This window comes from Oncorhynchus kisutch, linkage group LG18 (assembly GCF_002021735.2).
Source record: "Oncorhynchus kisutch isolate 150728-3 linkage group LG18, Okis_V2, whole genome shotgun sequence".
NCBI lineage: Eukaryota > Metazoa > Chordata > Actinopteri > Salmoniformes > Salmonidae > Oncorhynchus > Oncorhynchus kisutch.
Genome location: NC_034191.2, coordinates 59,908,255 through 60,052,433, shown reverse-complemented (window position 1 = coordinate 60,052,433; position 144,179 = coordinate 59,908,255). Strand labels below are relative to the sequence as shown.

The 144,179-nt window shown below is 43.1% G+C and overlaps 4 protein-coding genes across 9 annotated transcripts in view; 1 reads left to right on the top strand and 3 right to left on the bottom strand.

Annotated features, from left to right (window-relative positions):
• Positions 1-11,780, bottom strand: part of snx16 (sorting nexin 16) — a 19,771-nt gene extending 7,991 nt beyond the window's left edge. The window contains exons 1-6 of the mRNA XM_020509137.2: positions 11,609-11,780; positions 9,712-10,354; positions 7,211-7,297; positions 1,697-1,845; positions 1,165-1,234; positions 16-152 (exon numbers count right to left, since the gene is read on the bottom strand). Coding sequence (XP_020364726.1) covers positions 16-152; positions 1,165-1,234; positions 1,697-1,845; positions 7,211-7,297; positions 9,712-10,173 — 905 coding nt within the window. The 5' untranslated portion in view covers positions 10,174-10,354; positions 11,609-11,780. The remainder of the gene's footprint in view (positions 1-15; positions 153-1,164; positions 1,235-1,696; positions 1,846-7,210; positions 7,298-9,711; positions 10,355-11,608) is intronic.
• A 563-nt stretch (positions 11,781-12,343) lies between these two features.
• idi1 (isopentenyl-diphosphate delta isomerase 1) lies at positions 12,344-15,938 on the bottom strand. 4 transcript variants are annotated; one of them, XM_031796401.1, is made up of 6 exons: positions 15,344-15,938; positions 15,001-15,217; positions 14,500-14,675; positions 13,923-14,015; positions 13,674-13,804; positions 12,344-13,423 (listed from the first exon to the last, which is right to left on the bottom strand). In XM_031796401.1, the coding sequence occupies exons 2-6, from the start codon at positions 15,147-15,149 to the stop codon at positions 13,106-13,108; spliced, it is 867 nt and encodes a 288-aa protein (XP_031652261.1). In that variant the 5' UTR covers positions 15,150-15,217; positions 15,344-15,938; the 3' UTR covers positions 12,344-13,105. The 4 variants fall into 4 exon arrangements, with proteins under 4 accessions (XP_031652261.1, XP_031652260.1, XP_020364728.1 ...); XM_031796400.1 differs by having other exon boundaries at positions 14,500-14,678; positions 15,344-15,464; XM_020509139.2 differs by having other exon boundaries at positions 15,001-15,403.
• Positions 15,266-47,115, top strand: LOC109910000 (WD repeat-containing protein 37). Of its 3 annotated transcripts, none has more exons than XM_031796397.1 (14): positions 15,266-15,377; positions 16,410-16,544; positions 17,122-17,309; positions 21,644-21,740; positions 22,311-22,406; positions 22,794-22,858; positions 23,858-23,993; positions 24,200-24,316; positions 24,728-24,804; positions 28,076-28,313; positions 34,774-34,915; positions 42,507-42,641; positions 42,908-43,022; positions 43,479-47,115. In XM_031796397.1, the coding sequence occupies exons 3-14, from the start codon at positions 17,163-17,165 to the stop codon at positions 43,608-43,610; spliced, it is 1,497 nt and encodes a 498-aa protein (XP_031652257.1). In that variant the 5' UTR covers positions 15,266-15,377; positions 16,410-16,544; positions 17,122-17,162; the 3' UTR covers positions 43,611-47,115. The 3 variants fall into 3 exon arrangements, with proteins under 3 accessions (XP_031652257.1, XP_031652256.1, XP_031652258.1); XM_031796396.1 differs by lacking the exon at positions 15,266-15,377 and adding an exon at positions 15,480-15,844; XM_031796398.1 differs by lacking the exons at positions 15,266-15,377; positions 16,410-16,544 and adding an exon at positions 15,717-15,844.
• A 1,924-nt stretch (positions 47,116-49,039) lies between these two features.
• On the bottom strand, positions 49,040-132,085 carry adarb2 (adenosine deaminase RNA specific B2 (inactive)). Its single transcript, XM_031796730.1, has 9 exons — positions 132,003-132,085; positions 130,208-131,187; positions 94,311-94,425; positions 86,370-86,538; positions 83,384-83,535; positions 82,100-82,271; positions 60,290-60,471; positions 54,203-54,387; positions 49,040-53,227 (listed from the first exon to the last, which is right to left on the bottom strand). Exons 1-9 carry the CDS (start codon positions 132,076-132,078, stop codon positions 53,051-53,053), a joined length of 2,208 nt encoding a protein of 735 aa, XP_031652590.1. The 5' UTR covers positions 132,079-132,085; the 3' UTR covers positions 49,040-53,050.
• Positions 132,086-144,179: the final 12,094 nt, after the last annotated feature.

Sequence of the window (144,179 nt, the reverse complement as noted above, 5' to 3'; positions counted from 1 at the left end):
TCTGTTGTTCAGTACCTGAGGCGCTTCTCCAGAAGGTGGATGTGACGGACCTTCTCCTCCAGTCTCTTCTTGAGGGAGCTAATCTCTCTCTGCTTCTCAACCAGCTCTTTCTGCAGACGATAGTTACTCTCCTCCAGAGTCTCACAGAATGCCTGGTAGGGGGGCAGGAGCGAGAGAGAGAGACAGACACGGAGTTATGAAAACTTGACAGGACAACAACTTACATGGCAAAACAATGTATAAGTTGGGTAAGTTGAGCCAAAGGAATAGTTGTTACTAGGAAACCATACACAATAATTTGACCACATATTTAAGAAGAGATCATCATTTCATGGAGTCTGTGACGGAAGAAACCACATGGGAAAAAGTGGTAAGCAAGTAAGGTCCAAAAAAACAGATTTTCACCAAGTCTAATTAATCTATTGTGTTAGAGGTTTCATGATGCTAATTAGATCGTTTTAAGATTGATGTATAGAACAGTTGGGGTCTATATAAGCTACAATATGAGGTACTTAACCTAGAATAAAAGTTATCCATCCTTCTAGCCATGTGGGCTAATATAGTTTAAATGTTTGCCTTGGGGTAATTTGGGCCAATGGTTGAGCCAATTGAAAGGGTTTCCTTCCCAGGCATTATCGCCGAGATATGAGGTAACACCAGGGCCTAAGGGTTTAAGTGTTTAAATGCTTAAAATTATTGAAAAGACAAAAGCTATTGTGATTGTGTTGAATTGTGTTAAGGAAATAAAGATAGACATGGTTTTAAAAAGGTAGTGGTAATAGTTAATTCAGTACAGAAATGTGTAGGAAGCTTAACTTACCCTGTCCCGCGGCTCAACTTACCCCACTCTCTCCTAGTGGAGCACTTAGAGGAGAGGAAGCCAAATCCTAATCCACCACTAACCAAAGACTGTGAAAGCTATTCTAATGACAGTTATGCTAATGGTTATATATACTAATTAGATGTGGTGCTGGCATCGGAGGCTCATTCCAGCTAGAGAACAACAAAGCCTGTCCCAAATTACTCCCAGGATTATGGGTCACAGAAACAAACACTGCAGAAACTGGATTGAACTGGTCTTGTTTAGGTCTACGTGACTTCTCAATAGGCTTTTTGTGAAAGTCGACCTCAAGTTGCATGCTGGTAACAGAAGATCGGTCTTACCCGGCTCTCCTCCAGACTGTCAAAAGGACCTGGTGGATCATCTAAACACAGGAACTCTCGCACTGCTATGCTGTTAGAGACAAGAAAAGACAGCGTTTTAATAATCAACAAGAACGTATCTTTCCATACCAACCAAGCAACTTCAGGGTACTCACACACAATCCCCCAAAAGACAGTGTATCTATGATAGATTGGGTATTGGTTTTGCTGTCCATGTCACCAGTATTGGTGCCAAGGAAACTAGACAGGGTATTAGAAAAGGTTTGTAATTACAATGCTAAATACAGTTACTGTGTAATGTATGCTTTTAACCTTGACTACATAACTCTAATATAGCCTAAATAAAGTGTGTGTGGATACATTCAGCTGGTTCCATCGACGTTCATTGTTGTTGGCCAGGTGTTAAGTCTGTCTCTGGTCATGGGCAACCAGCAAGTCCATCAGTAAACTCAAGACTGTGTGTGTGTGTGAGAAACCTCAAAGCACTTGAGGTTTGCACTGCATGATGAGACGTGTTCACAGAGACACGCACCAGTTGGCAACGTCTTTGTGTGCCACCAGGTTCTGTAGGAAGGCCTGCAGGCCCAGCTGTCTGTCCTCTAGGAAGTCAGAGTTGTAGTTGTCTTTGAACCAGCGCTTTGGAGGCAGAGAAAGTCTGAACCCTGGGAACATCTCCTTTAGCTGAAACTCACACACACAGGGACAGGTTAGGCAGGGGAAAAGCAACACAGATACACACACACGGCATCTTAACACACCCAGTACACACACACACACACACATACATTACACACCGTACAAACAAACACACGTACAAAACACACGGAAAAGAGAGACGAAGAAGCACAGGCTAATTATCGCAATAACACCACAAACACACCCTGAACAAATGTAACATTACATGGTTTGTTATGACCAGGAAAACCAAACAAGGCCTGTTTGCTCAACAGTGAAGGGAGGGGCTTGAGTTATTGATCTTTCAAAAACACATCCATGTCAACTCTGGAAAAACTCTTCAAACAATTTTCCCAAATTCCAGTTAACAAGTACAGCACATGCAGCCCAGTGTTCATCCCGTTAGGCCAATGCCCTTATTCACAAATCAGAGTAGGAGTGCTGATCTTGGATCCGTTTTTAAATACATATATTTTAAAATCATAAATAACCCTGATCAGCACTCTTACTTTGAGTCTTTGTGAATAAGTGTCCAGATTGGTTAGTTCTCTCTTCTAGAGCGAGAGCGACCACAGGAATGGCTGTGCAGCCTGTCCACAGCCTCTGTGTGTCTGATGGAGGGTGTGGCCTTTTCCTACCTCACCCCAGGCTACTGTGTCTAGTAGCAAAACCGGATTTGTAGGCGTATAGTCGACATTTAGCCTTCTGTAGTCTGTTTTATTACTAAAAATATTTCTAACAGAAATAGGGCATTGTTGGCAGTGTGCTGACTTAAGGATAGACTAGATTTAAGAAAAGAGTTGATTATATGGATGTCACATGAAGCACTCAGCTGTAAGACTTTTAAAAAGTGAATGATTATTATACCTAATCCACATAGTATTTCTCCCCTTGTCCATCTCTGACCTGTCCCGCTAGGAGTTGGCTTCCTGTGGCTGGCTAGACAAAGCTACTGCTGCTGTTGTTGTTTGTGGAACACTGGCTCTTTGTGTGCTGAGGGGCGGTGCACAGAGGGGATTCACTTCATTTCTGTATTACTCTCCAACACAAAAGAGCTACTTCCACAGTACTGATGATTACAGACGGTCTCGCCCACAGTCGTGAGAGGGTGCTGCTTTACGGGTTCCTGACCAATTTTGTGTTTTTTTTTGTAGATAATGTCTCGGACATAATTTCCTACCACCGAACATACCTTCTGGACATTAGAACAGCGATCGCTAAACTCAATTTGAATTTCTACTTCAACGAGTTGGCAGTTCTGGATGCAGTGTTGTCATGATACCGAAATGTTTACTTTGATACCAGGTTTAGTATCACAATACCACAAATAAAAGGCATATTGGCCAAAGTCACAGAATGGCACTTGATCCAAACAGATCAAGATCATTACATTTGACATTTTAGAATTTTTTATGTATGCATTAATCAATCAAATAATCATACAATCAATTTGTATTTGTTACCATAAGAACATAACAGTAATATTTTTCTTGAATGGTAAATCTATTGATAAACTGGGCAAATCAAGATGTAGCCTATTCACAATACAGGTGAATGCATGTGTGACCCAGCACCAGGATTCAGTCCTATGTATCAAACATTTGAAATAGTATTTTTTACAGTAAAGTAGAGACTCAGAGCTAGAAAACGGTATTTCAAACACTGCAGTTGAGGAACAATGGGAAAGTAAATCTGCTTTGAAAGTTGATAAAACTTGTAACCCCACTTTTGAGAAAATGGCCCTTGAATATTTTGGTACACCTAAGGAGCTTTTGTCTACACCCATTCAGCATCATTCACACCGTCTTAAGCCTTGGCCCTACCCATCTCTTTAACGGATTCACATGTGAGGGCCTGTGCTAAACAGTAAGGTAGTGAGGTAAACAACCAAAGATTTCAAGACTAAAAGTGGTAAAAGTAGTAGCCTACAATAAGGAAAAACTCCAGGTAAAAATAAATAAGAAGGTGGAAACGGTACAGTTCACGCTGACAGTGGCGTGTGCAGAAAGCAGCACACCGTGCTCGGGTAGCCGATGTGAGTAAGACTTTCCTACCTGGACAAGAGGAACACATACAGCGTGCGTGCATCATCCCCTTCTGTACTCCTGGTTCACCCACGACTGCATGACTCAAACACCATCATTAAGTTTGCTGACGACACAACGGTGGTAGGCCTGATGGCCTATAGGGAGGAGGTCAGTGACTTGGCAGTGCCAGGACAACAACCTCTCCCTCAACGTCAGCAAGACAAAGGAGTCGATCGTGTACACAGTAGGAAACGGAGGACGCCTCCATCCACATCGACACGGTTGTAGTGGAGCAGGTTGAGAGCTTCAAGTTCCTCGGTGTCCACATCACTAATAAATTAACATGGTCCACACACACCAACACAGTTGTGAAGAGGGCACGACAACACCTCTTCCCCCTCAGGAGGCTGAACATATTTGGCATGGGCCCTCAGATCCTCAAAGAGTTCTACAGCTGGACCATTGAGAGCATCTTGACTAGCTGCATCACAGCTTGGTATGGCAACTGCGTGGCATCCGACCGCAAGGCACTACAGAGGGTAGTGCATACGGCCCAGTACATCACTTGGAGCCGAGCTCCCTGCCATCAAGGACCTCTATACCACGCGGGGTCAGAGGAAGGCCCTAAAAATGGTCAGACTCCAGCCACCCAAGTCACTGACTGTTCTCTCTGCTACTGCATGGAAAGTGTTACCAATGCACCAAATCTGGAACCAACAGGACACTGAACAGCTTTTATCTCCAAGCCATAAGACTGCTAAATAGTTAACCAAATAGCTACCCGGAATATCTAAATTGAACTCTTGATTCAACACATATGCTGCTGCTACGGTTTATTATCTATCCTGTTGCCTAGTGAATTTACCCCTACCTATATGACCTCTTACCCTTGCACATCGATTCGGTACTGGTAGCCAGTGTATATAGCCAAGTTATCTTTACTCATTGTATATTTATTCCTTGTGGTATTTTTATAGATTTTTTAAATCTCTGCATTGTTGGTAAGGGACCATTTCACTGTTAGTTTACATCTGTTAAAGACGTGTGATTTGATTTTGATTTGTATTACACACTGTCCATCCCAGGGTACTGACTATTACACACTGTCCATCCCAGGGTACTGACTATTACACACTGTCTATCCCAGGGTACTGACTATTACACACTGTCCATCCCAGGGTACTGACTATTACACACTGTCTATCCCAGGGTACTGACTATTACACACTGTCCATCCCAGGGTACTGACTATTACACACTGTCTATCCCAGGGTACTGACTATTACACACTGTCCATCCCAGGGTACTGACTATTACACACTGTCTATCCCAGGGTACTGACTATTACACACTGTCCATCCCAGGGTACTGACTATTACACACTGTCTATCCCAGGGTACTGACTATTACACACTGTCCATCCCAGGGTACTGACTATTACACACTGTCTATCCCAGGGTACTGACTATTACACACTGTCTATCCCAGGGTACTGACTATTACACACTGTCCATCCCAGGGTACTGACTATTACACACTGTCTATCCCAGGGTACTGACTATTACACACTGTCCATCCCAGGGTACTGACTATTACACACTGTCCATCCCAGGGTACTGACTATTACACACTGTCCATCCCAGGGTACTGACTATTACACACTGTCCATCCCAGGGTACTGACTATTACACACTGTCCATCCCAGGGTACTGACTATTACACACTGTCCATCCCAGGGTACTGACTATTACACACTGTCCATCCCAGGGTACTGACTATTACACACGGCCTCTCCCACAGCACTGATTCATATACTACATGCTATTAGTTCATTTTAGTATACTGTAAACAAACAGTATCCTTTCAATTGGGCGCATTGGCGCCTTGCCAGTCGACCGGAGGTTGATGTTGCTATGCTAGTTAGCATAACAAATGACTAGTTAGACATTTTACAACTCCGAGTGTGTTGTTAAATTCAAACCTGGAGTGCCAGAGTGCACTCGTAAATTCAGAGCATTGTCAGATTGTCTGTTTGTAAATTCCGAGCGTTTCGCTCTCTGAGTGCACACTGGACGCTCCGCCAAGAAGTAGGGTTGATTTGAGCGTTCTGACCTTACAACGGCAGTCAAGCACCCAAGCTAACATTGGCTAGCTTCTTCCAGACACAAACGAGACCACTCTGACCATTTTACTCGCCCTAGCAGAGCCGGTTAGGCAGTTTTCATGTTATCAAGAGCATTGGTGACTAACTGCTTTGGCAACAAATTATTTCGGATTTTTTTTGCCGACGTTTACTGACAACGGCCATATTCAATGGGTGTTCATTGTTCTGTGCTCTGAAATCGGAGTAGATCGCCAGAGTGAATTTACGAAAGCACCTGAATGTCAATTGAGAATGCACAACGACGATACCTTTTAGCTAAGCTAAGAATGCCGGGAATAATCAAACCAATAAAACTTTGGGTAGTTAGCTTACAGTTAATCTACTGGCAAGTTTGATGTATTATTAGCCAACTATCGTTAGGTTGCTAGCTAACATACCGGTAACATACTGCTGTAATGATATGCTATGTGGTTCGTAAGGACAGCGTGGCTAACACATTCTCAGCCAACATAACGTGTAAGGTAACTTGTTTGAAAAGTCATTACATTGTTCAACATTTTCTTAACATTTGTCATAATTAGATAAAGCAATGAATTTGTATCTGCTCTGTTGTACTTTGGCTGCATATTTCGCCCCATTTTCTTCTAATCTGTATTATGGGCCCTAAAGTACGGAAATAGTGTCCTCTGAGTGTACACTTCATATTTTGGCGAATTTAGTACGACATCAGGGAACTTTTGGTATATTAACCAATAAGCATACTATATACTCAATTCAAGTCAAAGATTGTATGGTACGTGCGGTTAGTATGAGTATCCGAACACATCTACTGTTTCTCCTATAGTACGGAGTATAACCGTCTCTCCCACAGTACTGAGTACCGTCCCTCCATGCGAGAATCTACAGCCATAAACACATAGTGTCAGGGCAATAGAGCACTGGATAGGCCTACATTATTGACAACAGTAATAGGGTTTGTTACTTAGACTATTCAGATGGGGTACAGATCAGGAAAAGTGGAAACCAGGGCATGTGTGTGATGACGAAGGGTTATGTCACATGGATGAGTCGTATGCTAGCTAGCAATGATGTCATAGATGGTAAAGTTTAGATAGCAGCCCATTTTTGACATACAGGAGGATAGTTAGTCCACCCTAATGTATTCATCAGACAAACCTTTCCTCCTACGAGGCCCAGGACAGTCCCTGGGAGGAGTAACTATCCTCGAGTGAGGACGTACCTTGTCGTTGAGTCTGGAGAAGTCAGTGTATCTTCTGAAAACCACCCAACTTTCATTCTGAGTCTTCCTCACCAGGACCTTATACACCTGCAGCAGGAGACCAAACACACACACACACACACACGTTAACAGCTCACCTTTGACCTTATGATAGCAGTTATCTTATATTCAATTACAGTCATAGATTAACAAGGTTTCCTTCAAAACCAAACCAGCACAGTGCGCCGGAGACTGAATCTGAACCTAACAGAGATTTTTTTTCTCAATATTAGTAAAGACGTATAATAGAAGCTTAGTAATACCAAGAGAAAGACAATATGGATGTGAGCTTGCTTTTTAGAAGAGCCTACTTTATCCCTTTCATAACCAATGTCTTTTTAAGAAAGTCAGACATTTAGCGTTTCTTCATCTTATCCATCTCTGACCCTGTTCAGTCATTTCAAACCACAGGCATTCAGAACACACTGCCTGCGTCACGAATGGCACCATATTCCCTAAATAGTGCACTAAATAAGGAATACATGTGCCATTTGGGATACAATCCCACTGATTTGGGGTTTTATGGAACACCTTTGATGCCGAAAGCTATTCTAAGCATGACGGCTCAGAGATAAGCATTTATAAGTCCAACTCCTTGGGTTTGGTTAGAGCGGTGTGTCTGAGTGAAAGGATAGACTGAAGAGAAGGTGATCCAGCCAAACACACTGGCACTAATATCAAATGGGTTAACAGGAACTTGGAAGCCAGGAAAAGAAAGGAGAGGACAGTACCTAACCGACAACAGGGACACCATGCAAAAGAAAGACTAATAGGTGTAAATATAATAGAAACCCTGGCATCATCATGTGTACGTTATGTCCACAAACTGAGGTTATGGCCCAATTGGCACCCTATTCACTATAGTGCACTGTGTTTGATCAGGGGCTCTGGTAGTGCACTTTATAGGAAACCATTTTGGAGTTAAGCAGTTGCACTAAGCAGTTGTGTACTTGCAGCAAATGATGCAGTCTATTTTAGATAGCGTTAAGGGAAAGCAGTGGGAATGCAGAAGCCATTTTAGGAGTGAGTTAATTACTGGACTTGACCTTTAAATCAATGACTGAAGTCTTCAGCAGCATATTCTGATTCCTTTTAATTAAAGTGCTGCTGGAGAGTGAAATTACAACGCCTGTTTGAGTGGAAGGGGCAGTACACTGCAGTACCAATCTGCAACTAGGCTAGATCATGAATACAACTTGAAGCCATGAACAGCAAACACTTTATACAATAGTGTTAGGCCTTCAATACAATTAATGTTGCAAACTATAAATGAGAGAGAAGAATGTGCAACCACTCAGTTGTTTTGAGTCAAATCCTTATTCTGCTGTATCATCGTCCATCTGTACTGGATGAGAGGGATGCAGGGGGTTAACAAATGGTCACTGATGGCAGGTCTGATGTATTGAGATCGTGATCAGCATGATTTCACATTCCAACACATCCCTCAGTCGCTCCTAATAACCTCCAGCAGTTACCACACCTCTCGCCATGATGTTGCCACTTTTGGCTGCCGCTAATAATCTGTTTCTGATCCAATGGCACCGCCATCTCCCTAACATGCCTAAACATCTGTCCAGACAGCAGGAACAGTACAGGGCTTCTAATCCCATCTACGGGAACAAATACAGGGGGAGAAGGCAGACTACAGACAATCCACAGACTACCCATTGACAACAGAATGACTATGCATAGACTACAAACTATCCACAGCGATCTATAGCATAATTTTGTTTGTGAGTGTTGACCAGACCTTAGCCACCTGGGATAAACTCTAAACACACAGGAAATATCCTTGGGGGGGGGGGGGGGGGGGGGGGTCATGAGCTGGATTTGGGGACACAACAGTCAGGAAACAGACAGACCTAGCCAGACCATGATAAATGAATGGTAATGTAGCCTAACCAAAGCCAACTGGTCATTTGTGCCACTTGGTGCTTAGCCCAGAGCTTAAAGGGATACTTCGGGATTTTGGCAATGAGTTCCGATATCTACTTCCCCAGAGTGAGATGAACTTGTGGATATGATTTTTATGTCTCTGTGTCCAGTATGGAGGAAGTTAAAGGTAGTTTTGTGAGACAATGCTAACTAGCATTAGCGCAATGACTGGAAGTCTATGGGTATCTGCTAGCATGCCAAAATCTCAAAGTATCCCTTTAAAAAAGTTCCAGTAATGACATTAACGACATTCCCAACCAGTCCAGGCATCAAAACAGAAAGGAAGGATATTTCAAATGACTTGCAACTTGGGAAAAAGTGGTTAAAATAAGGACAACATTTTTGCTGACTAGTTGAGTTTGGCATATAGCTTCCTGCTGGTCCCCGTCTCCCTGGCATGTTTGAATTGCATAGCCTGGTCCCAGATCTGTGCTATAAAGCCAACTCCTTGCATGACAATAGCCATAGGCAAGACAACACAAAGATCTAGGACCAAGCTAAGAATTGCCTCCCTCTCGCTCTCTCACCGTCAACTTGGCCCGCTCCTCCATGACCTCGTAGCCCAGCACGGTGGGGGTGATGGGCCTCTCTTCCCAGGCTGAGGACCCTGGAGGTCCTGGTGGTGATTCCTGATCCATGTTCGTCCGGGAGGAGGTGGAGTACTCCACCGTGGGGTCCAGCCCCAGCCCGTTCAGCCTGGCCCGGGTCACTGGGCTCTGACACTGCAACAGGGAGGGTGGAGAAGTGAAGCAGCAGCCTCTCTCTGAGCTTTGGGATCGAGGCCCTCCGACTCGATTCCCTCTCCTCCCAGGGTCACGGCCAGGGCCCAGGATCTCATCCCCGGGGCCTCTAGTGGAGGAGGACTCAGAGCTGCTGGAGACACTGTTCAAAGATGAGGTCCTCTGAGGGCCCCGCCTGGGCTTCCCATTGGCCCCTGGCAGGGTCCTATCTCTGATGGAGACAGGTACAGGCACGAAGGGCGAGGACATCTGGCTGGGCTGTCAGTGTCCTCCCTCTGGTTGTCAGATACCCCAACCCTCCTCACCCACCTCTACCGCCAAACTCTTACTCTCACAGCCTTGCAAACTGGCAGGGCAGCAGGTCAGCATAGGAGGCGCTGGTGAAAAAAAGACAGGGCCAGTACTCACTCTCGCTCTAGGATCCAGCACCCTATAAAAAAATAGAGGATACAGAAAATAAAACGGACTTATCATCCCACCTTTTGCTTGCTGATCATAAGGACGCAGCATACATTGATCACGTTATTAAATACAGTATTGTCCCCTGAATGAGGCCAACTCTTTGCAAATTGCAACCAAGAGGCACATATATTATTGATAAAGCCAGATGTCATTTATAATTGATCGATGTGTGTATGAGTAAAATGCATTGGGGGGGGGGGGGGGGGGGGGGTCTAGGTGAGAATGGTCCCTTGCACATTAAATAGGCTTTCATTCAGCCTGAAACTGTATCGATTGTCTGGTGTCTGTCTGACAGAGCTCCCTGCCAGTCAATGTCTGCATCGCAAATAACACCCCATTTCCTATATACTGCACTACTTTTGACCAGGACCCATAGGTAATGCACTACAATGGAATTAGGGTGGCATTTGGGAAACACATAATGACAGAGCACTAATTGAGCATGGTAGAGTAAGTCAGTGGAGTGTGTCTGGTCTTTATAGATTAAAAGACTAGGCTTAAAATACATGTGACACAAACATCCCAGATTTATTGTGTTGCTGCAGAAAATGCAAGAATAGATCAATGTCTTCCTAGCTATGTCCTGGTTGCTTTGTTCACAACAGCACACCACATAACTAGATAGCCACAGTGTCGTGTGTGTGTGTGTCTCTCTCTCACACACACACACACACACACACACACACACACACACACACACACACACACACACACACACACACACACACACACACACACACACACACACACACAGTTCATTTAACCTCATAAAGAGCTTCATATTACGAGCCTTTGGACTATTTTATCTCCACGCGGAAAAGTCAGGACCCAATTTTAGCTGCAGATGTGATCTTGCCTAACCCTGTGATGTGTAATGAGCTTCTTGTTGACTGTAAAACAGAACCCATGTAGGGAGGTGAAGAGGAGATGTAAACATGAAAGGCTCTCTCCATAATGAGGCGGAGTACCGATTGTTTAAAATGGCAAGCTTTTGTTCAAGCTGGAGCAAAGGTTACATCACTGAAAACGAGGTAGAGTTAACACCATCATTATTTAGCTAACGAACATGCCATTTAATTCGCATAATAGCTATTCAGTAAGCGTATCACCTGGCTAGGCTAACGTTAGCTACTAGCTAGCATCAAGCCAGTTAACGTTACCGCAGACACTTTTTGCTTGATTCAACAGCACAGAAGAACGAGATCGGCATAACGTTACTCACCGCAGGATGTTCTCGCTCCACGTTCAGTTGCTTCATCATAGATGTTAACATTTCTGGTTGTTTATAGTGAAAGATATCCTACTTGCTTTTGCCAACTGTCATACGCAAGACTAGTATACACCGCCGACTACAGTCCCTCCGGAAAAAATAGACGTCATCACGCATATGCCCTGACGCGCCAACAGATCTTTGCCCAAATATATATTTTTTTAAGGGGGGGGGGGGGGGGAGTAAAGCAAATATAGGCTGCATATATATGGCTTTGGTACGGTATAAGAAACAGTGAATTATAATGCAAGAGTGTTATAAAAATCATACCAAATGTTAATTGGTATGGTATTTGGGTGTACAATAGTATTTTGCACAAAGAATTGAACTGAAGTGCACAAAGGACATTTCTGTTCAATCACTGCAAAACATCAGTTACTTATGTTTCCTTTACAAAGTAATGAACACTGATGGAAATTGGTGAACGCACTGTTGGATTTAATAACCGTTCAGGAATCCCTCTTACCTAATAAAGTTGGGGCAAGAAGGTAGGCTGAAGGCTGCACAGCAATCTGACTGACCAATGGCTATGACAGTCATTGCCTACTGTGTATGTAACAGGCCTCTCTCAATTTATCTGGGCCTACTACCCCGCCTGTGACCTGATTTTGGCTAAGCAATTTTTTTCAGGGCATTCAAAATAGCAGATGCAAGAAAGCATCTCAAAAAAGGACTCTCACCCTGGAGCACAAGAAAAATCACATTTAAAATGTTGTCGTTGTTGAATGTTAAAGTAGTGAACATATGCATTGAGGCATTTTTACATAGTTGAATTTCAACACCAAACATGAAAAGGTTGAGGCACAGCACAACTAAGGTGGGTGTTTACTGCCACCTACTGTCCAATGCTGTGAAGTGCATTGTCAGAGGTATCTGGCTCTATATAAGAACATATTTACTGGACAATTCTATTACTTGTCAAATTATTTGATTTCCTAATTAGATATTTTATTGAAGTCAAACGCAACAAAAATTCTGCTTATCCATATAATACATTTACATTACTATACAATGGGAAATGGGAAACAGTGCCAGATCGCTAAAAACAACGTTCATAACAACCTTAGCCTCAGTGACAGTCAGGCACTTATATAGCTACTGCATAAAGAAAATGCTATACAGAACAAGCTATACAAAAATCATATCTCAATACAGCCTCATAATCATTCCTTTTTTTAAACAAGAGTCAATTCCATATGATTTTCATTCCTACCACATTCTTTCTATTCAATTTAAGAAATCAAAATAAAAGTATCAACTCTCAAACTCTAGTAAGACTGAAGTACCCTACATCCCTCATAGCAGCTTTCCATGTAAACCCCCACACAAACATTGTCTACATCCCAAATGGAACCTTATTCCCTATGTAGTGTACTGCTTTTTACCAGGGCCCCTAGGGAATAGAGTGCTATTTTGGGTGGTAACCAAAGATTCACATCCCACGCAGAATCACATCCTGTGTATTTTGTCATGATCCATGAACTGTTTGAGGTTCTGCAGGTTGTCCCACCACTGGAACAGGAAGGTCTCTGCGATCAGGCTGAACCAGGGCGTGATCAGTAACTCGTTGTTCTTGGCCTTCTTCAGCATCTCTTTCAGCTCCTCTTTGGTGACATAACAGTGAGTCTTGATCTCGTTGGGGTCTGGGTTCACCTCTATGTCTTTCTGCATGAAGAGGATGTAGTCAATCTCATGTTCCCCCCACACACCGTCTGACTGGGCCTTGTAGTGGATACGGGTCAAATAGGTCATCTCCTCTGGTGGAACCTGAGGGTGAACCATTGGACATGATCAGAAGAAAGGGCAACTATTATCAAACATACAGTGGCTACATCTTACAACATCATACATATCTCAAAGCTCTCAAACACCGTCTCAATACTATATCCACTTCATAACATAAAGCCAGTTGCACTTTAATTTACTGTGCACAACTTTCTAGATATTTACTAAGAAATTACATGATGAAATGGTGAGTACATTGTAATAACCTGGGAATAACCTATGAAAGCTGTACCTGATCCATGGGAATTCCCAGCTCTGCTTCCAGTCGTCTTGATGCAGCTCTCCTCACCCCGATGGCCTCTAGCTCCTCCAGCTCACTGGATGTGTGTAAGGGGTGACTGCAGCATGTGTTGGTATAACACCCTGCACAGAAAACAGGGAGGGAAACAAGTCATTATTCCACTACTGATCTGATAACCATAGGTATGGATGCACACAAAAGTTACATCAGTGATTAAGAGTCAGCGGGAGGTTTACTGACCTGGAAAAGTGATCTTAGCATCAGATCTCTGCTGTAAGAGCAGCTTGTCTTCACTGTTGAACAGGAAGACGCTGAATGCACGATGCAATAAGCCTGGAGCAGAAGAAAGGATCTGATTAGTTACTGTTCAACATGACCGTGAGCTGCAATGGCTTTGCAACACAGCTTTCATATGTGTAGTATATAGAGCAAATGTTATAGTGGGTTAAATCATCTACATTTCATATCTGACTCCACTTTAATATTAGAGTTAAACAATGTGCAATCAAGTATTATGAATTTCACTGACTAAGATCAAGGTGAATGATTGAACTTACATACAAGGCATAAAACTTAAGTTACACAGCATTATTATTATTATAGTCATATAGAGCTTTGAGAAGGGCGGACTGGCTCTTGATCATTGCGTTTTGGGGCAATTTGCCATGCGTCCCCATGGTGACAGAGAGTACAGAAATTAGGGCAATTACTCCATGTCAATGTGAGTTGCAACAATGTTGACCAACTTGAGATACACGTGGGGTTATATATCAGCAATAATCAGAAATGACACATAACCATAGGGCTGTCACTCTACCTTTGTCAATATTAGAGTTGAGGTGGCAGTTCTTTTTGCTGTCTGCTCCAGTCTTCTGGTCGTTCTCATCAATAAGGATACACATCTCTGCCAGCAGCTGGACCTGCTTCTCGTCCAGGTTATCTGTATTAATTTCAGGCATCCCGACTGCAGACCCTCGCAGCTTTCTCACCTCACTGCTGAGCAGAACAACAATTTGATTAGCGGATGGGCGCATATAGGTTATAGGTTTCCCGACCTACATTGGAATGACTTGGTTATTGGTGCATATGACATTATATTTAGACAGGAGACTATTTGAAGATATAGTTGAATTCAAGTACAGTAATATGAGGCAAGAAGGCTCTAAATACATGCCTATGTAGGCTATTAATAGAACAGGCGCATGTAACGTTTAACGGAAGCACAATACACTGACACGAGAAACGATGCGTTTGCTGCTGCAGACAATAGCAAAATAGTAAACAAATGCATACATGTAAGTAAAAAGCCAATACCTACCTTGATATATTCCTCAAAAAGACAGACGTGGAGTGAAATATAGGATTTCTTGGAATGCCTAGTCCTCCAGAAACAGGTATATTTGGCTTTAACAAAGCCCGTCCCTCGCTGGACACCACCCGAAGCACCGCCCACAAGCCGCGCACCATCGCCAGACCAAGAACGAAGACCAATCAGATAGGATGGGGTCGCCAACACGCCATCGAACCACCTCCCGCTTTCAAGTGGAATTAAACATTGGACAACGACCTATCCACGTAGAATACGGTCTACACAATCGCTGATAAGAAAGCACAACTCCTTATAAATGCAGTTTCAGTACTAGAAATTATGTTTTACTTACATTCTGTTTCCGACGATTATCAGTACACACATTGGTAAGCCCCCTTGTAAATTTCCTTATCGCTGACGTTTGAGTTGATCATTGGTTCTTACAGAAACTGAAATCGTATTGGCTAGTGATGGGAAACGTATGCCTCATCACATGACATAGCAGCACTTGCAGCATCTCCGACAAATTTTTTATGAAAGCTACATCAGCTAAAACAGTCAAACGTATTAATTTGCAAAGTTTTAGCTACTCACAATAGATTATATCTTTGTCTGTGTCCCCTAACTATCTGAGATATCTCTACGACTGTCAAATCAAATAAGTAACTTTTTGACAATTCCTTGGTTGCCTTTCTCGTCCACCAAAGCCTCGCGTTGCTTGTGTCTCATGACGCTTGATTCATGAGCCGACTCGTATCATAAACCGAGAGCCAATTTTCTGGAAATATACGTGCTCTCTCCCTTTATTTTTCTACGACCTTCAAAAGACACTTGCGTAGTTACCTTTTATAAAGTAAGTAGCTTAGCTGGAGTACTACTGTGTTGGGGAAAAAAAGTACTTTTCAGAGCCAGTTAGTTAGCTAGCTAACGTTTAGTAGCGTAGTTAGAAATTGAGGCTAGCTAGCTGCGTTCTCCGTCTGAGTATGTACTCCAACTAACGTTAGTTAGGTACCGGTAGTAATGGCCTTGATATATAAGGCAGCCTTGCTAACCATAGCTACTGCTTGAAGGCCTGTCTGCATGACTATAACAGGTTGCATGTAAACATTATTAGCCTGCTAGTTGGCGTGTACTAACAAGCTAGTTATACATGCCATTGGTAGCTAATTGACTGGTTCTCTCATAGCTAACTAATTCACATTGCTAACAGCTAATAGTAGAGCAACTCAAAATCAAACAACCCCTACTACCGATGCAGCATCATCTCTATCAATACGTTGTTTCGCATTTGTTGTGTTCTCATTGCTGTCTTGTCTCTTTCGTATCAAAGTGTGGAAGTCAGATTTATAAGCAAATTGCTCTCCAGATCACTCTTTTGCCCGTTTATTGACATCTTGTTTTTCCATCTGTCTGTCCAGCCAGTGGTGTCTTTGAGGGCTTTCTCCATCAACTGTGGAGACTAGGCTACTGGCCACCCACATCATTGTGATCACCTTCATTACCTGCCAGTTTAGGATGCAACGATGTACTTGTCATGCTGCTTCTCACTAATGGTATGCATCCTTATTTCCATGTCCCAGGTTGTGTCCATAATATCACCTTATTCCATATCTATATAGTGCACTACTTTTGACAAGAGCACAGGGTTTTGGTCTAAAGTAGGGCATTTTATACTAGGGAATAAAATGCCATTTGGGAGTAGTCTTGCTTTCTTTGGCTTTTGAAATGCTCACATCTTTTGCATGATCATATTGAATGTCTACTGCTCTAGTATATGGACAATTGACTCATTCTCATTGTTCTGATAACTTGCCTAGATAGAGTGAATGTTTACTATCCTGTAGCTACACTACAAGGGAAGTCTATTAAACAGCAGTGCTATGATCAGAACAATAAAGCCTCTGGCTTAGTCTCAAATGGCACCCTATTCCCTTTATAGTGCACTACTTTTGACCAGGGCCTGTAGGACTCTGGTCAAAAGTAGTGCGCTATATTGGGGCCTATGGTTGAAAGTAGTGCACTATATAGGGAATAGGGTTCCATTTAGGACAGCCATTCTCCAGGCGCCAGCAGAGAGCAGTAATGTGAAACCTGACAGCCAGGGTTGAACCATGGGTTGTGTTTGCTCAGCCTCAGGTAGGAAGTGAACCGGAGGACGTCACAGAGGAGGGATGCCTGTAGAGAGTGGAAGCAGTGCCGCCGCCCGTCACACCAAGCAGAAGCGCAAGTCCCACAGCCTGTCCATTCGGCGCAGCAACAGCACTGACCAGGAGCAGCGCACAGTGACAGGCATGCAGAGAGATATGCTGGACGGACAGGTGAGTGAGCTGACTACCGCAGTAAACACAAACAAAGTAAACACACACAGTAGACACGGTACCTTAATACACAAACGTACATGTGCACACACACATGCTCTATCTCTCTTTCTCAAAAACATGAACGTTTTAAAAAGCAGTTGGCTTGTATCTGCTTATAATGTTAGTTGTTAAGATGTAGTGATGTACTACTGAAATTGAAACCATTACAGTAAAAAATAAAAATAGCCTATCATTGTATGTTGATTAGCATGTCAATTGTCAACCTGTTGTTGGTGGGAGGTTTGTTTCTGTAATATTACCAGGGAGAGAGGACAGTATCTGACGGTTTTGCGACTTACTTTCTACCTGGTTTTGCAACATGCTTTAAGTAAGATGTACTTTCTCAGAGAAAGTGTAGACATACAGTACCAGTCAAAAGTTTGAACACACCTACTCATTCCGGGGTTTTTCTTAATTTTTTACTATTTTCTACATTGTATAATAATAGTGAAGACAACACTATGAAATAACACATATGGAATCATGTAGTAACCAAAAATGTGTGTAACAAATCAAATATATTTTATATTTGAGATTCTTCAAAGTAGCCACACTTTGCTTTGATGACAGCTTAGAAAATAGTAAAAATAAAGAAAATCCCTTGAATGAGTATGTGTCCAAACTTTTGACTGGTACTGTACATCATGTTTCTCGTGGTCTCTTGGGGACCGAGGTGCATATTTAGCCTAGTTTTTTTATTTTGAAACAGAAACGTGTGTAGTTAGTCAAGTGTGTACACAGTGTGTGTGTAGGCTAGTTAATCAAATGTGTGTGCTGTTAACCATGGTAGTAGCCTATTAAAAATCCTCCTTCAGAGAAGAGCATAAAGACATTGTCTACTTAAGTGCCAGAGTTGCTGAAAATACATGAATGTTAAATTATTGACTAAATACATTAAATAAGTGAATTAGCCTATCTCTATTTACAATTCCTGGCTTAATATTTAAGTCAAATAAGTTAGTGATTAACCATACCTCCATGATCAATCAGATAGTGTCTCACATGTAAGGTCTATTTGGAATTCAAATACAGTTGATTTGTCTCTAACAGCAAGACTAAGATCTTTTTGATGAGACAGACAGTCAGGCACCATCCCTGATGCAAACACAGTGTTTGCTACCTCAGTCAGTGAGATAATAAATCCTAGGCATACTGTTTGATCAAGACCATCTTATCATTATACCAATAAAAAGGAAGTTGACAGCAGTACAGTACAGAAATTACGTTAGAATTTGTCCCCTCAATGTTTTGGGCGTTGTTAATAAATGGTGTAGGCTAGCCTCAAGTGTGAGTTGTCATGCCGAATAAGCATATCCTAGACCTAAGTATACTGGGGTGACGTTGTTTTCAGGTGACTGGCATCGGTTCTCTAGACAGTCCCTCTATAGCCTGTCATTGGCCTGTCTATCCATTCTATTTGCTCTGAGCATACAGTAACAGTACCACAAGCTGCTGTTGTCTCATCAAGTTTTAATACCGTCCGCTTGTGCTGGTATGAGTATTCTTTTCATCAAGGCTCTCCATCTCCAGTACCTGTTGGCTCATTGTTGACCGTATCCATCCGCCAGCCACTGTATCAAATCAAATCAAAATATTTGGGTCACATACACGTGTTTAGCAGATGTAAATGCTTGTGCTTCTAGTTCCGACAGTGCAGCAATATCTAACAAGTAATATCTAACAAGTTCACAACATATATCCAATAAACACAAATCTAAGTAAAGGAATATTTGGACAAGCAGTGTCAGAGCGGCATAGTGCTGAGTTACCGCCACTAATATCTAATAGTTCTTCCCGGCTGTATGTAATAGCACATAACATCTTCTGGGCTAACAGTGTAAGAAATAATACATGAAAAACAAAATAATGCAAAGTTTTCTAAGAACTAGAAAGCGAGGCTGCCCTCTTGGTCGGTGCCATCTTGGCAGAATCTACTACTACACTAGAGGTTAGGCCCTCATATCCTTTCACTCGCTAACCAAGGAGATCTTTATGCACATGATTGAGCAGCTTTGAAAGACTCAAGGGGCTGGCTGTTTGCTGCAAATTGCCTTTAAATTTTTTTTATACATAGGGTGTTTACATGTGCCATTGACTGAATGTCGCCAGTGGTTAACCTCATTCTCACTCACTCTCGTGGTCTTGAACGTGTTGGGTGTGTGTCAATTTAAAGAACTCAGATATAGGCTATTTGGTTTCCTCATGTCATATTATAGTTTAGTGACTAAGCTACAGTTGAAGTCGGAAGTTTACATAGACCTTAGCCAAATACATTTAAACTCAGTTTTTCACAATTCTTGACATTTAACAGGGGAGTAAAAATTCCCTGTCTTAGGTCAGTTAGTATCACCACTTTATTTTAAGAATGTGAAATGTCAGAATAATAGTAGAGAGAGATTTATATAAGCTTTTCTTTCTTTCATCACATTCCCATACACTCAATTAGTATTTGGTAGCATTGCCTTTAAATTGAACATTTCAGGTAGCCTTCCACAAGCCTCCCACAATAAGTTGGGTGAATTTTGGCCCATTCCTCCTGACAGAGCTGGTGTAACTGATTCAGGTTTGTAGGCCTCCTTGCTCGCACATGCTTTTTCAGTTCTGCCCACAACTCTTCTATCAGATTGAGGTCACTGCTTTGTGATGGCCACTCCAATACCTTGACTTTGTTGTACTTAAGCCATTTTGCCACAACTTTGGAAGTATGCTTGGGGTCATTGTCCATTTGGAAGACCCATTTGCGACCAAGCTTTAACTTCATGACTGATGTCTTGAGATGTTGCTTCAATATATCCACATAATTTTCCTGCCTCATGATGCCATCCATTTTGTGAAGTGCACCAGTCCCCCCTGCAGCAAAGCACCCCCACAACCTGATGCTGTCACCCCCGTGCTTCACAGTTTGGGAGGGTGTTCTTCAGCTTGAAAGCCTCCCCCTCCTCCAAAGATAACGATGGTCTTTATGGCCAAACAGTTCTATTTTTGCTTCATCAGACCAGAGGACATTTGTCCAAAAAGTACCATCTTTGTCCCCATGTGCAGTTGCAAACCCTAGTCTGACTTTTTTATGGCGGTTTTGGAGCAGTTGGCTTCTTCCTTGCTGAGTGGCCTTTCAGGTTATGTCGATATAGGACTCATTTTTACTGTGGATATAGATACTTTTGTATCTTTTTCCTCCAGCATCTTCACAAGGTCCTTTACTGTTGTTCTGGGATTGATTTGCACTTTTCGCACCAAAGTACGTTCATCTCTAGGAGACAGAATGCGTCTCCTTCCTAAGCGGTATGACGGCTGCATGGTCCCATGGTGTTTATACTTGCGTACTATTGTTTGTACAGATGAACGTGGTACCTTCAGGCGTTTGGAAATTGCTCTCAAGGATGAACCAGTCATGTGGAGCTCTACAATTTTTTGGGGGGCTGATTTCTTTTGATTTTCCTATGTTAAGCAAAGAGGCACTGAGTTTGAAGGTAGGCTTTGAAATACATCCACAGGTACACCTCCAATTGACTCAAATTATGTTAATTAGCCTATCAGAAGCTTCTAAAGCCATGACATAATTTTCTGAAATTTTCCAAGCTGTTCAAAGGCACAGTCAACATAGTGTATGTAAACTTCTGACCCACTGGGATTGTGATTCCGTAAATGATAAGTGAAATAATCTGTCTGTAAACAATTGTTGGAAAAATGACTTGTGTCATGCACAAAGTAGATGTCCTAACCGACCTGCGAAAACTATAGTTTGTTCCCAAGAAATTTGTGGAGTGTTTGAAAAACTAGTTTTAATGACTCCAACCTAAGTGTATGAAACTTCCGACTTCAACTATATGGATAGCAGCAGTTTCAGTAGCTGTCAAAACCGTATGACTTTTCATGGTGGCCTACTTTTCTTTGCATAGTTTTAATCTGCGTACATGCAAACTGTTCACTGGGAACTGTCAGTTGTAGAGAAAGGAGATACTGGTAAGTCAGAACAAAAGGTAGTTCAATATCGTTTTGTAATGAGACATTTATGGCTGTGTTCTTGTGATGGACTACTGTCTGTAACTTGGTTTTATGGTAGTGACATCTGTGTTAGTTAGTGAATTTACTTACTATAGTTACAGTCAGTGCAAAAATAGTGTCTATTTTGCATCAGTTACAGAAAACAATGGCTTGTCATGTCTGGATAGATATTCGCCTGTCAGAATGTGAAGTTGTTTAATGAAACTGCTTCCCTTTTTCCGTCCAATGGATACGGAACTGCTGTTTATTTTATGGCGTTGAAGTTAACAGTTCTTGTTTGTTTGCAGGACTCCAAGTTGCCCCTTTCCTTGCGGAGCAATCTACTAGACCTGTTTGGCCAGATAGAGCGGGAGTTTGAGAATCTCTACATCGAAAACTTAGAATGTAAGTGAGAACAAGAGGGCGTGTCATGTGTATTTAATGTAATGCACAAAATGGATGATTATTGATTTGCCTATTTACATACAGATAGTAACTGATCAATGGATAATGTTATGGAGGTGTTGTAGGAAGGAACGCCTGCCCCCTTTTATGTTTATGTCAAACTCACTATTTGTAACCCAAACACTATTTCCAATGATCTTTCTCTGCTTTTGACCATATGCTACATTCTTCTTGTGTACTGGTTGTTCAATAATGGTGCTTTTGAGTCTGAATGTAACCTTTATTTAACTAAGCAAGTCAGTTAAGAACAAATTACTTTTTACAATGACGGCCTACCGGGGAACAGTGGGTTAAACTGCCTTGTTCAGGGGCAGAACAACAGATTTTTACCTTGCCAGCTCGGGGACTGATTGGCTGCCACAGTCGTCTACTGCTCATCCACCGGTTTGTTTTATGTTTGTGGGGGTGAAATACTGATCTTGAGGAAGCTGATTGACTTCCTTGTGGTTTTGTAGTGACTGTCTGTCATCTCTTTTGTCCGATAATCGCGTGTGTGCGCTAATTCTGCAGTGCGCCGGGAAATTGATACACTCAACGAGCGCCTAGTATCCGAAGGACAAACCATCGATGGAGGAGAGCTGAGCAAAGGAGCTCTGAAAGCGAAAGGTACAGTTAACCTGAAGTATAGTATTTCGTCTTCGCTTGAGGAATAATAAAGTTGTATTGCATTTGGTATAGGCTTAGATATTGTTAATTGATTTGCTAGTTTCTTTTCACTGGCTTTTCTTGTAGTAAATGTAAGTGCTACCCTAGTGTTAAACCATTCAAATGAACAAGGTACAGTTTTGTTATCTTTGCATATAGTCTGAATCACATCACAGTATTACTACATGGGCTGACACAGTAGTAAAGCCAAGATTATGACGAATAGATTGTTTTTTTATTTAGTTTTTTTATAGTCTAGGGTTGTTTTATTCCTTCCTCTCTGAGAATGAAATCCAACCTGTTTCTCTAACAATCGAACCATGTGTTCATCTTCGTGTGCGTACACAGCCAGTCACAGTACCAGCCAGCTCTCTCAGAAACTGATGACCACGTACAAAGCCTCCACGAGCAAGGTATGTTTGATTACACACTGTGATACACACTGGTGCTCATTCATTGTTGATTATGAGGAAGTAAGAGTAAGCTTCTATGTAAACATTCTAGCTGTTTCTGATCATTAGAGCTTGTGTAATGATTTACTGCTATCAAAAGCCCTTTTGTAACTAAGTTGTGGTTCAGATGAATACTTCCTTTCCCGCAAATGTTTATTGAACGACTGAACAGATCTGTATTGACTGAAAGCTTTTCCTTGTTTCAGTATTTAACTCCACAGTTAAGTGTTGTACTTTTATGTTTATGTCAAACTCACTATTTGTAACCCAAACACTATTTCCAATGATCTTTCTCTGCTTTTGACCATATGCTACATTCTTCTTGTGTACTGGTTGTTCAATAATGGTGCTTTTGAGTCTGAATGTAACCTTTATTTAACTAGGCAAGTCAGTTAAGAACAAATTATTTTTTACAATGACGGCCTACTGGGGAACAGTGGGTTAAACTGCCTTGTTCAGGGGCAAAACAACAGATTTTTACCTTGCCAGCTCGGGGATTCGATCCAGCAACCTTTCGGTTACTGGCCCAACGCTCTAATCACTAGGCTACCTGCCGCCCCAAAATAATAATGAATAAGGCACAGTTACTGTTCACAGGGTAGTAGTGAGCCGGTGTGTCAGTAATGGATTGGACATACAGAGCCTTTTTACCGGGTGAGGTACTCAAAGCGCCTTTTTACCTGGTGAGGTACTCAAAGCGCCTTTTTACCTGGTGAGGTACTCAAAGCGCCTTTTTACCGGGTGAGGTACTCAAAGCGCCTTTTTACCGGGTGAGGTACTCAAAGCGCCTTTTTACCGGGTGAGGTACTCAAAGCGCCTTTTTACCGGGTGAGGTACTCAAAGCGCCTTTTTACCGGGTGAGGTACTCAAATCGTTTTACGTAGTAAGGGGGAAACTCGTCTCATCCAGCACCAATGTGTGGTTGGTGAGTGAGAACATTGTGGTGTCTCCTCTCTGTAGATAGTGTCGAGTTTCAAAGCCACCACGTCCAGAGCTGTGTGTCAGATCCTGAGGGAATATGTGGGCCACCGGGATGGCATCTGGGACCTGGCGGTCACACGGAACTCACCTGTGGTTCTTGGGACCGCATCAGCAGGTCAGATATGTCACCTCTAAGGTGGACCTGAAATTGAAATGTATACATTTGAAAGGATAAACTTCAAAAACAACAAGAGAAACGCTTACACATTTAGGCTACATGTTAACATATGAAGAGGTGGACATCATTGTCTAATGACTGGGGTCTGGAATTGTGCTGATGAAGTACTAGGAGGAAGTACTTTTTTTCAATGTTCCCCACAGATCACTCTGCTGCTCTGTGGAGTATAGAGACAGGAAAATGTCTGCTTAGATATGCTGGCCATGCCGGATCAGTCAACTCCATCAAGTTTCACCCTACGGAACAGATGGCCCTGACAGGTATGCTAACGTATGGTAATGCCACGAAAACACCACATGCAGGTGTTAACCTGTGTTGTAGATTCATCAATGACTGTTGTAGTTAGTTCAGCTGTTGTTCAACTGTGCTTGTTGTTTAACCATTGTTCAACTGTGCCTTCACCTCAGTACAGATGTGTTGAAACATCTCTCTCATCAGAGAGTGTTCACTTACCTTTCCCTCCATTTTGACGTGTTTCATCGTCCCATTCATAATCTCTGTTCTCTCTGTGTTTGTTTGCTATGGTAGCTGTGAGTTGGCACATCGTTAGAACTACGAGATGTGATCGATGACTGCCTGTGTGTGTGGTGGTGTGTTTGCTGAAGTGACACTTCTCAGTCCATCTGTGTTTATTCATGTTTGTGTGTGTGTGTGTGTTCGTGTTTCCTCAGCGTCTGGGGACCAGACAGCTCACATCTGGCGCTACATGGTGCAACTGCCCGTCATCCCGCCTCTAGCAGATATCAGCGTGAGTCTCATTCCCTGTCCTCTACTCACAGCCCCACTCACTCACTCACTGATTCATTCACCACCCTTCATCATATCTCTAATATAACTTCTTATGGCTGCAATCCCGCGATATGACAATAACCAGTGAAAGTACAGGGCGCCATATTCAAAAGAACAGACATCTCATAATTAAAATTCCTCAAACATACAGTGGTGCAAAAAAGTATTTAGTCAGCCACCAATTGTGCAAGTTCTCCCACTTAAAAAGGTGAGAGGCCTGTAATTTTCATCATAGGTACACTTCAACTATGACAGACAAAATGAGAGAAATAAAATCCAGAAAATTACATTGTAGGATTTATATGAATTTATTTGCAAACTATGGTGGAAATAACAAAAGTTTATCTCAATACTTTGTTATATAACCTTTCTTGGCAATGACAGAGGTCAAACGTTTTCTGTAAGTCTTCACAAGGTTTTCACACACTGTTGCTGGTATTTTGGCCCATTCCTCCATGCAGATCTCCTCTAGAGCAGTGATGTTTTGGGGCTGTTGCTGGGCAATACGGACTTTCAACTCCCTCCAAAGAATTTCTATGGGGTTGAGATCTTGGAGGCTGGCTAGGCCACTCCAGGACCTTGAAATGCTTCTTATGAAGCCACTCCTTTGTTGCCCAGGCGGTTGGTTGGGATCATTGTCATGCTGAAAGACCCAGCCACGTTTCATCTTCAATGTCCTTGCTGATGGAAGGAGGTTTTCACTCAAAATCTCACGATACATGGCCCCATTCATTCTTTCCTTTACACGGATCAGTCGTCCTGGTCCCTTTGCAGAAAAACAGCCCCAAAGCATGATGTTTCCACACCCATGCTTCACATGGGTGTTCACACGTATGGTGTTATTTGGATGCAACTCTGCATTCTTTGTCCTCCAAACACAACGAGTTGAGTTTTTACCAAAAAGTTATATTTTGGTTTCATCTGACCATATGACATTCTCCCAATCTTCTTCTGGATCATCCAAATGCTCTCTAGCAAACCTCAGACGGGCCTGGACATGTACTGGCTTAAGCAGGGGGACACGTTTGGCACTGCAGGATTTGAGTCCCTGGCGGCGTAGTGTGTTACTGATGGTAGGCTTTGTTACTTTGGTCCCAGCTCTCTGCAGGTCATTCACTAGGTCCCCCCCGTGTGGTTCTGGGAATTTTGCTCACCGTTCTTGTGATCATTTTGACCCCACGGGGTGAGATCTTGCGTGTAGCCCCAGATCAAGGGAGATTATCAGTGGTCTTGTATGTCTTCCATTTCCTAATAATTGCTCCCACAGTTAATTTCTTCAAACCAAGCTGCTTACCTATTGCAGATTCAGTCTTCCCAGCCTGGTGCAGGTCTACAATTTTGTTTCTGGTGTCCTTTGACAGCTTTTTGGTCTTGGCCATAGTGGAGTTTGGAGTGTGACTGCTTGAGGTTGTGGATAGGTGTCTTTTATACTGATAACAAGTTCAAACAGGTGCCATTAATACAGGTAACGAGTGGAGGACAGAGGAGCCTCTTAAAGAAGAAGTTACAGGTCTGTGAGCGCCAGAAATCTTGCTTGTTTGTAGGTGACCAAATACTTATTTTCCACCATATTTTGCAAATAAATTCATTAAAAATCCTACAATGTGATTTTCTGCATTTTTTCCCCCCCAATTTTGTCTGTCATAGTTGAAGTGTACCTATGATGAAGATTACAGGCCTCATCTTTTTAAGTGGGAGAACTTGCAGAATTGGTGGCTGACTAAATACTTTTTTGCCCCACTGTACATGTATCTTATATCGTTTTCAAGGTAGTCTTGTTGTTAATCCCACCACAGTGTCCGCTTTCAAATAGGATTTACGGGGAAAGCACCAAACGATGATGTTAGGTCACCAACAACTCACTAAAATACACAGCCAATTTTACCAGCCAAAGAGAGAGAGGAAAAAAAGCACAAATAGAGAAAAATCATCACTGAACTTTGATACTCTTCATCAGATGACACTCATAGGACTTCATGTTACACAATACATGCATGTTTTGTTTGATAAAGTTCATATTTATATAAAAAAAAATCGGGAGTTTACATTGGCGCGTTACATTCACTAGTTTTAAAAACATTGTGATTTTGCATAGCCACATCGATTCAACAGAAGTACTCATCATAAATGTAGATGATAATACAAGTTATACACATGGAATTATAGATATACCTCTCCTTAATGCAACCGCTGTGTCAGATTTATTAAAAAAAAACTTGACGGAAAAAGAAACCCATGCAATAATCTGAGACGGCGCTCAGAAGTAAAAATCACCACAGCCGCAACGATGGCGTCAACATAAATAAGAAATGACATGATAAATATTCCCTTACCTTTGATGATCTACATCAGAAAGCACTCCAGGAATCCCAGGTCCACAATAAATGTTTGTTTTGTTCGATAATATCCGTTATTTATGTCCAAATACCTTATTTTTTTAGCGTGTTTGGTATACATATCCAAACGCAAATTCTGGTCAGCGTTACATCGGACAAAAACTTCAAAAAGTTATATTACAGGTCGAAGAAACATTTCAAACTAAGTACAGAATCAATCATTAGGATGTTTTTAACATATAGCTTCAATAAAGTTCCAACCGGAGTATTCCTTCTTGTCTTCATGGGCAATGGAACACAAGTGGGTACCATGAGGAATAAGCGTGATCAGAAAATGGCTGCTTGATAGACACCTGATACATTCTGCTCCCATTCACTCCCACAACACCATAGAAGTCTCATTAAAATGTCTATTATTGGTTGACATCTAGTGGAACCCCTTAGGCAGTGCAACATCATTAATATCTCAAGGGGTTTTAATTGGGGACTCTGGTGAATACATACAAAGCTCAGATTTATCACTTCCTGTTTTGATTTCAACTCAGGATTTTGCCTGCCATATGAGTTCTGTTATACTCAGACATCATTCAAACAGTTTTAGAAACGTTAGAGTGTTTTCTATCTAACACTAATAATAATATGCATATATTAGCAACTGAGACTGAGGAGCAGGCTGTTTACTTTAGGCCCCTTATTCATCCAAGCTACTCAATACTGCCCCCCAGCCATAAGAAGATAAGGACCTTTCTCTCATGTGTACATTTACTCATACACTGTCCTCTCTCTCACATACCACTAACTCACTCATAGTTACTCCTAAATAGGAGGAGATACATTTTAAGATAAGGGCCCTGTAAAGAAACTCTGTTCCTCTCTGTTCCCCCGCTGCCCTAGGCACTGTGTGACGACGAGCTGGACTTCTCAGACAGGGAGGATGGTGACGGGGACGGGGAGGGTCCGTGCAGTGAGGTCCCCACCATCCGCGTGGCCACCACCACCTTGAAGAGCCACCAAGGGGTGGTCATCGCTGCAGACTGGCTGGTAGGGGGCAAGCAGGTGGTCACTGCTTCCTGGGACCGGGCTGCCAACCTATATGAGGTGGAGACCTCAGAGCTGGTCCACACACTGACAGGTAGGCACAGAGGACGGACACATCCCGCCTATAGGAGTGTAGTGGAATCTTAGTATAGTCCATCTGCATATGTATTATCAATGGTTCTCTTCATTGCAATCTCCTCTCCTCTCTGCATTCTGTGGTGGGCAACGCTACAATGTAAAAAAATACATTCAAACCTGTGCCCGAGCGAGCCCCTGGCTGTTGTTTACGAAATCCAATAAACTAGCCTACCAATATTGTTGCACTTCCGAAGTCTAGGGTCCTAGGCCTAGTTACATGGTCTGTAACCTGAATGAATGGGTACATTTATGTGAGAAATCAGTGTTTGAGGACAGTGCTATGTGCCCAGGAGACAACAACTTGCCAAGTTCAGGAGAAGCTCTGTCTTAACGATCCACTTGGACGAGAGGTCTGCCCTTTTACCTCTATTTAATATGGGAGATTATTCAATAGCAACCAGTGCCTAAAATGAACACCTGCGGGTGTGGGTATGTGGCTATATTTTGGCGTTGGCGGGTCAAATGTATATTTCACCAACCACGTTGGCGGGTGGTCAGGGCTCCACAGTGCGAGCATTTCACTCGTGTTTCCCTAATAAAAAAATATTGCAGTTTTTAAAACTGCAGTAACTGCAGACGACTGTGGTGTTTTGGTCACAGTAATAGCATAATAACTGCAGTGTACTGCAGTTCAACTGCAATATTGCTACAGTAAAAAAATGTATTATTTTGGACGCAGTAGTTTCATACTGCACTCTAACTGCAGTTATAAACTGGGTGTTTCGAGCCCTGAATGTTGATTGGCTGACAGTTGTGGTATCAGACAGTATACCACTGGTATGACAACATTTCAATTTACTACTCTAATTACATTGGTAACCAGTTTATAATAGCAATAAAGCACCTTCGGTTTGTGGTATATGGCCAATATACCACGGCTAAGGGCTGTATCCAGGCACTCTGTTGTGCATAAGAACAGCCCTCACCCGTGCTACGTTGGTCATATACCACTCCCATGGGCCTTATTGCAGTCAAAGTGCAGTATAATGAAGCAATCTCTTTTCGTAGGGGTTGTGAATAGAAATATGATTACATTTATAGTCAAATAAATGCTGCAGTAGCTGTTCTCAATGTATTTCTGACGTTTTGTTTCATAGCTGGTAAATTAATGGTACAAAATCAAAGGACTACGAATCTATAGAGCTTATTCCACCTCGCACTGTGACACTGCCTGGCTAGGGGCTGTGCCCACGTAAAGAGCTGTGTAAGATTCATTTTTAGAAGCGCTGCGCACAAGCATAAACGTTGTCTGATTTCCTTTAAATGAAAGTCTACTGAAGTGAGACTTTGTCCTTGTGTCTCTTGGCTATTTACATTGTTTTGTTCACAAGCTAGGTTGTTTTTCTGTGTTTGAGTTTCAACTTTTAGTGAAGTGAAGACGACGCTTCTACTAGTCAGACTCACCCTTACGAAAAAAGATTGCAGTCAGAGTGCAGTATAACTGCAGTTTGTTGCAAATACTGCGTCCAAAACAACAATGTTCAGTGCAGTAACCGCAGTTACAGTGCAGTAACCGTTCAACTGCATTGTACTGTAGTTATTCTCCAAAATACCATTTGACTGTAGTCATTGCACTTTTAATGCAGTTTAAAAACTGAAATATTTTTTTGTAAGGGCAATCTCACAGGCACAAACATGACTCAAGTCGGACTACCACAGTAACCTCCCGCCAACCATTAAAGGGGCAGGTGAATTTGTCTCTGTAATATTTTGGTCAAATTAAGTTCAACAATATACCACATGACTTCTTACTAGTAATACATTTTTTTTAGAAACATTACAAACCATGCTCATTTGTTTTTTTTTTTTGAGTTATTGTAGTGTAAAAAATATATTTGGGCTGGTAAAAAAATCTTGAGTGGCTGGTAAATGTTATGCCCTTATGGAAACGCTTGGTATACCTTGAGTTAAACAGTTTACATACCTGGGAGTTGATGTCCACCCCACAGTCCAATTCATAGTTACAAATAATTACAACAAGATTCTCAAAGACGTGGTGTCAGATCTGGAAAGATCAACATTTCCAAATTCATTAAAATCACAGATCTCTATTATCAAGATGAACACGCTTGAACTTTTCAGCTCAATGCTCCCTCTGGCACCACTGACTGGATATTGGAATAAATTGCATTCCTCCGTCTCTAAAGCATGCCTCCATTGCATTAAACGACATACTCTGTCAAGGAAAAATAGGGCAGGTGGCCAATGCCTTCCAATTTTGTATTTATTATTTCTGGTCATTTGTTCTCTGGCCTCTTTCCACATGGTTTGATCCAGATGCTAAGGTGGCTTGGCATCCCATAGAGGACCTACCTAGTACAACCTACCTAGTACATTCGCACAGGTTTCAGGATCTGGTCCACGCCAATGTCTCCTTGAGATACTCCAAAACAAAATGTGTCCCCTAAATAACACTGGCCATCTCTGTGTGTCGCACCGTCGAAAAAATTATCCAAAACCAATTGATGCAATCACTCTCCTTTGTTCCACAATTCCGACATCTGTTTGGGGGGCCGCCCTATATCCTTCCACCACTGGAGTGACAAGGGTGTACACATCAAGGTAATGTTCTCGATGAGGGAGGGCTCTGTGCATTTTTGAATTTACAAACAACTTTTAATTTACCGGGAAAATGATTATTTTATTTACAACTTTGCTCTGCCATGCGAAACACTACCAATTCCCCCTCCAGAAAATTGTTGAGATCTGGCCTAAACCCAGAAGCGTCTCAGAAGCCCCTGTCAATTGACCACTACGGAAGAGAGACTTCTGACCTTCAGTCACTGATATTAACTGGCAAACTGTAATCGAATTCCTTCTAGAAATCCTCATCAACAGAACAACCATTTACATTTTGTCTTCAGATCTTATCTGACCAGCGCAGGCTCCAAATGAAAATAAATCCAACATTGAAATGCTCTCTATGCCCTCAGGATGCTCCTGGTACCTTAATTCATATGGTCTGGGAGTGCCCTAAGTTATCCCAATTCTGGAGACTAGTCTTCAATATGCTCTCCACAATGCACTCTAAACATGTTCCATGCTCAGTGCAGATTATACTCTTCAGTGACACCTCCAAATTGGATCTCTCTTTGCAAGAAAAGCAATTATGGCTGGCTGGCTGGCCTCACGGCCAATGTTTACCTGTCGATGGAAACCTCCCCATTTCACTGTCTAAACATTAATGGTTACTGTCTTTTACTGACATGACTCAATAAGAGCTTTCGGTGGCGCAACTGCATGGCGCATAATGCCATAACATTCACTATTGGACTTCTGCAGTGGTTAAGATAAAATAATACCTTTTAAATTACCTTGAGTATCTGTAGCGATCATGTGGGTGGGTGTAGTGGTCCTGTGGGAGGGTAAGAGGGGGCTGTCCCTAATTTGGATCCGGCACCTCTTGAGTTTTGGATTGTTCCAGGATCCAGTAGGCCTACCTCTCATGACATTTTTTTTTTCACTGTTTGCAAAGTAACATTCTGAATAAAAGCAATCAGAGTTGATTTGAGTTGGCTTTGTAATTGTAATGTCCCCGAATTGTAAAAAGAAAGACTTTCAGTCCGTGCCTAATTTTCTAAGAATTGATCTGGGTTGGGCGGCCTGGGTTTATCGTTTGCGAAACGTAGCCTAGAGACCAACACGTGGCCGTTGCTGTGGGGAGAGAGAGAAGCGTGCCTGTATCTCTTACAGAACTAGAATGACATTCACTTTATATTACAGTACCAGTCAAAAGTTTGGATACACCTACTCATTCAAGGGTTTTTCTTTATTTAAAAAAATGTATGCATCGTAGAATAATAGTGAAGACATCAACACTTTGAAATAACACTTATGGAATCATGTAGAAACCAAAAAAGTGTTAAACAAATCAAAATATATTTTATATTTCATATTCTTCAAAGTAGCCACCCTTTGCCTTGATGGCAGCTTTGCACACTCTTGGCATTCTCTCAACCAGCTTCACCTGGAATGCTTTTCCAACAGCCTTGAAGGAGTTCCAGCATATGCTGGCTGCTTTCACTCTGCGGTCCAACTCATCCCAAACCATCTCAATTGGGTTGAGGTTGGGTGATTGTAGAGGCCAGGTTATCTGATGCAGCAATCCATCACTCTCCTTGGTCAAATAGCCCTTACACAGAATGGAGGTGTGTTTTGGGTCATTGTCTTGTTGAAAAACAAATGATAGACCCACTAAGCGCAAACCAGATGGGGTGGCGTATCGCTGCAGAATGCTGTGGTAGCGATGCTGGTTAAGTATGCCTTGTATTCTAAATAAATCACAGACGGTCACCAGTAAAGCACCATCACACCTCCTCCATGCTTCACGGTGGGAACCACACATGCGGAGATCATCCGTTCACCTACTCTGCGTCTCACAAAGACATGGCACTTGGAACAAAAAATCTCGAATTTGGACTCATCAGACAAAAGGACAGATTTCCACCAGTCTAATGTCCATTGCTTGTGTTTCTTGGCCGAAGCAAGTCTCTTCTTCTTATTGGTGTCGTTTAGTAGTGTTTTTTTGCATCAATTTAACCACGAAGGCCTGATTCACGCAGTTGATTCACGCAGTTGAACAGTTGATGTTGAGATGTGTCTGTTACTTGAACTCTGAAGCATTTATTTGGGCTGCAATTTCTGAGGCAGGTAACTAATGAACTTATCCTCTGCAGCAAAGGTAACTCTGGGTCTTCCTTTCCTGTTGCTGTCCTCATGAGAAGCAGTTTCATCATAGCGCTGGATGGTTTTTGCGACTGCACTTGAAGAAACTTTCAAAGTTGTTGACATTTTCCGGATTGACTGACCTTCATGTAATGATGGACTGTTCTTGCCATAATATGGACTTGGTCTTTTACCAAATAGGGCTATCTTCTGTATACCACCCCATACCTTGTCACAACACAACTGATTGGCTCAAACACATTAAGAAGGAAAGAAATTCCTAAGCTGTGCAAAGCTGTCATCAAGGCAAAGGGTGGCTACTTCGATGATTTTCAAATATAAAATCTATTTTGATTTGTGCAACACCTTTTTTTGTTACAACATGTTTCCATATGTGTTATTTCATAGTTTTGATGTCTTCACTATTATTCTATAATGTAGGAAATTGTAAAAATAAAGAAAAACCCTTGAATGAGTAGGTGTCCAAACTTTTGACTGGTACTGTATATCTCTCCCTCTCTGCTCAGATTGACATGAGCCTGCAACTATCGTCTCTCCTGCGTTGCAATTCATCATTTATTTCCTTATAGAATAATAGCCGCGGGATGGGTGTTGCAGCACCCATGAATTGAAAAACATTTGCCAACATTATAGAATTACTGATGTCTGTTCAGAAAATAAATTAAATCATTCAGTACTCTACACCAGGAGAGAGCCTATAATTTAGCCACAGAGGATCAATGGCTTTTAAATGTTGTATTATTGCCTAGCTGTGGATTGTGTGTAGCCCAATCACAGTCCAGAATGTGTGGCAAATCTGTCAGTTAACAGCATGCAGCCAAAACAGGACTTTCGCAATATTTCAAATACAATCCCGGGAAAACAAAGGTTGGAAAGGAAATGGCTCCTGCTGAAAAGAGAAGACTGTAATCTGTCTGTAGAGGCTACCAAAATATTCAATCAACTTCCAAATAGGCCTATTGAGTGGACGGCATTGTTTTACATTGTAAAACAAGAGAGATGCTTTTGGCATGAGCGCATCAGCCATCTCCGGTGTGTGAGCTGTACATCATTGGGCGAGTTAGTGGAGCTGGAAAGCTTTTTTAGGACTAATTTCCTCATTTTGTACAATATGTGTGTCTCCATACACCTAGCCCTAGGCTATTGATGGATTCAAGACACGGTCGTTTTTATTGACCTCAGATTCTGTTTGTCAGTGTCAAAGTAGCCTGTCATTTTGATCATTTGTGCGGTATTAAAAAAGATTCTGCTAAATGTCAAATTGCATGAGATGCGTTTAGAAAAGGACACATTTTGTCCTGGACCCTAGGCTACAAAAAGTGGCGTGAGGGTAAAGTTTTAGAATACTGCTATTTTCTAATTTGTTGAATTTTATGATTAAGTGTGGGTTATTTTTACCCCTCTGTCAATAGAAATTAAATGTTATACAAAGATTCAAAACCAAATGAAAGGTCTCATGGACACCAAACAAACCAGCAGCCTCACGGTTTGCAAGCTGAGACCCTGAATGACGATCACCTTAATTATCAGCACCTGATATGTGTATCAACCAGGCTCAGCACCTGGACAAAGTTGCTGCTGCCCCCCGTTGGAATGAATTGTTGAAGTGTATCCTGGATAGTGTATTTGTCTCTGCCCTAACACTAACCCTGCCCTCATATCATAACACTGTCATGTTAAGTATAGTTTTACACGGACCCAAATCTTTAATACTGTATGTGTGTGTCCAGGCCACGACCAGGAGCTGACCCACTGCTGTACCCATCCAAGCCAGCGTCTGGTGGTCACCTCGTCCAGAGACACCACCTTCCGTCTGTGGGACTTCAGAGATCCCTCCATCCACTCTGTTAACGTGTTTCAGGGACACACCGAGTGAGTTACACACACACACAGTCCCCGACAAGCAATTTAGGTGCTTAACATCACACGTAATGTCATATTGTTATTTCAGTGGCTATACTATACATAATATTCACTAAAACAGAAGCAGTTGTAAGGTTGGAGCTAATTCCTCCACAAGATGGCAGTGCAACATCTTATTTCACCCATAGAGCAGTCACTACATCACCACTCTGAAGCATTCTCCAGCCATTTTCAGTGTTTTTATGTTTTTCTTTCTTTTTAAAAACATGTCACATTAATTTCCTGTGCCCGACTGGCTTTAGGCAAAATCCTCCACTTGCCTCTTTATCATTTATTATTGAGCACTTCATCTTCACCACTTTGACCACCTTCTGAGACTCTCTTCCTCCCTTCAGCTCTCTCCATTTATCACTCCGTTTCCCCGTTAATCCCTCGCTCATCCTCGCTCTGTGTAATTTGGCCCCTCTCGTTCCAATGCTGTTAAAGGCTCAATTTGAGTGGCTCATTTGAAAACGTGGACTGTCAGCTCCCCCCAAACTCTCCCCCCCCTACTCGCAAACCATTTGAATGTGACTCCTGTCGTCAGTCTCGTTAATGCAAAGTGGTGTAGTACAGGCAGGCTGCTTCTGGCAGCCTTTGATTGCTGGGGATTACATGGTGCTCATTATGTTCGACCCCAACATGTATAATTCCTACAGATCCCCACTTTCATTCTCTCTCATAGACAATCACTGTAATGAGATTAGCACAAGCACACAGCCAGCCACTCACTGTGTGTGTGTGTGTGTGTCGGCTGTCTGTCGTGGCCTGTTAGTGCTAAGGCAATTACCTTCTCCTTCCTCTCTCTACGTTCACAGCATCTCAAGCAAGTCAACTGATACCTCCTCCACTCACCTGAATCACTCCTTCGCTCGCCCTCACTCTCACCATCGCTCTCTCTTGCTCGCCTTTTTGTAAGACAAAAAGGGATAGTTTTTTTGAGCTAAGTCAACCATTGAGCAACAGCTGCAGTTCATTGTAGTCAAAACTACCACATAAAGCTCACCCGTGCTCTAAAACATGGCTGCGTATAACTTTGTAGCTTTAGTACTCTGATAAATGCTCAAAAATTGTCCAAATTGAAAATTACTCAAACTATCCACGTGTGAACAAAGTCTGTGTCCCTCTTGAACCATTCATAGTTATTCATCTTTATACGAGCTCTTTACCTAAGAACTATATTATAACTCAGTCCCTCAGAACCCTTAGCAGTAATGATGAGTGGGAGGAGGTTTATTTATATTCATAGGTAGGCAGTGAGATCGTGTCTTACTGTTTTGTTTCTAGACCTGGAATAATAAAGTATTTACTTTAACACGTGCAAACTGTTTCTGAAAAACTGCTCTCTCGTGTGTGTGTGTGTGTGTGTGTTAGCTGAGACAGCTGTTAGTCCTAATGAGTGTCAGTCATAGCAGTGTGTGTGCTGATTGAGGCCCTCTCAGGGAACCCAGTGTTGCAGTAGACTGTTTGTGTGTGTACTGTCAGCTGTAGGGAGACGCTTGGCTGCCCTGCACCCAACAAGATGAATGAGGCCCACACACAGCCTGGCAGGAGGCCTCCCTGTGAAGGCACAGTCGTACGCACGCGCGCGCACACAAACTCATGTCCCCTGGCCCTGGAACTCCCTACAACCGCTTTGTCCCGCCACACACACACGTCATGTGGAGCCATGAGTTATGAGCTGCTGAGTGACACCACAGAGGGGCTTTCCCTTAGGGAGCTCCTGTCGTACACACTGACAGCAGGGGGTTAGAAATGCTGCAATCTGTTTCAGAAGGGACAAATATGTGACAAACAAAATGCCTGATTAGTTTGACTATCAAGAGTAGCTGTTGGTCATATCACTGCTACCAAATACCAAGCCCCTCATTTGGACACATATTGTACTATTTGCAGAATTATACTTTATACTTTAATTATACTTTAAAATGCCAATTGTAATCATTGGTTAAATCGCAGAGGGTTGTCTTAGGATGTTTGGATTAGATGTTTCTTCCCACAGTATCTGTCTCTTGTTCAGAGGTTTGTCTTGTCTGAATTGGCTCCGCAGTGTGACTGAAGAAGAATATAATGGCCTAGCTGTTAAGCCTAGCGGTTAAGAGCGTTGGGCCAATAACAGAAAGGTCGCTGGTTCAAATCCCCGAGCCGACTAGGAAAACTCTGTGCCGTTGAGCAAGGTGCTTAACCATAATTGCTCCTGTCAGTCGTTCTGGATAAGAGTGTATGCTAAATGACTAAAATGAACAGTTGAAGTCAGAAGTTTACATAAACCTTAGCCAAATACATTTCAACTTTTCACAATTCCTGACATTTAATCCGAGTAAAGATTCTCTGTTTTAGGTCAGCTAGGATCACCACTTTATTTGAAGAATGTGAAATGTCAGATTAATAGTAGAGAGAATTATTTATTTCAGCTTTTATTTCTTGCATCACATTCTCAGTGGGTCAGAAGTGTACATACACTCAATTAGTATTTGGTAGCATTGCCATTAAATTGTTTAACTTGGGTCAAACGTTTCTGGTAGACTTCCACAAGTTTCCCACAATAAGTTGGGTGAATGTTGGCCCATTCCTCCTGACAGAGCTGGTGTAACTGATTCAGGTTTGTAGGCCTCCTTGCTTGCACACACTTTTTCAGTTCTGCCCACAAATTTTCTATAGGATTGCGGTCAGGGCTTTTTGATGGCCACTCCAATACCTTGACTTTGTTGTCCTTAAACCATTTTGCCACAACTTTGGAAGTATGCTTGGGGGTCATTGTCCATTTGGAAGACCCATTTGCGACCAAGCTTTAACTTCCTGACTGATGTCTTGAGATGTTGCTTCAATATATCCACATAATTTTCCTGCCTGATGATGCCATCTATTTTGTGAAGTGCGCCAATCCCTTCTGCAGCAAAGCACCCCCACAACATGGTGCTGCCACCCCCGTGCTTCACGGTTGGGATGGTGTTCTTCGACCTGCAAGCCTTCCCCCTTTTTCTCCAAACATAACGATGGTCTTTATGGCCAAACAGTTCTATTTTTGTTTCATCAGACCAGAGGACATTTCTCCAAAAAGTACAATCTTTCTCCCCACGTGCAGTTACAAACCGTAGTCTGGGGTTTTTATGGCGGTATTGGAGCAGTGGCTTCTTCCTTGCTGAGCGGCCTTTCAGGTTATGTCGATATAGGACTCGTTTTACTGTGGATATAGATACTTTTGTACCTGTTTCCTCCAGCATCTTCACAAGGTCCTTTGCTGTTGTTCTGGGACTGATTTGCCCTTTTCGCACCAAAGTACGTACATCTCTTGGAGACAGAATGCGTCTCCTTCCTGATCGGTATGATGGCTGCATGGTCCCATGGTGTTTATACTTGCGTACTATTGTTTGTACAGATGAACGTGGTACCTTCAGGCGTTTGGCTCATCCTTGGGAGTAATTTCCAGACTTCCAGATCTTTGGATTTTCTTTGGATTGTCCCATGTTGTCAAGCAAAGAGGCACTGAGTTTGAAGGTAGGCCCTGAAATACATCCACAGGTACGCCTCCAATTGACTCAAATTATGTTAATTAGCCTATCAGAAGCTTCTAAAGCCATGACATAATTTTCTGGAATTTTCCAAGCTGTTTCAAGGCACAGTCAACTTAGTGTATATAAATTTCTGACTCACTGGAATTGTGATACAGTGAATTATAAGTGAAATAATCTGTCTGTAAACAATTGTTGGAAAAATTACTTGTCATGCACAAAGTAGATGTCCTAACCGAATTGCCAAAACTATAGCTTGTTAACAAGAAATTTGTGGAATGGTTGAAAAACGAGTTTTAATGACTCCAACCTAAGTGTATGTCAACTTCCGACTTCAACTGTAAATGTAACAATTGAATGTTTTCCTATAACATGTCCTCTTGACAGAGCAGCACAGTGTAATGTTGCAGGGGAGCATCAGTGTAAAGGGTTTAATAGATAGAGAGCTTTGGGAAGGAGTAGCTCATTTGCAGTGTCTTCAGACGCAATTATAGCTAATGCGCAGTGACAGAGCATGGTGGCAGTCAAAAGCACAGCATATTCAGCCTCTAAGTCCCCCCTCCTTATAATTGTGAAATAATTGAACGTGTGCCCCAAATGGCACCCTATTCGCTGTGTAGTGCACTATTTTTGACCAGGATCCACATAGCTCTGGTCAACAGCAGTGCACTGTATAGGGAACAGGGTGCCTTTTGGGACATGACCAATGTACATGAGCTAACACGTAAAGTGCAGATGAGAAGTGGCAGCAGACTTGCTTTACCAACGGGATGCCATGTCGCGTTTGTCTCTCGCTTCTGTTCCGAGGCGTTTGATCACAGGCAGGCATCTGTGTGTGTGTCTGTGTGTGCGTGCATGTGTCTGTGTCTGTCTAACACAGCGCTTCAGAGGAATATGCCAACATAAATCTGATTCTATAGTCACTGTGAATGTTCGTCTCAGTGCAATTTAAACATAATGTCACGTTGGAAAAAATATAGAGAACAGGTTCTATTTGACAGGCTAGAATCTTCTATAAATATGATATGCATAGAAACGGGGAGGAAATGTTTGATCGTTATGATACTCAAACAAAGAAATGACACCGAATTATTTTATTTTATGTACGCCAAATATATGTTCAGGATATTTGCTGAAAAATGCTGTGTATTATTTGTAATGCAGAATCTACACTCACATTAATGATAGCTAAGGATGTAGAAGATCATGTCCAGGGTTAATAGGTGGACGTCTCTCATTAGCCTTTAACAAAGACTGGCCCCGTCACTGATACCTCTGGGCCTTCTCCTTCCCTCCTACCCCCTTCTCCCCTTTTCCTAATGAGCCTTGACCCTGCTTGTCAGTCGGCTCAGGAGAGACTTTCAGAATACCTCCCAAGTTATACTTTAATAACGTAACCTTACCTTACGATGTCAAAAAGTGCATTGGACTGGTTAGCTATTTCCTATATAGTGTACTACTTTTGACCTGAGCACTATGAGCCTGGGTCAAAAGTAGTACACTATATAGGGGATAGGGTGCCATTTGGGATTTAAAATTGCCCATGAGCGAGCCGCTCCCCCCCCCCCCCCCCCCCCCCCCGGTGGCTATATACGTACAGTTGGCCAGGGCCCCACATCTTTAATACGGCAGAGTTTAGCCCCTTAATTAAACCGTAATATAATGTCAATTTAAATTAAAGATGGCTAGGAGTTAGCCAGTGAGTGAGGCTAAGGTGGTGCTGCATGGGGCTTTTCTGCTGCTAATCTTAATCAGAACGAACAGAGCGCCAAATCGAATCCTCCTGGCTCCTTCAGTAGAGAGAGGGAGAGAGAGAGGGGGGTTGGAAGAAAAAGATGACAGTGATGTGTGAAATGAATAAGAAATCTTAAATGAGTCCATTAAAGGAATGGTCCTGACCTCAGCGACGTGTGAGAGCGACGCGCTACATCACGCCTGGCTCCCGCCTGGGAAGTTGTGCTGAGGTGAGCACTTTTGGGCCAACCTCTACTGACCCTCAGAGACTATGGTGACTTTCAAGACACTCACCCCCCCCCCCCCCCCCCCCCCCCAGGCTAAGCACTGAGCACGTCCTCAGGCTACTGATGTCAGAACATGCCCTCTACACTGTCACTCTGCTCCAGTAGCTGTGGCTCACAGATCCCCCCCCCCACCAACCAGCCTCCCCAGTGCCGGAGGCAGGCGTACCCAGTGACGGCACACTGAGAGGCAACCACAGGGCTGGGGAGAGGAGCTCCACTCTGGAACTGCCTGATTGTTACACCCCCGCTGGTAGATTATTAAAAATAGCCTTAACCTCCCTCCTCACGGTTTATATCACTCTCATTTATGAATGACTGTGTGACGGCAGGGAGATGACTCTCCCTACAGGCTGAATGACTTCACTTGAATCACACATGATGAGTCTTAGAAGAAAAGTAACACACCTTTTAAAGATCCACATAAAGTGAAACCGCACCACTGGTCGCCCCAGCGGGTTAGTTATTAGTTAAATAAACGGTGTTTGTTGTTTGAATGAACGCCTTTGATGTTGTAATATCGCAAACGGATGTGGTAGTTTCACTGCTACGAATTCCAGCTTTAATAGACTCCATTTTCCTGTTGTTTGTCAGCAGTGTTTTGATGTGATCTCTTTGAGATACTTTTTAGTTTGTTTTTGATTTGATACGCAAAATGGCCAGAAGTATGTGGACACCTGCTCGTCAAAGATCTCATTCCAAAATCATGGGATTAATATAGAGTTTTCCCTCCCTTTGCTACTATAACATCATCCACTCTTCTGGGAAGGCTTTCTAGTAGATGTTGGAACATTGCTGCAGGGATTTGCTTCCATTCAGCCACAAACATTATTGAGGTTGGGCACTGATGTTGGGCTAGGCCTGGCTCGCAATCGGTGTTCCAATACATCCCAAAGGTGTTCGATGGGGTTTAGGTAAGGGTTCTGTGCAGTCCAGTCAAATTCTTCCACGCTGATCTCAACAACTATTTCTGTATGGACCTCGCTTTATGCACAGGGACATTGTCATGCTAAAACAGGAAAGGGCCTTCCCAAAACTGTTGCCACAAAGTTGGAAGCACAGAATCGTCTAGAATATCATTGTGTGCTATAGTGTTCAAATTTCCCTTCACTGGAACTAAGGGGCCTAGCCCGAATTGTGAAAAGCAGCCCCAGACCATTATTCCTCCTCCACCAAACTTTACAGTTGGTACTATGCATTTGGGCAGGTCGCGTTCTCCTGGCATCCGCCATACCCAGATTCATCCGTCGGACTGCCAGATGGTGAAGCGGGATTCATCACTCCAGAGAACGTGTTTCTACTGCTCCAGAGTCCAATGGCAACGAGCTTTACACCACTCCAGCCGACGCTTGGCATTGTTCATGGTGATCTTATGCTTGTGTGCGGCTGCTCAGCCATGGAAACCCATTTCATGAAGCTCCTGGAGGACAGTTATTGTGCTGACGTTGCTTCCAGAGGTCGTTTGGAACTCCGTACTTAGTGTTGCAAATGAGCACAGACAATTTTTACCGCGCTTCAGCTCTCGACAGGCCCATTCTGTGAGCTTGAAAGTCACTGAGCTCTTCAGTAAGGCCATTCTATTGCAACTGAGGACAGATTATTTTTACCGCGCTACACGCTTCAGCACTTGGCGGGTCCATTCTGTGAGCTTGTGTGGCCTACCACTTCACAGCTGAACCGTTGTTGCTCCTAGATGTTTCCACTTTACAATAACAGCACTTACAGTTGACCGGGCAGCTCTAGCATGGCAGATATTTGACAAAGTGACTTGTTGTAAAGGTGGCATCCTATGAGACTGCTTCGTTAAAAGTCATTGAGCTTTTCAGTAAGGCCATTCTATTGCCAATGTTTGTCTATGGAGATTGCATGGCTGTTTGCTTGATTTTATACACCTGTCAGCAACCGGTGTGGCTAAAATAGCCGAATCCAGTCATTTGAAGTGTCCACATACTTTTGTAGTGTAGATTTGATGGCTTTAAGAGATTTTAACAATGATCATTCTGTTTTTTTTGTGTGTGTGTGTCTCTCCAGCACGGTGACGTCAGCTGTGTTCACAGTGGGGGACAACGTGGTGTCGGGGAGTGACGATCGCACCGTCAAGGTGTGGGACTTGAAGAACATGAGGTCGCCCATAGCAACCATCCGCACGGACTCTGCTGTTAACAGGTAGGAGAGACATTTAATTGTATGTGAAGAGCTGAAAAAAGACCAAGAGATCATACAATTCAGAACATTTCATGGTCATGTTTTCCAAAATGTTTGTTTTAGTTTGAACTCAAGCACAGTTCAGATTGATAGTTTAGGTGTAGTGGTTGAGTGACAGCTCCACCTGTACATATAGTTATTAATAGCGTTGTCAAGAACACATCAAGTCAAGCTTTATTCCCTTCTCTTGTCTAACACGCCATACTCTCCGTCTGAACTCCTTCCAGGATAAGTGTCTCAGCCAACCAAAGAATCATCGCTCTCCCACACGACAATCGGCAAGTCAGGCTGTTTGACATGACTGGAGTAAGACTGGCACGACTACCACGCAGCAACAGACAGGTAGGTGCTGAGGGAAGAGAGCGGGAGGGAAGGAGGAAAGATTCTCCATCTATCCTTCTGTCACACAGATAGTCCCTTCCTGAGAGGGGGAGGGAGGGAGAAACAATGGGAGCAAGATGAGGAGGAAAGATCTTTCTGTCACACAGACAGCCCCTTCTGAGAGGTAGAGAGTGGGAGGAGGAAAGATTCTCCATCCCATTTCCACACATAGTCACTTCCTGCAGGCTGAGTGCTGACACTGCCTCAGTGTCTATAGCCATTATCACTGCTGATGTGGAAATGTACTGCTGCGTACCAGCGAGGTCAAAGGGTTGTTGTTGGGGGTTCTAACTTGTGTGGGTTGTGTGTAGCTGTGTGATACTGTACACAACTCCATTGAAGTCTGTTTGAGCTTTGTTATCCATGTTGTGTGGTCTTTGAGGTTTTTCTGTGTTGGTATGTGCCTGTGTATTCCAGGGTCATCGACGCATGGTGTGCTGCTCGGTGTGGAACGAGGAGAATGCGTCATGTAACCTGTTCACCTGTGGCTTCGACCGGCAAGCCATCGGATGGAACATAAACATCCCAGCTCTGCTGCAGGAGAAGTGATGCAGGACAAGTGACACACACACTGCACATACACGGGCGTGCAGACACACACACACACACTACACGCATACCACTGTATTTGATGTATATTATCTCCATCCACTTTGCATGGACTGAGTTTTTGTGTGTTTTAATGGAGAGGACAAAGTCATATTTTAAACCCATCTATATATGTAAAAATATATTTGGTTGACTCCAGAAAACACTACTTCTATGGTGTTGTTTACTGCTGATGAACATGAATGGGTGAATAGCAAGCCCTAGTTGATCTTGCATGCACTCAAACTCCCGTCAATGTATTTGTAAAACTGTCTGAAGAACGATAGGAGAGGCAATACATTTGTACCATGCGTATCATATGGTGGCCTGGTCTAACCCAGATGGATGATCTTTGCACTGAGTGGGTAATCTTGGCTGTTTTCACCCTCTTTGGCCTGCATGATCAAGGGCTAGGAGTTTACTATACTGTATCATCTAGAGACCTACACATTTGACCTACTGAGTTGTTTTGAGTCAGTCACATTTTACACTGTCCATTGTATAGATTTCCTTTTAAAAACACATTTAAACAATTGTTTGCCATGCTGTTAGGATACATCTGCCTTGTTCTTTCTATACTGTGTAGTACTCAATATGACTATGTGGGTGTACTGTAGATTTGACAATAGGGAACCTGCAATGATGTTTTTTTGCAAGAAAATGCATTCATGCATGCAGCAGCAATGGGGCTTGTTCAATATCATATTTCACATTTCCTCCATGGGTCACAATGTGCTGATATGGTTACTGGTCACCTGCTTAGATAAATATGCTTGACTGATATTGATGTTTGCTGTACATAGATCTCAATGAAAATGATAGATGATCAGCTTGAAGTGTGTAGTCCCCCTGGCCAGTACACTGTTTACTGTATTGCATGGGCTAATCTAATGTTGAATATGTGATCATAACATCCTCCAATAGCAAAGCCACAAAAGAGCTCAATAAAATGATTTGGTTAATTATCACCATGGTTACTCGGGAAATTGGCTGAGGCGCGTCATGATGATGTATAGTTTGGATGATTAGGGCCAGGAGTTTTTCCTGACTCGTTACCTGACCACGAAGAAATTAAACCGTAGTTATAGGATACACAGTGCCTTCAGAAAGTATTCACACCCCTTGACTTTTTCCACATTTTGTTGTTAAAGCGGGATAAAAATGTATTTATTTGGCAACGATCTACACAAAATACTCTGTCGAAGTGGAAGAAAAATATATATATATTTTTTATCTTTGGAAAATAAACACTAACATATCTTGATTAGATAACTATTCAACCCCCCGAGTCAATACATGTTAGAATAATTTTTGAATATTATGGGTATGTCTCTTAAGAGCTTTGCACACCTGGATTGTACAATATTTGCCCATTATTCTTATTTTGTTTTGTTGATCTCTGTCAAGTTGGTTGTTGATCATTGCTAGACAGCCATTATCAAGTCTTGCCATAGATTTTTAAGTCGAAACTATAACTAGGCCAATCGAACATTCAACATCGTCTTGGTAAGCAATGCCAGTGTATATTTGGCCTTGTGTTTTAGGTTATTGCCCTACTGAAATGTTAATTTGTCTCCCAGTGTCTGTTGGAAAGCAGACTGAACAAAGTTTTCCTCTAGGATTTTTCCTGTGCTTATCTCTATTCGGTTTCTTTTCATTCCTAAAAACTCCCTAGTCCTTGTCGATGACAAGCATACCCATAACATGATGCAGCCACCACCGTGCTTGAAAATATGAGTGGTACTCTGTGATGTGTTGTGTTGGATTTGCCCCTACCGAAACGCTTTGTATTCAGGACAAAAATTTCATTTCTTTGCCACATTTTTTGCAGTATTACTTTACTGCCTTATTACAAACAGGATGCATGTTTGGGAATATTTTTGTTGTGTACAGGCTTCCTTCTTTTCACCCTGTCATTTAGGTTAGTATTGTGGAGTAACTACAATGTTGTTGATCCATCCTCAGTGTTCTCCTATCACAGCCATTAAACTCTAACTGTTTTAAAATCACCATTGGCCTTCCTCTGCGGCAACTGAGTTAGGAAGGAGGCCTTTATCTTTTTAGTGACTGGGTTTATTGATATACGATCCAAAGTGTAATTAATAACTGCATTATGCTCAAAGGGATATTCAATGTCTGCTTATTTTATTTTTTATCTACCAAAAGGTGCCCTTTGCGAACCCTTGGAAAACCTCCCTGGTCTTTGTGGTTGAATCTGTGCCATAACAAAAGTGTTGAATACTTATTGACGCAAGACATTTAATTTTTAATTTGTAAACATTTCAAAAATAAATTCCACTTTGACATTATGGGGTATTGTTTGCAGATCAGTGACACAAAATCCCAATTTAACCAATTTTAAATTTGGGCTTGTAACACAACAAAATGTGGAAAAAGTCTAGGGTTGTGAATACTTTCAGAAGGCTCTGTATCTAGTTGCTGCTGTAGTTTTCCCTGGTCAGAAAAGTGTGTTAACACTGTTACAATACAACCCATCCTGAGTGACAACCATTCCTATCAAGTGCTCTTTGTATCGGCATAATGTATAACCCACCCACACTTGTTGTGAATCTGATCGCTCTTCAATAGGGTTTGTTTCGATGTTCTGCATGTGCTGTACAATAGTTAGCAACTCTGCTCATGGTTGTATGAGATGAAATGTCACCAAGTGGCTTTGTTGCTGTGTTGTGTGTGTGTGTCTGTCACTTTCTACTGTACCTCATCTGTTTGTCTGTGTATTGCGCATCAACATCACAGTTATACTGCTGTGATGTTTTCACAATAGATAATATAAAGAACTGCCTTTACAATAAGTTATAATTTACACATTCAAGATAAATTCAGTATGGATAAAAAAGTTTAACGTATAAGAATGTTGTACAATGTAGTTACACATTTGCATTAATCTTGTTACCAGCATCTGTCAGAATATCAAATTACATCTGCTAATAAAATAACTTGGGGATGTGTCCAAAATGGCCCCCTATTCCCTTCATGGTGAGCTACAGTACTTTTGATCAGAGCCCTATGGACTCTGGTCAAAAGTTGTGCACTAATATAGGGTGTAGGGTGCCATTTGGGATGTGCCCGTTCTGTTTTTAGCATATAGCTCAGATTTCTTCACCACTGTACTTTTTATTTTATTCAGGCAGTTTGTACGTCACTTTCACTGTATCAGAATCATCTTTAATCTTCAAAGAGGTATGGCTGGACAGAGAACCCTCATGTATGAATTATAACGAAGGGGAAAAAGGAATATGATTTTTTGTATTTTGAACTGTGGTATGAGATTGGGAAAAGTACCGGTAGATAGGCAAGGCACAGCGGCTTCATTGTAAGAAAATATATTCACCCTAAACCTCATTCTTTTATTATACATTTTGCACACTGTATTATCATTTTTCGGATAGATATATTCTGCACAGATGCTTGTCAAAATCCAATTAAAAGTATGATTCCTTTTCCATTCGTTGAAATGTTTTTTATTTTCATTATGAATCTAACTGAATAGTTTAATAATTATAACTCATAACTGAATTTATTTGACATAAATTGAATGCTAAATTAATTTGAAAGTTCATTGAATTAATTTAAATGATACATCTCAGATAATAATAGAATGAGTGAACATGTTGAGTGCCCTAGTTATAATACTTAGTGTGTTATAACACTAACTGATTTTGTGCTCAAGCTCACAATTTGTTTAAAAATACAGAAGTAGTTTTCCTTCCTAACACAGTTATTAATTGAGTGATGTTAGGTTGTCAACTTGATTCGTTACCTTTCTAAAGCAGAAAGGAGGCAGCAAAAATATACGAAGCTTACAGAATGTTAGCCTTTGTGTGTTTTACAGATCAATGTGTGCACATGTCAAGCAAGCCAGTAAAAAAAAAAACATAGACTTGGTCAAACACTGTTTTCTGATCTGGTTAACGATTGGTTAAAAAGAAGAGAATACAATCAATGTTTTACTGTAACAGGAAGGAAATCTCATCCAAGTAAAGTAAATAGAAATTGAGACAGTAATAAGATCGGTCTCGAAGTAAAGTCAATACAAATAAGACTGTAATAATGCTTGGTCTACATCCCAAATGGCACCATATTCCCTACAAAGTGCATAGGGCTCTGGTCAAAAGTAGTGCACTATATATATGTCCTTCCCAATAGGAGGCACCCTTGGTGGCAGCCTCCAAGTAAATACAAATGGACAGTAATAAATCTTGGTGGCGGCCAGGTAAGTAGATTTCACAGCCCCTGGCTGCCTCCCAAATGGTACCCTATTCCCTTTATGTGGCATTGAGGAGGATATGAGCCAAGTCTAATAAACAAGCAGGTGTGGAGGAGATGATGCATGATGGTCTGGAGATCAATACGGAGGAGAGACTGGCTGTCCGTAAACCCCAGCAAGCTCTCCCTCTTTCTATCAATCTCTCTCTTGTTTTCTTGTCTCCTGTCTGTCTCTCCCTTCCTCTCTGTAAAGCCCCTCTGACTGGGGGTAGTAAGCAGTCTGTGATGGAAAGGTCAGGGGTTAGTCACGTAGATAAGGGTCGCTTGTCATCCCTCAGTGGGAATGTGTTTTATAACACATTTGGATTGGTTGACAGTTGACACGATCAAGGTTAGATTTCTATTTAACTTTATCAGACGATACCTAACGGCGTTCTATTGATGTCTCTTTTCTTGTTAAATCCAGAATTGGATCACCTTCAGGCTATTCCAAATCTCCTCCAGTCATGTAGGATGTTAATGTGGAATTACAAAAAGCAGTATTTTTTTTGTGTTTGAACAAGTTGGGAAAATCCCTGGTCTTAGTATTAAGCTCATACAGTACAGTAGATTTCATTCATTACCTCTGAATGGAGTGGTATCCAGAGAGCCCAGCCCTAGCTCCCGATCATGTCTATTAGATTACAGTTAGATGACCAAGCACAAGGGCCAGGCTGTGGAGTAAATAGTCAATTATGATGTTTGTTGTAGTGTGGACAGTCATGAGACATACCTGCCCTGAGGGGAAAAGAGAGACACACACAGCTCTCCCTTCTCATAGCTCATTTGGTGACTCCCCACCCAGTTTGACACCTGCCACTGAGACAGGATGATTACCATTTCCAATGTATTTCCTTGAGGAAGGGAAGAGTCTCTAATATTTGTGTGTGGAGGTGATGCATCTGTGGAGACAGACAGTCATGAAAACAGTGTTTATTTAAATTCATAGTGGAAAGGGCCACATACTGTAGGCCTAAAGAACATTTAGTGTGTTTTAGGTTGATAAATTGTGGTGCACACGTTACACGTTTTTCTCTTCCCACAGACCAAGCTAATGCGTATCATACAGACTAAATATTGCACAGTAACCTATATCATCACAAATAACCAAGACCGAGATAAAATGACCAGATTTTCTGATTTTTATTCACATGTACAAACATTCACTTTTAAGGTATTACTGAAGTGCAATTTACAACCTTAGCAGCATGTATTCATATAACTTCAATTTACATCTGAATTAGACATATCTTCATTATCGTCTTCCCATATTGTATTTTTTTATTGTTTAAAATTTTTACAAATATACACTCATTTAATACAACATTACCATTCAGTCATGCCATACTGTTAATATCTCTCAAAATAATCAACGGGTTTTTAACGAGGAATCAGTTTGTTATATTTGCCAGAAACCACAAAACTACACCACATGACCAAAAGTATGTGGACACCTGCTTGTCGAACGTCTCATTCCAAAATCATGGGCATTAATATGGTGTTGGTCCCCCCTTTGCTGACACAACAGCCTCCACTCTTCTGGGAAGGCTTTCAACTAGATGTTGGAACATTGCCGAGGGGACTTGCTTCCATTCAACCACAAGAGCATTAGTAAGGTTGGACAATTAGGCCTGGCTCGCAGTCGGCATTCCAATTCATCCCATTCATCCAAAAGGTGTTCAATGGGGTTAAGGTCAGTGCTCTGTGCAGGCCAGTCAAGTTCTTCCACACCAAATTCGACAAACCATTTCTGTATGGACCTCACTTTGTGCACGGGGGCATTGTCATGCTGAAACAGGAAAGGGCCTTCCCTAAACTGTTGCCCCAAAGTTCGAAGCACATAATCGTTTAGAATGTCATTGTATGCTGTAGCGTTAAGATTCCCCTTCACTGTAACTAAGGGGCCTAGCCCGAACCATTATTCCTCCTCCACCAAACTTTGCAGTTGGCACTATGCATTGGGGCAGGTAGTCTTCTCCTGGCATCTGCCAAACCTAGATTCATTTGTTGGACTGCCAGATGGTGAAGTGGGATTCATCACTCCAGAGAACGTGTTTCCACTGCTCCAAAGTCCAATGGCAGCGAGCTTTACACCACTCCAGCTGACGCTTGGCATTGCGCATGGTGATCTTAGGTTTGTGTGCAGCTGCTCGGCCATGGAAACCCATTTCATGAGGCTCCCAATGAACAGTTATTGTGCTGACGTTGCTTCCAGAGGCCGTTTGGAACTCGGTAGTAAGTGTTGCAACCGAGGACAGATGATTTTTACCGCGCTACACGCTTCAGCACTTGGTGGTTCTATTCTGTGAGCTTGTGTGGCCTACCACTTCACAGCTGAACCGTTGTTGCTCCTAGATGTTTCCACTTCACAATAACAGCACTTACAGTTGACTGGGCAGCTCTAGCAGGGCAGACATTTGACGAAACGACTTGTTGGAAAGGTGGCATCCTATGATGGTGCCACATTGGAAGTCACTGATCTCTTCAGTAAGGCTATTCCTCTGCCAATGTTTGTCTATGGAGATTGCATGGCTTTGTGCTCGAGTTCATACACCTGTCGGCAACAGGTGTGGCTGAAATATCCAAATCCACTAATTTGAAGGGGTGTCCACATACTTTTGTATATATAGTGTATGTTTGACTAATTGAATGACTATGAAAAATAACTGGTAAAACATACCACAAGCTTCCAACAAAATGTGCCTCTCTACATTTAATAATAGAGCAAATTAGAAAATAAAAGATAAATATGTACAAGATGAACTTTCAGAGGGAAAACTAGTTAAGATTATTCTTTACAACACATGTATGTGTATGAAAATGACAAAAGAGTTTGAATTTATTCATGGTTCATTTTATCACTCCACATAATGTCCTATGTGTACCAGGGTTAGGGTCAATGCCACTTCAATTCAGTCAATGCATTTAAATGGAATTTACCCCAACCCTGATGTGCACTGTGTTTATGTATGTATGACATGCATCTAGTGATCTCTGATTGGGGTCATACTAGCTACTAGTCTTGACAAACACACAGGGTGGGTTCTCTTTATAAAAGAGAACAACCTCCCCTGGATCTCTACTAACGGGGACAGGGAGGATTTTATAAAAACTTAAACACCTGCTCCTGCTATTTTGGAACTTTTCTAATTGAAAAAAAAACAATATCCCACTTTGATGATAATGACGATCCACGTTCTTGTCCGGTGGAACAGTGACACCATTTCCTACAGTCTACCTGCCCAGTGGACCTTACACACTACCAAAATGGGATCTGAGGCAGAGTAGAGTGATGGACAAGCAACAACACTGACACATAAGAACTATGACCACTAGGTGACACTGTTACTGTGTTTAATATAATAGCCTGGACTGTTCTCTTCGTGAACTCCAAGGAAAGGGTCAGAGTAAGGTGGGAGGATTTAAACAACATGACGATAATGTATGCATGTGTAACATTAACTTATTCCTACATTGGAACATCACACATGTAAAAACAAAACCTTGACCTAATGATTTGAATTGATTTGACAATACTTGTAATACTAAAATAAAGCATATTTTCAAGATTAAACGGGGTGAAAATAGGACATTTGAAATGAACACAAACATAAAGTAAGGTGGCCAACGTGGGACAAACATGGCCAGGGTTGAGAAGTCAGTGTTTTACAGAGAGTGTGTTCCAGCGTTCTGAACCTTTACAGACTGGCTTGGGGAGTAGTGAGGATGTGAAACAAAGACGAGAGCGACCCCTCGCTACCACCCAGCACCTGGGCTATAGAGTAGGGCCAACAGAGAGTTAATGACTCCACATCTAAACACCAAAATGCATTTTGTTAAGTAGGGTTGTATTTATTGTGTTTCTCCCATTGACGACTGAATGTCAGTCCATTCTGTGTCCTCCCCGTCATTGCAGGTAATCGCTCGTCAACCAAACCACTGTAGCAGGTTGGTCACAACCCGGTCACAACCCTTTTACACCAGCTCAAAGTGAGCGCAGCTAACAAGTCAAGCTCACGACTGCTCTATTGTGCGTTAATCAACCCTCCTTTATAATCAACCTGTCAGTGGTTAAAAAAAAAGAAAACGTGTAAAAAAACTGTGCCCTTCCAATCACAGCGAGAGACCTGACTACAAAGGTAAAAAGGTGAAATCAAGTCAGAGCGTTAATGACAGGTATTAAAGAAGCTAAGATGGCTGTGGTGTTCTATCTGAAAGGGGAACCCCAGTGTGGGCTAATGGCAGCAGTTATGTTGCTATCACCTCCATTCTCCTCTATTCCCTTTGTGCCACTAAGAGCAGGTGGAATTAACCTGTCGTGGCCACGTCAGAACCTCTAGCTTCGTGAGAGCGAGCGGAGAGAGGTGGAGAGGAGGCGAGAGAGAGAGGGGAGAGAGGAGGAGAGAATGAGATCGCTGAAGGAGAGGGGGTTGAAGGTGGCAGAGAGGAACAGAGGGATAGAAAGGGGGTCGAAAGATGAAGTGATAGAGAAAAAGGAGGAGATGGACAGACAAAGAGATGCTGTGAAAAAGGAGAGAGAAAGGTGAGATATATGTGAACGAGGCCTGTGGCAAGAGGGCGTGTGTGTGTGTGTAACGGTGAGTTGTCTATCTGGTTCTCTGTGGTCCTTTTCTCTTTCTCCATCTCTCTGTCCATCACACGTCACAATGACAGGCTCTGTAATTGGCTGGCCCTGTCCCCCATCCCGCTGGAGCTCTCCAGGCGCACCGCCGCCCCCAAATGGCTGATGACAAGATAGCGGCAGCCTTTCACATTGACCAAGGTTACCCTGCCTTCTTTCCTGCCTTCTCCCCAGCTTTGACATGACAACCAGGGACCAGCGGGATAATGAAGGAGAGGTCCGATCAAACCCACTTTCTTTCATTCCCGTTTTCATTTTTTTTGTTTTTTTTGTTTTTTTGGTGGAACTTGAACGACCAACATCAAAGGTGGCTTTTGCCAAGGAGGAGATGGAGGCTTGTAGAGCAAACCAAAGTCAGCGGACAACAATAAAGCCAACTGCCACATGCTCCTTCTGCAGACACGCACGCAAACGGACGGATGAACACGGACACGCACACCACAGGAAGCTGGTGTGCGTGTGCATAATAATGGCTGGAATGGAGTGAAATGTCTTAGTCCTGTAGCAGGAAGCTCTCCTGCTCTGGAGGTTTCTTCACCCAGGTTCCCAGGCCTGTCTCCTGTAGCGATCTGAGCCACTGCTGTTTGGCAGTCTGGTAAGAGCCGGCAGCCATCTTGGCCTCACAGTACATCAGTGGCTGGTCCACGGGCCCGGAAGCATGGATACTCAACTGGAGAGAGAAGGGAGAAGGAGGGAGAGAAATAAAGATGGAGCGAGGAAGAGAGAGGGAGAAAAAGACGGGGTAGAGGGTTAGGGTAAGAGAGATAGAGAGCAAAACAAAACTAATGAGCTGGCACAAACGGGGAACTTCAACAGCTGTGTAATCTCCCCATTTAAATTTCACAAGCAATTGAACATTCTCTGTGCTTTTGTGCATTTCCTTTGTGGCGCAGGCAGAAAGAGAAGAGGAGCAGCCGCTAGGCGAGGCGAGAGAGGGGACGTAGGCACAGTCAAGTCACTAAGTTTCTTTGGAGATTACTGTGTCTGCTGTTGCATGCCTTACTGCGCGCGGGGACCAATTTCCAAGGGCGGCGCTCCTCAAGTGCTTCTCCAAATAATTATGGTTATATAATCATTATAATTTAACTGCCACCATTTGGGTGTTGCAGGCATTTACATAGATTTTCATAATGAAAATTAAACTGCGCTTTGTGTTTGTTCTAAAATAATAGGCTGCTATTGTGTAAAAGGGGGGTAAGCTGCTTTAGAGTACTGTGGCAGCTGTTGCTGGACACACAGAGACGCCAAGTGGCTCCATACTACTCACCGGAAGCTTGGTTAGTCGCTATTAAAGGCATGGTGTGACATTTGTTTTATGCCCGTGTACAGATATACTATCTTCATTTGACCAGTTTCTCACAGCAGAAAAATAATCCTGCAGCAACATGACGTGTGAATTCTTATGTGGAATATAATTTATGGATTATAATACATTTTTTTGTGATTGTTCCCTTTTTTTCGTTAGGGAAAATCTTGTCTGACATTTTAAAGTGGAAATTACACCTTAGAAGCCTTTCGGACTTCAGAAACCTTTTTAAACCTCGAACATTCTCTGCAACAACAGAGTGATCGAATTAAGATCGAACATCTGTATTCATTGTGACACAGTTCATAGTGTGTACGTTCCTCTGTCTGCAGTACTCACCTTGCGGTACAGCCTTGCCCAGCGGGTGAACAGAGCGTGCTTGCAGAGCCTTGATGGCGTCCCAGAGTCCCTCTTACGTCCCGTAGCCGCGTTGACCACCTCCAGCTGACCGTCCCCACAAGTCCAGTTCACACTGACACACAGAGACTTCCCCGGCTGACGACACTCACCGCTGACACTCAGACCTGCAGGGATGCACAGGGAAAAACAAATGTATTTTTTCTTTTTAGAATGTGTGTGATTGCTTAAGCTTTTAGTCATATTAGACACAGGGTAATCCCGGTTAACCCAGAACTAAAGACTTGCGTAATTGGTTAGATGCTCGATTTAAAGGTAGACTCAGCGATATTGAGATGAGCGAGATCCAACACGTCGCTCACACAGTCACAAACAGTGTCGGCGCATGTGCACGGTATTGCTTCACGCTGTTACAGGCGTTGGAGCCACAGGACCAAAACAGCAGAGAAGTTGAGCCCCGCGCTTCAACGCTGTTGTTGCAGAAATTGACCCACTATGCTGTTTACTTTCGGCATCTACGTCATATCGCTGAGTCTACCTAAGTTCTGGATCCATACACGTTGAGAAGAGATAAAACGAGGATCGGAACTGGAATGAAGAGCTGCACCCTCTCTCTTTGCAAGTTACGGGCAAGTCTATGGGCCAAAAGTACCCTGCCCTTCCTAAATTCAAAAGATGCTAACACCTGCGAAATTGTGATTTGTCCAAATAACTAGTGACGAAAAACCCAAGCGCCGTAACTAATACCGCTGGTTATCTCTTACATCCCGTTGTATCATGACAGATCTACGGTACTGTTTATGTAGTCTGTCCACTGGAGATTAGACACTTGGGGACAGGGGACTGTCTTGTTAAATAGAGGCCAAGGGACATATTTGCTACACTTTTACACTAATGCAACAACTGAAGGACAAAAAACAGCTGAAACATGAAATTACTGTATGTTTGTTTCACCTGAACCTGAACTTTATACTTTCATTTGCTTTTCATTTTCACTTTTTTTGTGGTTAACTCCCTCTAGCAAAGAACAGATGCAACGTTTGCAGTGGTGCAAAAGCTTAGTCAACCTGGTTCTCTATCTCCAAGCTGTTCATACCCCAGCCCCTCTCCTCAGAGAGCAGTTACAGACACTGGGGGGGAGAGGGAGAGAAGACGGGAGGGAGGGAGGGATCGGAAGAGAGAGCGAGAGACAGGGAGACACTAGGGTGAGAGAGAGAGAGAGAGAGAGAGAGGGAGAAAGGGATAGGAAACAGCGGGGGAAGAGAGAGAGAGAGGAGAGTGAGGGGGAGAAAGAAAGAGAGAGAAAACGAAAGACCGAGGGTCTATCAAGCATGTGAGTGTGCATTTCATTAAAGGGAAACGTGTTGACGTGGATAATGTAACGTGGGCGTTTGAAGCTTCACTATCTCTGTGGTAAACACTGTGCCTGAGATACTGAGGTCCCTCACTGGACTCCTCAATCAGACACAGCCTCTCACATCCAATTAGCTAGCCTAGCGCTCCGATAGCACTCTGCACAAAAAGCAGTGGAGGGTAGGGGGAGAGGTGGAGGATAGGTGGCGAGGAGGAAAATGGGATGAGGAAGAGATGAGGGGAAGAGGAGGATTTTGAGAAAGGAGGATGGTGAGGAGAGAAGAAGGGCAAGGAGGAGGAGGAGGAAGAGGAGGAGGATGGGAGGAGGAGAGGAGACTCAGCCACTAAACTTCATGTACAATGAATTAGCACCCAGTGTTACAGAACAAGAGAAGTGACAACCAGTCCCCCCCTACGGACACAGGGAATTAGCGCCCCTGCCGAGTGCAGCAAAAAAAAAACATACACACTCCAGCAGCATTGTCAAGACATCAACACTGATTATAATGTAGTTATGCACCGGTGGAAACAAAGTAGAAAATAAAAGTAGGAATGTTTACCTTGACACGGGGTAACTAAGAACTCATGCAAAGTACGACGCACCCATAATATATCTCCATTTGAATAAAATGTTTAAGTCTGGACAAGTGTCCATATTAATGATATGATCGAATCGCTCATAATTAATCATGCTATTACTATTGCAGTAGTTAGTAGATGGATCAGTTTTGATGAAGATACCTTAAGAAAAAATATAATTGTATGGAAACAAAGCCATGCATTCTGAGATATAACACAAAATAGATTTAACACATATTCTCAGTGATCATCTTTCTCTGTGGCAGACTCATTCCCCCATCCTCCCATCTTCACTCTTCCATTCACCAGTCTTTCATTCCTCTCTTCCTTCTTTTCTATAGCTTTTCAGAGCTGGAATGAATTGCCTGCCGACATAACAATCACCAGTCCTTATTATCATCCCTCCTTTCTCTTACAGAGACACACCTCTTTGAACAAAAGACTCCCCCCTCTCTTGCTCTCTCTCTTTCTCCCCTCTCTCTCTCTTTCTCCCTCTCCTGTCTCCCTCCTCTCTCTCTCCCCCTCCCTCCTCTCCATCTCCTGTCTCCCTCCTCTCCCTCTCCTGTCTCCCCCTCTTTCTCCATCTCTCTCCCTCTCTATCACACTGCCTCTATTCATGCCTCATTTGATCCCTTCAATCGACTTGACTCGTGTGTCTCTGTAATAGCCAATTAGATTTTTCTGTGAAGTCTTGATCAGTTTCTCTATTCTAGTTAGTGCTCTGCAGGTAGCTCATGAAGTAGACCAATTCAAACCTGTGGTTATGTGATGTATAGTAATTATAATAGCTGGAAAATGTAAATATTCATATGAAAAACCCACCACCACTAACGCTACAATTACTTCAAGAACCATTTCTGTGGCCACTGCTTAGAGCCATGCACGCACACGCGGCATTAATATTGAGTGGACAACTGAAAAGTAAAAAATGTGAGCAAGGCCGAAAGGAAGTACCGGCAACGCAGGATACATGCAATTTAGGACCGTGAGGGTGGAGGGGACAACACTTTGTTAGACCAAGCCACATCCAAGAACAAATGTCAATTGAAAAGTCTTAAATGTGATTGAGGCAAAAGGCAGCACTGGCAAAGCAGGATACAATGTAAACGCTCTCTAATAGTAAAAGTAACTCCAGGCCGTGTCTCCAGTGTGGTGTCTCCCGGTTTGGTTAAATCCAGGTGACTTTTTGAAGGACAACCTCATTGATGTATTTAGTCCCCTCTGCTCTCTGCTGCAGGTGGAGTCATTTGGTTGGCAGTGATAAGAGCTCCTGGGGAAGTCAGTCAGAGCCAGAGCCTTTCATATGACAGGACTTAAAATAACCCAGCCATTTCCCTGAACAAGAGGCCCAGACACAATGGTGGAGGATCTCATCAGGGCAGGATGAATGAAAAGGTGGAGGGAGGGTGGAGGAGGAGAGAGCATGGGCCCTGGGAGTGAATGGAATGAACCATCCATCCCTCCCTCTCTCCCTCTCCCTCTCTCTCTCTCTCTCTCTCTCTCTCTCTCTCTCTCCGTCCACCTCCTCTTTGCTCACTCCCTCCTCCACAATGAATGGTTGTCTGATAAGAGCTGTGATTACATTGATTTGGAGTAGGGCCATCTCTCCAATGACCCCCTCTCCTCTCCTCCTCCCCCAGCCCTCCCCCTGTCCTCTACTGGCTCCATGGTTCAGACAGCAAAGATACACGCACACACGCATGCAGGCACGCACACACACACAAAGCCACGTCCCAGTAAACACATAGACATAGCATTCCCTGATGTCCGTCTGCGATTTAAGCCTTGCACTGAGTTTACAAAGTTTATTTTCCAGCGATTGGACATTAGTCATCAGGATGCTAGGAAGAGGAGGCCGTGTAGGCCCGTCTTTTCAGCCTAGCATTGAGTCCCCGTTTCCTTCCTCTTCTTATTTGCCATAAAAAAAGCTAAGTCGAACAGGAACCGGCAAGAAGCACAACCTCCTCAGCGCCGTCGTCTTAGACACACCAGCAGTCGGTGCCCGTCGAAGCCTTCCTCCCAGACAAGATTAACACGTTCTATGCTTTCTTCGAGGCAGACAATACCGAGCCATCCAGGAAGACTCTCGACTGCTCCAGATGACCAGGTGCTTTCACCCTCAGAGGTAGACGTGAGGTATCTTCTCGGACATCTTCAACTTGTCCCCGTCCCAGGCTGTAGTCCTTTAGGAAACCAACACTGCCCCAGTGCCCGAGAAAAACAAAGTGACATTCCCAAATGACCTCGGCCATCATGAAGTGCTTCGAGAGTCTGGTCATTGCCCACATCAGGGCCAGCATGCCAGGCACACTGGACCCACTCCAATTTGCCTACCGCTCCAACTAGAGGTCTTCACGGGTCCAAAAAGTTGAAGTGGACCTGGGGCTTTCCCACCCGGACCCGATCAGCATAAATACTTTTTTAAATTTTTTTTAATATAGAGACCCTTTCCGAACGGACCAGAGAACAACTAGACCCATTCCATATGTAGACATGGTCGGATACAGACCAGGTCTGATCCGAGTGAGGGAAGCAGCAGAAAAAATTATGTTTGAGGATAAGTAACCTAGCTATGGCACCTATTAGTCTACGCGAGTCAATTGGTTGGTTGCTGTCTCTCGTCTCTCCCTCCCTGCTCCCTGTGTCACTCGCTCATAGTGCAGCCCCTCCCTCACACCTCTCTCCCTCCTCTCACGCTTTATCAGCACCAGTTAATAAAGTAGCTTCAAATATTATGACTTTGTATCTGTCTTGACTGCATCAAACCGGGAGAAGCTAGTTAAAATAGCTAACGTTAGCTAGCTAGGCTAATTGAGGCTGCAGTGCATGCAATTTCTCATCCTACAGTTACAAATAACAACAACTCCATTCAGAATATTAAGTCGCAGCCTACCTGTTGGCTCTTGGTCGTTGTAGCCTATCCTTCTCCTTCATTTTAATTCCATCTTCCACTGATGAGATATCTCCTAACTTTTGCCACACACGGAGGCTCTATGACTGTAGCCTATTGCTGCTTTGATGACTTATGATTGGGTAACAACAAGGTACAAGCAGCCACACTCCACTCTCGCGAAAAGCAAGAGCAGTAGCATAAATGATCAAATGTCTCTCTCTCTCTCTCTCTCTCTCTCTCTCTCGACTACGTTCGGATCAGTCAGTCACAATTGGCCCATGACAATCATAACAGATCCGACCCAGACCTGTGACATTATTTAGAATTCTGTATCCGGACCCGCTCTGGTTTATTCTACTTTTATTCTGCTTTTTACTTTATGTTCATATTTTTATCTTTTCTTATTTCTTATTGTTGTTGCACTGTCGAGAAGGCACCTGCAATAAGCACTTCGTTGGACGGTGTGTACCATGCGCATCCTATACATACGACTAATAAAACTTGAAACACACTCAGAAGGATGTCTAGAATGACAGGCAGAATGCTTGTGGCAGATGTCTGTGACCACGTCTGTTTTGTTTTGAGGGTTTGCTTGTCCAAGGTAAAGGTCACCATTCTGCCCTTTGTCAACAACGATGAAATGAAAGAGAAACATTTCTCAAAGAATTTATGTCAACCTTTGAGCAAAACATTCACATTTCGAGCAGAAGGAGCAATTATCTTATGGAGACATACTATGTCCTTTACGTGGGGACTGTCTTCAGTACCTAACTTAATACTTCAGACAACTTCCAAGTGACTCTACAGTGTTCTTGGTTGTTCAATGATAAATTCATTATGACCATCATCACTAAAGGTCCTTCTGTACAATAATCACTCCTGATGATGATGGAGCTGTAAAAATATTCATCCTTATGACACCTAATTACCCAGAGTTCTGTGGCACTGGGGATCTTTAGAGAGGGAAAATGCCCTTCATGAGTAATGTGCACGACCTACCTCAGTGTGTATGGAGGGTGAACACACTGTTATCCAAAAACATATCCAAAGTTAAAACTATCATCATGATACATTTTGTATAGCGTTGCATTGTCTCTGTCTGTCTGTCTGTCTGTCTGTCTGTCTGTCTGTCTGTCTGTCTGTCTGTCTGTCTGTCTGTCTGTCTGTCTGTCTGTCTGTCTGTCTGTCTGTCTGTCTGTCTGTCTGTCTGTCTGTCTGTCTGTCTGTCTGTCTGTGTCTCTTACCACTAAGAAGAGGCTGGTTGCGTCTGTAAGTGGCAGGCAGCGGTCCGAGGCACTCCAGTCTCTGACTCATCACCCTGTTGAAGTGACCCGGGTGTCTGAGGCTGCCCACCGTCAGACTGTGGAGGTACACCGGCTCCACAAAGTGACTCAACAATGCCCCCTGCAGTCCCAGGACGTTCCATCTACAGGAAAGGAGAGGGGGAGATGAGAGAGAGAGAGCGAGGAGAGGAGAGAGAGGGGGGAGAGAGAAGAGGAGAGAGGAGGAAAGAGAGGAAAGGTGAAGAGAAGAAGGAGAAAGGGGAGAAAAGAGAGGAGAGGGGAGAAGATAGAGGAGAGGAGAAAGGGGAGAAAATAGAGGGGAGGGGAGATGGGAGAAGATAGAGGAGAGGAGAAAGGGGAGAAAAGAGAGGGGAGGGGAGATGGGAGAAGATAGAGGAGAGGAGAAAGGGGAGAAAAGAGAGGGGAGGGGAGATGGGAGAAGATAGAGGAGAGGAGAAAGGGGAGAAAGGAGAGGGGAGGGGAGATGGGAGAAGATAGAGGAGAGGAGAAAGGAGAGAAAAGAGAGGGGAGGGGAGATGGGAGAAGATAGAGGAGAGGAGAAAGGGGAGAAAAGAGAGGGGAGGGGAGATGGGAGAAGATAGAGGAGAGGAGAAAGGGGAGAAAAGAAAGGAGAGGGGAGATGGGAGAAGATGGAGAGAGGGGAGAAAAGAGAGGGGGGAGAGAGGGGAGACAGAAGGAGAATCAGTGATGAACAGAGACAATCTGATCATTATCTGGCCAAAGGACGTGACAAGATAGGGAACAAATGGTGACACACACACACACTCAACAAAGGTCAGAGCATTATCACTCATTACAGCCACCCAGATATTATCATTCATATATTCAACATTGACATCAGGGTTAATGCACTTCTAGCGGGTTTGTGCTTACAGGTGTGCTTTTCTTTCTCGAGGACCAGGGACAAGGGCAATCACCTCTGAGTTTGTTGAGGAAGATCCACGAGTGACACATAATCAATAAAGCTCTAATCCTGTCTGCATCTGTTGCACAGAAGTGTGGTGGTGAGATAGAAAACTATTGGTGGTGAGATAGGCCTATACTGTTGGTGAGAAAGTACTATACTGGTGGTGAGAAAGTAATATACTGGTGGTGAGATAGTACTATACTGGTGGTGAGATAGTACTATACTGGTGGTGAGATAGTACTATACTGGTGGTGAGATAGTACTATACTGGTGGTGAGGGAGTAATATACTGGTGGTGAGATAGAAATGAACTGATGGTGAGATAGTACTATACTGGTGGTGAGGGAGTACTATATTGGTGGTACTGTAGTACTATACTGGTGGTGAGATAGTAATATACTGGTGGTGAGGGAGTAATATACTGGTGGTGAGATAGAAATGAACTGATGGTGAGATAGTACTATACTGGTGGTGAGATACTGTAGTACTGTACTGGTGGTGAGGGAGTACTATATTGGTGGTGAGCTGATTTTACTATACTGGTGGTGAGACAGTACTGTACTTGTGGTGAGATATTAATGTATTATACCTGTGGTGAGATAGGCCTATAATGGTGGTAAGATAGTACTATACTGGTGGTGAGATAGTAATATACTGGTGGTGAGATAGTAATATACTGGTGGGTGAGATGTTGTATACTGGTGGGTGAGATGTTGTAGTACTATACTGATCGTGAGATAGGCCTATACTGGTGGTGAGATAGTAAAATACTGATGGTGAGAGAGTACTAAACTGGTGGTGAGATAGTACTATACTGGTGGTGAGATAGAAATATACTGGTGTTGAGATAGTACTATACCGGTGGTGAGAGAGTAACATACTGGTGGTGAGATATAAATGCACTGGTGGTGAGATATAAATGCACTGGTGGTGAGATAGTAATATACTGGTGGTGAGATAGAAATGCACTGGTGGTGAGATAGGCCTATAATGTTGGCAAGATAGGCCTATACTGGTGGTGAGATGTAGTACTATACTGGTGCTGAGATAGGCCTGTACTGGTGGTGAGATTGAAATATACTGGTGTTGAGATAGTAATATACTGGTGGTGAGATAGTAATATAATGGTGGTGAGATAGTTCTATACTGGTGGTGGGATAGAAATATACTGGTGGTGAGATAGTACTATACTGGTGGTGGGATAGAAATATACTGGTGGTGAGATAGTAATATACTGGTGGTGAGATAGTTCTATACTGGTGGTGAGATAGTACTATACTGGTGGTGAGGGAGTACTATATTGGTGGTGAGATAATGTAGTACTATACTGGTGGTGAGATAGTATTATACTGGTGTTGAGATAGTACTATACCGGTGGTGAGAGAGTAACATACTGGTGGTGAGATAGAAATGCACTGGTGGTGAGATAGAAATGCACTGGTGGTGAGATAGTAATATACTGGTGGTGAGATAGAAATGCACTGGTGGTGAGATAGGCCTATAATGTTGGCAAGATAGGCCAATACTGGTGGTGAGATGTAGTACTATACTGGTGCTGAGATAGGCCTGTACTGGTGGTGAGATTGAAATATACTGGTGTTGAGATAGTAATATACTGGTGGTGAGATAGTAATATAATGGTGGTGAGATAGTTCTATACTGGTGGTGGGATAGAAATATACTGGTGGTGAGATAGTACTATACTGGTGGTGGGATAGAAATATACTGGTGGTGAGATAGTAATATACTGGTGGTGAGATAGTTCTATACTGGTGGTGAGATAGTACTATACTGGTGGTGAGATAGTACTATACTGGTGGTGAGATAGTACTATACTGGTGGTGAGATAGTACTATACTGGTGGTGAGATAGTAATATACTGGTGGTGAGATAGAAATATACTGGTGGTGAGACAGTAATATACTGGTGGTGAGAAGGTAATATACTGGTGGTGAGATAGTAATATACTGGTGGTGAGATAGTAATATACTGGTGGTGAGATAGTAATATACTGGTGGTGAGATAGTAATATACTGGTGGTGAGATAGTAATATACTGGTGGTGAGATACTGTAGTATTATACAAGTGGTGAGATAGTAATACTGGTGTTAAGATACTGTAGTACTATACTGGTGGTGAGATAGTTATACACTGGTGGTGAGATAGTACTATACCGGTGGTGAGAGAGTAACATACTGGTGGTGAGATAGTTCTATACTGGTGGTGAAATAGTAATATACTGGTGGGTGAGATGTTGTATACTGGTGGGTGAGATGTTGTAGTACTATACTGATCGTGAGATAGGCCTATACTGGTGGTGAGATAGTAAAATACTGATGGTGAGAGAGTACTAAACTGGTGGTGAGATAGTACTATACTGGTGGTGAGATAGAAATGCACTGGTGGTGAGATAGTAATATACTGGTGGTGAGATAGAAATGCACTGGTGGTGAGATAGGCCTATAATGTTGGCAAGATAGGCCTATACTGGTGGTGAGATGTAGTACTATACTGGTGCTGAGATAGGCCTGTACTGGTGGTGAGATTGAAATATACTGGTGTTGAGATAGTAATATACTGGTGGTGAGATAGTAATATAATGGTGGTGAGATAGTAATATACTGGTGGTGAGATAGTACTATACTGGTGGTGAGATAGTACTATACAGGTGGTGAGATAGTACTATACAGGTGGTGAGATAGTAATATACTGGTGGTGAGATAGTAATATACTGGTGGTGAGATAGTACTATACTGGTGGTGAGATAGTACTATACTGGTGGTGAGATAGTACTATACTGGTGGTGAGATAATAATATACTGGTGGTGAGATAGAAATATACTGGTGGTGAGACAGTAATATACTGGTGGTGAGATAGTAATATACTGGTGGTGAGATAGAAATGCACTGGTGGTGAGATAGTAATATACTGGTGGTGAGATAGAAATGCACTGGTAGTGAGATAGGCCTATAATGTTGGCAAGATAGGACTATACTGGTGGTGAGATGTAGTACTATACTGGTGCTGAGATAGGCCTGTACTGGTGGTGAGATTGAAATATACTGGTGTTGAGATAGTAATATAATGGTGGTGAGATAGTTCTATACTGGTGGTGGGATAGAAATATACTGGTGGTGAGATAGTACTATACTGGTGGTGGGATAGACATATACTGGTGGTGAGATAGTAATATACGGGTGGTGAGATAGTTCTATACTGGTGGTGAGATAGTACTATACTGGTGGTGAGATAGTACTATACAGGTGGTGAGATAGTAATATACTGGTGGTGAGATAGTACTATACTGGTGGTGAGATAGTACTATACTGGTGGTGAGATAGTACTATACTGGTGGTGAGATAGTACTATACTGGTGGTGAGATAGTAATATACTGGTGGTGAGATAGAAATATACTGGTGGTGAGACAGTAATATACTGGTGGTGAGATAGTAATATACTGGTGGTGAGATAGTAATATACTGGTGGTGAGATAGTAATATACTGGTGGTGAGATAGTAATATACTGGTGGTGAGATAGTAATATACTGGTGGTGAGATAGTAATATACTGGTGGTGAGATAGTAATATACTGGTGGTGAGATAGTAATATACTGGTGGTGAGATACTGTAGTATTATACAAGTGGTGAGATAGTAATACTGGTGTTAAGATACTGTAGTACTATACTGGTGGTGAGATAGTTATACACTGGTGGTGAGATAGTACTATACCGGTGGTGAGAGAGTAACATACTGGTGGTGAGATAGTTCTATACTGGTGGTGAAATAGTAATATACTGGTGGGTGAGATGTTGTATACTGGTGGGTGAGATGTTGTAGTACTATACTGATCGTGAGATAGGCCTATACTGGTGGTGAGATAGTAAAATACTGATGGTGAGAGAGTACTAAACTGGTGGTGAGATAGTACTATACTGGTGGTGAGATAGAAATATACTGGTGTTGAGATAGTACTATACTGGTGGTGAGAGAGTAACATACTGGTGGTGAGATAGAAATGCACTGGTGGTGAGATAGTAATATACTGGTGGTGAGATAGAAATGCACTGGTGGTGAGATAGGCCTATAATGTTGGCAAGATAGGCCTATACTGGTGGTGAGATGTAGTACTATACTGGTGCTGAGATAGGCCTGTACTGGTGGTGAGATTGAAATATACTGGTGTTGAGATAGCAATATACTGGTGGTGAGATAGTAATATAATGGTGGTGAGATAGTTCTATACTGGTGGTGGGATAGAAATATACTGGTGGTGAGATAGTACTATACTGGTGGTGGGATAGAAATATACTGGTGGTGAGATAGTAATATACTGGTGGTGAGATAGTACTATACTGGTGGTGAGGGAGTACTATATTGGTGGTGAGATACTGTAGTACTATACTGGTGGTGAGATAGAAAAATACTGGTGGTGAGATAGTCCTATACTGGTGGTGAGAGAGTAACATACTGGTGGCGAGATAGTACTATACTGGTGGTAAGAAAGTACTATACTGGTGGTGAGGGAGTACTATACTGGTGGTGAGATACTGTAGTACTATACTGGTGGTGAGATAGTAATATACTGGTGGTGAGATAGTCCTATACTGGTGGAGAGATAGTAATATACTGGTGGTGAGATAGAAATATACTGATGATGAGAGAGTACTATATTGGTGGTGAGATACTGTAGTAGTAGAATATTGGTGGTGAGATAGGCCTATACTGGTGGTGAGATTGTAATATACTGAGGGTGAGATATACATATACTGGTGTTGAGATAGTAGTATACTGGTGGTGAGATAGTAATATACTATAATGGCGAGAGATAGTAATATCCTATAATGGCGGTGAGATTGTCCTATACTGGTGGTGAGATAGAAATATACTGATGGTGAGATAGTCCTATACTGGTGGTAAGATAGGCCTATACTGGTGTTAAGAAAGTACTGTACTGATGGTGAGATAGGCCTATACTGGTGGTGAGATAGTTATACACTGGTGGTGAGATAGTAATGTACTGGTGGTGAGATAGTCCTATACTGGTGGAGATAGTTCTATACTGGTGGTGAGATAGAAATATACTGGTGGTGAGACAGTAATATACTGGTGGAGATAGGCCTATACTGGTGGTGAGATAGTAATATACTGGTGGTGAGATAGAAATATACTGGTGGTGAGAGAGTAATATACTGGTGGTGAGAGAGTAATATAATGGCGGTGAGGTTGTCCTATACTGATGGTGAGATAGTAATATACTGGTGGTGAGATAGAAATATACTGGTGGTGAGAGAGTAATATACTGGTGGTGAGAGAGTAATATAATGGCGGTGAGATTGTCCTATACTGGTGGTGAGATTGTCCTATACTGGTGGTGAGATAGTAATATACTGGTGGTGAGATTGTCCTGTACTTGTGGTGAGATTGTAATATACTGAGGGTGAGATATACATATACTGGTGTTGAGATAGTAGTATACTGGTGGTGAGATAGTAATATACTATAATGGCGAGAGATAGTAATATCCTATAATGGCGGTGAAATTGTCCTATACTGGTGGTGAGATAGAAATATACTGATGGTGAGATAGTCCTATACTGGTGGTAAGATAGGCCTATACTGGTGTTAAGAAAGTACTGTACTGATGGTGAGATAGGCCTATACTGGTGGTGAGATAGTTATACACTGGTGGTGAGATAGTAATATACTGGTGGTGAGATAGTCCTATACTGGTGGAGATAGTTCTATACTGGTGGTGAGATAGAAATATACTGGTGGTGAGACAGTAATATACTGGTGGAGATAGGCCTATACTGGTGGTGAGATAGTAATATACTGGTGGTGAGATAGTCCTATACTGGTGGAGAGATAGTAATATACTGGTGGTGAGATAGAAATATACTGGTGGTGAGAGAGTAAAATACTGGTGGTGAGAGAGTAATATAATGGCGGTGAGATTGTCCTATACTGATGGTGAGATAGTAATATACTGGTGGTGAGATAGAAATATACTGGTGGTGAGAGAGTAATATACTGGTGGTGAGAGAGTAATACAATGGTGGTGAGATTGTCCTATACTGGTGGTGAGATTGTCCTATACTGGTGGTGAGATAGTAATATACTGGTGGTGAGATTGTCCTGTACTGGTGGTGAGATACTGTAGTACTATACCAATGGTGAGATAGTCCTATACTGGTGGTGAGATAGTAATATACCGGTGAGATAATGTAGTACTATACTGGTGGTGAGATACTGTAGTACTATATCAATGGTGAGATAGTCCTATACTGGTGGTGAGATAGTACTATACTGGTGGTGAGATAGTAATATACTGGTGGTGAGATAGTAATATACTGGTGGTGAGATAGTTCTATACTGGTGGTAAGATAGGCCTATACTGGTGGTGAGATAGGCCTATACTGGTGGTGAGATAGTAATATACTGGTGGTGAGATAGTAATATACTGGTGGTGAGATCGTTCTATACTGGTGGTGATATAGTAATATACTGGTGGTGAGATAGTAATATACTGGTGGTGAGATAGTCCTATACTGGTGGTGAGATAGGCCTATACTGGTGGTTAAATAGTTTTATACCGGTGTTGAGAAAGTACTATACTGGTGGTGAGATAGTCTTATACTGGTGGTGAGATAGGCCTATACTGGTGGTGAGATAGTAATATACTGGTGGAGAGATAGTTCTATACTGGTGGTGAGATAGTAATATACTGGTGGTGAGATAGTTCTATACTGGTGGTGAGATAGTAATATACTGGTGGTGAGATAGTAATATACTGGTGGTGAGATCATTCTATACTGGTGGTGATATAGTAATATACTGGTGGTGAGATAGTTCTACACTGGTGGTAAGATAGAAATATACTGATGGTGAGATAGTAATATACTGGTGGTGATATAGTAATATACTGGTGGTGAGATTGTACTATACTGGTGGTGAGATAGTAATACACTGGTGGTGAGATTGTACTATACTGGTGGTGAGATACTGTAGTACTATACCGATGGTGAGATAGTCTTATACTGGTGGTGAGATAGGCCTATACTGGTGGTGAGATAGTAATATACTGGTGGAGAGATAGTTCTATACTGGTGGTGAGATAGTAATATACTGGTGGTGAGATAGTTCTATACTGGTGGTGAGATAGTAATATACTGGTGGTGAGATAGTAATATACTGGTGGTGAGATCGTTCTATACTGGTGGTGATATAGTAATATACTGGTGGTGAGATAGTAATATACTGGTGGTGAGATAGTTCTATACTGGTGGTGAGATTGTCCTATACTGGTGGTGAGATAGTAATATATTGGTGGTGAGATAGGCCTATACGGTGGTGAGATAATGTAGTACTATACTGGTGGTGAGATACTGTAGTACTATACCGATGGTGAGATAGTCCTATACTGGTGGTGAGATAGGCCTATACTGGTGGTTAAATAGTTTTATACCGGTGTTGAGAAAGTACTATACTGGTGGTGAGATAGTCTTATACTGGTGGTGAGATAGGCCTATACTGGTGGTGAGATAGTAATATACTGGTGGAGAGATAGTTCTATACTGGTGGTGAGATATTAATATACTGGTGGTGAGATAGTTCTATACTGGTGGTGAGATAGTCCTATACTGGTGGTGTGATAGTCCTATACTGGTGGTGAGATTGTCCTATACTGGTGGTGAGATAGTAATATACCGGTTAGATAATGTAGTACTATACTGGTGGTGAGATACTGTAGTACTATACCGATGGTGAGATAGGCCCATACTGGTGGTGAAATAGTCTTATACCGGTGTTGAGAAAGTACTATACTGGTGGTGAGATACTGTAGTAGTAGTATATTGGTAGTGAGATAGGCCTATACTGTTGGTGAGATAGTACTATACTGGTGATGAGATTGTAATATACGGATAGTGAGATAGTACTATACTGGTGGTGAGTTTGTAATATACTGATTGTGAGATAGTACTATACTGGTGGTGAGATAATGTAGTACTATACTGGTGGTGAGATGATACTATATTGGTGGTGAGATGTTACTATACTGGTGGTGAGATGAGACTATACTGGTGGTGAGATGATACTATACTGGTGGTGAGATGATACCATTCTGGTGGTGAGATACTGCAGTACTATATTGGTGGTGAGATGATACTAGACTGGTGGTGAGATACTGCAGTACTATACTGGTGGTGAGATGATACTAGACTGATGGTGAGATAATATTATACTGGTGGTGAGATGATACTATACGGATGGTGAGATGATACTATACTGGTGGTGAGATGATACTATACTGGTGGTGAGATACTGCAGTACTATATTGGTGGTGAGATGATACTATACTGGTGGTGAGATACTGCAGTACTATACTGGTGGTGAGATGATACTAGACTGATGGTGAGATAATATTATACTGGTGGTGAGATGATACTATACGGATGGTGAGATGATACTATACTGGTGGTGAGATGATACTATACTGGTGGTGAGATGATACTATACTGGTGGTGAGATACTGCAGTGCTATCCTGGTGGTGAGATGATACTATACTGGTGGTGAGATACTGCAGTACTATACTGGTGGTGAGATGATACTATACTGGTGGTGAGATGATACTACACTGGTGGTGAGATACTGCAGTACTATACTGGTGGTGACATAATACTATACTGGTGGTGAGATGATATTATACTGGTGGTGAGATAATGTAGTACTACACTGGTGGTGAGATACTGCAGTACTATACTGGTGGTGAGATGATACTATACTGGTGGTGAGATACTGCAATACTATACTGGTTGTGAGATGATACTATAATACTATACTGGTTGTGAGATGATACTATACTGGTGGTGAGATGATACTATACTGGTGGTGAGATGATACTATACTGGTGGTGAGATGATACTATACTGGTGTTGAGATTATACTATACTGGTGGTGAGATGATACTACACTGGTGGTGAGATACTGCAGTACTATTTTTTTTAATTTTTTATTTCACCTTTATTTAACCAGGTAGGCTAGTTGAGAACAAGTTCTCATTTGCAACTGCGACCTGGCCAAGATAAAGCATAGCAGTGTGAGCATACAACAAAGAGTTACACATGGAGTAAACAATTAACAAGTCAATAACACAGTAGAAAACAAAGGGGGGGGTCTATATACAATGTGTGCAAAAGGCATGAGGAGGTAGGCAAATAATTACAATTTTGCAGATTAACACTGGAGTGATAAATGATCAGATGGTCATGTACAGGTAGAGATATTGGTGTGCAGAAGAGCAGAAAAGTAAATAATTAAAAACAGTATGGGGATGAGGTAGGTGAAAAGGGTGGGCTATTTACCAATAGACTATGTACAGCTGCAGCGATCGGTTAGCTGCTCAGATAGCTGATGTTTGAAGTTGGTGAGGGAGATAAAAGTCTCCAACTTCAGCGATTTTTGCAATTCGTTCCAGTCACAGGCAGCAGAGTACTGGAACGAAAGGCGGCCAAATGAGGTGTTGGCTTTAGGGATGATCAGTGAGATACACCTGCTGGAGCGCGTGCTACGGATGGGTGTTGCCATCGTGACCAGTGAGCTGAGATAAGGCGGAGCTTTACCTAGCATAGACTTGTAGATGACCTGGAGCCAGTGGGTCTGGCGACGAATATGTAGCGAGGGCCAGCCGACTAGAGCATACAAGGCGCAATGGTGGGTGGTATTAGGTGCTTTAGTGACAAAACGGATGGCACTGTGATAGACTGCATCCAGTTTGCTGAGTAGAGTGTTGGAAGCCATTTTGTAGATGACATCGCCGAAGTCGAGGATCGGTAGGATAGTCAGTTTTACTAGGGTAAGCTTGGCGGCGTGAGTGAAGGAGGCTTTGTTGCGGAATAGAAAGCCGACTCTTGATTTGATTTTCAATTGGAGATGTTTGATATGAGTCTGGAAGGAGAGTTTGCAGTCTAGCCAGACACCTAGGTACTTATAGACGTCCACATATTCTAGGTCGGAACCATCCAGGGTGGTGATAAAGTCGGGCATGCAGGTGCAGGCAGCGACCGGTTGAAAAATACTGGGCTGAGGTGATACTATACTGGGTGAGATGATACTATACTGCTGGTGAGATAGTAATACACTGGTGGTGAGATTGTACTATACTGGTGGTGAGATAGTAATATACTGGTGGTGAGATAGTAATATACTGGTGGTGAGATAGTAATATACTGGTGGAGAGATAGTTCTATACTGGTGGTGAGATAGTAATATACTGGTGGTGAGATCGTTCTATACTGGTGGTGATATAGTAATATACTGGTGGTGAGATAGTAATATACTGGTGGTGAGATAGTAATATACTGGTGGAGAGATCGTTCTATACTGGTGGTGATATAGTAATATACTGGTGGTGAGATAGTAATATACTGGTGGTGAGATAGTTCTATACTGGTGGTGAGATTGTCCTATACTGGTGGTGAGATAGTAATATATTGGTGGTGAGATAGGCCTATACGGTGGTGAGATAATGTAGTGTGAGATTTTGTAGATGACATCGCCGAAGTCGAGGATCGGTAGGATAGTCAGTTTTACTAGGGTAAGCTTGGCGGCGTGAGTGAAGGAGGCTTTGTTGCGGAATAGAAAGCCGACTCTTGATTTGATTTTACTGGTGGTGAGATACTGTAGTACTATACCGATGGTGAGATAGTCCTATACTGGTGGTGAGATAGGCCTATACTGGTGGTTAAATAGTTTTATACCGGTGTTGAGAAAGTACTATACTGGTGGTGAGATAGTCTTATACTGGTGGTGAGATAGGCCTATACTGGTGGTGAGATAGTAATATACTGGTGGAGAGATAGTTCTATACTGGTGGTGAGATAGTAATATACTGGTGGTGAGATAGTTCTATACTGGTGGTGAGATAGTAATATACTGGTGGTGAGATAGTAATATACTGGTGGTGAGATCGTTCTATACTGGTGGTGATATAGTAATATACTGGTGGTGAGATAGTAATATACTGGTGGTGAGATAGTTCTATACTGGTGGTGAGATTGTCCTATACTGGTGGTGAGATAGTAATATATTGGTGGTGAGATAGGCCTATACGGTGGTGAGATAATGTAGTACTATACTGGTGGTGAGATACTGTAGTACTATACCGATGGTGAGATAGTCCTATACAGGTGGTGAGATAGGCCTATACTGGTGGTTAAATAGTTTTATACCGGTGTTGAGAAAGTACTATACTGGTGGTGAGATAGTCTTATACTGGTGGTGAGATAGGCCTATACTGGTGGTGAGATAGTAATATACTGGTGGAGAGATAGTTCTATACTGGTGGTGAGATATTAATATACTGGTGGTGTGATAGTCCTATACTGGTGGTGAGATTGTCCTATACTGGTGGTGAGATAGTAATATACCGGTTAGATAATGTAGTACTATACTGGTGGTGAGATACTGTAGTACTATACCGATGGTGAGATAGGCCCATACTGGTGGTGAAATAGTCTTATACCGGTGTTGAGAAAGTACTATACTGGTGGTGAGATACTATAGTAGTAGTATATTGGTAGTGAGATAGGCCTATACTGTTGGTGAGATAGTACTATACTGGTGATGAGATTGTAATATACGGATAGTGAGATAGTACTATACTGGTGGTGAGTTTGTAATATACTGATTGTGAGATAGTACTATACTGGTGGTGAGATGCTGTAGTACTATACTGGTGGTGAGATAGGCCTTTACTGGTGGTGAGATAATGTAGTACTATACTGGTGGTGAGATGATACTAGACTGATGGTGAGATAATATTATACTGGTGGTGAGATGATACTATACGGATGGTGAGATGATACTATACTGGTGGTGAGATGATACTATACTGGTGGTGAGATGATACTATACTGGTGGTGAGATACTGCAGTGCTATCCTGGTGGTGAGATGATACTATACTGGTGGTGAGATACTGCAGTACTATACTGGTGGTGAGATGATACTATACTGGTGGTGAGATGATACTACACTGGTGGTGAGATACTGCAGTACTATACTGGTGGTGACATAATACTATACTGGTGGTGAGATGATATTATACTGGTGGTGAGATAATGTAGTACTACACTGGTGGTGAGATACTGCAGTACTATACTGGTGGTGAGATGATACTATACTGGTGGTGAGATACTGCAATACTATACTGGTTGTGAGATGATACTATAATACTATACTGGTTGTGAGATGATACTATACTGGTGGTGAGATGATACTATACTGGTGGTGAGATGATACTATACTGGTGGTGAGATGATACTATACTGGTGGTGAGATGATACTATACTGGTGTTGAGATTATACTATACTGGTGGTGAGATGATACTACACTGGTGGTGAGATACTGCAGTACTATTTTTTTTAATTTTTTATTTCACCTTTATTTAACCAGGTAGGCTAGTTGAGAACAAGTTCTCATTTGCAACTGCGACCTGGCCAAGATAAAGCATAGCAGTGTGAGCATACAACAAAGAGTTACACATGGAGTAAACAATTAACAAGTCAATAACACAGTAGAAAACAAAGGGGGGGGTCTATATACAATGTGTGCAAAAGGCATGAGGAGGTAGGCAAATAATTACAATTTTGCAGATTAACACTGGAGTGATAAATGATCAGATGGTCATGTACAGGTAGAGATATTGGTGTGCAGAAGAGCAGAAAAGTAAATAATTAAAAACAGTATGGGGATGAGGTAGGTGAAAAGGGTGGGCTATTTACCAATAGACTATGTACAGCTGCAGCGATCGGTTAGCTGCTCAGATAGCTGATGTTTGAAGTTGGTGAGGGAGATAAAAGTCTCCAACTTCAGCGATTTTTGCAATTCGTTCCAGTCACAGGCAGCAGAGTACTGGAACGAAAGGCGGCCAAATGAGGTGTTGGCTTTAGGGATGATCAGTGAGATACACCTGCTGGAGCGCGTGCTACGGATGGGTGTTGCCATCGTGACCAGTGAGCTGAGATAAGGCGGAGCTTTACCTAGCATAGACTTGTAGATGACCTGGAGCCAGTGGGTCTGGCGACGAATATGTAGCGAGGGCCAGCCGACTAGAGCATACAAGGCGCAATGGTGGGTGGTATTAGGTGCTTTAGTGACAAAACGGATGGCACTGTGATAGACTGCATCCAGTTTGCTGAGTAGAGTGTTGGAAGCCATTTTGTAGATGACATCGCCGAAGTCGAGGATCGGTAGGATAGTCAGTTTTACTAGGGTAAGCTTGGCGGCGTGAGTGAAGGAGGCTTTGTTGCGGAATAGAAAGCCGACTCTTGATTTGATTTTCGATTGGAGATGTTTGATATGAGTCTGGAAGGAGAGTTTGCAGTCTAGCCAGACACCTAGGTACTTATAGACGTCCACATATTCTAGGTCGGAACCATCCAGGGTGGTGATAAAGTCGGGCATGCAGGTGCAGGCAGCGACCGGTTGAAAAATACTGGGCTGAGGTGATACTATACTGGGTGAGATGATACTATACTGCTGGTGAGATAGTAATACACTGGTGGTGAGATTGTACTATACTGGTGGTGAGATAGTAATATACTGGTGGTGAGATAGTAATATACTGGTGGTGAGATAGTAATATACTGGTGGAGAGATAGTTCTATACTGGTGGTGAGATAGTAATATACTGGTGGTGAGATAGTTCTATACTGGTGGTGAGATAGTAATATACTGGTGGTGAGATAGTAATATACTGGTGGAGAGATCGTTCTATACTGGTGGTGATATAGTAATATACTGGTGGTGAGATAGTAATATACTGGTGGTGAGATAGTTCTATACTGGTGGTGAGATTGTCCTATACTGGTGGTGAGATAGTAATATATTGGTGGTGAGATAGGCCTATACGGTGGTGAGATAATGTAGTACTATACTGGTGGTGAGATACTGTAGTACTATACCGATGGTGAGATAGTCCTATACTGGTGGTGAGATAGGCCTATACTGGTGGTTAAATAGTTTTATACCGGTGTTGAGAAAGTACTATACTGGTGGTGAGATAGTCTTATACTGGTGGTGAGATAGGCCTATACTGGTGGTGAGATAGTAATATACTGGTGGAGAGATAGTTCTATACTGGTGGTGAGATAGTAATATACTGGTGGTGAGATAGTTCTATACTGGTGGTGAGATAGTAATATACTGGTGGTGAGATAGTAATATACTGGTGGTGAGATCGTTCTATACTGGTGGTGATATAGTAATATACTGGTGGTGAGATAGTAATATACTGGTGGTGAGATAGTTCTATACTGGTGGTGAGATTGTCCTATACTGGTGGTGAGATAGTAATATATTGGTGGTGAGATAGGCCTATACGGTGGTGAGATAATGTAGTACTATACTGGTGGTGAGATACTGTAGTACTATACCGATGGTGAGATAGGCCTATACTGGTGGTTAAATAGTTTTATACCGGTGTTGAGAAAGTACTATACTGGTGGTGAGATAGTCTTATACTGGTGGTGAGATAGGCCTATACTGGTGGTGAGATAGTAATATACTGGTGGAGAGATAGTTCTATACTGGTGGTGAGATATTAATATACTGGTGGTGTGATAGTCCTATACTGGTGGTGAGATTGTCCTATACTGGTGGTGAGATAGTAATATACCGGTTAGATAATGTAGTACTATACTGGTGGTGAGATACTGTAGTACTATACCGATGGTGAGATAGGCCCATACTGGTGGTGAAATAGTCTTATACCGGTGTTGAGAAAGTACTATACTGGTGGTGAGATACTATAGTAGTAGTATATTGGTAGTGAGATAGGCCTATACTGTTGGTGAGATAGTACTATACTGGTGATGAGATTGTAATATACGGATAGTGAGATAGTACTATACTGGTGGTGAGTTTGTAATATACTGATTGTGAGATAGTACTATACTGGTGGTGAGATGCTGTAGTACTATACTGGTGGTGAGATAGGCCTTTACTGGTGGTGAGATAATGTAGTACTATACTGGTGGTGAGATGATACTATATTGGTGGTGAGATGTTACTATACTGGTGGTGAGATGAGACTATACTGGTGGTGAGATGATACTATACTGGTGGTGAGATGATACCATACTGGTGGTGAGATACTGCAGTACTATATTGGTGGTGAGATGATACTAGACTGGTGGTGAGATAATATTATACTGGTGGTGAGATGATACTATACGGATGGTGAGATGATACTATACTGGTGGTGAGATGATACTATACTGGTGGTGAGATACTGCAGTACTATATTGGTGGTGAGATGATACTATACTGGTGGTGAGATACTGCAGTACTATACTGGTGGTGAGATGATACTAGACTGATGGTGAGATAATATTATACTGGTGGTGAGATGATACTATACGGATGGTGAGATGATACTATACTGGTGGTGAGATACTGTAGTGCTATCCTGGTGGTGAGATGATACAATACTGGTGGTGAGATGATACTATACTGGTGGTGAGATACTGCAGTGCTATCCTGGTGGTGAGATGATACTATACTGGTGGTGAGATACTGCAGTACTATACTGGTGGTGAGATGATACTATACTGGTGGTGAGATGATATTATACTGGTGGTGAGATAATGTAGTACTACACTGGTGGTGAGATACTGCAGTACTATACTGGTGGTGAGATGATACTATACTGGTGGTGAGATACTGCAATACTATACTGGTTGTGAGATGATACTATAATACTATACTGGTTGTGAGATGACACTATACTGGTGGTGAGATGATACTATACTGGTGGTGAGATGATACTATACTGGTGGTGAGATGATACTATACTGGTGGTGAGATGATACTATACTGGTGGTGAGATGATACTATACTGGTGGTGAGATGATACTATACTGGTGTTGAGATTATACTATACTGGTGGTGAGATGATACTACACTGGTGGTGAGATACTGCAGTACTATACTGGGCTGAGGTGATACTATACTGGGTGAGATGATACTATACTGGTGGTGAGATAGTAATACTGATGTTGCGATAGTACTATAGTACTACTGTACACTGGTGGCAGACCTGGTTTCAAATACTATTTGAAATATTTTCAAAGAATTTAGTTGCAAAACTGAAAACCCCACCCATCTGTCACTCCAAATAATATTTGAACCCAGATCTGAATGGTGGAGAGATAGTAGGTCTAGATGTCTCTAGACTGCCTTGTCATTTGCTGTTTAGACTAATCTATTTTCCAGAATACATTAACAAATGGATGGGGCATAATTACCATGTTTATGATGATTTCCTCCTTTCAGAGCAAGAGAACAAAGATATAGAAGCCCTCTGTGTGTACCTGGGTTGTGTAGCTGTGTACTCACACAAGCATTGGACTAAAGAACTTATGAGAAGCGCAATCAGAGGCAAACATTATGTTGCTCATTTTTACACCATTGTTCTTTTTGTTAATCAATGTATCTTTATCATGGCTGCAATAATTGCAATTATCTTTTCCTCTCGCATCCCTGTTCATGACTAATAATGAGTCATTATGTTTTTTGCTTCCCCGAGCAGTCAATTAACATCGACGTTTTCCAAGAATCGCTAAACTGCGCTAACTGCCGCCCCGGCTGTACCTGCGCCACCCCAATCTGTTAGTGGGATCTGTCCTACCTTTTCCAAACAAAAGATAGAGCTCTATTCTCTCTTTTCCCCTCCTGCTACTTCCACCACCAAAACAGAAATGATTTAGCTTGAAATATTAATTTACCTAGGAAGCAACGCTGTGAATTAGAAACATATTTTAATCTCATGCAAGAAAAGACAGCCATCTGGCTGTTGCATGGTTTTTAAAGGGGGAGACTCCCTCCCTCTCCCCCTTCCTCTCTCTATCCCTCCTTCTATCCCTCCCTCTTCCTCTCCGTAAACGGAGACCATTAAAGTAATGTGTTCATCTACATAAAATCCAAATGGAAGATAAAGGTTCATAGTCATATGAAAGCCATTTAGGCCCTTCAATTAAAACAAGTCATTGACTTAATCAAACATCCACTCTCTGGTCAATCAGGTGCCCAACCCTGTTGTGCTTTTTCAAAAACACTAACGATAACAATAATGACAATAGTAACGATCACAATAATGACAGCAATAGTAATGATGATTAAAAGAAAATATGAAAAAAAGCTTTCATGGTGGTTCATTTACCCTAACATAACTTTACGCCTACGCAAACAGACATGATGACATGAGGGAGTGGGGGACGAATGAATGGAGGGAGATATATGATGAAGGAAGGGATACAACGAGGAGTGTAACTGTGGGACAAACAGACAGTGGCAGTAGGGCAGGCGTCACCTCGGATGTGTCTATTTACAGCTCAAATAGTATGGCTACACTAGGATAAAAGGCTAAAGCCCCCTCTCCTCTCTCTCTATCTCTCTCCACCCTCTTCATCCCTCTCTCTTTCACCCTGACCTTAATTATATTCCTTTACTGACCCACTCACTTCAGTGGAAGCCAAGGATAATTTACAAGAATATAAAACGGAGTGGAGTGGGAGAGAAAGGGTGTCGGACGGTATCTAGCTTGGTGGAAAGAAAGAAAGGAAGAAAGAAAGGAAGTAGGATGTCCCTTTTCCTTTCCCCTGACTGCCGTGTCGTATCCCTCTATTTTTTGCCAAGTAATTGCTTTCACCTATGGTGGTGACCTAGACAGATGTAATCGCTGCGTCTCCAGCCCCGGCCAACTGAATCATATTGGGCAGATTAATGGTCACTTTCAGGGGGAAAGAGGAGAGCCACCTCAGAATACACTATATATACAAAAGTATGTGGACACCCTTTCAAATGAGTGGATTTGGCTATTTCAGCCACACGTTGCTGACAGGTGTATAAAATCGAGCACACAGCCATGCAATCTCCACAGCAAAATTTGGCAGTAGAATGGCCTTAGTGAAGAGCTCAGTGACTTTCAACGTGGCACCATCATATGATGCCACCTTTCCAACAAGTCCGTTTGTCTAATTTCTGCCCTGCTAGAGCTGCCCCAGGCAGCTGTAAGGGCTGTTATTGTGAAGTGGAAATGTTTAGGAGCAACAACGCCTCAGACGCGAAGTGGTAAGCCACACAAGCTCACAGAATGGGACAGCCGAGTGCTGAAGTGCGAGCGAGTAAAAATCGTCTGTCCATCGGTTGCAACATTCACTACCGAGTTCCAAACTGCCTCTGGAAGCAACGTCAACACAAGAACTGTTCATGAAATGGGTTTCCATGGCCGAGCAGCCGCACACAAGCCTAAGATCACCGTGCGCAATGCCAAGCGTTGGCTGGTGTGGTGTAAAGCTCGCAGCCATTGGGTTCTGGAGCAGTGGAAATGCGTTCTCTGGAGTGATGAATCACGCTTCACTATCTGGCAGTCCGACAGACAAATCTTTGTTTGGCCGATGCCATCAGAATGCTACCTGCCCAAATGCGTGTACCAAATGTAAAGTTTGGTGGAGGAGGAAAAATGGTCTGGGGCAGTTTTTCATGGTTTGGGCTAGGCCCCTTAGTTCCAGTGAAGGGAAATCTTAACGCTTCAGAATACAATGACATTCTAGATGATTCTGTGCTTCCAAATTTGTGGCAACAGTTTGGGGAAGGCCCTTTCCTGTTTCAGCATGACAATGCCCCTGTGCACAAAGTCAGGTCCATACAGAAAGGGTTTGTCGAATTTGGTGTGGAAGAACTTGACTGGCCTGCAAAGAGCCCTGACCTCAACCCCATGAAACACCAGCAAAGGGGGGACCAACTCCATATTAATGCCCATAATTTTGGAATGAGATGTTTGACGAGCAGGTGTCCACATACTTTTGGGCACATAGTGTATCTGTAGCTAGCTAGTCGAGGGCCTAACCCTCCCAGCTCACTGCACATAAAGTGTCAAATAAAACCATTACATAGAAATATAATGACTAGAATGGACAACTGACCATGATCATTTGAATGGTATACTCAAGGGTACACTCAATATGGCTGCCGGTCCACTGATTTGGGCATGTCTGTTTTAGTAATACTATTTCTATGGCTTAAGACATCTCTGCTAAGAGACTAGTTAGTCTGAGTGAGCAAGATACTGCCAAAATAAAGGAAACACTTGAGTAAATGAGGGATACAAAGTATATTGAAAGCAGGTGCTTCCACACAGGTGTGGTTTCTGAGTTGATTAAGTCATTCATATGTGTGTGTGTGTCTCAGTCACCAGATCTCAACCCAATTGAACACGTACAATATGGGAGATTCTGGAGTGGCAACTGAGACAGCGTTTTTCACCACCGTCAACAAAACACCAAATTATGGAATTTCTCGTGTCACATCCATCAGAGTGCCAGACACTGTAGAATATATGACAAGGTGTATTGAAGCTGTTCTGGCTCGTGGTGCCCAACGCCCTATTAAGACACTTTATGTTGGTGTTTCCTTTATTTTGGCAGTTAACTTTATGTATCAAGATCATAGGCAGGTATGGCCAGGCAGATGTTGTTGTATCCTATAAAGCTAGCAGCACCAATTAGCCTCCAAATATTGGGAGAATTGTAGGGAAACAGTGCTGCTAGCTGCCATCGCCACATCTCTCCCTAGTTGAGTGAGATAATACAGCTAATGTGTGGACACTCATGCTCTCACCTCCCGGTGGAAAGAGACAGGGTGAGAACAAGAGATTTAATGTAACATCCCTTTCTTCAACCACCGCACCGAGAACAAGGAGATCATTCGTGGCTGTCAAAAGATGCCTCCGAAAAAAAACACACTAGTGGTGAATAAAAAAAAAATCACCCTGAACATTGACTTAAGCTTCGACAAACTACCGCCTTGTCTCCCCTCATGTCAGATCTCAGAACCCTCTGACTGGGTAGGTGGTGGAGGAATATCACACAGCCGAGGTAGCAGCCCTTATTCACTGTACTGTGGGTGTACTGTTAAAGACGGTTAAAGACCGTGGTTGTCCCAAATGGCATCCTATTCCCTGTAGTGCACTAGGCAATCTAAGACCAGGAGGTCTTAGATAGTAGGTAGGTAGTTTAAGGGTCAGTGGATTCAAACAATGGACGATCCCTACATGAACAAATTAGTGTAGGATTATCCTATGCAAACTTATACGGAAAATAAGCATCATTCATGCTTCTACACCGGCATTGCTTGCTGTTTGGGGTTTTAGGCTGGGTTTCTGTACAGCACTTTGAGATATCAGCTGATGTACGAAGGGCTATATAAATAAATTTAATTTGATTTGATTTGATTCAGTCAACAGGAAAAAAATCAACAACACAAATCACTGACTGACTGACTGACTGACTGACTGACATCTCCGGCTCCCTGCTCCTGTTCGGTCTCATGCTCTTGGGAAGAGATTTATCCACCACACACAGAGTAAATACCAGACCAATCCCAACCCTTCTCTGTAGTCAATAAAGCCATATTTTTAAATGCTCTGTTTAAACAGGGATCATGTGTTTTCATAAAAAGGTAATCCACCAATAAAGATAGCCCTCAGATCAATAGATGGCTGTGTCTTCGTTCCTGTCTGTGGAGCGTGTGGATTACTCAGAGTTTGGCCTCTGTGAACATCGCCCTTTACTTTCTGACTTCCACTGTTTTGTTTTACCTCTGGCTATGACTGTCTGTCTGTTGATTCAACAATTTTCATCCTATCCTCTGAAATGTCATATAGGCAGATCATATATGCTTTACCTTTGATGACATAGCAGGTCCTAAAATTCGACATGGGAGGGAAAAAGTGTGTTTTCATGGTAATGACACTGATGGTGTGTTTGAGATGATCTAACCTTGTGATCTTGTCTGTGCAGGACATGGTGATGAGCTGTTCCCCTTGCAGTACCCCGTCCCAGGTCTGGACTGCCCCTCTGGAGGACCTCACAGGCAGGGTTCCCTCCCCGGACTCGATCTTGGTCCTCAGGTGGCTGTGGAACTTCTTCAGCAGGTGTCTGCTGCTGTGCACTGGGAACAGATCAGAGCCGGACGGTCAGTCTTATTTGTGTGTCTGTGTGTGTGTTATTGATTGATTCACTCATACATGTCAGTGTATCTGACTGTTTCAATTCAGTATGTAGCACACACGATCATGCCTAACTTTGTGTCTCTATGTTCTGAACGTCACTATTGCCTGAAATTCCACCTTATATCCATCCCATATGGAAATCAACCAAAAGGGGCAATGATTTTAAACCCTTAGCTAAGTAGTTCTCCACTACAGATCTCTCTCTCTCTCTCTCTTTCTGTCTCTCTCTCTCTCTTCTCTCTGTCTCTCTCTCTCTCTCTCTCTCTCTCTCGATGCAATGAAGTTAAAGTTAAGCCTTGAGTTCCCCTCTGAAGTATTGAGGAAAAGGCAGAGAAAGGTATTATGGGAGCCCCTTCTGCATAAGTAATTTTCTAATCTGTAAAAGCTGATTGATGAACATTTAAAGGTTTAATGACCAAGAAAGTGAAGTTCAAAGCTTTCCAGGGAGACAGTCTCTCAGTTTCTTTCATACTGGCGTGATTCATTTGCCTCCTCAAATGTTTTTTTCCCTTCATTTTAGTGTGTGTGTGTGTGTGTGTGTGTGTGTGTGTGTGTGTGTGTGTGTGTGCAAGAAAACCTCCACGTCAATATAATGATACACCAGCAGCATGGCTACAGTGCTGAATAGATCTGTCTAAGAGAAAAAAGGAGGGGAAATATTTTTGATGGAAAACTGCCAAGCAGATTACATTGCTAACCCTGTAAGTCACACATAAAAACGAATGCCAGCCGTCGCCATCTAAATGAATATACATTTTTTTATGGAGTAAGCATTAAAATGTCATCTGTTCAGCACAGTGGCTTGGCAGTCTGAAAGGCCTGTGGATGTAATGTGACATGAAAGGGATGCCAGTTTTCTGACAGCGTCTGACAAAAGCAGAGCAGTCGCTTTCAACATATCAGCCGGCAGAAGATGATCCCTTACAAAAAAATAAAACTCTGGTAAAGGGGAAAAAGACACCAAACCACGAGGAAGACAGGAGAGAGGGAGGGAGGGAAAATAAACGAGAGATAACGAGAGAGATGAAGATGGATAGAGAGTCTGTCTTACGGTCCGTGGTGATTTCGTAGGGCGAGTTGAGGCGAGCGTCTCCGCAGGGCGACGTGCTGATGTACATATGGAAATGGACGTTGTCCCTCAACCGGTACCCTGACTCCTTGTGCCGGACGAATATCGACTCTTCCCAGTCCTCTCGCCTTTTGCTTCAAAGACAAAGAAAGAAAAGATGAGAAAAAAGAGAGTGACCACTATCTATCTATCACAGCACACACATACATACACCCCCCCCCCCCCACCCCCGTCTATTTTTCAATGATGAACTGAAACAGAGGGAGAGGGCGAGTGATGACAAACACTGGCCTTCTCCCTGACCAAAGCAGTTTCTCTCTCTGTCACTGTCGGCCCCCTGAACATTACTCAGTCTGTCTCAACTGGATGATACATCACGAAGAGCGGAGGGCTGCTGGTGTGTGAGTGTGCGTTTGAGTGTATATATGTGTGTGTGTATACCAGTTTTTCCTACATCATCCCTGAATGGTTGAAATGACTATGAGCCTTGACTGATACTAGACACTAGGCTACCCACTAAAACTCCAGCCAGTTATTCAGCTACTGACTGTGATGTGTGATAGTAGTTGCTACTACGAACTGAGGCTGCAAATATTTGTTTTACTCAAACATACTTTAATTTCACAAATCCGTATTGAACCATGCCACATGCTTACTATTTGATGCCTTGAATTTAAATAATTCAGTTCTACCATATACTAATATACTCAGAGCTCGCCATTGTGATTTTTCATCATTGGAGACATAATGCATGGCATGATACTACAGTATATTCCCTACGTCGCTTTCGGTCTCAACCCTAGACTTCTCATAGTATATATCAATGATGTCGCTCTTGCTGCGGGTGATTCTTTGATCCACCTCTATGCAGACGGCACCATTCTGTATACATCTGGCCCTTCTTTGGACACTGTGTTAACAAACGAGCTTCAACGCCATACAACACTCCTTCCGTGGCCTCCAACTGCTCTTAAATGCTAGTAAAATGAACTGCATGCTCTTCAACCGATCGCTGCCCGCACCCGCCCGCCCGACTAGCATCACTACTCTGGACGGTTCTGACTTAGAATATGTGGACAACTATAAATACCTAGGTGTCTGGTTAGACTGTAAACTCTCCTTCCAGACTCATATCAAACATCTCCAATCCAAAGTTAAATCAAGAATCGGCTTCGATTTTCGCAACAAAGCCTCCTTCACTCATGCTGCCAAACATACCCTCGTAAAATTGACTATCCTACCGATCCTTGACTTCGGCGATGTCATTTACAAAATAGCCTCCAACACTCTACTCAGCAAATTGGATGCAGTCTATCACAGTGCCATCCGTTTTGTCACCAAAGTCCCATATACTACCCACCACTGCGACCTGTATGCTCTCGTTGGCTGGTCCTCGCTACATATTCATCGCCAAACCCACTGTCTCCAGGTCATCTATAAGTCGTTGCTAAGTAAAGCTCCGCCTTAGTTCAGCTCACTGGTCACCATAGCAACACCCACCCGTAGCACGCGCTCCAGCAGGTATATTTCACTGGTCATCCCCAAAGCCAACACCTTCTTTGGCCGCCTTTCCTTCCAGTTCTCTGCTGCCAATGACTGGAACGAATTGCAAAAATCACTGAAGTTGGAGACTATTATCTCCCTCACTCTTTAAGAGTCAGCTGTCAGAGCAGCTTACCGATCGCTACAGCTCATCTGTAAATAGCCCATCCAACCAACTACCTACCTCATCCCCATATTTGTTTTTGTTTTTCTGCTCTTTTGCAAACCATTATGTCTACCTGCACATCCTCATCTGCACATATATCACTCCAGTGTAAATTGCTAAATTGTAATTACTTCGCCACTATTGGCCTATTTATTGCCTCACCTCCTTCCTTCATATGCTCACACTGTATACAGATTTTTCTACTGTGTTATTGACTGCACGATCGTTTATCCCATGTGAAACTCTGTGTTGTTTTTGTCGCGCTGCTTTGCTTTATCTTGGCCAGGTTGCAGTTGTTCTCAACTGGCCTACCAGGTTAAATGAAGGTAAAATCATTTTTTATTTAAAAATAGGGTGAATATACGTCAGTTGTGGCATTATGTTTGGCTATTTTCATAGGACTTATCTTTCCCATTAGCTTTCTCTTGCTCAGCCGCTGAGACTCTGGCCCAGTGATTATATTAGACGTTGAGGAAAGACTAGAGTCAATACGCTGTATTATGCTAATATGACATTAAAGGAACTAGCCTTTTCTACTCTAATCTGACAGGCTGGCAATTTAGTAGCCAGACGGGCCTGGCAGGTAAGATTGGTTCAAGGTAGCACACGATGCAATTTACCAAAGTGGTTGTGTAGGTAGGAACATTTCAAACTAAAAACTAGAATTTTTAGAAGACAATGCTTCTTCTCTGGTGGGGCAAATATTAGGTTTTGGAGACGTAGTTATAGCAGTTTCACAAGATAAAGAATGTAACGTATATCATTTTAATCAGGAACTCATTGCTTTGACACAAAAGCAGTCTGCCTACAGTATGACGCTTGATTGTGAAAATGGCTTTGTTGTATAATGCTTCTCTGTTACCATGGTGCTAAGTAAGGACAGAATTGTAATTTAAGCGTAGCTACAAGTTATATAATATAATCTGATTTAGAATCGTATTTTTAGGAGCATTTAATGAACATCTATGAAAAATAACTCTTGAATAGTGCTTTAAAAACACATCCAGTATATCACTTTAATTTACATATCCCTCACTGTACTTGTAAGGATAATTAGTAAAACACCCCTGCCTACTCTTGTACTATTCAAAGGAGACAAAATTAGATGTTATTACTGAGAGTAGAAGAAGCACATGAACACTTTACTTAAAGCCTGCAGGTATAATGTTTCTATTAGATGCTATAAACTTGTATGAGCCCTTACAACGAGGCCTTATAATACGGTTTATAATATGTTACAGAAGCATTCGATGTCGTTACCTTAAGAAGAGCTCTAACTGAGAGTAGAGGTAGCGAACCAAGGCTCTCCTGGCTGTGATCTCAGCGTGACAGTCGTTGACCACCAGTCCTTGGTTACTGATATGTTCTCCCTTGATACATTTGGTCCCGGTAGATAACGCTATCACCTGGACTTGTCTCAGGTCCAAACCTGGCAAAGACAGAGAGAGAGGGAAAAAAACGGGGAGACAACAAGTATTAGAAATAAAATAGCTTTATTACCTTTAAAATATAATTTAGAACTCATGACTCACACTTCGTTGTGTCATTTGACAGAGCAACTTGTCATCAAGAACTCATGTGGTGTGAAAACAATGAAACAAGAGTATGTCTAGAGTCCGCATTAGTTAGGGGATAACAGTGGACTCCGTCAACAAATCTCCACACCTAAATCCCTTTAACCTGATACCATAGGCCATTTCTGAATGGCACTATATTCCCTATATAGTGCACTACTTTTGACCAGGGCCTGGTCAAAAGTAGTTCCCCATATAGGGAATTGGGTACCATTTGGGACACAGCCCATTTAAATACCATGTAAGACTTCAGGTGAACACTTCAGGTGAACACTACTACCACTCTTTGAAATGTGATTGTTAGTGAACCCAGTAGGAAGAAACCCACCCTTGCAGCCCATAGATCCCCTCCTGCCACAGCCCTGAAACCTATTTGTTTGATTTTAATTCAAAAGCACTGTGGTTAAAAAATGGGCTTCAGCAGCAGGATTTTTGACAGCATAAACCATGAGTGTGTGACGGGGCTGGCTCAGCATGCTTTAACCACCGTCAGTCTCCTTTTCTCTCCTCCGCTCTCCTCTCCTCTGCCTGCCACAAATCTCTCCATCGCTTCACAAATTCAGGGTTCACTGCGTCCGCCGAACCTGGAGGCAACGCGGGTGCAACATATGAGCTTTTATCTGCTGTGGCCCAGATGGTATTGTAGTCAGGCAAGCAGACAGGCAGGCTATAGAGTGTGTGTGTGTGTGTGCATGCAGGCAGACAGGCGACGAGCCACCTCTGCCAGGTTGCCATTAACAATAAGTGCAGCTCATATTGAGGTGGGGTTAAAGTCATGGCCTCTGAAATCCATTCGGCTAGCTTTGACTAACCACCTTCTGACTCAGTGGCTGCTTGGATAGAGCAAAGGAGGACGGAGACATAAGAGATATGGTTCTTCTCATGATGCATTTCCTAGCTTCTTTATACGTTCTTGTGGCAATGCTATATTGTTGTCCCCCATGATGAAATCGGGGAGGTGATTTTGGATCTGTCAGTTAGTCCGTTAGTCACAAGCGATATCTCAGAGAGCATTGGCCCGATTTTTACGAATCTTGGGTGAATGATGCGTCTTGCCATTAAGATCGGCATTTACAAAATTACACTGATCGGCCAGTTGGTGGCACTATAACAAGAGATTGAAAATGAAAGGTCACGCCCCTCACCCCACTTGACCTAAAGTCATGAAGAAATGTGGATTTTCCACCAATTTGAATTTCAAAACGCTACTCGTCTGGCAACGAATGACCGATCTGCACGAAACTTGATATATGGCATCTATCGACAAACGTCTCTCAACGGAACAAAGGCATACAAATCAGTCAAGGATATTCGTATTGTATTAAAATGTGTTGCTTATTTTTATAATTTTTTTACAAAGTAAGTTGACTGAGAACACATTCTTATTTACAGCAACGACCTGGGGTATAGTTACTTACATGGGAGCAGGGGGGGATGAATGAGCCAATTGGAAGCTGTGGATGATTAGGTGGCTCTGATGGTGGGGGCCAGATTGGGAATTTAGCCAGGACAAATGTTGAGAAACACCGGCAAGACTCAAGAACATTCATATCGACCACACGTTAATAATGGGAACATGTTTATATCTCTTGATCTGTTTGATGAAATTTGTCACACATGCTCAGGGATTGGAGTCTAACTAACCCACCAGATATCTCAGACATCATTGACCCGATTTTGACAAAACTTGGGTGAATGATGCGTCTTGCCATAGAGAGCCATAATTTACAAAATTACACTGATTGGCCCGAGGAGGGGGGAGGGGGCTGCACCATTCTCGGGGGACGACATGTTTGCTGTTGCCTTGTTGATTACGAAACGGTTCTGGCCGCGCAATCTGATTGATCAAAAGTGCATTCCAACCGTGATGTTTTTTTAGCACAATATCATTTCTAGCCGTGAAGCACTGTATGATCAGTCCACTAACAGCAGCAAACCAAGGCAACAATGTGGCAGCTGAATCACCTAGCGTAGAGAAAAAAATCAAGCCATTAATGAATAAATGATACTCTTTGGTTGTAGAAACTCCACTAGCACAATCACACAGAGAGATTGGTGCCCTGGCTAGTTCTTAGCGGAACCACTGCAACACCAGCCCAGACCAGGGAACCCACGCCAGGAACTACAAGATTAATGTTAAGGACAAACCAGATGCTGGCTGCTCCTGCTCTGCACAGGCTCAGTAGCCAAGTCTAAACCATAATGCAGGTTGGATGCCAAGTTGAGAAGGAACAGATACTTTACCTCTAGCAGCATATTTTGAGACACCTAAACCTATGTTTTCTGCGTCCGAAATGGCACCCTATTTCGTTTGGGACGTTCCCCTAGATCGAAATGATTTCCTTAGGACTAGTCTATGTGGGGTAATAGCTTGGTCCAATAACCTCACCATGGTTCATCCTCTGTTGTGTCATCTACTGTACAGTGCCAGGTTGAGCAAACCAACAGCTCCAGGTCTATCCTCCACATCAGCCCTGAGCATGCAGCAACATGCCTCGTTCTGGGGAGATAATACAAGTTAAACGTGCCGACTGCAACACCCTTTTCACTTTCCCCTTTTTCTCTCCTTTTTCTCTGATGTTCCACTTAGCAATTGTTTAGATCCATTTTGCGGGGGATAATTTCTCCTAGCTGCTCTTCATCTCACCATGAAATTGCCACCAAGCAGCCCCCCCCCCCCTCCCTCTGAGAGGAGAAAGAGAGAGCGAGAGCGCGTGAGAGAGATTTTAAGTGGGGTTAATAGCTATCATCAAGCAGGTATTTTCCAAATTAGGTTTGTCTCATCAGTTTCTATCATCATAAGACTATTATCATAAGGAAGCCTTCTGGAGTAACTAACTTCAGTCATATTTCAGTTTAGTAAAGGGGAATTAAATGATACACAGGCTATTATAAAGTTCAACTTTCCAATTTTCTACTCTGTTATCAGCTCTGTTATCAACTAAATCAAGTTTGTATTCTTTATTCACAGACCTTTCCATTTTCTTTGTTGCTGTAGACAAAGAGACACATTAACAGACAGAAATAAGATTTTTCTGTAATAAGAACCCATTATTCTTCAGTACTAAAGGAGCATTAAAATGATGTTCGTCTCCTGGAGTAAAAGGAATTGTTGTCAAGCCAAGGTTAACGCAAGTGAACTCAATTGCATACCACTAGGCTATGAAGAGACTCATGAACGGAAGATGGTTGAAGATCTTCAATGTGAAGTTAAGATGTGTATCATCATGAGAATCAATATGAAAATATATCTGATACAATGACAGGGAGGGGTAGCTAGGAGAGAAGTATGTTTTTGAACCTTGAAATCTTTCTGGGTGTGCAACTCTTTAACGACCTCTAGAATTGTATTATATGTGTGTCCCAAATGCCACCCTACCGTATTCCCTTCATAGTGTACTACTACAAGCTTGGCACACCTGTATTTGGGGAGTTTCTCCCATCCTTCTTTGCAGATCCTCTCAAGCTCTGTCAGGTTGGATGGGGAGCGTCGCTACGCAGCTATTTTCAGGTCTCTCCAAAGATGTTCCATCGTGTTCAAGACCGGGCTTTCGCTGGGTCATACAAGGACATTCAGAGACTTGTCCCGAAGCCACTTTTGCATTGTCTTGGCTGTTTGCTTATGTTTGTTGTCCTGTTGGACCGTGAACCTTCGCCCCAGTCTGAGGTCCTGAGAGCTCTCGAGCAGGTTTTCAACAAGGATCTCTCTGTACTTTGCTCCGTTCATCTTTGCCTCGATCCTGACAAGTCTCCCAGTCCCTGCCGCTGAAAAACATCCCCACAGCATGATGCTGCCACCACCATGCTTCACCGTAGGGAGGGTGCCAGGTTTCCTCCAGACATGACGCTTGGCATTCAGGCTAAAGAGTTCAATCTTGGTTTCATCAGACCAGAAAATCTTATTTCTCATGGTCTGAGAGTCTTTAGGTGACTTTTGGCAAACTCCAAGTGGGCTGTCATGTGCCTTTTACTGAAGAGGGGCTTCCGTCTGTCCATTCTACCATAAAGGCCTTGTTTTTGGAGTGCTGCAGAGATTGTTGTCCTTCTGGAAGGTTCGCCCATCTGCAAAGAGGAACTGTAGAGCTCTCTCAGAGTGACCAATAGGTTCTTGGTCACCTCCCTGACCAAGGCCCTTCTCCCCCAATTGCTCAGTTTGGCTCTAGGAAGAGTCTTGGTGGTTCCAAACTTCTTCCATTTAAGAATGATGAAGGCCACTGTGTTCTTGGGCACCTTTAATGCTGCAGAAATGTTTGGGTACCCTTCAAGGAGTCTGAATACTTCCCGAAGGCACTGTATAGGTAATAGGGAGCCATTTGGGATGTATACAAAGTGTACTACTAATTTTAATAACTATGACCCATGACCTTACAGTAGTGTTGACAATAGGGTCACTTTAATCTCTTGATGATAATTAAATTTGACCTACAAATGCACTCCATTCAAAAACAATCCGCTGCCCTCTGAACTGACAGTGTTATTAGCCTTTCTGTCCTGACAGTGCTGTCTCCATACAGCCGTCTTACCCAGGGATGGCAACAGGCGGCCCATAGGATAAAACCGGCCCGCAAGTGATCTTTTCTGGTCCCCCAAAGTTTTTAGTAAAACAAAACAAAAATATAAACGCAACATGCAACAATTTCAACGATTTTAATTCCTTCGGCCCTAATCTATGGATTTCACATGACTGGGCAGGGGCACAGCCATGGGTGGGACTGGGGGGGGGCATAGGCCCACCCACTGGGGAGCCAGGGCCAGCCAATCAGAATGAGTCTTTCCCCACAAAAGGGCTTTATTACAGACAGCAATATTCCTTAGTTTCATCAGCTGTCCGTGTGGCTGGTCTCAGACTATCCCGCAGGTGAAGAAGCAAGATGTTGTCCTGGGCTGGCATGGTCTGCGGTTGTGAGGCCGGTTGGACGTACTGCCAAATTTTCTAAAACGACGTTGGAGGTGGCTTATGGTAGAGAAATTAACATTACATTCTCTGGGAACAATTCTGGTGGACATTCCTGCAGTCATCATGCCAATTGCACGCTCCCTCAAAACTTGAGACATTGTGTTGTGTGACAAAACTGCACATTTTAGAGTGGTCTTTTATTGTCCCCAGCACAAGGTGCACCTGTTTAATGATCATGCCGTTTAATCAACTTCTTGATATGCCACACCAGTCAGGTGGATGGATTATCTTGGCAAAGAAGAAATGCTCACTAACAGGGATGTAAACAAATTTGTGTTCAAAATTTGAGAGAAATAAGCTTTTTGTGAGTATTTATTTCAGCTCATGGAACATGTATATAGCGTTTATGTTTTTGCTCAGTATACTGTATATGCATTTTTATTAAGAACTTTATTTTTTGGTAAAAAATAATAATAAATCACCAGGAATTCAGCTAAAAATGTGTTTAATTTAGGAAATCTGTGCCACAAACGAAAGTATTACCACAAACGAAAAATGTTACATATGTGATCGTGGCTCAACATAATCAAGATATGCAATGATTGTTATTTTCAAGGACAATCTCTTTTTGGGCTTAGTTGTGGTCAATTTGCAGTGTACAAATGATTATGATTATGTTCCGGGCCCCCGATCATCCTCTCCAACCTTCCCCACCTCTAACCCGACTCTAGACAACCTCACTTCTAAGCCTTTTAAAACGGGGTATTATTGAATGACAAATTCATAAAAAAGCAGGGGAGGCAACAAGAGATAAGAAAAAGAAAAAGTATAAAAAGAGAGACATCTTCTGTGGAAATGGATACCCAGCACCAGACTTCAAAACATTACAAAGCAATAATTCACCACTTGCTTCTCACTCTGAACTGCTGTTATTTAATCTCCTATGATTTCACTCTATGGAAGAGAGACTCACATATCCTAACTGAATTACAGGCTGTGTTAAAACATCTCCATACCAAACAAGTGGTCAATAAAAAAGACTTTGGCATTTGTCATGCGCTCTCTCTGCATGCTTTCCAACGGGAACTCTGATGTCCTAAACTCATTTCCATCTCCAAGGACCGACGCTATCTTAGATACAAATGAAATTATCCACACCTTCTAACCCAATGAGTTTTCTGTTTACTTTGCCTTCTACAGCCACATAACCAATAAGAGCCTCACTGTGCCAGTGACAAATCAAATCTTGCCCAGGTTGGAATTGTCTCCACAGGCCTTGAATGGGAGTACATTGGGCAGGGGAAGGGGAGGGGCTGTGGTTCAAAGTCCCGTCCCTCTATTAATATGTCGGTGGTGTGTGCACAGGTCTGAGACAGCCAATAGATGTTCAGAGAGAGAGAGAGAGAGAGGGAGAGGGAGAGGGAGAGAGAGAGAGAGAGAGAGAGAGAGAGAGAGAGAGAGAGAGAGGGAGAGGGAGAGGGAGAGGGAGAGGGAGAGGGAGAGGGAGAGAGAGAGAGAGAGAGAGAGAGAGAGAGAGAGGGAGAGGGAGAGAGCGAGAGAGAGAGAGAGAGAGAGAGAGAGAGAGAGGGGTGACCAGAAAACAGAACCCCTAGTGTTCCTGTCAAGTTTGTGTCTGCTGCCTGCTAGCTCGCTGTAGCTCTCACGCTCTCTCTCTCTCACAATCACAAATACTTGGGCAGCTCCGGCAACAGCTGTGTACGCGTCTGGATCTTTGAAGATAACACTGCCTATTAATAAACAAAAAGTGCCAATTATTGAGCGGCAGGGAGAGTAGCGGAATAAGATTAGGTCAAGGCGAGCCGGGTCTCAGTGAAGTCTAAATTGATGAGCCGCCGCTCTCGACACAGACAGACTGGTGGAGATACTGATCCATCCTCACCAGCCACCACACAGCCATCACACTGAGCCCCACAGACTGCAGCCAGGCAAAGAGATAAAGCTCTCCACTTAAGCACACTACAGCTCTGTGTGGGAGATGTGAGCTAGGGCCCAATGTAAATACCAGGTGGAGATAAAGACGGGATGCGCCCCAAATGGCACCTTATTCCCCTTATAGTGCACTGCATTTCACCAGGGCCATTAGCAGAAGGAAGGGAATAGAGTGCCGTTTGGGGAGCGGTTGAAATGTCTATATAAGATATAAGATCAAAAGTCTGTTTAAAATACATCATATTGACGCAATAAATTGACATTTTGTTTATTAATGTCTCTTAATTCACTTGGCTTAGTTGCTAAAAGACACAGATTGTGTGTGAGGGCCCAATATAAATACCAGGTGAGGAGAAAGACTGGGAACAATAGATGCAATCAAATCAAATTGTGTTTACAATGGACATTTGAATGGCTTTTGTTGGCTAACAGGGCAATTGCCCAATTGTTTTTTAGACATGAATAACACGGTACTGCACTCCTGATGATTGACAATATTAAGAAAGTTCATATTCTAAAACCAGCGGAGCTACTGTCAAACCGACGTGTAGGCTCTGCCGCGCGGTGTATAGCTGGATGAATGACACGGGTACCATGTCTGTCTTCATCTCCCCCAGGGACCACGGGCCAATACATCATTCATTTCAGAAGTATATGACGCTCTGCAAGTGCATGAGGATGCAGTGGTTTCTCTCTCTCTCTCTCACTATATATATATATATATATATTGGCCTGGTTAAAAATGTAATGTGATATAAAAGTCAATGAAATTTACCATACCTCTGGTCATTACGATGCCTGCCAGGGCTCTGAGTCGTGCATGCATGGGGGTGCAGCTGTCTGCCAGTTCGTGGTATTTCTCCCTCACCAAGCGGAATATTGAATCGGCAAAGTCCTGCAAGACACAATCAGTTTCTTTATTTCGATACACATGGTTTAAAACATATTGTTTTCATATTGGTTAGGTAGCCCTTGAAGAAGAAGAAAATAAATGTTATTGTTAAGAAATGTTATTTATACAGATTAGCCGAGCAAAGGACATAGATAACCAGAGAAGTGTGGAGGTGCTAAGAGGGTCACAGGCGATGTTTAAGACAGACATGATTACATTAGTTAAGTACATTTCACATTTAAATGTACACTAGAAAAGGTAGCAACACACACATTGATTCAGGCAAAAGTTTACATTTAATTATATACCTCCCCTCCCTCTGATTCCCCAACATAAATGCACAGCCACACAAAACTAAATGTGTGAACGAGAAGAAAAACATTTGTTGTCTAAAGCACTCTCACTAGTGTGGTTGGGGTTAGGGTTCTGCCTATTGAGAAACACAGTAGTCCAGTCAAGCATAGCCACTCCTGGTACCGCCAAAAACCTTATGTAGACCAAAGTAGCCCTCCTTCAGACAGCCTACCGTAGCCAACTGAAGAAACCCATACTATCAACTAAAATAAGTTGGCAACCTGTGCACAGTGATTTCACACCATCTCAAGCCCCGTGCCTGGTTTTGAAGCTATTCTGTGTAATAATCATCAGTTTAGTCTCTCAGTCTCTCACCCTGGCCAAGTAGAGATTACAATGTGGTGGTGGGGGGGGGGGAGAGAGAGAGAGAGAGAGAGAGAGAGAGAGAGAGAGAGAGAGAGAGAGAGAGAGAGAGAGAGAGAGAGGCAGCCAGCCTCTGTCCCTTAGCAGTTAGCAGCCGAAAGATTGAGCAGATAGCCGATAGCTCAGAGGACATAAACAGACACGGAGGCAACCGCTTAAAGAACAGAGAGAGAGAGAGAAAAAAGGAAAAGAAAAAAACGATTAGGGAGCATATTTCTCTTTATAGCCTCGTCGCTGGGCCCTGGCCGTGAAACACTCCTCTCACACATGGAAGAGGTAATGGTAACAAGGGCGTTCACAGCTTGTGGCGTTCTCAGGGGAAGCTGTAAGGCGGCTGGTGGTGGTGCTACACTGTCACCAACGCACCGCCACCAACAAGCTGGGTAGTAAGGACCAGCATGCCCTGGGGGAGAGCTGGGATCTCCCATGATGCCTCTGGGCATACTTAGGATCGAGAATGGTGAGAAACATACCGCTCTGATCTATCACTATAAGATGACTACAATTACACTGTGTGTGAGTCATTTGGTTGGTTTGTAATGGTGAAAAGTAAAGTGCTTCTGCCCGTTCAAGACACCAGGCAACTGGGAGGTGTCAAAGTGTGAGATACTGTCATCTTCAGGGAGAAACAGGGAGATAACTGTGGTGGCATGATGCTATGCTATGCTGCTCTTCACCTCTGTACAGCATTATGACTTGTTGTCACACTGAGAACTTCAACCAAACATAGATTTCTGTTCTGGCAATGTGACAACGTTAAAAACAGCTCCTAGTCATAGATTAGAATGATAATGTGTATCTGAGTGGCTTCAGGGTTAAAATCCCTGAAAACAAGCACAAGCGCTGTCCCTCTTTTCTCGTAGTGAGATCTAACCAACTGTAAGAATACTGTTGTATTCAATTTAACTATGTCAAGTCCTTTGACACTTTTAAGTATTTCATTCATGACATTATGTGGGTTAAAGGGAACTGGCAGGTGTTACTGGCCCTCAGAGCCGCCAAGGTGCAATGTTCTCTGGCATCATGCCCTGCTTTCTCCTCCTCCCCCCTCCCCCCCGCCTCTCCTCCACAGATCCGTGGACGTCTGATCTGATCTTGAGGTGAGAAGTTACGTGCCATGACTTTCTCTCACGTACAGCAATGTTGGGGAAATGACGTGCTCGCTCCCCCTCCATCTCTCTCATGGTAGCTTGGTGCCACTGCCACCCACCACTGCCACCCTTATGGGGGTAATGTTTCAGAATAACAGGGCCAAGAAGCTTGCTAGACAGTAATGTGCACCCAGATGAGGGGAGGAGGAGGAGAGGAAAGGAGGGCCACCTCCCAACTGACTGCTCTCCCCCTGGATGCACAACAAGGTTAATAACTCTATCAGCTAGACCCTCGCTACTTCTCACCGTTTAAAATGTCACACATATTTGGTGGAGAAAGCCAGCAAACACCATCTAATAGCTGTACAAGCTTGTTCATATAGGGAAATGGCAACAAGGCGTCGAGCTTGTTGCGAAGTTTCAATAGAGGCCATTCAATGCAACATTACACTAGCCTCAGGTGCTGAAAAATAAAGTTTGAATGACAACTAGGTGACATTTTCCACGTCATTTGGTATTCAGGACATTGGAGGCAAAGGGAAATGTTGTTCTGTTTGATTCAGAGGGACTCTGGCAGTTGATGGAGTCCATTTGAGATATCGGAGGAGGGGACAAAATGTTTATGACAATCACAGAGCAGCACTGTAGTGCCTAAACACACCGCAGTACCGTCAGGCCAAGGCAGACAGGGAAAGCTGTCAGAGAGATTGGCTGTGACAGTTGTAAAGACTCGGAGGCTACTCTGAGAGAGAGAGAGAGAGAGAGAGAGAGAGAGAGAGAGAGAGAGAGAGAGAGAGAGAGAGAAAGAGCGAAAGAGAAGGAGAGAGAGTGAAAGAGAAGGAGAGAGAGAGAGAGGAGAGAGAAGGAGAGAGAGAGAAAGAGAAGGAGAGAGAAGGAGAGAGAGAGAAAGAGAAGGAGAGAGAGAGAGAGAGAGAGAGCGAAAGAGAGCGAAAGAGAGCGAAAGAGAGCGAAAGAGAAGGAGAGAGAGAGAGAGGAGAGAGAAGGAGAGAGAGAGAAAGAGAAGGAGAGAGAGAGAGAGAGAGAGAGAGAGAGAGAGAGAGAGAGAGAGAGAGAGAGAGAGAGAGAGAGAGAGAGAGAGAGAGAGAGAGAGAAAATGTGGCGCATTATAAACACACAGAGATGAGGAGGGGACTGACTTGACTAACTGTTCATGGAAATATAGACTGAGAATCGTGGATATACAGACTGAGAGGTGAAACGTAGTTAAGGGGCAAATATGTCCCTATTGGTATATGACTATGACTATCTGATCAACCTTCATGCGCGAAAGTGTCACTGCAAATGAATAGGGACACTAAACAGTAATGTGTACAAAAATGATTTGAAACTAACAAGGTTCCATAAAATATGAAGCAGCTGTTACTATTATTTTCTTTACATATTAGCAGAAATCCAGAATGAAAACATGAACCAGAAGGACGTAAAAACATAACTAGCATACAAAATGTCCTGCTAAAAGCTCTACTGACTAACCCCGCTAACAGTTTCACATTTGTCTCCAAGGTAATGTAGAATGTCATTGCCAATTCTCCTGCCGTCTCCGCCTCCCTCATAAGTCAATACCGTGCCAGCAACACAAATGTCAACGGGGACATACACTGAGCCCTGACCCAGAAGTCTTCACTGCGTCCTAAATGGCTCCCTATTCCCTATATAGTGCCCTACTTTTGACCAAGCTTCATAGGGCTCTGGTCAAAGGTAGTGCATGATATAGGGAATAGGGTGTCATTTGGGGGGGGAGGGGGGGGGGCACACCTTCCCCTCTCCGGGGGCCCGTGGGGCTGATGGGGAGAACTAAAACACACTGGATAATCTACTATGGAGGAAAATATTGTAGGTTAATACTAAGCAGGATGTCTCAATACTGCTAGCTGATAACCATGCTCCAGGTGTCAACTGAGGATAAGACCCCTCTCTCATCACCTTCCCACAGTGAGGTTTTCCTCTATTTCATGTACTGTAAGTGGCTTTGGGAGGTAATTCTGTTACCATGGCTACGTTACATGACATTATATTTGACAACGTTACTGTAGTTCCATCAATTTCAAAGTAAAAGTCTAATACGTTGAAATTGATTTCATGTGTTTATTCCTAAAAACCCGATCCACACCAAATTGAATGGGCCCACCTCTAAAATGACCTACCTCTGTAGTATTTAAAGTCAAATTCATAAGCAGGGAATTCCCTATCCTAATCATGTAAAAGGACTCTGGGAAACTGCAGAGATGGTAGACGCTAATACTATTGCAATTAACGCCGGTTATTGTGTGTGGGGGGCACTAGCATGCGTTACCAGCAGCACATCCATGACGGCCGAGAGCATTGCAATCTCCAGTTCAAGAAAATCCAATCATATGTCTGCACGAGTGGAGGCCATTTTTTTCACCCCATGCTGTCGCTGTGGCTTATCAGGTGCCACCAGAGCAGCGATGGCTGCATAAAAATGGGGCCATGTTTTATATTTCTTTATAGAGGTATTTAACAATTCATTCTCCAAGTTTTAATAGTGTCTTCCTGCTGCCTCTATATCATCCCTCCCTCGCCTCTGCCGCCGAGTGCGAGGCTTTTGAAAGGCGATATCCATTCAACGTGTGAAACCTTGCCTCGGGGGCTTTTTATATTCTCAAAGTGCCAGGCACCCGCAGCGAGACAGATTCTTCTCTTGTTTGTACTCTGTAACCTGTACCATTAGTCTCTCTCTCTCTATGTGTCTCTCTCTCTCTCTCTCTGTCTCTCTCTCTCTCGCTCTGTCTCTCTCTCTGTCTCTCTCTCAAAGCTCCATCACAGACACCCAACACACAAACATTTCTCTCCTTTCATCCCTTGTCCTGTTGGTTTGCTTTTGTTTTGCCACAACAGACGACATCGTGTGACAAGAGGACTGGCTGGAAGATGAACTGTGTACAGATTTGCGAGCCGTGCACTGCTGCCGTGTTGCCTCAAACCATGTCCAACCTTTCCTAGTATCATGTCCAGATGGCCATGCAGCCTGCGGAACAGATTTCTACCCCACCATGCTTTTAGCATCATCAGCAGGGTGCTGTCAGTCAGATCGGCCAGGCTGAGCCACAATCATTAGGAAAAAAGCTTTTTCCTATCAACCACATGCTTGATGTAGAGCAGAAAGAGAAGAGTGATGAAAGGGGGGTTAAAAAAAAAAGGATGGAGGGAGGAGAGTAAGGGCATTTTCTCTGCTTCTGGTCCTGTGCCTCCTGTCCTTGTTTCCATGGATGGGGGAAGAGCTAGGCTGCGACACCGCCGAGAGGTTGCCGCCGACAATGCACCTGGCGAACCCACGTGGTGACTTCACATTGTTTTCTGTAAATGGCCTATCTAGAAAGATAAACTCGTAACCACATTGGGGTTAGAGCCAGAGCCAGAGCCAGGGCAGAGTCAGATCAAGCTGACCCATTAGGATGTGACCCACATGGGTATATAACAGACACAACCACCCATTCAAATCAACCAGCTCCATTTGGATGAATGAATGATGTCAGATGGAATAAAGATGAAAGTTTAAGTGCAGCGCTGCATCGGGTACATACTCTCTCAGAGCAGCAGAGAGATATACTGCGAGCAGACAGGCAAGGCAGGTGAAGAGTGTGTGTGTGTGTGCGTGCGTGCGTGACATCAGGTTCAGGTGATCATGTCAGAAGGTGTCGCGCTGGTGTTGCCTGCCTTCTGTAAAAAGACAAAGACAGGGGGTGGCATTTCGTTATGTTTCTGTTGATGTGTTTGGCGAGATGTGCTGATAGCACAGTTTCCTGACTGACAGGACAGCCCTGGGAGGGACTTCGCATCAGAGATAATTATGACCGTTAATGTCACCTGACACTCAGATCACAACCAGCAACAGGAAGACAGTCCTAGGCTTTGTCCGAAACGGCAACCTATTCCATAGTGCACTACCTGTGAAAAGTAGTGCACTGAATAGGGAATAGAGTGCCTTTTGGGACACAAATCCCCAGTTATAGCCTAGGTACAGATCATGTCTTTGTAGAACAAACAAATACTAGCAAATATATTATATACTACATTAGTCTGTTAGGGATGGGTAATAACTTTACCAAAATATTTTAATGAAATCATTGGATGGAGGAAGACGTTAGTTTCACGGCTGTTTAATGGTGGTGTTGAACACAACACAACATCGTGTGGGCTCAACAAAGAAAGCTAATCCAGATGGCATGACCCAGTGCCTGTATTGACCTTCTGATAAACAGATGTTGGATGGGGGTCAGGTTCTGACTAAACCTCATATCTACCCAGAACTGGGTCCATCTGAACATACAGATCCCAACAAATCCATAAACTAAGACAACAAAGCTGCTATCGGGATCAACTTCATCTGGGACAGTGTGTGCATCCCAAATGGCATCCTATTCCCTACACTCTATGGGCCCTAATAAAAACAAAAGTAGTCCACTAAATAGTGACTAGGGTAGGGTGCCTGTTGGGACATAGCCACTGTTTGATGTAACCTGGCGATGACAAGAACAATCCTGACCTGGTTTAACAGAGTTTTACCTTAGGGCCTATCTTAAATAACACCCTATTCCCTATATAGTGCACTACTTTTGACCAGAGCCAAGTACTTTTAGTGCACTATAGGGAATAGGGAGAGATTTGACATACAGAGATGGTATGTTAACAGCCATAGTACAGATCACTCTAGATAAAAAAGAGAGATATGGCTGAGACGAATTAATAATGTCAGAGCCGGTGTAAAACACACATCAGTGGCTTTATGCATTATGCATCAAGGGCCAGGGAGAGTGGCTCCTTCAAAAGGATAACATGACCGACCCCCAAGAGAGAGGGAGGGAGGGGGAGAGGGAGAGGGAGGGAGAGATAAAGGGAGGAAGACAGAGGGAGGGAGGAGGAGAAAGAGAGAGAGGGAGGGGGATAGAGAGAAAGAGCGACAGATGGAACAATAGAGAGGGGGGGTGGGTAGGAGAGAAAGGGTGAGAGATGGAGTGAGAAAAGGGAGAAAGAGAGAGAGAGGAATGAGAGAGAAAGAGAGACAGAGAGAGAGAACTAGAGAGAGGGAAGGGGGGAGATAGCTACATGAAGAGAGAGGAAGTGAGAGGGCCAGTGATGGGCTTTTAACGAGCGTAACTCTCTCTAGTTGAGACTAAAAGGAGGGATGCCACTCCAGTGGCCGTGAGGGCCTTTCACACGTTGCTCATTAATCTGGCCATGATTCAGGAGGGCCATGTGGAGGAGGGGGAGGGAGGGAGAGAGAGGGGGTAGGGGGATAAAGAGAGAGAGAGAAGGGTAGTGGAGAGAGAAAGAGAGACAAGGCGATAGAGAGAGAAGGATCTGAGGATGTTAATGACTAACATTAATGACCTGCCTCGCTATACTACATACAGGTAACTGCTAAAATGAAGGAAACACCAACATAAAGTGCCTTAATAGGGCGTTGGGGCACCACGAGCCAGAACAGCATCAATACACCTTGGCATAGATTCTACACGTTTCTGGAACTACAGTATATTGGAGGGATGTGACACCATTCTTCCACGAGAAATACCAAAATGTGGGGTTTTGTTGATGGTGGTGGAAAACGCTGTCTCAGGTGCCGCTCCAGAATCTCAAATAAGTGTTCAATTGGGTTGAGATCTGGTGACTGAGACACAAACACACACATTTTAAACACCCTATGCTCCTCTTTCAAAGTCACTGAGATCTCTTCTTCTAGACATGGTAGCCAAAATAATGGGCAACTGGGCATTTTTATACATCACCCTAAACATGATGGGATGTTAGTTGCTTTATTAACTCAGGAACCACACCTGTGTGGAAGAACCTACTTTCAATATACTTTGTAATTGTATCCCTCATTTACTCAAGTGTTTCCTTTATTTTGGCAGTTACCTCTGTGTGTGAAAATCATTCACAAAGTGGAGGTGGGTTAAACACAACAGGGGGGAGAGGAGACTAAACTGTTATAAAAAAGGTATCAAAATGCAACACAGTTTTAAGATACATTTAGCTAGAAAACATTATTGTGAATATACTTAATGAGATGATAATTGACAATACTTTCCTCTACTTTAAGTTAACTGTGAAATGATGTAGACAAATTGTACCAACATGAGTAATTTAATTTTCATCAGAGAAGGGTAGGGAAATATGGAGAAATAACACTGAATAATAATTGTACTTGTATTTTGCAGTACTATATGCCCACTGCTTCACGATCTTTCTGCCCGGTAGGATGCAGCATCACGATCTTTCTGCCCGGTAGGATGCAGCATCTCCTTTCATGTGTTGAAAGGCAGGGAACCATTGAAACGTGTCCTGTGAAGTGCTGCGATGCCATCCTCTGAAGGGACGATTTATTGACCGTCATCTCTGCCGTTCTTGAAGATATCAAGACAGCGCCTGTTTCTGGGGTTGACCCAGGCAATCAGCAGACTTCAAACCTCGTCCCCACGACGCCGGACTTTGAACAGATCCGTAACGTCTGTTGCCAAACACCGAGCCGCACATGGCTCCGAGATTAAGGAGGGGGAACGCAGGACGGAAACACAACTGATGTTTTTTTTGTTGGTTTTGGTGGTGCCTGGCTGTTACAGTGCACTGTAGCAAAACAGTCTCTGGCACATTCATGTGCATATGGGAAAGCAATGTTTTCAAGCACATGTTTTCAGTGGGTTGTTGAGCCAGAAAAAGTATGGTTAGAAAACAGATGCCATTTTAACACAGCATCAAAGGGAGATTGTGGCCCCTCTGCTTGTGACTGCTTGTGTCTACTTGTGACTGCTTGTGTCTACATGTGACTGCTTGTGTCTACTTGTGACTGCTTGTGTCTACTTGTGACTGCTTGTGTCTACTTGTGACTGCTTGTGACTGCTTGTGTCTACTTGTGACTGCTTGTGTCTACTTGTGACTGCTTGTGACTGCTTGTGACTGCTCGTGACTGGCTGGGTGGGTGACTAGGCAGCATGGTCAATGTCATGACACTCTCTTCACGCCATTCCGCCCGGCGGGGCGGTGCTATACGTCACGGTGGGCATAGATTTGAGGTTGCACACCACGTTGAGAACGAGACGAACACTCGCTCAAGTCCCGATCGTGGAATCGATTCAACACACCGCTAAGCCAGAGTACTGGTTGGCTATAGCTACAGCAACTACAGTTATGGATGTTCTTCTGTTTCATCAAGGACACAAAGACAACTGGCATAGCCGAATTCACGTTCTGTTTTCTCTTTCACGCAGCCACAGAATAGATAGAAGCTAAATACATGATTTTGTAATTACATTTCACATTGTTTAAACCTGAGAGATATCATTCATGTAAAGTAATCTTGTGGAAGTATGGATCCAGGACAATATGGTAATGTTGGCCTCGTGTACTGTATAGGCCAGGGCTCTCCAACCCTGTTCCTGGAGAGCTACCCTCCTGTCGGTTTTCACTTCAACCCCAGTTGTAACTAACCTGATTAATCTGATCAACCAGCTAATTACTAGCGTCAGGTGTGCTAGATTAGGGCTGGAGTGAAAACGTACAGGACGGTAGCTCTTCAGGAAGAGGGTTGGAGAGCCCTGCTATAGGACCACTAACAAATAATCCAAAATCCACCAGATTAAGAGTTTTCAATGAAGCCAGCAATGCTGATACCAAATCATTTTCGGGAAGAAAAAAGACAGAAAGAGAGAGAGAGACAGAGAGAGATTGAGAGAGAGGAGAGAGAAAGAGAGAGAGAGACAGAGAGAGACAGAGAGAGAGAGAGACAGAGAGAGATTGAGAGAGAAGAGAGAGAAAGAGAGAGACAGAGAGAGATTGAGAGAGAGGAGAGAGAAAGAGAGAGACAGAGAGAGATTGAGAGAGAGGAGAGAGATTGAGAGAGAGGAGAGAGAAAGAGAGAGAGAGACAGAGAGAGAGAGAGAGAGAGAGAGAGACAGAGAGATATTGAGAGAGAAGAGAGAGAAAGAGAGAGAGACAGAGAGAGATTGAGAGAGAGGAGAGAGAAAGAGAGAGACAGAGAGAGATTGAGAGAGAGGAGAGAGATTGAGAGAGAGGAGAGAGAAAGAGACATAGAAATAGAGAGAGCGATATGCAAAGCTTATGTAGCCTAGTCTACTGTAAAACTCATACCACATTATACATGTTCATAGATTGCTTCACTAAATGACCAAAAGTATGTGGAAACCTGCTCTTCTAACATCTTGGTCCCCCGCTTTGCTGCTATAACAGTCTCCACTCTTCTGAGAAGGCTTTCCACTAGATGTTGGAACACTTGCTTCCATTCAGGCACAAGAGCATTCGTGAGGTTGGGCACTGATGTTGAGCGATTAGGCCTGGCTTTGCAGTCAGTGTTCCTATTCATCCCAAAGGTGTTCGATGGGTTGAGGTCAGGGCTCTGTGCAGGCCAGTCAAGTTCTTCCACACCAATCTTGACAAACCATTTCTGTATGGATCTTGCTTTGTGCCCGGGGGCATTGTCATGCTGAAACAGGAAGGGGTCTTCCCCAAACTGTTGCCACAAAGTTGGAAGCACAGAATCGTCTAGAATGTCATTGTAGAGTTAAGATTTCCATTCACTGGAACTAAGGGGCTGAGCCCAAACCATGAAAAACTGCCCCAGACCATTATTCCTCTTCCACCAAACTTTACAGTTGGCACTATGTATTGGGGGCAGGCAGCGTTCTCCTGGCTTCTGCCAAACTCAGATTAGTCCGTCGTACTGCCAGATGGTGAAGTATGATTAATCACTCCAGAGAACGCGAGCTTTACACCACTCTAGCCGACATTTGGCATAACTCATGGTGATCTTAGGCTTGTGTGCGTGCGGCTGCTCAGTTCTTGTGCTGATGTTGCTTCCAGAGGCAGTTGAGAACTCGGTAGTGAGTGTTGCAACCGAGGACGCTGCAGCACCTGGCGGTCCCGTTCTGTGAGCTTGTGTGGCCTACCACTTCGCGGCTAGACATTTCCACTTCACAATAACAGCACTCACAGCTCTAGCAGGGCAGAAATTTGACAAACTGACTTGTTGGAAAGGTGGCATCATATGACGGTGCCACGTGGAAAGTCTGTGAGCTCTTCAGTGAGGCTATTTTACTGCCAATGTTTGTCTATGGAGATTGCATGGCGGTGTACTCGATTTTATACACCTGTCAGCCACGGGTGGGGCTGAAACAGTCGAATCCACTCATTTGAAGGGTTGTCCACATACTTTTGTATATAAAGTGTACTATTCCACGTTGAGATAAAAGAAAATAAGTGAAATTAGATCAAATCTAGTCATGAACAGTTTCGTATATTTCATTCGGATAAAAGTAGATTGGCTTGATAGCGGCATTGACGTTGTTGGTTGGCCAGCAAGGAAAACTTAACGTTACACATCATGAACTTTTGGGGAAATTGGTCCAGCCCCTTGGTAGCTTGCTATGGTTACTTCAAATAAAGCGAAACAATGTATTAATATGGAAGTGCAATTGTAAACTATAAAGTTTAGTGATGTCGGTGAAGAAGTTATGAATGAGGTCCCATGCTAATGCTTCTCGGTTGAACGTGGACGGGAATCGGACAGTCCTTGCACTTTGAAACCAACTCCCACCATGATGTATAGCACCGCCACCGGGCGAAATGCCGTGAAACGAGTGTGTCCCCCAATGTCATGTCTATGGGTCCGGCCCTTTATAAAGTCCCCTGGCTGGTCATATATCATGGAATATTGATATGGTTCCACTACACTGCAACACCTGACATTTGATTTATAGCTTAAGGTGTTCTTTTTTCATTCCTAAGCAGTCAACAAGGTATCAAGGGAAAATGTCAATGGTGCAGTGTGTTGGATGGAGAGAATGACATGTCTGAGATTGGTAAAGAAAAGGGCTAGCACAGGTAACTTGTCTTGTTCTAATGGGTTGTCCAATGTGCTTGTGTGTTTATTTGTGCGTGTGTGTGTGTCTGTCTGCCAGTGACCACATTAGTGTATGTGCAGCCACCTAATACTATATGCACTTCACACCACGTTGAAATAAATGCACATTTCTGTATAAGAATGCCCTTTTCAGTGTGACAGAAATAAGTCTGGCTGTGGCCCCTGCTCTCTTAACATTATACAAAATCCATCACGTGCAGTGTGCAGAGTAAGCATTATGCTGGATATTATGAACACAACACACTGCTAATAGTGTTCTCTCTATATATCTCTTTCTCTCTCTCTCTCTCTCTCTCTCTCTCTTTCTGTTTTTCTTCTTTGTCTCTTTCTTTCTCTCTCTCACAAGCATGCACACACACACACACACACACACACACACACACACACACACACACACACACACACACACACACACACACACACACACACACACACACACACACACACACACACACACACACACACACACACACACACACACACACACACACACACTACTCTCAGAAGAGCCTGTGTATAGAGAGACAGAGACTCTGTGTGTAGAGAGACAGAGAGACTGTGTGTAGAGAGACAGAGACACTGTGTGTAGAGAGACAGAGAGACTGTGAGAAGAGAGACAGAGACACTGTGTATAGAGAGACAGAGACTGTGTGTAGAGAGACAGAGACACTGTGTAGAGACAAAGAGACTGTGAGTAGAGAGACAGAGACACTGTGTGTAGAGAGACAGAGATACTGTGTGTAGAGACAGAGACACTGTGTGTAGAGAGACAGAGACACTTTGTGTAGAGAGACAGAGACACTGTGAGTAGAGACAGAGCGACTGTGTGTAGAGACAGAGACACTGTGTGTAGAGAGACAGAAAGACTGTGTGTAGAAAGACAGAGACACTGTGTATAGAGAGACAGAAAGACTGTGTGTAGAAAGACAGAGACACTGTGTGTAGAGACAGAGACACTGTGTGTAGAGACAGAGAGACTGTGTGTAGAGAGACAGAGACACTGTGTGTAAAGAGACAGACAGAGATAAAAACCAGGTGATGGGTGTTTCCAATCTGGCAGAAGAACTGTCTAATTATCAAGGGATCCGTCATACTATATTGAATCATCCTCTCACTTCTCCCCTGTTGATGCATGTCAGACAGCTACTACCAGACTGCAGTACTGTGTCAATCCATGACCCCATTCTATCCAAAACACGTGATGGACATTATTATAAACAGCAACAACAGCATAGTTTCTTCATCAGCTGCTCATTTGAGGCTGATATTTGTCCACCTTTTGTTGTTGTGGTTGTGAGTCGCAGGATGGATAGCAGAAAGAGGAGAGAGAAGGAGAACCATCCCACTTTCCTCATCTGTGTGTGTGTGTGTGTGTGTGTGTGTCTCTACTCACTAATCTGTCCGTTTCAAATCTTAACAAGACAACCGAGAGTGGCAACAACAACTGCCGTTCATTTTCAAACCGCATCTTATAAAAGCTATATGTCTCTCTTTTCAAAGCACCTAAGTGTGTGAGACTTTTAACATGCAGGTAAGGGGTTGTGTGTGGTTGGGAGAGCAGTGTGTGTGTGTGTGTGTGTGTGGTGGGAACACACGGGTAAGTTTAGGAGGAGAGGAGACTCACGGCACACAGTGTCTATCTTCATTCTCCTTCACAGTAATTAAAACAAGTGGATAAAAATGGCTGCTTCTGTTGCAAATGAACACTTCAGTTGATGATGCACAAACAATCATAGAACTAAAATCAATATTTCATTTCAACTCTCCAAATCTCCATCTAGCTGTAATCATGATAGTTGTAGGTTAACCGATTTGGAAAGTTCACGTGATTCCACAAGAGGGGGCTAAACTGTTGATGGAGTCTCAACAGTCTCTCCCTTCCCTTGACGACATACAGAACCACATCATCATTACTCATTCATTCTAATGTGCCGGTGCTTACATACACTACTGGGTTTCTCCATTAGGGCAGCAGCTAGGTAGTTCATCGTAGATGCCGACAGGGCACAGAAGTGAACCCAGGAGTGGCTATAAGAATCACCTGGGTTAGAACAGAACAGGGAGGTGGAAATGGATTTTCTGTGTATGTCCGTTGGAATGAACTAGGTGTCAAGGCAGTAAGGTACTCCTAAGAGCTGTGGCTGACTTGGCGATAACTTCAGGAGTTTCTTGTGAGGAGAATACCTCAAGAGCAGTTCCTGTAATGTGTCTAACTTAACTCTTTCAAGATTTCGGTTAAAACTCTGTTGTGTTTTTTTTGTTGTTTACCAATGTAAGAGTAGAAAAGCTTTATTTTCACAGACAGAAAGAGCAGAGAGAGAAAAACATACTATTGATATGCCATCGACTAAAGCAGACGATGATCATTCAAGATCCGAAGCGAATGAAAATGCTCAGAGATGAGATCAAATCACATCATTGAGTGGTCTGCCCAAATATCACTGTGCCAAAGCTCAGACAGAGGACATCTGCCGAAGTTGTGACCGACTGCTTCTGAGTTGATATGATGAAGCACAAAATGTCCCAAGACATAGGTTGAGTTTCAAACATCACCCTATTCCTTATATAGTGCACTACTTTCTGACCAGAGCCCGTTTAGGGAATAGGGTGGCATTTGGGACACACTCCATCATCAACTGAAACCTCACTGCAAGCAAAGGACTTAATGTGTCAGTGTCAGAATCAGAATCAGACATTAGGCTATGAGTCATGGTTAGCCAACTGTCCTGACGATGTCATCCGTATGCACAGTTCAACACTTCCTGTGCCTCAGAAACTGGTGAAATCAAAAGGTCACAGGAGGAGACAAGCCTCAATGACAGTGACAGTACAATTCCTATTAACTGGTAGCTAGCTCGGGTCTGTTTCAGAAAGCGTGACGTGATTGACTGGACTAGGAAATTGAACCGTAATGCATGCGATTCCATGCACAGAAAGGTGATAACGGCACTACATTTGTGCTAAATTGTATGCGAGTGAATCTTTGCTAAGATCATGTGCTGCATTCCTCTATTTTGGCAAAGACCGAAAAAGCAAATCCAGTATTGGAGAATGTAAATATGACTTAAGCACCATACAAGTAGTTTTCTCCCATCATGCCAAACACACATACATACAACATTCAGTCTGGATATGAGCCAAAACATGCCTATGTCGTAAATGGAATAAGAGTGTAAATGTCATGTAAAAATATGCATTACATACATGACCCTGTCATGGACCTCATTGCCCTGTGGAATATCATGAACAGGGAAGTACATCTATAATGAACAGGACAGCCCAAGCAGTGCAGTCCGACTGCAACTATTAGGTATACACAGGGTCTGTCTGGCTGAAATATGAGGACTGTGTCCAGGCAGGCAGGTCTGCCTGAATGCTAAACTCTGCGAGAGAGAGACACTATGACCTACAACCAATCAGGGCAGAGCACCACTGTGACCTGCCACCAATCAGAACAGAGAAAAAGTACACCCTGCATCCAATCAGAGCAGAGCCAGTGTGCCCTGCAACCAATCTGACGCCTAATTAATCCTGAAGGTCTTTTGTTCCGCTGAGGGTTCTCTCTTTTTTCCCCCACTGCAACACTCCATCCATCCTCTTCTCCTGGTATGTCCTCTCTTGCCCGGCTCAGTCAGCCCCTCATCTTTCCCTGCCACCTCTCAATGCCTCCCCCTCCTCCTCCTCACCCCCTCATCCCACCTCTCCTCCCCCACCACCTTCAGGATAAACGTCCCAGGATATAAACGTAAGTGTCTGTTGGTTTGGACTTTGGGCTTGCCAGTGGAATAAAGTCAACTGTGAACACATTATGTTTTCGGGATTGTTCTTCACTGTATTTCTGTATATTTGTGTATCCACAAATATTTACATTAGCTGTGTCTGAGAATGGTAATGAACATAATGTGAAGGGGAACTTTTCCACGACACTGCTACCCATGGATCTCTACATTCATCTTAACACCAAATGGTGCACTGCCATACAAACAGACCTCCAATCTGTAAATAGTTACCCGGTCCTCAGGTTATCCAAGGACACTGTGGTAATGGTCTAGCCCAGAGAGAGTGCCCTGCCTCCTGACACTAAGGTCATTCAAAGGGCACAGCCAGACCCTCATATTTTCTCTGTCGTTCCTCTTCTCTCTTCCCTCTCTCGTGCCTGAGTGGGGGAGATAAACGTGTACGCCCAGGCACACAAGACCAATAGCCGTGATTTATCGGAAACCATTTGGTACCTGAGCGTCTATGAAATTGTAATGAACTTGATTATGCTTTAATGAAGTGTGAGGGTTCCTCAGGACTGATTACAGTACAGCCACCATGCGTGGCATAGCAGGGGCCAGGAGAGAGAGAGAAAAAAGGAGGGAGGATGAGAGAGGGGGGGGGGGAGAGAAAAAAGGAGGGAGGACGAGAGAGAAAGAGAGAGGGGGGGAGAGAGGGAGTGACAGTGATGGTGGTGGGAATAACAACTAGGTGCTGGCGGAAGCGCCCCAGTCGAGGCTAAGAGAGGTTAGTTAGGGGTGTTACGAGTTAGAAAAGGTGACTGGAGTCAACCTTACAGGGGGAACGCTGCTAATTTCATTTCAACCTGTGTAGGGATCTTTTCCTGTCCTGGTACAAACTGCATGCTGACGTGGCGGAGGAAGAGATTTAACAAGTCTTATAGGTCATATTTTGCATAAGTATTAGACAGTTCATGACGGTTCTAACCTTTCCGTGTACAAAGTGCTTCCATTAAATGTAAAAACATTATTGTTCCATAATTTCAGGCACCAAGCTCTCCCATTCGTTTTCTTTCAACTCCCCAGGAGGAATAACACCAATGGGGACAGGATAATGTGTCAGGTTGTTACAGCAACTAGAAAATCCACTGAAAACAGCTAGATATCCTTGTTATATCCAATTAGGAGGGCTTTCAAAAATAGCTATCAGATGTGCAAATGCATGCCATTAGTTTACGGTTACTGACTCTCTAACCCTATGATCCAAAAGGTACTTATCAGGTATTAGAAGTCATTGACGTTATCTGTGAATTAAACCGGCTTCGACAGGTCTCTACACTCCTAGAAAAAAAAGGCTGCAAAAGCGTTCTTTGGCTGTGTCCATAAAATAACCCCTTTTGGTTCCAGGAATAACCAACTGAGATCCCTCAGTGGAAAGGGATATGGAATCTATACCTGGAACCTGACAGCCAAAGAACCCTTTTAGGTTCCAGATAGAACATTCCTCTAAGAGTGTATAAGCATGTGAGGCAGACAGGCAGCTCACCCACTCTATACGTCTGTAACACTGTCTAATACGTCCCATATTGCACCCTACTTCCTATATAGTGCACTACTTTTGACCGGAGCCCTGTAGACCCTGGATTAAAAGAGAGCACCACGTAGGGAATAGGGTCCATTTGGAACGCAAACACTCTGCTGCAGGTGGCCTCAGGGTGTAAATCAATTTCTGTAATAATTCATTCGTTTTTCACACGTTCCTTTCCTCTCCCATGTTGGATAATTTTTCTATTTCTTGAAATCGCTGCTTGCCTGGCCTAGCTTGGCCGCTGCCATCGTTAATTTGTTGTGGCAATATTAATTAATGATTTTTGCTTCATGGCTGTTTATATTCAGACAGATTAGAAGTCAAGAGATTAGAAAAAGAAAACAATCTGTAAAACGCTCGGTAGCTGACAGGGGTCACCTTGGTGTCTCAAATCATATTCAATTTGCCGGCATGGGGAAATTACCAGGCTAAATGATTCCATAGCTAGGCGTATCTTCTGTCTAATAACGGCCTGCATTCAGAAGAGCTCAATGAGACCACATTCAGCCCTGGGGAAAACACACCATACAGTTGCATACTGTAAAGAAACGTTATGAACGGCATCTGTGAAATATTATTAGATAATTGGATTTAAATTGTTTCTTTTAATCAAGTACAGTCAGGTCCAAAATGATTGGCACCGTTGATAAAGATGAGTAAACAAACATGTATAAAATAAATCATATTAATACTGAGCTATAATGTATGCCAAAAAAATGTTGCTACAATTTTATTCTGATATACTAATACAATTGCTCAGAGAAATACGCTTTATTTAACAAGTAATACAAAAGAAAGGTGTCAAAATTATTGGCACCCATATTTTCCTTACTCCGGCACACTCCCCTTGCGAGGATTACAGCACTGAGCCTTTTTCTGTCTCAAAAAGATAGATGTCAAAATTATTGGCAACCCTGTTTTCAATGCTTGGTGCACCCTCCCCCTGAGAGGATTATGGCACTAAGCCTGTTCCTAAAATGTTTTATGAGACTGAACAACACATTGGGAGAGATCTTAGACCATTCCTCCATCTTAGAATCTTTCTAGATCCTTGATATTCTTCATCTGTACTTACGGACTGCCCTCTTCAATACAAACAACGGGTTTTCAATGGGGTTCTTCTTTCGACACCAAACCCACCACTGGCGTCCGCAGCCAAGGAGATCTATTTTCGTGTCATCTGACCATAGCACCGCTTCCAATCCAAGTACCAATGCCGTTTAGCAAACTCCATGCAATTACAGTTGTTAGTTGCTCTCAATAATAATAAAAAGAAATGCTGGCAACCCTTCCAAAGAGCATACGCCTATTGGCATGGAGGTGATGTCTAATTGTAGATTTAGAGAATTCTCCAACTTTGGCCCTTGGATATTCCTTCACCTCCCGAACCATCTTCTTCACTGTGCGTGGTAACAAGATACACTTGTGTCCAATACCAGGCAAGTTTACCAGTGTTCCAGTGTTTTTAAACTTCTTAACTTGTGCCTTAATAGTGGTATGATTAATGAAGGTCAACAACCATTTGTCTTTTTTTGTTTGTGAGTTCTTTGCATTTCCCTATGGTGATGGATGACAAAGAGATGCATGTTACCTCATTTTTATACCCCGGTGAAACAGGAAGCCGTGGAAGGCCACAAAACACTTTTCTCTCCCCCAAATATTACTTGTTAAACAAGTCATATTTATCTGAGCAATTGCATTAATATAAAATAATATAATGTCTTGAACATACAATATAAATCAAATCAAAGTGTATCGGTTGCGTACACAGATTTGCAGGTGTTTTTGCAGATGCAGGGAAATGCTTATTTTGCCGTGCAGTAGAATGTAGCTCAGTATTTCAATTGTTTATTTTATACAGTCTTTTTTGCTCATCTTTATCAATCATTTTGGATCTGACTGTATCTGGAATAGCTATTGTTGTGTGTTAAAAGTGTGTAATGACCGAGTACAAGTCTGCTACTGAGATGAAGGATTAAACCTAAACATATTCATCATGCAAAGTGGGGTGACATCCTGCTTACGGAACAGTCAACAGTGGCAATGTTGTTGTTGGTGTTTTTGTAAGCAGGAAGTTGACGTCACCATGGCGTCATATTTGGTGTGTTTATATCATAAAGATCTCCTGAATCACTGAGTGTACTTTTAATCAACCTTCTACCAGGTTAAAAATCACATTTGATTCTTATGCATCTCTGTACCCCCCCCTCCTCCCTAGCCTTGTCCCCCACCATTGTTATTCTGTCTTGCCGGTGCATTTCCTTATGTCTCTAATCCAAGGTTAAAGAGCCGGGGGTCGCCGACAATGGCCCGACCAATGACCTGGAGTCGTCCTTCAGTCAGCCGAAACTGGCCCAGACTCACCCGCTACCCCCCCTGCCCGCCACCCTGCCCCTCGCCGTCTTGAAGATCGGAACTCTTATGTTGACTTGGCAACGTGGCAGATCTTTGTCACGGCGGTCAGAGCGGCAACTGCACCGTGAGGCGAGAAGATAGAGAGGGAGAGATTAAGTGGCCAATCAACCTGGGAACAAGGGGTAATCATTCCACTTAGTCATGTGACCGGAATCCTGATGCCAAATTACAATCACTTCTCCTCTCTCTCCTCACAGTCACACTACAAGTGGATAAATTACACCCACCCAGACCTGCCTGGACTGGAGAGTGTTCAATGCTGTTCTCTCATTTTGTACAGTACAAAGTGAGAGAACAGCATTGAAGGATAATTGTCTTTAAGTAACCTGTTAAAGAAATACAGTTTGAGTATCCGATGCTGATTCTGTCAAATTAGAACATAGTTTTAATAACAACTACAGGAGAATACAGAGTATATTCGAAACTCTTAAAATGGGGCTGCATTTTGTTTATATCACAAAGTAGCAATAACTTTGTAACTGACCCTAACACTGTCTTATTTCTGATGATGGAGAACAAAAACCTGCATGGTCGGATGTTCGGTGCCATCAGGGGTGTGCGTGTTTGTGTGTGCGCCTGCGTCATTATTTAGAGAGGTGTGGAGCTATACCGGAGTGTGAGCAGCATACCACAATACTAGACATTGGATGAGTTTCAATATTTCATTTAGGAGCTGGACATTGGAGCTAGTCTTCAAGTTATTGTTCAGGTTAGCCTGAGGCTATCATCCTGGCGTGGTTCTGGATTCCTCTCCTCCAAGACAATATCATGTCCTTGACAAACATCCCCTTCTTTCTCGCTTTCTATTGGCTCATCTCTCCCTCTTTCATTCTGCAAAGGTGACCTACTGTAGGTTTCGACCATTCTCTCTCTCACTCTCTCTCTGTCTCTCTCCGTCTACGGAAAAACTCAAAGGAAGGAAGGTCTTTATAATAACCCATGCCTTTCCGCCTTGCCTAGGATGGCGTTCCTTACCTAGGATGGCGTTCCTTATCTAGGATGGAGTTCCTTACCTAGGATGGCGTTCCTTACCTAGGATGGCGTTCCTTACCTAGGATGGCGTTCCTTACCTAGGATGGCGTTCCTTACCTAGGATGGCGTTCCTTACCTAGGATGGTGTTCCTTACCTAGGATGGCGTTCCTTACCTAGGATGGCGTTCCCTACCTAGGATGGAGTTCCTTACCTAGGATGGAGTTCCTTACCTAGGATGGAGTTCCTTACCTAGGATGGTGTTCCTTACCTAGGAATGCGTTCCTTACTTAGGATGGAGTTCCTTACCTAGGATGGCGTTCCTTACCTAGGATGGAGTTCCAGTAAAAGTGGGTGCCTTAAGGTAAAGTCTGAGTCAGTCTCTGTAAAAGAGAGCTGGCCAAGTGACTAAGACTGGCACTCTCCCATTACCAGGCCTTACATATGGTGGCTATTGAATTCCTAACCTCTCACGTGCACATAAGCACGCGCACGCATACCCAATAAGGAAAAAACACATGATTTCAGATGTGAAATTTACACTTTTATGAAACATCATGTGTTTTTGGAACACTTCACGTGATGATATTTCACATGAAGTTTCACATGTGGATTGAAACACACAAACAGGGCTTTTGACAAAAAAAAAGCTGTCAACAAGGCAAAGGGTGGCTATTTGAAGAATCTGAAATCTAAAATATATTTTGATTTGTTTAACACTTGTTTGGTTACTACATGATTCCATCTGTGTTATTTCATAGTTTTGATTCGTTCACTATTATTCTACGATGTAGAACTGGTAAAAATAAAGAAGAACCCTTGAATGAGTAGATGTTCTAAAACCTTTGACCAGTAGTGACTTTAAAGTAGACACCCTTTGCCTTCATGACAGCTTTGCAAACTCTTGGCATTCTCTCAACCAGCTTCACCTGGACTGCTTTTCCAATAGTCTTGAAGGAGTTCCCACATATGCTGAGAACATGTTTGCTGCTTTTCCTTCTTGGTTGAATTTCTGGAAAGAAACCACTACTAAAGTACACCAATAAGAAGAAGAGACTTCCTGTCCTTTGGTCTGATGAGTGCACATTTGAGATTTTTGGTTCGAACCGCTGTGTCTTTGTGAGACGCAGAGTAGGTGAACGGATGAACTCCGCATGTGTGGTTCACACCCTGATCCATGGAGAAGGAGGTGTGATGGTGTAGGGGTGCTTTGCTGGTGACACTCTCTGTGATTTATTTAGAATTCAAGGCACACTTAAACAGCATGGCTACCACAGCATTCCGCAGCAATACGGCATCCCATCTGGTTTGCACTTAAAGTGACTATCGTTTGTTTTTCAACCGGACAATGACCCAAAACACACATCCAGGCTGTGTAAGGACTATTTGACAAAGAAGGAGAGGGGTGGAGTGCTGCATCAGATGACCTGTCCTCCACAATCACCCGACCTCAGCCCAATTGAGATGGATTGGGATGAGTTGGACCGCAGAGTGAAGGAAAGGCAGCCAACAAGTGCTCATCATATGTGGGAAATCCTTCAAGACTGCTTGAAAAGCATTCCTCATGAAGCTGGTTGAGAGAATGCCAAGACTGTGCAAAGCTGTCATCAAGGCAAAGGGTGGCTACTTTGAAGAATCTAAAATACATTTTGATTTATTTAACACTTTTTTGGTTACTCCATGATTCCATATCTGTTCTTTCACAGTTTTGATGTCTTCACTATTATTATACAATGTAGAAAATAGTTAAACTAAAGAAAAACCCTTGAATGAGTACTGTACTGTAAGTAAAGTCAATCTCAGCTTTGTTAAAAATACACTCAAGAAAAACTATTATATTCATCATAGTGATTGATTCAGGAGTACCATTAAAAAGGGGTTGGAACTGGTTTAGGGAACAGAACCGAAAACAACATTTTTCAAGGAACATAAACAGAACCTGGAATGAAAGTGATCCATACTGTTCTGGAACAGAGCCGTTATTTTAAAAGCATGGTAACCGGTTAAGAACGTTCTTTTACGTTCAGAAATTGCTTGACTCCAACAAAGAAAAAATACAGCAAAGCGCCTATGCAAACTTATTCCAGTGTCTGCCTGCAAGCTGAAAATCTTTGCCATCGCATGTTTAGACTACCTGCCCCTCTCCGAAGCACAGGCTATTGTACTGAAGTTACAATCGTAATTCAGAAGATAGGGAGAGAGATTTTTAATTCAATGATAGTTACGGCTACTATAGGCCTAGTAATCAAATCAAGCTACCATAGGCCTAGTAATCAAATCAAGCTACCATAGGCCTAGTAATCAAATCAAGTCAAATGGTATTTTTACACGTGCCAAATACAACAGATGTAGACCTTACCATGAAATGCTTACTTACAAGCCCTTAACCAACAATGCAGTTTTTGCAAATATTTGCCACAAAAATACATTTGAAAAATAAACGAAAGCAAAAATAAATAAATATATACAAAAAATGGTACACAATGAAATAACAACAATTCAAATAAAATGTTATTTGTCACATACACATGGTTGTTCCCACATGTTAATGGGAGTGTAGCGAAATGCTTGTGCTTCTAGTTCCGACAATGCAGTAGTAACCAACGAGTAATCTAACTAACAATTCCACAACTACTACCTTATATCAAATCAAATTTTATTTGTCACATACACATGGTTAGCAGATGTTAATGCGAGTGTAGCGAAATGCTTGTGCTTCTAGTTCCTACAATGCAGTAATAGAGTATATACATATGAGATGAGTATGTAAACAAAGTGGCATAGTTAAAGTGGCTAGTGATACATGTATTACATAAAGATGCAGTAGATGATATAGAGTACAGTATATACGTATACATATGAGATGAATAATGTAGGGTATGTAAACATTATATTAGGTAGCATTGTTTAGAGTGGCTAGTGATATATTTTACATCATTTCCCATCAATTCCCATTATTAAAGTGGCTGGAGTTGAGTCAGTGTGTTGGCAGCAGCCACTCAATGTTAGTGGTGGCTGTTTAACAGTCTGATGGCCTTGAGATAGAAGCTGTTTTTCAGTCTCTCGGTCCCAGCTTTGATGCACCTGTACTGACCTCGCCTTCTGGATGATAGCGGGGTGAACAGGCAGTGGCTCGTGTGGTTGTTGTCCTTGATGATCTTTATGGCCTTCCGGTGACATCGGGTGGTGTAGGTGTCCTGGAGGGCAGGTAGTTTGCCCCCGGTGATGCGTTGTGCAGACCTCACTACCCTCTGGAGAGCCTTACGGTTGTGGGCGGAGCAGTTGCCGTACCAGGCAGTGATACAGCCCGACAGGATGCTCTCGATTGTGCAAGAAGTTTGTAGAGGTTTGTGAGTGCTTTTGGTGACAAGCCGAATTTCTTCAGCCTCCTGAGGTTAAAGAGGCGCTGCTGTGCCTTCTTCACGATGCTGTCTGTGTGGGTGGACCAACTCAGTTTGTCTGTGATGTGTACGCCGAGGAACTTAAAACTTACTACCCTCTCCACTACTGTTCCATCGATGTGGATTGGGGGGTGTTCCCTCTGCTGTTTCCTGAAGTCCACAATCATCTCCTTAGTTTTGTTGACGTTGACTGTGAGGTTATTTTCCTGACACCACACTCCGAGGGCCCTCACCTCCTCGTCGTTGTTGTTGGTAATCAAGCCTACCACTGTTGTGTCGTCCGCAAACTTGATGATTGAGTTGGAGGCGTGCGTGGCCACGCAGTCGTGGGTGAACAGGGAAGTACAGGAGAGGGCTCAGAACGCACCCTTGTGGGGCCCCAGTGTTGAGGATCAGCGGGGTGGAGATGTTGTTGCCTACCCTCACCACCTGGGGGCGGCCCGTCAGGAAGTCCAGTACCCAGTTGCACAGGGCGGGGTCGAGACCCAGGGTCTCGAGCTTGATGACGAGCTTGGAGGGCACTATGGTGCCGAGCTGTAGTCGATGAACAGCATTCTCACATAGGTATTCCTCTTGTCCATGGGTTAGGGCAGTGTGCAGTGTGGTTGAGATTGCATCGTCTGTGGACCTATTTGGGCGGTAAGCAAATTGGAGTGGGTCTAGGGTGTCAGGTAGGGTGTAGGTGATATGGTCCTTGACTAGTCTCTCAAAGCACTTCATGATGACGGAAGTGAGTGCTACGGGGCGGTAGTCGTTTAGCTCAGTTACCTTAGCTTTCTTGGGAACAGGAACAATGGTGGCCCTCTTGAAGCATGTGGGAACAACAGACTGGGATAGGGATTGATTGAATATGTCCGTAAACACACCAGCCAGCTGGTCTGCGCATGCTCTGAGGGCGCGGCTGGGGATGCCATCTGGGCCTGCAGCCTTGCGAGGGTTGACACGTTGAAATGTTTTCCTCACGTCGGCTGCAGTGAAGGAGAGTCCGCATGTTTTGGTTGCGGGCCGTGTCAGTGGCACTGTATTGTCCTCAAAGCGGGCAAAAAAGTTATTTAGTCTGCCTGGGAGCAAGACATCTTGGTCCGTGACGGGGCTGGTTTTCTTTTTGTAGACCCTGCCACATACCTCTTGTGTCTGAGCCGTTGAATTGAGATTCTACTTTGTCTCTATACTGACGCTTAGCTTGTTTGATTGCCTTGCGGAGGGAATAGCTGCACTGTTTGTATTCGGTCATGTTTCCGGTCATCTTTCCCTGATTAAAAGCAGTGGTTTGCGCTTTCAGTTTCACGCGAATGCTGCCATCAATCCACGGTTTCTGGTTCGGGAATGTTTTAATAGTTGCTATGGGAACGTCATCTTCAACGCACGTTCTAATGAACTCGCTCACCGAATCAGCGTATTCGTCAATGTTGTTGTTTGATGCAATACGAAACATATCCCAGTCCACGTGATGGAAGCAGTCTTGGAGTGTGGAATCAGATTGGTCGGACCAGCGTTGAACAGACCTCAGCGCGGGAGCTTCTTGTTTTAGTTTCTGTCTGTAGGCAGGGATCAACAAAATGGAGTCATGGTCAGCTTTTCCGAAAGGAGAGCGGGGCAGGGCCTTATATGCGTCGCGGAAGTTAGAATAGCAATGATCCAAGGTTTTTCCAGCCCTGGTTGCGCAATCGATATGCTGATACAATTTAGGGAGTCTTGTTTTCAGATTAGCCTTGTTAAAATCCCCAGCTACAATGAATGCAGCATCAGGATATATGGATTTCAGTTTGCAAAGAGTCAAATAAAGTTTGTTCAGAGCCATCGATGTGTCTGCTTGGGGGGGAATATATACGGCTGTGATTATAATCTAAGAGAATTCCCTTGGTAGATAATGCGGTCGACATTTGATTGTGAGGAATTCTAAATCAGGTGAACAGAAGGACTTGAGTTCCTGTATGTTGTTGTGGCCACACCACGTCTCGTTAACCATGAAGCATACGCCCCCGCCCCTCTTCTTACCAGAAAGATGTTTGTTTCTGTTGGCGCGATGCGTGGAGAAACCAGCTGGCTGCACCGACTCCGATAGCGTCTCTCCAGTGAGCCATGTTTCCGTGAAGCAAAGAACGTTACAGTCTCTGATGTCCCTCTGGAATGCTACCCTTGCTCGGATTTCATCAACCTTGTTGTCAAGAGACTGGACATTGGCGAGAAGAATGCTAGGAGTGGTGCACGATGTGCCCGTCTCCGGAGTCTGACCAGAAGACCGCTTCGTTTCCCCCTTTTACGAAGTCGGTTTTTTGGGTCGCTGGCTGGGATCCATTCCGTTGTCCTGGGTGAAAGGCAGAACACAGGATCCGCTTCGCGAAAGTCATATTCTTGGTCGTACTGATGGTGAGTTGACGCTGCTCTTATATTCAGTAGTTCTTCTCGACTGTATGTAATGAAACCTAAGATGACCTGGGGTAACAATGTAAGAAATAACACGTAAAAAAACTAAATGCTGCGTAGTTTCCTAGGAACGCGAAGCGAGGCGGCCATCTCTGTCGGAGATGTGTAAAGGGATAAATAATATGTCCATAAAGATATATGAATGAGTGATGGTACAGAACGGCATAGGCAAGATGCAGTAGATGGTATAGAGTACAGTATATACAGTGCCTTGCGAAAGTATTCGGCCCCCTTGAACTTTGCGACCTTTTCAACTGTATTCATATAGGCTGTCATTGTAAATAACAATTTGTTCTTAACTGACTTGCCTAGTTAAATAAAGGTAAAATATGTTTTATATATATATACTGTATATAAAACATATCCCATGTGCAGTATCAGAGAGGATAATGTTGAACAGAAAGTTAATCCACACACTGGTATAATGTTTAATAGACAACGTTCGACCCCAACCTGGGACTTCGCCGGGACTATGTCCTGTGTAACAATATTTCTCCAGTCAGCCAACCCTATAGGCTTCCCTGTTGGCCCTTGGTTAATCCCAGTCAATCTGACGTGTTGATATGAGATTCTGAGGGTGGTGGCTCCTGGTGACCCAAGCAGAACCAGTTAAGGTCCTGTCACATATCCAATACAGTAAAAAGCAGTATGCTTCAACTCAGTTCAACTCAGGCCAGCAAGGTTGGTTGAGAGAGGGACTCAAATTGGTCACCCACATACACTTTTTCACAGTACAACTTCACACTCAAAATCAGGGTTGTCAAACTCAATTCCTGGATGGCCTTAATAAGGCACAAATTGAAAGGGAATAACAAAAATCAGCAGACACACGGCCCTCCGGGAATTTGAGTTTTGACACCCCCTGCTCCAAATCTATGCTCTTCTATGTTGTTTTACTCATCGTCTTTTAAGAAATCAGAGATTGATAGTCAGGAGGATGTCAGTAAGTGAGATTCTGAATTGATGCACACAGATCCATCAGTGCATCTATCCATTTCAACCTTGAATCATTTACCTACGAAACAGGCTGACCCTGGTGAGTGTCTGACCCGGGGGTCGGCAGTCTTTTAGCAGGTCGATTAGAATGCTCCTGGGATCTGTGGAGAGGCAGAGGTGGAGGTCAGCTAGTCTCATCCAAAACACGTCCGCAAGCAGGAATGGGATGTGTGTGTGTGTGTGAGAGAGAAAGTGCGTGTGAAAGTGCATGCGTGCGTGTGCAGGAAGGGAGATGAGCCCTGCCACAGGACAGGCCAAGGTTGGGCTGTTGTAAAAAATATACAGTATATAAAAAATATACAGTGCCTTGCGAAATTATTCGGCCCCCTTGAACTTTGCGACCTTTTGCCACATTTCAGGCTTCAAACATAAAGATATAAAACTGTATTTTTTTGTGAAGAATCAACAACAAGTGGGACACAATCATGAAGTGGAACGACATTTATTGGATATTTCTAACTTTTTTAACAAATCAAAAACTGTAAAATGGGGCGTGCAAAATTATTCAGCCCCCTTAAGTTAATACTTTGTAGCGCCACTTTTTGCTGCGATTACAGCTGTAAGTCGCTTGGGGTATGTCTCTATCAGTTTTGTACATCGAGAGACTGAAATTTTTTCCCATTCCTCCTTGCAAAACAGCTCGAGCTCAGTGAGGTTGGATGGAGAGCATTTGTGAACAGCAGTTTTCAGTTCTTTCCACAGATTCTCGATTGGATTCAGGTCTGGACTTTGACTTGGCCATTCTAACACCTGGATATGTTTATTTTTGAACCATTCCATTGTAGATTTTGCTTTATGTTTTGGATCATTGTCTTGTTGGAAGACAAATCTCTGTCCCAGTCTCAGGTCTTTTGCAGACTCCATCAGGTTTTCTTCCAGAATGGTCCTGTATTTGGCTCCATCCAACTTCCCATCAATTTTAACCATCTTCCCTGTCCCTGCTGAAGAAAAGCAGGCCCAAACCATGATGCTGCCACCACCATGTTTGACAGTGGGGATGGTGTGTTCAGGGTGATGCGCTGTGTTGCTTTTACGCCACACATAACGTTTTGCATTGTTGCCAAAAAGTTCAATTTTGGTTTCATCTAACCAGAACACCTTCTTCCACATGTTTTGTGTGTCTCCCAGGTGGCTTGTGGCAAACTTTAAACGACACTTTTTATGGATATCTTTAAGAAATGGCTTTCTTCTTGCCACTCTTCCATAAAGGCCAGATTTGTGCAATATACGACTGATTGTTGTCCTATGGACAGAGTCTCCCACCTCAGCTGTAGATCTCTGCAGTTCATCCAGAGTGATCATGGGCCTCTTGGCTGCATCTCTGATCAGTCTTCTCCTTGTATGAGCTGAAGGTTTAGAGGGACGGCCAGGTCTTGGTAGATTTGCAGTGGTCTGATACTCCTTCCATTTCAATATTATCGCTTGTACAGTGCTCCTTGGGATGTTTAAAGCTGGGGAAATCTTTTTGTATCCAAATCCGGCTTTAAACTTCTTCACAACAGTATCTCGGACCTGCCTGGTGTGTTCCTTGTTCTTCATGATGCTCTCTGCGCTTTTAACGGACCTCTGAGACTATCACAGTGCAGGTGCATTTATACGGAGACTTGATTACACACAGGTGGATTGTATTTATCATCATTAGTCATTTAGGTCAACATTGGATCATTCAGAGATCCTCACTGAACTTCTGGAGAGAGTTTGCTGCACTGAAAGTAAAGGGGCTGAATAATTTTGCACGCCCAATTTTTCAGTTTTTGATTTGTTAAAAAAGTTTGAAATATCCAATAAATGTCGTTCCACTTCATGATTGTGTCCCACTTGTTGTTGATTCTTCACAAAAAAATACAGTTTTATATCTTTATGTTTGAAGCCTGAAGTGTGGCAAAAGGTCGCAAAGTTCAAGGGGGCCGAATACTTTCGCAAGGCACTGTACATATGAGATGAGTAATGTAGGGTATATAAACATAAAGTGGCGAGTCTATATTCAGTATACAGGGGGTACCGGTGCCAAGTCAATGTGCAGAGGTACAGGTTAGTCGAGGTAATTGAGGTAATATGTACATGTAGGTAGAGGTAAAGTGATTATTCATACATAATAAACAGTAGCAGCAGCGTAAAAAAGTGGGAGATACAACTAGTCCGGGTAGCCATTTGGTTAACTGATTAGCAGTTTTATGGCTTGGAGGTAGAAGCTATTAAGGAGCTCTTTGGACCTAGACTTGGCACTCTGATACCACTTGCCACGTGGTAGAAAGAGAGAACAGTCTATGACTTGGGTGGCTGAAGTCTTTGACAATTTTTAGGGCCTTCCTCTGACACCTCCTGGTATAGAGGTCCTGGATGGCAGGAAGCTTGGCCCCAGTGATGTACTGGGCCGTAAGCACTAATTGAGGTAATATCTACCCTCTGTAGCGCCTTGCGGTCAGATGTCGAGCAATTGCCATACCAAGCGGTGATGCAACCAGTCAGGATGCTCTCGATGGTGCAGCTGTAGAACTTTTTGAGGATATGAGGACCCATTCCAAATCTTGAGTGGGAAAAGGCATTGATGTGAAAGGGGCGTGCTCGGCCCTCCTTTTCCTGTAGTCCACGAACAGCTCCTTCATCAATCTTGTTTCTCGTTGGATTTATTAACTACAAATATGTAAGACGGGTTTTTAATTATGGTGCTGCTCTGCACACACAAGCTTGTTAGCTGGCAAGCTCAAAGGACATTCAAAGTTCCGCCATAGAAGCCACTCCTCCAAGTTATAATTGTGTGGATCTAATTTACAGTGCAATTGGAAATTATTCAGCCCCCTTGACTTTTTCCACATTTTGTTACATTATAGCCTTATTCTAAAATGGATGAAATTGCTGTCCCCTCCCCCTCATCAATCTACACACAATACCCCATAATGACAAAGCCAACTATTCAGACCCTTTACTCAGTACTTTGTTGAACACCTTTGGCAGCGATTACAGCCTCGAGTCTTCTTGGGTATGATGCTAGACGCTTGGCACACCTGTATTTCTTCTCTGCAGATCCTCTCAAGCTCTGTCAGGTTGGATGGGGAGCGTCGCTACACAGCTATTATCAGGTCTCTCCACAGATGTTCGATCGGGTTCAAGTCCGGTCTCTGGCTGTGTGCTTAGGGTCATTGTCCTGTTGGATCGTTGTCCTGTTCATTCAGGATCTCTCTGTACTTTGCTCCGTTCATCTTTCCCTCGATCCTGACTAGTCTCCCAGTCCCTGCCGCTGAAAAACCTCCCTCTGATTAAACAAATCTTGGTTTTATCAGAACTGAGAAACTTATTTATCATGGTCTGAGTCCTTTAGGTGCCTTTTGGCAAACTTCAAGTGGGCTGTCATGTGCCTCTTACTGAGGAGTGGCTTCCGTCTGGCCACTCTACCATAAAGGCCTGATTGGTGGAGTGCTGCAGAGATGGTTGTCCTTCAGGAAGATTCTCCCATCGCCACAGCCAAACTCTATAGCTCTGTCAGAGTGACCATCGGGTTCTTGGTCTCCTTCATGACCAAGGCCCTTCTCTCCCGCTTGCTCAGTTTGTCCGGGCAGCCAGCTCAAGGAAGAGTGTTGGTGGTTCCAAACTTCTTCCATTTAAGAATGATGGAGGCCACTGTGTTCTTGGGGACCTTCAATGCTGCAGAAATGTTTGGGTACCCTTCCCCAGATCTGTGCCTTGACATAATCTTGTCTCTGAGCTCTACGGACAATTCCTTCAACTTCATGGCTTGGTTTTTGCTCTGACATCAACTGTGGGACATTATATAGACAGGTGTGTGACTTTTCAAATTAAATCCAATCAATTGAATTTACCACAGGTGGACTCCAATCAAGTTGTAGAAACATCTCAAGGACGATCAATGGAAACAGGATGCACTTAGCTCAATTGTGAGTTTCATAGCAAGGGATCTGAATACTAATGTAAATAAGATATCTGTTATTTATTTTTAATACATTTGCAATAATTTCTACAAACCTGTTTTTGCTTTGTCATTATGGGGTATTGTGTGTAGATTGATGAGGGGGAAAAAAACATTTAATACATTTTGTAACGTAACAAAATGTGGGAAAAGTAAAGGGGTCTGAATACTTTCTGAATGCACAGCAGATAATGCATGTCAAAACAGAATGCCCAGCGCTTGCTCTCTCCCCACCCGCAAAATGTGAGTCCCATCTTGCACCATCGGCTACACTTGTCTGTCCATCACACATTTAAACAACTAGCTTGCCTGCTCTATCCACACTGATTGTTGAAATCATTTCATGAGGTAAATGTAAAAAACAGTTGATTTGACAGGTTAAAAAAAGGAGCATAAAGGAATGATATAAACTGTAAAAAAATGTTTGGTTCGAGCCGGTACTGAACTTTATTTTTCTGGTAGGAACAGTGGAACAGAACAAAAACAAATGTGGTTCTATTCAGAAAGAAATGATTGGAAAATAATGTAGGTTCCAACCCCTGATTGAAACAGAATAATATTCCCCACTAACAGACAACAATACAGAAAAACCCTCAAATTGCTAAAATAGTCAATTAAATCAATGACGAGAGAATAATCAGATGAACTGATGTCTAAAATAGCAGTGCAGATGGCTCTATTCATCTTAGTGCAGAGATGTATTATACTTGTTGGTAATGAATATGTAGAGGAATGCTACGATGCAGAAAGATCAGAGTACACAAAATGGAAAAGTCAGTAATAAGTGATCATGTCAAATTGAATCAGATTATCATTGATTGAAGATGGTTTATACTATTTTAGCTGAACAGTGTACTTAACTTATACTTAAAACACGTAAAATGTGGATGTTTTTCTTTCACCTCAAATTCTAACTCTCACATGTAAAGAACTGTGCTGTAATGTAGATCCCCGTGTTGATACGTTTATCTCACATGAGTAGTTTCATGTCATTACATGATGTCACGTTATTTACATGAACTTAAGGTCATTGTAATCACATGTGAAACTCATGTGGTTTTTCACTAAGAGCTACTCGACGATCCGCAGAGAAATCTTAGAAGGATTGTGTGTTTGATGTGTGTGTGTCCTTCACCACTTCAAAATGACTGTTCCCCCTTTCCCCCATTCGACAGTAGCAAGCAGACAGCACGGCTGACTTTCAAGAATTTCCACAAGCGACTGCTTTCTGGAACTAAACGGGTGAGGCAAATCCTCTTAAAATCCTTTTAAACACCATGACAGGAGGTAAAAAATAAAAGTTTTCTCCCAGGCTAACATGAGCAGGTTGTTTGGCTGATGTTGTTCCCGGAAAGGAAGGACACTTTGCTTGTCTATTTCTTCAAGGCATGGAAGGGAATGCTAATAGGACATAGCCCATTTAAAGGTCCACAATAGCTTTACTTTTGGTCATGTAGTGTATGTCAGCCAATTGTAACTCCAAAAAACGTATAGCTTATACCCACCTGAAACGGGTTCCGGCTGCTCACCTCACGTGCGCCTGCTGCTGAGGAGAGAGCACGATGCAGTTCCCTTTTTATCCCCCATATTTATCAATTGTTTTAGTCATTATTATTATTGTAAATCATTATTATTATTGTAGGCCTATTTAATCATTTAAACTAGTACTTTAAATAGCCTTTGCAAAAAGTGTTTTGTTTAATTTTGTTGAGACATTTTCGTTGACTAAATTAAGTTATGCCTTTCATTTTGTGCTCCGTATTTAGTTTAAAGTTAAAAGTAGTCCTGTCGTAAAATAAATAGCCTAGCATTAGCCTATTGCTGTCATTTGTTGAGTAGGCCTATACGGTAGGCAATCACCTTCGTTGGTAATTCATTTAATGCCGCAGTATAATAACCTGTTCACATTTTCCCAATAAACAATGACTTGACTTACTTTTGACATTACCCTAATAATGTTAAGCATCTTTTGTGAAGGTTTGGCGTGTTATGGTTATTATTAGGCTTCGCTACAGCAGGCCTATGAAAGCAGTGCGCACCGGCACTCCAACTGACTCCGACAGTTCAACTTGAGGTGAGGAAGAAAGTTTTAGGCCTACCAGAGTTACTCTGTTAATATACCAGAGTTACTCCTTTAATCTAACAATATAATGCTTATCTTTATCAAAATGAAGGAATTAGCCTCCTTCTTTATGCCTTTATCTGAATAGCAGTAGTAGCCTATCTGACAAGTATAAAGAAATCCATGTCAACGGTGCGAACATGGCGCTGGCATATCTCAATCTTTCTCTCCGTCTCTCTAGGGCTAGGAATCTCCTTTAATATATATATATATTTTATATGAATATCATATAATGGACGTCTAAGCCTATAGGCCTACATGCATGCAATGCCCTGATGCATTTATCGCTCAAATCTCCGACAGCTGAATCGTGTTTGAGGAACGTAAAAACCAATAAAAGAATAGACTACAACGTTCTTAATGCTTCTACTACCGCATGGCAAGCGGTACCGGAGTGCCAAGTCTAGGACAAAAAGGCTTCTCAACAGTTTTTACCCCCAAGCCATAAGACTCCTGAACAGGTAACCAAATTACCCGGACTATTGCCCCCCCCCAACCCCTCGTTTACGCTGCTGCTACTCTCTGTTTATATTATATGCATAGTCACTTTAACTATACATTCATGTACATACTACCTAAATTGGCCCGACCAACCAGTGCTCCCGCACATTGGCTAACCGGGCTATCTGCATTGTGTCCCACCACCCACCAACCCCTATTTTTACGTGACTGCTACTCTCTGTTCATCATATATGCATAGTCACTTTAACCATACCTACACGTACATACTGCCTCAATAAGCCTGACTAACAGGTGTCTGTATATAGCCTTGCTACTCTTATTTAAAATGTCTTTTTACTGTTGTTTATTTCTTTACCTACACACATACACACACACACACACACACACACACACACATACCTTTTTTAAAAGTTTTTTCGCACCATTGGTTAGAGCCTGTAAGTAAGCATTTCACTGTAAGGTCTACTACACCTGTTGTATTCGGAGCACATGACAAATAAACTTTGATTTTATTTTATTTCATTCACATCGAAACACAAAAAAAATTATGTTTTGTCATTTGTTATAGGCAGTTTGTCAGGACATGTAACTGTGGATCATTTGACGAATATGCTTGTTTACTGACGTGCTGACGGCGCACAGCAGGAGGTTTCTTCCTCTCTCTCTTTCTCCCAGATCTGAATGGGTCTCTCGGATCCGAACCAGCATGGGTCTGTTTTCAACACTCCTTTTCAGAACGGGTCTGACACACATATCAGAAATGATTTTATGCATATTGTGTCGGGTGGGAAAGCCACGGAGCCATTTCGACAAGGGTCCAAACCTTTTGGACCCATTAAGACCTCTAGTACACACTACGCACACACTCAGACTACACTGCGTACACCATACACACAAATACCATGTATAAACAGACACGCGCATGCACACACGCACCCCATGCACGCATAGCTACAGGTATCTGTGTATTTTTTGACATTGATGAACAATGTATCAACTATTTGTCTTAAATGTATAGAATAAATATTGTTCCTTATTAGAGCCTACAACAAAATGAATGATACTGTTGGCCTAGGTTGCCTAGATACCTAGATTTGTGCGATTATAAACATGTCTAAAGTGAAAATAACATTCGCAGCTGATGATTGAATTAGCTAGGAAAAAAATGTCCCTGGTAGTGTTACCTTTGATATATTTTGTTCATGTCCCAAATGACATCATATTCTCTATATTGTGCACAACTTCTGTTGAGGGCCTGTGCACTATCTAGAGAATAGGGTGACATTTTGCACACAACCTTAAATGCTGAATTGAAGGTTAAAATGTCCAACCACAGAATCCAGCCCTAAACGACTTTGGGGTCTAAAATGGAAGAGTTCCTCAAAACGTGTTTGCCTGGTCTGATTGCTATTTACATATTTGAGTAAATGAGCACGGGATTGGGTCAGTGGTTTGTTTGTCGATTTGCTCTTTGCTTTTCGATCTCCTTTGGGCAAGAGATTGAATTAATGTTTGTAGATGCTACACCTGGGGAAACAAGAGATTGTGCAAAATTACAATACTCTACCAATTATAGCTCTGGAAACACACACACGCAAAATAGAAAAGCTCATTTTGGGAGCCGTTCAGTTTTCTCTTGTGTCGGAGGCACAAGGCCAATAATTTGCTTCATTTACATCCCTTTCCGTTTGAATAGATCACTGAGCAGATTTTGTTTACCCGCAGCCTGAGCCTTCCAACGTACACACACCATTTGCATGTTTCCACTAGATACGCCACTGTCGTCACACTTCCCGTCCAAAGTAAATGATAAGTCAGCATGCTTACAAATCTCCCTTATCATCATCCCTCCTCCCTCTCCTCCCTCCCTTCACCCCCCTGTCAGCTCATCCTTACCCATATCTCCTCCCTCTTAATTACTTGTTGGATGGAAATAGTGTTTCTGCTGTGTTCCGGCTGCTTTGGTTATTACAGGACCCTGTATGGGAGAGAAGAAGCTGCCAGATGTCCTAACCAAAAGCCAAGCTACTCACCTGGGGCAAATGAGGGCATCTATTCCTGCTGGGTTTAAGGCCTCCTCTCCCCTCAGGAGCCAGCCTGATGTTGAAGAGGGCCTGCAAAGCGCATTGGGCCGCCTGGGTCTTGGCCAGCTTCTTGCTGCGTCCAGAGCCCTCGAATATCCTCCCGTCCACGCGGACTGCCATGATGAAGCTCCGCGCCCGCCGCCCCTCTGTCCTCTCGGACAGGCACACGTACCTCAGGCCTGGACGCAGCTCGTTGAGCAGCACCACAGGGGTTTTGGGGGCCTCGGTGGGGATGGTAACAGGGACCCCTGCCAGCCGCTGCTTGGCCTGCACCATTAGGTCCAACGTGTGGCGAAGTAATCGGCCGTGTCGGAGGGCGCTGGAGAGGCGCAGCTCGCTCTTCTCCGACGCCGACCGGTAGAGGGAGAAGCTGTCGCCGACTACGCCACCACATGACGACGGCTCAAACTCCTTGAACAGAGTGTCTGGGAAGTCTGCCGCCTGGTCCGAGGTAAAGTCTGCAGAGGGGTTGCCATGGTTACCCATGGCCAGGTGAGCCTGAGGAGCGTTGGGGAACTGAATGAAGGACTTGAGGGCCAGCTCGGCCGCCCTCATTTTAGCTTTCTTCTTGGTGGGGCCCGTGCCCTCAAAGGTGAGGCCATTCACCTCTACGGCGATTGAGAACAGGGGTGCGTGGACCGGGCCAGTCTGCGATACCATGCGGTACTGGAGGCCTGGCCTCAGCTCATTCAGCTGCACCAGGGCATTCTTTGGTGAGTCCGACCACAACAGTTTCTTGTAGATCAGACGGAGTTTGCACAGGTGTCCGTTATTGTCCTCCTCCAACGGCCGCTTTCTCTTCAGACCGGAAGTCCCACCTCTAGATGTGTCCGATCTGAACAGTGATTGGCGGTCGCCGGGGACAATAGAACAGCAGTCCTCTAGGTTACCAATATTTCGGTTCTCTTTGACCTCAGTGCTACTGGTGCCTGACAACGACAAGAAAAGGAAACAAAACAATTTAGAGCAATAAAACCATTGTTTAGAATAAAAGTAAGTAATAAATGCAGACATAACTGTGTGGCGCTCCATATTCACTATATTTCAGTGTGCAATAGAATGAGATTCAGAAAGCAACGCTCTTGGGGCAGATTTAGCCACTTGATACACAATGAAAGGGTAATGAACAGATCTACCAGCGTCCCCCAGTCGACAGTCCCCAAAGTTCATAGCGAGGGAGGCTATCTTATTTAAGTGTTCTAAAATTCAAATCCAAATCCCCTCAAATGGGGTATTATCTGCCAAATCATTCTGTAATCTGTTGCAAAATTGGTTCTGTGACTCTGAGGTTTAAGTGGGAGAGTATTTGTTACTGTACCTAATGCAAAGCAGCAATCTCTTTTGTAATGGGGGGATTGTATTGCATTGAAAGTTACACACATTGGGGGGGGGGGGGGGAGCAAAGCTATCGGCCTTATTTCAGACTTCTATTCTCTACGAGGACAAAGTTGGAGCAGCTGTGCTATCATGCTCTGCTCTTCAAACCTAGTTGCAGGGACAAAGAAGCATATTGCATTTCTGAAAAATTTTCACAAATTTTTGTTTCAAAACCAGAAAATGTACAGATAGATCACTTTCATATCTGGTCTACAGTACAGTGTATTTACAGTATGTGGAAGCAGTACTGCAATTTGTCCAAGACAAATTTCTCCTTGGGATGAGTACAGTATATCATAGGCTATCATATCATCAGTGGCTGTGCATCCAGTATGTTGGGAGGAATATTCTGAGTGGTGTGACTTACTTAAAGTGTCCTCATCCTCTGTGCTGGTGGTCCCAGGGCTCATGTACTTGAAGGGAGCGATCAATGCAGAGAGCATGCTGACTTTCTCTGTGAACAGAGAGGAAAGAGACAGACAAACACACCATGAGTGCTACTGTGTAATGAAACAGTGTTACTGATACACCGACACGTAAACACACTCTTCCTACACACTCTACACATGGAGTACGGCTGGTCTATCCTGTCTTTCTCAGTCCATTTCTCCTCCTCCTCCTCTTTCTGCTTAGAGAGCAGTGCTCAAACTATTGATCATTAAGAGATATTAGGTGTTGAGGGAAGTGAGGAAGTGGTTTCTAATTAAAGGGGTTTGACTGGCCTGTCGATGTAGGCTCAGCCTGGGCTGAAAGCACCAGACCCAGCGGTGATGGACTCTAATAGGGTGTTACACTGTAAACAACACGCACACCTGGAGGCAGGAACACCAGGGGGACCTCTAGGGAGACTACCTGAATCCATTGTATTTAAAGGGATGGCACAGCAGCCCACATATTACTGTACCCATCCCCTTTAATTACACTAGACCACTGTTTCCCAATCCATTGCTTGAACTCCTTCGCTCCCTCCCTCCCTCCCTCTCTTCCTCCCCGTTGAACAATACTGAAGGGTTTGATGATTCACAATGACACACACGGCTGCTCTCTAAGAGCTGTGGACAGATCAGCCGTGTCCCAGTGGGGTGAAATTACAATATACCACTCTGCATTGTGACCTAATTACAGTATAACTAACACCAGCAAAATGCAGCTGTTAGTCGGTCTGTCCATTAGAGAAAACAGCAGCAGAAGGTCTCGGCACACACTGACTAGTTTCTAGATAAATCAATCTATATGCTGTTAGCTATGTCTCTAGAGGGCAACTTGTTTCTACCTACGTAATTATTGTCGTTGCAGTGTTTTCTCTCAAACGTTAGATCCTGACATGGCCGGGTTCCTAGTGTTTGCTAAATTAGCAAACACGCCATCTAACACTGTAGCTGTTGAAGCGTTTCTGAAGACATGCCTTCTGACCGGGAACCTTAAAAGACAAACGTCCACACAAAGTGTAAAACACAGCGCAAAATATGAGGAGGGCAATTACCACATGCCGGCATAAGTTTCCACGTGGGCCTCAGAAGCCTTTAATGTATTTTTTTATCATCGTGTTGTGCCTTAGGTTCTGCACCACCCACTCAACTCAACAACCTCTGCCAAGTGTTGACGTTCACTGGGCTGTGAGGGGCTAGAGAGAGAGAGAGAGACAGAGCCAACCCACTGATATGTATGACATCATCAGCCTGATGACTAACAAAGAGATGGAACTCATTCAGGACAGGTTTACAGTAAATGTTGGTCTCAGATCTTAGATCTAGTTAGGTATGGCACAGTAGTAAAGAAGCATACTTTTAACATACTGTAGGCGTTGCTCAGGTAAACTGATAAGATATTAAGTCAATCATACATACAGTAAGGACAGAGATTCTGATAGAGATGGATTTTGGCACTGGGGATTGTGAAGAGAACAACCTACAACCTACACCTACAAAATAGGGATTTGCCTGTTGTATAATACAGCTCTTATTAAAACCAGGTTTGCCAAGTTTGGCAGGTGAAGTGTGTGTTTATGCATGCATGCATGTGTGTGTGTATGCAAATTCACAATGAGCAGATGATAAGGGCCCTGTCTACTTTATCTTTTCTTTTCCTGGTTCAGTGCAGAGGGAGGGTAATGAGCCAATCACATTTCCCTGTGGTTCCTTCCACATAACGGATGGGTCAGATGAGCGACGGGAGACATTAGAAATAGGCACTGAGGGAAATCATTGACTGGCTTTCTCTCCCCCCCCCCCCCCCCCTCTCCATCTCTGTCTGTCTCGCGGGCCACAGATTAAACAGCTCTGAACTGGTAAATGAGAGAGGCTGCATTGTCTCAGTGAGCTGCCGGCCACACTTAAAATCTGATTTCTGTCCGATGGCTCAGCTGATCGCTAAGCAGCTGATCACTAGCTGCATAAATAAACAGCTTGTGTGTGTGTGTGTGTGTGTGTATGTGTGTGTGTGCGTGCTTGTGTGTGTGTGTGTGCCAGTGCATGTGAGTAAATTACTCTCCAGTCAGTGTGTACACACATAAATCCACTGGCTTACATAAAAACCAACACATATCTTTTACAGCCAAGATTCATGACTGCATTTAACTGCTGTATTGGAGCTAGGTCCCAGGTTGGTCCAAATAGCACCTTATTCCCTAATTAGTGCACTACATTTGAGCAGGACCAGTAGGGCTATGGTCAAAAGTAGTGCACTATAAAGTGAATAGGGTGCCATTTGGGACACACACTTATTTCTTTATTTTAAGTGTTTTTTTGTGTTAATTTAACCTTTAACTTTATACCTCTTCACCCAATGCCTTTCTACATTTGATAATCTCTTGTTTGTACAGTGCTTCAGTTCATACCAACAATCTCAAGTGCTGTCATAAACTGTCATGATAGGCTGTGCCAAACATTATAGGATTCATTAAAGGATTATGCAGACATATTGACAGGCAAGGTGGGAATAGCAGTATGTCATCCAAGGACTGAGTGATTGGGGTGTGCGTGTGTGTATGTGTCTTTGTGTGTGTGTTTGTGTGTGTGTGTGCCAGTGTTTTGGGTAGCAGTTGGATGGATATTTAGCACCTGATTAGTGCCACAGAAGACAGAGGAGCCAGGCCATCTGCTTTACATGTGTTCTCCTGGACCATGCCAAGGACAGGACTTTAGGAGACAACCCAACCCAAAGACACAGCCCACAGCCAGACCTAGCTTTCTACCCCAACACCACCAGCCCTAGCACCAACCACTAGCACCAGCCCCCCAGTGCCAGCTGCATAGCCCCAGCCCCATTCTTACCCCAGTCCAACCCCCAATTCCGCAGCCGAGCACCAACCCAAGCCAAGCTCTAGCCATGCCCAAGCCATGCCCAGTTTATTCCAGTGTTTGGACCATCCAGTTAACCAATCGTATGGCATGATGCTTGATTGAATTAGTTTAATCATATCATCTTCATGCTCATTCACATTTGGGCAAAACTCAGAGAAGGAAGGCAAGGCCATATAATCTTCAAATCTTGAAACTGATACAGCCAGGCTCTAAAAAGAAACATATTTACAAAAACAATACTGCACATCGATGGAAAGGCTCTTGAATCCAACAGATTTTTATTAGAGGAGGAATGTGAGGCCAGCATAGCAATGCAAAGCCACGAGGGCATTGAGAAGATATCAAAGCTGTGCTTGAACTGAACTGAAGTGGGCACTCGTTATTACACACCATTGTGACTAGGCAGGGAAATGCAGAGGAAAAAAACAGTGTCAATGAATCATTGATAGTGAGGAGAGGAAAAATTCAATAACACTTCTTCTTCCATTATGGCTTTTAGACAGAGAGATACATAGCACCCACTCACTCTCACACAGTCTCAAAAAGAGGCTTGATGTGGATGAGTATCATTGAAGGGCCTGCTCCAGTGTCTGTGCTGATGCTATGGTAGCAGGATCTATTAAACTGAGCAGGTTTCCTGTCAAACACACCCCATAACATAACACACACCTACCTCTCTTCTTAAAGCACTCACCTCACCGAAGAGCGCTACTGGTTCTTTACAGAAAACACTGTAACACGAGAGATACGACTTCCTTCTTTGCATCATAAAAGCTTTTCAATGTTAGAGCTCGGATACTGCACGGGACAAAAGGCTTTTGGGCCTAATGCATTCAATAAATAAACCTGGCATTGCATGATTTCTGCATTTGCACCTAATGTAGATAGTGGTGGATGTCCTTGTCTTCAACCTTCAGTGCTTTCAGGGATAAAATTGCACACTCACTTTGTGAAATGGTACCAGAAAGAGAATAGGACTTCTACAAGACGAATTCAGGGTAGATAGGAAAAGAGAAACCGACAGATTTCCCAACGTGGACCCACAATGCACTTGAATTCCTGTTCCTACACAAATAACCTCACCCAATTAAAACTGTTCATCTCTTTTCTTCTCCGTTATGTCTGATAGTGTTCACGGATGATGATTACTACCTGATAAACAGGGGATTTAATGCACAGTCGTCTTTTTCCTCTTTAACAGAATATTAATGTCAGTCAGGCCGTCATCCATGAGGGAGACTAATTAACAAACATGATAAAGACTAGACACGCAGACAGACAGACAAAGATTTGATGTGCTGCCTCCCTCGGGGTCTGTTGCCTTAATAATCCGATAACAAACTTCTCATATGTATTTACAAGGTACAGTGACAGAGACGCAGATAAGTCTAGAGTGTAATGAAACGATGCAGCCAGGTCTGTGATTACGTCTTGCACTGGAAAGTGTTTTGCATTCCGCAAGGATCTGTCTGCGTGTCTGCCTGTCTGTCTGCCTGTCCATCCACCCTTCTATCCTCTCCGCCCCATAACTATCCATCAGGGCATGACCAGACAGACCACTATGGCGCTCCATTCACCTTCCAATCTCAGAGTGTTGGGCTACCATTCAGCGGGTGTAAAATTAGGGATGAATTGGCCTCTGCATGTAAAACATCCATGAGCACCGTGTGTAATCCAGACCAGCAGGGACTCTAGAGAGAGCAACACCACAGCCTGAGTATTCATTTACGAAAGGAGGATGAGTGAGATGGAGTAAAAGGTGAAAAACCAGACTGCAACAGTTCCATGACAGATAACTTGTGTGCGAGTCTGGATATACTTTACATACATCCATCCTTTTTTCCATCCCTCCATCTCTCTCCCACTCTATCCATCTATTCCTCCACCTGTCCATCTCTTTCTCTTTCTGCCTAGGGGAGCCTCATGAACAAAATGAACCTGGCTGTCTGATTTACGGCGACGCCATCTTTATGCGGCCATTAGGACACCTATGATCAGGCTCTGTGTTTACACTACTTTGTTCAGCAGAAATTGCTGCACCGATGGTCCCGGGAAGCACAGATGGGACACGGACACTTTTTCATCGCCTGTTCCATACGACAGCGCCCAACACATCTGGTATGCAGCGAGGAAACATCTTTGCACTAATTTGTTTGTCACTATATATTGAAAGGACTATCTGTCATTCTGCCATGCTTTGGTTGCGTCGCGGCGTGATGTTTGAAGACTTGGCTAGTCATAAGTTTCAGATGCGCGGCCACTCAGGACACACTTACAGGAGCAGCCCATCTGACTGATGGAAATGAACGGAGGAAAGAGGAAAAGAATGATGAAATGTGTCCCTGATTTAAAGCAGACATAATTTCCCCATGAATCATCAGCAGTGTTTGAATTATGTTACTATGTTTTAATTCTTCCCACTGCGCAACACAACAATAAGTATTTAGGAGACGTTATGGTTATTGGAATACAACGGAAAGGGAATAAGCTACACTCTTCTCATGTGTCTGTAGTCATGTGACTTCTCACCAAAAATTAACGTCATGGGTAAACAAGAAACAAATACCAACTGGCACCACATTTCACAATATGGAGAACGAGAGATGTTTGAGTGTGAGGGGGGGGGGGGGGCTAACTAACGCTGCATCCCAAATGGAACTCTATTCCCTATATAGTGCACTATTTTCACCAAAACCCTATGGACCCTGGTCAAAAGTAGTGCACTGTATCGGCAAATGGCATTTAGGACGTAAACTAACACTATGGTGTATTTCCCTCCATTCAGGCACTGACTGCCCTCTATATTTCACACAATCCTGCCGCTAGAAATTGCGATAAATATGAACTGACAGCTCATGATATCCCATTTCCAATCCTATGCTCCACACTAAGTGTGATTCAGAGTCAATTAAAGAACTGTTTGATGTTGATCCATTCAGACTCAGAAATTAAGCACAGGGCTGGTAGTATTTACTACTATGGTGTAGCACTGCTCTTGCCTGTGTGTGTGTGTGTGTGTGTGTGTGTGTGTGTGTGTGTGTGTGTGTGTGTGTGTGTGTGTGTGTGTGTGTGTGTGTGTGTGTGTGTGTGTGTGTGCTAACCTGTGTAGAGCATTCTACCATAAGGCAGAGAGGAAAATGTAAAATACAAACCTGTGCTGGTCGGGACAATGTAAATGATGTGATTCTTTCTTTGTGATTTTTCCCTAGGCATTCTAAACTACAAAAATACATTTAACGGGCCTGGGATGTACTAGTGCTGTTGATGTGGAATGTAAATGGCATTGGCACTAGGTACAGAAATCTATCTTTTTCTTTGAACCAAACCAGATGCATTTATCAAAGGACAGCCACTTCGCAAGTCCCTGAGAAGTACATTAATGTAGCAACGGGGATTAGGCTCGGCAATATCAGCTGCATTAGGGGGAACATCCCAGAGAGCAGGCTGTCTTTTGTTATTGTACGTCTACATGTAAAATGCATTTTTAACATTCATTTAAATGGAGGAAGGGAAAGGTGCTTCTTCCTTTTGTGGTTGGCTAAGTGGTTCAAACTGGTCCAAAGTATATTGGAGGGTGAAAAGCAAACCTTTTTGAAGGAGTACTGTAGACATTAATGACAAATTGCTAAAGAAGAATGCTAAAAGCGTCCCCGTGAATACATTACACTAGTCACAGATGAGGAGAGGAGAGTGGTGACTGCACATGGTCATTAGAATAAGAGTTCTCCTCTAGGGGATCTATTTTAACAAACCTAACGCAATGGTGAATCTAAGCGCTGGTGGTAGTGTAACGGATGTGAAACGGCTAGCTAGTTAGCGGTGGTGCGCGCTAAATAGCGTTTCAATCGGTGACGTCACTTGCTCTGAGACCTTGAAGTAGTGGTTCCCCTTGCTCTGCAAGGGCCGCGGCTTTTGTGGAGCGATGGGCAACGATGCTTCGTGGGTGACTGTAGTTGATGTGTGCAGAGGGTCCCTGGTTCACTCCCGGGTATGGGCGAGGGGACGGTCTAAAGTTATACTGTTACAGTAGCACTATAGGTTTGGGGGTGAGGCAGAAATATTTGAGCTATTTTCACCACCACAATTCTAGGCGCAGTTGCTGGTGGTGGTCTCGAAAGGGCCGTGTTGTGATGAATAAACCAGTTGTGGGTGTGTCGAGGCTTGGCCCCTCTCCTGCCAATCAGAACATGCTTCCTGGCTAAATACACTACAAAAGTATTAGTGGATTTGGCAATTTCAGCCACATCCCGCTGCTGAAAGGTGTATAAAATCAAGCACACTGCCATGCAATCTCCATAGACAAACTTTGGCAGTAGAATGGCCCGTACTGAAGGGCTCAGTGACTTTCAACGTGGCACTGTCATAGGATGCCACCTTTCCAACAAGTCACTTCGTCAAATATCTGCCCTGCTAGAGCTGCCCTGGTCAACTGTAAGTGATGTTATTGTGAAGTGGAAATGTCTAGGAGCATTAACGGCTCAGCCGCGAAGTGGTAGGCCACACAAGCTCACAGAATGGGACCGCCGATTGCTAAAGTGTGTAGCGCGTAAAAATAGTCTCTTCTCGGTTGCACTACCGAGTTCCAAACTGCCTCTGGAAGAAACGTCTGTCATAAGAACTGTTCGTCGGGAGCTTCATGAAATGTCTTTCATTGGCCGACCAGCCGCACACAAGCCTAAGATCACCATGTGCCAATGCCAAGCATCGGCTGGAGTGGTGTACAATTTGCCGCCATTTGACTCTGGAGTAGTGGAAACGCATTCTCTGGAGTGATGAATCATGCTTCTCCATCTGGCAGTCAGACAGACAAATCGGGGTTTTGGTGGATGCCAGGAGAACGCTACCTGCTCCAATGCATAGTGCCAACTCTAAAGTTAGTTGAATAAGGAATACTGGTCTGGGGCTGTTGCTCTTGGTTCGGGCTTGGCCCCTTAGTTCGAGTGAAGGGAAATCTTAACTACAGCATACAATAACATTCTAGACGATTCTATGATTCCAACTTTGTGGAAATAGTCTGGGGAAGGCCCTTTCCTGTTTCAACATGACAATGCCCCCGTGCACAAAACGAGGTCCATACAGAAATGGTTTGTCTAGATCAGTGTGGAAGAACTTGACTGGCCTGCACAGAGCCCTGACCTCAACTCCATTGAACACCTTTCATAAAAATAAAAAAAATGGGGGTTAGATCAGCTTGAATATTGTAAATAGATTGTAGCTTCCATCAATGTAAATGTCTGCTGTCACACCCTGATCTGTTTCACCTGCCTTTGTGCTCGTCTCCACCCCCAACCAGGTGTCTCCCATCTCCCCCCATTATCCTGTGTATTTATACCTGCATTTTTCTTTGTCTGTTGCCAGTTCATCTTGTCCCATCAAGTTGTACCAGTGTGTTCCCGTGGTTCCTGTGCTTTAGTTTTTGTTTATCCTCATCTTCCCCTTTCTGACATTTCTGCCTGCCGTCCTATACCTGCCTGACTCTGATTTGGATTATGATTCTTTGCCTGCCTTGACTTACCTTTTGCCTGCCCCTTGACCTATAATGAACTCAGACTCCTGTGTCTGCATCTGGGTAACAGCCTGAGCCTTGATAGTCTGTATCATTTCCAATCCCCAATATATTGTTTAGTAAATATATGTATACACATACACATACATGCATACATACATACACACATACAGTGGGGCAAAAAAGTCCTTAGTCAGCCACCAATTGTGCAAGTTCTCCCACTTAAAAAGATGAGAGAGGCCTGTCATTTTCATCATAGGTACACTTCAACTATGAAATCACATTGTAGGATTTTTAATGAATTTATTTGCAAATTATGGTGGAAAATAAGTATTTGGTCACCTACAAACAAGCAAGATTTCTGGCTCTCACAGACCTGTAACTTCTTCTTTAAGATTCTCCTCTGTTCTCCACTCATTACCTGTATTAATGGCACCTGTTTGAACTTGTTATCAGTATAAAAGACACCTGTCGACAACCTCAAACAGTCACATTCCAAACTCCACTATGGCCAAGACCAAAGAGCTGTCAAAGGACACCAGAAACAAAATTGTAGACCTGCACCAGGCTGGGAAGACTGAATCTGCAATAGGTAAGCAGCTTGGTTTGAAGGAATCAACTGTGGGAGCAATTATTAGGAAATTGAAGACATACAAGACCACTGATAATCTCTCTCGATCTGGGGTTCCACGCAAGATCTCACCCCGTGGGGTCAAAATGATCACAAGAACGGTGAGCAAAAATCCCAGAACCACACGGGTGGACCTAGTGAATGACCTGCAGAGAGCTGGGACCAAAGTAACAAAGCCTACCATCAGTAACACACTACGCCGCCAGGGACTCAAATCCTGCAGTGCCAGACGTGTCCCCCTGCTTAAGCCAGTACATGTCCAGGCCCGTCTGAAGTTTGCTAGAGAGCATTTGGATGATCCAGAAGAAGATTGGGAGAATGTCATATGGTCAGATGAAACCAAAATATAACTTTTTGGTAAAAACTCAACTCGTCGTGTTTGGAGGACATGCCGAGTTCCATCCAAAGAACACCATACCTACTGTGAAGCATGGGGGTGGAAACATCATGCTTTGCGGCTGTTTTTCTGCACAGGGACCAGGACGACTGATCCGTGTAAAGGAAAGAATGAATGGGGCCATGTATCGTGAGATTTTGAGTGAAAACCTCCTTCCATCAGCAAGGGCATTGAAGATGAAACGTGGCTGGGTCTTTCAGCATGACAATGATCCCAAACACACCGCCCGGGCAACAAAGGAGTGGCTTCGTAAGAAGCATTTCAAGGTCCTGGAGTGGCCTAGCCAGTCTCCAGATCTCAACCCCATAGAAAATCTTTGGAGGGAGTTGAAAGTCTGTGTTGCCCAGCAACAGCCCCAAAACATCACTGCTCTAGAGGAGATCTGCATGGAGGAATGGGCCAAAATACCACCAGTGTGTGAAAACCATGTGAAGACTTACAGAAAACGTTTGACCTCTGTCATTGCCAACAAAGGGTATATAACAAAGTATTGAGATAAACTTTTGTTATTGACCAAATACTTATTTTCCACCATAATTTGCAAATAAATTCATAAAAAACTATGTGATTTTCTGGATTTTTTCATAGTTGAAGTGTACCTATGATGAAAATTACAGGCCTCTCTCATCTTTTTAAGTGGGAGAACTTGCACAATTGATGGCTGACTAAATAGTTTTTTGCCCCACTGTATATATACTGTATATATAAATACATATACATCGAACATCTTTGGGATGAATTCGAACGTCGACTGCGAGCCATGCCTAATCGCTCAACATCAGTGCCCGACCTCACTAATGTTCTTGTGGCTGAATGGAAGCAATTCCCCGCAGAAATGTTCCAACATCTAGTGGAAAGCCATCCCTGAACAGTGGAGGCTGTTATATCAGCAAAGGGGGGACCAACTCCATATTAATGCCCATGATTTTGGAAGGAGATGTTCAACGAGCAGGTGTTCAGATACTTTTGGTCATGTGGTGCATGTGGTCGCTTCAAGTTGTGTATTTATGGTCCTTTAAGTATTGCATTGGCATCAACTCCAATTGGAATGTTAGTCCGTTATAGGCTAGTTTGTTAAATAGCCTGCCCCACATTTGCTAAATATGCAGTCCACATTGTTCTAATCGCATTGCTTCAATATGGAAATACATTGTTAAACACGCTATAGCATTTGCACTGATATAGGGGCTAGGCCTACTGTAAATTGCAGTCTGGAAAAATAAAATTCTAATAAAAAAAATAGGCTATGTCTAAATAGAGTTCGTATAACACAGACAAGGCAACTAAGACTATGGAGAGTTTTACGCCCATTCAAAGAGAAAGGGGGAATATCCACTCACCGTTATACTGCTTGCAAAAGTAATGTTTTCACTTCTCCATAAATAGCAGATGGAATTGCATTGCATTCGAGCCATGTAGCTTATATTATCACCATAAACCCATGGATGGTGAATATTTCCAATAAATTTGGTTTTTAAATGAATGAAATGAAAAACAATCAATCTGCTTTTTAAACCAACAACAATATTTCTAAATAAGATCTGGTCAGAAGCATATCATAAATCGCGTGCACACGTAGGCCTAAATGTCTTTACCCATAACGTTCACAGGTCTATACAAACTACTAGGCTCCTGGCAAATGTATCGCTGCGTTGTGCAAGTATAACATATATATATATATATATATATATATATATGCAGTTGATATGGCATTATAGGAGGATTCAATAGTTCGGAGGAGCGCGCGCTTTTGGTAATCTGACGCTGGGCGCTCTTTGAAAATGGGGATGGATAATTTACGTGAAGAAGGGAAATGAAGTATGCATGTATGTGAATTTTAAATAATGAAAAAGCACGAGGGCAAAACCTCCCAAAATTTTCAAAGCACCCTCACTAGACCAGTAGACCAACCCCTTTATTCATAAGCTACTTGGCTATTTTTTGTGCCCTTTTAAATAATACAACTGTGGGATTTTTTGCACGGATACGTGGTGAAAGGGTTTCGTTGTATTTCTCCTGCGAATGGTTCTTTAGGGTTTCACTGATGTGGAACGCTCGTCACCGTCACCGTGTCCTAATGCTGCTAAGAGCGTGTCCTCTGTCAGAATCAAGTGTCATGGATCACATAGACCCTGAGGTATTTTAAGGCCAACAGTGTTGCCTAAGTCACACACACACACCTTCACTCAAATAGGTCTCCATGTGAACTCCAAGTCGACTCAAAATGAACTTCAGACAAAGTGCAAACTCTGTTTAAGTGCAATACAGTTTTCTAGTCCCAAATCAATGTGCCTTATATCAAGACAATCCGTTGCATTTGTCAGGAGTGTACATTCTCTCAGAATTACTGTACATAAACAGTTATTATCAAATCAATAGAGGCATGTGCATGTGGCCAAATCATTAGGACAGAAATATAGAGGGAAATATATAGCCTAACATCAGCCTGAAGCTTTATGCAACACACAAATATTAAAGTTCACCATTCACATATTGTTGTTTATCTCTCATACATTCAGCTACGTACTTGGAGACTTACACAATACACTGGCAACACACTGGCTGACTGACGTGGTTTGTACCCTTCACATTGCTACTCTGCAGCGAGCGTTGAATAGCTGGGAGATGAGCGAGGCCCTTAGTAAGACACACTGGTTGAATTGGTGAAGAGGGCTTCATTTGTGCTGCCTTCATGGCTTCTTTGACTT

Excerpts from the sequence above, each read along its gene's own strand:
- idi1 (XM_031796400.1), bottom strand. The coding sequence starts at position 15,149 with ATGGTGCGCGGCTTGTGGGCGGTGCTTCGGGTGGTGTCCAGCGAGGGA. Across the intron at positions 14,679-15,000 it reads TTTTTGAGGAATATATCAAG|CAGTGAGGTGAGAAAGCTGC; the intron begins GTAGGTATTGGC and ends TGTTCTGCTCAG. Across the intron at positions 13,424-13,673 it reads TGGGAATTCCCATGGATCAG|GTTCCACCAGAGGAGATGAC; the intron begins GTACAGCTTTCA and ends GTTCACCCTCAG.
- LOC109910000 (XM_031796397.1), top strand. The coding sequence starts at position 17,163 with ATGCCTGTAGAGAGTGGAAGCAGTGCCGCCGCCCGTCACACCAAGCAG. Across the intron at positions 24,317-24,727 it reads GGAACAGATGGCCCTGACAG|CGTCTGGGGACCAGACAGCT; the intron begins GTATGCTAACGT and ends GTGTTTCCTCAG. Across the intron at positions 43,023-43,478 it reads TACCACGCAGCAACAGACAG|GGTCATCGACGCATGGTGTG; the intron begins GTAGGTGCTGAG and ends TGTGTATTCCAG.
- adarb2 (XM_031796730.1), bottom strand. The coding sequence starts at position 132,078 with ATGCTCTCTGCATTGATCGCTCCCTTCAAGTACATGAGCCCTGGGACC. Across the intron at positions 94,426-130,207 it reads GATGCCCTCATTTGCCCCAG|GACTTTGCCGATTCAATATT; the intron begins GTGAGTAGCTTG and ends TGTGTCTTGCAG. Across the intron at positions 53,228-54,202 it reads GGGCAAGGCTGTACCGCAAG|TTGAGTATCCATGCTTCCGG; the intron begins GTGAGTACTGCA and ends TTCTCTCTCCAG.